Genomic DNA, 141,702 nt, shown 5'->3' with positions numbered 1-141,702 from the left:
ACTCTAGTTAGGGTTAAGGTTGGGGAGGCTAGGCTTCCCTGCAGGGAACCAGACCCTCTGTGAAGCCTAGCTTGGTGAAACAGACTTGAGTGGGCCACCAGGATGGCTTCCCTACTCCGTTTTAGTACATCGTGTCCATGGGGGGATGTTTCCGTTGCAGAAGTACATTAGCCTTAAGACCCAAATTAGGGTTAGGGTTATGGAGGCTGGGCTTCCCAGGCAGGAACTACGGCCTCGATGAAGCCGAGCCTGGTGAAACAAACTGAGTGGGCCATCAGGATTGCTTGCCTACTGTCTTTTTGTACGCTGTATGGACGAGGGGATGTTTCAGTTGCACAGGAAAATTAGGATTAATACCCAAGGTAGGTCTGGGTTGGGGAGACTCTGCTTCCCAGGCAGGAACCAGGGCCTCTGTGAAGGCTAGCTTGGTGGAACAGATTGAGTTGGCAATCGGGATGGCTTGCCTACTGACTTTTTCTAAACCGTATGGACGGGGGGAGGTTTCACTTGCACAAGAAAATTAGGGTTAAGAAGACTCAAGTTAGGGTTAGGGTTGGTGAGACCGGGCTTCCCAGGCAGGAACCAGGGCCTCTGTGAAGGCTAGCTTGGTGGAACAGATTGAGTTGGCAATCGGGATGGCTTGCCTACTGACTTTTTCTAAACCGTATGGACGGGGGGATGTTTCACTTGCACAAGAAAATTAGGGTTAAGAAGACTCAAGTTAGGGTTAGGGTTGGTGAGACCGGGCTTCCCAGGCAGGAACCAGGGCCTCTGTGAAGGCTAGCTTTGTGGAACAGATTGAGTTGGCAATCGGGATGGCTTGCCTACTGACTTTTTCTAAACCGTATGGACGGGGGGATGTTTCACTTGCACAAGAAAATTAGGGTTAAGAAGACTGAAGTTAGGGTTAGGGTTGGTGAGACCGGGCTTCCCAGGCAGGAACCAGGGCCTCTGTGAAGGCTAGCTTGGTGGAACAGATTGAGTTGGCAATCGGGATGGCTTGCCTACTGACTTTTTCTAAACCGTATGGACGGGGGGATGTTTCACTTGCACAAGAAAAGTAGGGTTAAGACTCAAGTTAGTGTTAGGGTTGGGGAGACTGGGCTTCCCAGGCGGGATCCTGGGCTTCGGTGTAGCCTAGCTTGGTGAAACAGACTGAGTGGGCCATCGGGATAGCTTTCCTTCTGGCTTTCTGTGCACTGTAAGGACAGGGTATCTTTTCAGTTGCACAAGAAAATTTGTGTAAAAACTCAAGTTAGGGTTAGGGTTGGGGAGACTGCGGATCCCAAGCGTGATCCTGGGCTTCGGTGCAGGCCAGCTTGGTGAAAAAGACTGAGTGGGCCATCGGGATAGCTTGCCTACTTTCTTTTTGTACACCATTTGGACGGGGGAATGTTTCAGTTGCACAAGAAAATTAGGGCCAAGACTCTAGTTAGGGTTAAGGTTGGGGAGGCTAGGCTTTCCTGCAGGGAACCAGACCCTCTGTGAAGCCTAGCTTGGTGAAACAGACTTGAGTGGGCCACCAGGATGGCTTCCCTACTCCGTTTTAGTACATCGTGTCCATGGGGGGATGTTTCCGTTGCAGAAGTACATTAGCCTTAAGACCCAAATTAGGGTTAGGGTTATGGAGGCTGGGCTTCCCAGGCAGGAACTATGGCCTCGATGAAGCCGAGCCTGGTGAAACAGACTGAGTGGGCCATCAGGATTGCTTGCCTACTGTCTTTTTGTATGCTGTATGGACGAGGGGATGTTTCAGTCGCACAGGAAAATTAGGATTAATACCCAAGTGAGGGCTGGGTTGGGGAGACTGTGGTTCCCAGGCAGCAACCAGGGCCTCTGTGAATGCTAGCTTGGTGGAACAGATTGAGTTGGCAATCGGGATGGCTTGCCTACTGACTTTTTCTAAACCGTATGGACGGGGGGATGTTTCACTTGCACAAGAAAATTAGGGTTAAGAAGACTGAAGTTAGGGTTAGGGTTGGTGAGACCGGGCTTCCCAGGCAGGAACCAGGGCCTCTGTGAATGCTAGCTTGGTGGAACAGATTGAGTTGGCAATCGGGATGGCTTGCCTACTGACTTTTTCTAAACCGTATGGACGGGGGGATGTTTCACTTGCACAAGAAAATTAGGGTTAAGACTCAAGTTAGGGTTAGGGTTGGGGAGACTGGGCTTCCCAGGCGGGATCCTGGGCTTCGGTGTAGCCTAGCTTGGTGAAACAGACTGAGTGGGCCATCGGGATAGCTTTCCTACTGGCTTTCTGTGCACTGTAAGGACGGGGTATCGTTTCAGTTGCACAAGAAAATTTGTGTAAAAACTCAAGTTAGGGTTAGGGTTGGGGAGACTGCGGATCCCAAGCGTGATCCTGGGCTTCGGTGCAGCCTAGCTTGGTGAAAAAGACTGAGTGGGCCATCGGGATAGCTTGCCTACTTTCTTTTTGTACACCGTTTGGACGGGGGAATGTTTCAGTTGCACAAGAAAATTAGGGCCAAGACTCTAGTTAGGGGTAAGGTTGGGGAGGTTAGGCTTCCCTGGAGGGAACCAGACACACTGTGAAGCCTAGCTTGGTGAAACAGACTTGAGTGGGACACCAGGATGGCTTTCCTACTCCGTTTTAGTACAGCGTATCCATGGGGGGATGTTTCCATTGCAGAAGAACATTAGCATTAAAACACAAATTAGGGTTATGGTTATGGAGGCAGGGCTTCCCAGGCAGGAACTACGGCCTCGATGAAGCCGAGCCTGGTGAAACAAACTGAGTGGGCCATCAGGATTGCTTGCCTACTGTCTTTTTGTACGCTGTATGGACGAGGGGATGTTTCAGTTGCACAGGAAAATTAGGATTAATACCCAAGTGAGGGCTGGGTTGGGGAGACTGTGCTTCCCAGGCAGGAACCAGGGCCTCTGTGAAGGCTAGCTTGGTGGAACAGATTGAGTTGGCAATCGGGATGGCTTGCCTACTGACTTTTTCTAAACCGTATGGACGGGGGGAGGTTTCACTTGCACAAGAAAATTAGGGTTAAGAAGACTGAAGTTAGGGTTAGGGTTGGTGAGACCGGGCTTCCCAGGCAGGAACCAGGGCCTCTGTGAAGGATAGCTTGGTGGAACAGATGGAGTTGGCAATCGGGATGGCTTGCCTACTGCCTTTTTCTAAACCGTATGGACGGGGGGATGGTTCACTTGCACAAGAAAATTAGGGTTAAGACTCAAGTTAGGGTTAGGGTTGGGGAGACTGGGCTTCCCAGGCGGGAATCTGGGTTTCGGTGTAGCCTAGCTTGGTGAAACAGACTGAGTGGGCCATCGGGATAGCTTTCCTTCTGGCTTTCTGTGCACTGTAAGGACAGGGTATCGTTTCAGTTGCACAAGAAAATTTGTGTAAAAACTCAAGTTAGGGTTAGGGTTGGGGAGACTGCGGATCCCAAGCGTGATCCTGGGCTTCGGTGCAGGCCAGCTTGGTGAAAAAGACTGAGTGGGCCATCGGGATAGCTTGCCTACTTTCTTTTTGTACACCGTTTGGACGGGGGAATGTTTCAGTTGCACAAGAAAATTAGGGCCAAGACTCTAGTTAGGGTTAAGGTTGTGGAGGCTAGGCTTCCCTGCAGGGAACCAGACCCTCTGTGAAGCCTAGCTTGGTGAAACAGACTTGAGTGGGCCACCAGGATGGCTTCCCTACTCCGTTTTAGTACATCGTGTCCATGGGGGGATGTTTCCGTTGCAGAAGTACATTAGCCTTAAGACCCAAATTAGGGTTAGGGTTATGGAGGCTGGGCTTCCCAGGCAGGAACTATGGCCTCGATGAAGCCGAGCCTGGTGAAACAGACTGAGTGGGCCATCAGGATTGCTTGCCTACTGTCTTTTTGTATGCTGTATGGACGAGGGGATGTTTCAGTCGCACAGGAAAATTAGGATTAATACCCAAGTGAGGGCTGGGTTGGGGAGACTGTGGTTCCCAGGCAGCAACCAGGGCCTCTGTGAATGCTAGCTTGGTGGAACAGATTGAGTTGGCAATCGGGATGGCTTGCCTACTGACTTTTTCTAAACCGTATGGACGGGGGGATGTTTCACTTGCACAAGAAAATTAGGGTTAAGAAGACTGAAGTTAGGGTTAGGGTTGGTGAGACCGGGCTTCCCAGGCAGGAACCAGGGCCTCTGTGAATGCTAGCTTGGTGGAACAGATTGAGTTGGCAATCGGGATGGCTTGCCTACTGACTTTTTCTAAACCGTATGGACGGGGGGATGTTTCACTTGCACAAGAAAATTAGGGTTAAGACTCAAGTTAGGGTTAGGGTTGGGGAGACTGGGCTTCCCAGGCGGGATCCTGGGCTTCGGTGTAGCCTAGCTTGGTGAAACAGACTGAGTGGGCCATCGGGATAGCTTTCCTACTGGCTTTCTGTGCACTGTAAGGACGGGGTATCGTTTCAGTTGCACAAGAAAATTTGTGTAAAAACTCAAGTTAGGGTTAGGGTTGGGGAGACTGTGGATCCCAAGCGTGATCCTGGGCTTCGGTGCAGCCTAGCTTGGTGAAAAAGACTGAGTGGGCCATCGGGATAGCTTGCCTACTTTCTTTTTGTACACCGTTTGGACGGGGGAATGTTTCAGTTGCACAAGAAAATTAGGGCCAAGACTCTAGTTAGGGGTAAGGTTGGGGAGGTTAGGCTTCCCTGGAGGGAACCAGACACACTGTGAAGCCTAGCTTGGTGAAACAGACTTGAGTGGGACACCAGGATGGCTTTCCTACTCCGTTTTAGTACAGCGTATCCATGGGGGGATGTTTCCATTGCAGAAGAACATTAGCATTAAAACACAAATTAGGGTTATGGTTATGGAGGCAGGGCTTCCCAGGCAGGAACTACGGCCTCGATGAAGCCGAGCCTGGTGAAACAAACTGAGTGGGCCATCAGGATTGCTTGCCTACTGTCTTTTTGTACGCTGTATGGACGAGGGGATGTTTCAGTTGCACAGGAAAATTAGGATTAATACCCAAGTGAGGGCTGGGTTGGGGAGACTGTGCTTCCCAGGCAGGAACCAGGGCCTCTGTGAAGGCTAGCTTGGTGGAACAGATTGAGTTGGCAATCGGGATGGCTTGCCTACTGACTTTTTCTAAACCGTATGGACGGGGGGAGGTTTCACTTGCACAAGAAAATTAGGGTTAAGAAGACTGAAGTTAGGGTTAGGGTTGGTGAGACCGGGCTTCCCAGGCAGGAACCAGGGCCTCTGTGAAGGATAGCTTGGTGGAACAGATGGAGTTGGCAATCGGGATGGCTTGCCTACTGCCTTTTTCTAAACCGTATGGACGGGGGGATGGTTCACTTGCACAAGAAAATTAGGGTTAAGACTCAAGTTAGGGTTAGGGTTGGGGAGACTGGGCTTCCCAGGCGGGAATCTGGGTTTTGGTGTAGCCTAGCTTGGTGAAACAGACTGAGTGGGCCATCGGGATAGCTTTCCTTCTGGCTTTCTGTGCACTGTAAGGACAGGGTATCGTTTCAGTTGCACAAGAAAATTTGTGTAAAAACTCAAGTTAGGGTTAGGGTTGGGGAGACTGCGGATCCCAAGCGTGATCCTGGGCTTCGGTGCAGGCCAGCTTGGTGAAAAAGACTGAGTGGGCCATCGGGATAGCTTGCCTACTTTCTTTTTGTACACCGTTTGGACGGGGGAATGTTTCAGTTGCACAAGAAAATTAGGGCCAAGACTCTAGTTAGGGTTAAGGTTGTGGAGGCTAGGCTTCCCTGCAGGGAACCAGACCCTCTGTGAAGCCTAGCTTGGTGAAACAGACTTGAGTGGGCCACCAGGATGGCTTCCCTACTCCGTTTTAGTACATCGTGTCCATGGGGGATGTTTCCGTTGCAGAAGTACATTAGCCTTAAGACCCAAATTAGGGTTAGGGTTATGGAGGCTGGGCTTCCCAGGCAGGAACTACGTCCTCGATGAAGCCGAGCCTGGTGAAACAGACTGAGTGGGCCATCAGGATTGCTTGCCTACTGTCTTTTTGTATGCTGTATGGACGAGGGGATGTTTCAGTTGCACAGGAAAATTAGGATTAATACCCAAGTGAGGGCTGGGTTGGGGAGACTGTGCTTCCCAGGCAGGAACCAGGGCCTCTGTGAAGGCTAGCTTGGTGGAACAGATTGAGTTGGCAATCGGGATGGCTTGCCTACTGACTTTTTCTAAACCGTATGGACGGGGGGAGGTTTCACTTGCACAAGAAAATTAGGGTTAAGAAGACTGAAGTTAGGGTTAGGGTTGGTGAGACCGGGCTTCCCAGGCAGGAACCAGGGCCTCTGTGAAGGATAGCTTGGTGGAACAGATGGAGTTGGCAATCGGGATGGCTTGCCTACTGACTTTTTCTAAACCGTATGGACGGGGGGATGTTTCACTTGCACAAGAAAATTAGGGTTAAGACTCAAGTTAGGGTTAGGGTTGGGGAGACTGGGCTTCCCAGGCGGGAATCTGGGTTTCGGTGTAGCCTAGCTTGGTGAAACAGACTGAGTGGGCCATCGGGATAGCTTTCCTTCTGGCTTTCTGTGCACTGTAAGGACAGGGTATCGTTTCAGTTGCACAAGAAAATTTGTGTAAAAACTCAAGTTAGGGTTAGGGTTGGGGAGACTGCGGATCCCAAGCGTGATCCTGGGCTTCGGTGCAGGCCAGCTTGGTGAAAAAGACTGAGTGGGCCATCGGGATAGCTTGCCTACTTTCTTTTTGTACACCGTTTGGACGGGGGAATGTTTCAGTTGCACAAGAAAATTAGGGCCAAGACTCTAGTTAGGGTTAAGGTTGTGGAGGCTAGGCTTCCCTGCAGGGAACCAGACCCTCTGTGAAGCCTAGCTTGGTGAAACAGACTTGAGTGGGCCACCAGGATGGCTTCCCTACTCCGTTTTAGTACATCGTGTCCATGGGGGGATGTTTCCGTTGCAGAAGTACATTAGCCTTAAGACCCAAATTAGGGTTAGGGTTATGGAGGCTGGGCTTCCCAGGCAGGAACTACGTCCTCGATGAAGCCGAGCCTGGTGAAACAGACTGAGTGGGCCATCAGGATTGCTTGCCTACTGTCTTTTTGTATGCTGTATGGACGAGGGGATGTTTCAGTCGCACAGGAAAATTAGGATTAATACCCAAGTGAGGGCTGGGTTGGGGAGGCTGTGGTTCCCAGGCAGCAACCAGGGCCTCTGTGAATGCTAGCTTGGTGGAACAGATTGAGTTGGCAATCGGGATGGCTTGCCTACTGACTTTTTCTAAACCGTATGGACGGGGGGAGGTTTCACTTGCACAAGAAAATTAGGGTTAAGAAGACTCAAGTTAGGGTTAGGGTTGGTGAGACCGGGCTTCCCAGGCAGGAACCAGGGCCTCTGTGAATGCTAGCTTGGTGGAACAGATTGAGTTGGCAATCGGGATGGCTTGCCTACTGACTTTTTCTAAACCGTATGGACGGGGGGATGTTTCACTTGCACAAGAAAATTAGGGTTAAGAAGACTGAAGTTAGGGTTAGGGTTGGTGAGACCGGGCTTCCCAGGCAGGAACCAGGGCCTCTGTGAATGCTAGCTTGGTGGAACAGATTGAGTTGGCAATCGGGATGGCTTGCCTACTGACTTTTTCTAAACCGTATGGACGGGGGGAGGTTTCACTTGCACAAGAAAATTAGGGTTAAGAAGACTCAAGTTAGGGTTAGGGTTGGTGAGACCGGGCTTCCCAGGCAGGAACCAGGGCCTCTGTGAATGCTAGCTTGGTGGAACAGATTGAGTTGGCAATCGGGATGGCTTGCCTACTGACTTTTTCTAAACCGTATGGACGGGGGGAGGTTTCACTTGCACAAGAAAATTAGGGTTAAGAAGACTGAAGTTAGGGTTAGGGTTGGTGAGACCGGGCTTCCCAGGCAGGAACCAGGGCCTCTGTGAAGGATAGCTTGGTGGAACAGATGGAGTTGGCAATCGGGATGGCTTGCCTACTGACTTTTTCTAAACCGTATGGACGGGGGGATGTTTCACTTGCACAAGAAAATTAGGGTTAAGACTCAAGTTAGGGTTAGGGTTGGGGAGACTGGGCTTCCCAGGCGGGAATCTGGGTTTCGGTGTAGCCTAGCTTGGTGAAACAGACTGAGTGGGCCATCGGGATAGCTTTCCTTCTGGCTTTCTGTGCACTGTAAGGACAGGGTATCGTTTCAGTTGCACAAGAAAATTTGTGTAAAAACTCAAGTTAGGGTTAGGGTTGGGGAGACTGCGGATCCCAAGCGTGATCCTGGGCTTCGGTGCAGGCCAGCTTGGTGAAAAAGACTGAGTGGGCCATCGGGATAGCTTGCCTACTTTCTTTTTGTACACCGTTTGGACGGGGGAATGTTTCAGTTGCACAAGAAAATTAGGGCCAAGACTCTAGTTAGGGTTAAGGTTGTGGAGGCTAGGCTTCCCTGCAGGGAACCAGACCCTCTGTGAAGCCTAGCTTGGTGAAACAGACTTGAGTGGGCCACCAGGATGGCTTCCCTACTCCGTTTTAGTACATCGTGTCCATGGGGGGATGTTTCCGTTGCAGAAGTACATTAGCCTTAAGACCCAAATTAGGGTTAGGGTTATGGAGGCTGGGCTTCCCAGGCAGGAACTACGTCCTCGATGAAGCCGAGCCTGGTGAAACAGACTGAGTGGGCCATCAGGATTGCTTGCCTACTGTCTTTTTGTATGCTGTATGGACGAGGGGATGTTTCAGTCGCACAGGAAAATTAGGATTAATACCCAAGTGAGGGCTGGGTTGGGGAGGCTGTGGTTCCCAGGCAGCAACCAGGGCCTCTGTGAATGCTAGCTTGGTGGAACAGATTGAGTTGGCAATCGGGATGGCTTGCCTACTGACTTTTTCTAAACCGTATGGACGGGGGGAGGTTTCACTTGCACAAGAAAATTAGGGTTAAGAAGACTCAAGTTAGGGTTAGGGTTGGTGAGACCGGGCTTCCCAGGCAGGAACCAGGGCCTCTGTGAATGCTAGCTTGGTGGAACAGATTGAGTTGGCAATCGGGATGGCTTGCCTACTGACTTTTTCTAAACCGTATGGACGGGGGGATGTTTCACTTGCACAAGAAAATTAGGGTTAAGAAGACTGAAGTTAGGGTTAGGGTTGGTGAGACCGGGCTTCCCAGGCAGGAACCAGGGCCTCTGTGAATGCTAGCTTGGTGGAACAGATTGAGTTGGCAATCGGGATGGCTTGCCTACTGACTTTTTCTAAACCGTATGGACGGGGGGAGGTTTCACTTGCACAAGAAAATTAGGGTTAAGAAGACTCAAGTTAGGGTTAGGGTTGGTGAGACCGGGCTTCCCAGGCAGGAACCAGGGCCTCTGTGAATGCTAGCTTGGTGGAACAGATTGAGTTGGCAATCGGGATGGCTTGCCTACTGACTTTTTCTAAACCGTATGGACGGGGGGAGGTTTCACTTGCACAAGAAAATTAGGGTTAAGAAGACTGAAGTTAGGGTTAGGGTTGGTGAGACCGGGCTTCCCAGGCAGGAACCAGGGCCTCTGTGAAGGATAGCTTGGTGGAACAGATGGAGTTGGCAATCGGGATGGCTTGCCTACTGACTTTTTCTAAACCGTATGGACGGGGGGATGTTTCACTTGCACAAGAAAATTAGGGTTAAGACTCAAGTTAGGGTTAGGGTTGGGGAGACTGGGCTTCCCAGGCGGGAATCTGGGTTTCGGTGTAGCCTAGCTTGGTGAAACAGACTGAGTGGGCCATCGGGATAGCTTTCCTTCTGGCTTTCTGTGCACTGTAAGGACAGGGTATCGTTTCAGTTGCACAAGAAAATTTGTGTAAAAACTCAAGTTAGGGTTAGGGTTGGGGAGACTGCGGATCCCAAGCGTGATCCTGGGCTTCGGTGCAGGCCAGCTTGGTGAAAAAGACTGAGTGGGCCATCGGGATAGCTTGCCTACTTTCTTTTTGTACACCGTTTGGACGGGGGAATGTTTCAGTTGCACAAGAAAATTAGGGCCAAGACTCTAGTTAGGGTTAAGGTTGTGGAGGCTAGGCTTCCCTGCAGGGAACCAGACCCTCTGTGAAGCCTAGCTTGGTGAAACAGACTTGAGTGGGCCACCAGGATGGCTTCCCTACTCCGTTTTAGTACATCGTGTCCATGGGGGGATGTTTCCGTTGCAGAAGTACATTAGCCTTAAGACCCAAATTAGGGTTAGGGTTATGGAGGCTGGGCTTCCCAGGCAGGAACTACGGCCTCGATGAAGCCGAGCCTGGTGAAACAAACTGAGTGGGCCATCAGGATTGCTTGCCTACTGTCTTTTGTACGCTGTATGGACGAGGGGATGTTTCAGTTGCACAGGAAAATTAGGATTAATACCCAAGGTAGGTCTGGGTTGGGGAGACTGTGCTTCCCAGGCAGGAACCAGGGCCTCTGTGAAGGCTAGCTTGGTGGAACAGATTGAGTTGGCAATCGGGATGGCTTGCCTACTGACTTTTTCTAAACCGTATGGACGGGGGGAGGTTTCACTTGCACAAGAAAATTAGGGTTAAGAAGACTGAAGTTAGGGTTAGGGTTGGTGAGACCGGGCTTCCCAGGCAGGAACCAGGGCCTCTGTGAAGGCTAGCTTGGTGGAACAGATTGAGTTGGCAATCGGGATGGCTTGCCTACTGACTTTTTCTAAACCGTATGGACGGGGGGATGTTTCACTTGCACAAGAAAATTAGGGTTAAGAAGACTGAAGTTAGGGTTAGGGTTGGTGAGACCGGGCTTCCCAGGCAGGAACCAGGGCCTCTGTGAAGGCTAGCTTGGTGGAACAGATTGAGTTGGCAATCGGGATGGCTTGCCTACTGACTTTTTCTAAACCGTATGGACGGGGGGATGTTTCACTTGCACAAGAAAAGTAGGGTTAAGACTCAAGTTAGTGTTAGGGTTGGGGAGACTGGGCTTCCCAGGCGGGATCCTGGGCTTCGGTGTAGCCTAGCTTGGTGAAACAGACTGAGTGGGCCATCGGGATAGCTTTCCTTCTGGCTTTCTGTGCACTGTAAGGACAGGGTATCGTTTCAGTTGCACAAGAAAATTTGTGTAAAAACTCAAGTTAGGGTTAGGGTTGGGGAGACTGCGGATCCCAAGCGTGATCCTGGGCTTCGGTGCAGCCCAGCTTGGTGAAAAAGACTGAGTGGGCCATCGGGATAGCTTGCCTACTTTCTTTTTGTACACCGTTTGGACGGGGGAATGTTTCAGTTGCACAAGAAAATTAGGGCCAAGACTCTAGTTAGGGTTAAGGTTGGGGAGGCTAGGCTTCCGTGCAGGGAACCAGACCCTCTGTGAAGCCTAGCTTGGTGAAAAAGACTTGAGTGGGCCACCAGGATGGCTTCCCTACTCCGTTTTAGTACATCGTGTCCATGGGGGGATGTTTCCGTTGCAGAAGTACATTAGCCTTAAGACCCAAATTAGGGTTAGGGTTATGGAGGCTGGGCTTCCCAGGCAGGAACTACGGCCTCGATGAAGCCGAGCCTGGTGAAACAGACTGAGTGGGCCATCAGGATTGCTTGCCTACTGTCTTTTTGTATGCTGTATGGACGAGGGGATGTTTCAGTCGCCCGGGAAAATTAGGATTAATACCCAAGTGAGGGCTGGGTTGGGGAGACTGTGGTTCCCAGGCAGCAACCAGGGCCTCTGTGAATGCTAGCTTATTGGAACAGATTGAGTTGGCAATCGGGATGGCTTGCCTACTGACTTTTTCTAAGCCGTATGGACGGGGGGATGTTTCACTTGCACAAGAAAATTAGGGTTAATACTCAAGTTAGGGTTAGGGTTGGGGAGACTGGGCTCCCCAGGCGGGATCCTGGGCTTCGGTGTAGCCTAGCTTGGTGAAACAGACTGAGTGGGCCATCGGGATAGCTTTCCTACTGGCTTTCTGTGCACTGTAAGGACGGGGTATCGTTTCAGTTGCACAAGAAAATTTGTGTAAAAACTCAAGTTAGGGTTAGGGTTGGGGAGACTGCGGATCCCAAGCGTGATCCTGGGCTTCGGTGCAGCCTATCTTGGTGAAAAAGACTGAGTGGGCCATCGGGATAGCTTGCCTACTTTCTTTTTGTACACCGTTTGGACGGGGGAATGTTTCAGTTGCACAAGAAAATTAGGGCCAAGACTCTAGTTAGGGGTAAGGTTGGGGAGGTTAGGCTTCCCTGGAGGGAACCAGACACTCTGTGAAGCCTAGCTTGGTGAAACAGACTTGAGTGGGACACCAGGATGGCTTTCCTACTCCGTTTTAGTACACCGTATCCATGGGGGGATGTTTCCATTGCAGAAGAACATTAGCATTAAAACACAAATTAGGGTTATGGTTATGGAGGCAGGGCTTCCCAGGCAGGAACTACGGCCTCGATGAAGCCGAGCCTGGTGAAACAACCTGAGTGGGCCATCAGGATTGCTTGCCTACTGTCTTTTTGTACGCTGTATGGACGAGGGGATGTTTCAGTTGCACAGGAAAATTAGGATTAATACCCAAGTGAGGGCTGGGTTGGGGAGACTGTGCTTCCCAGGCAGGAACCAGGGCCTCTGTGAAGGCTAGCTTGGTGGAACAGATTGAGTTGGCAATCGGGATGGCTTGCCTACTGACTTTTTCTAAACCGTATGGACGGGGGGAGGTTTCACTTGCACAAGAAAATTAGGGTTAAGAAGACTGAAGTTAGGGTTAGGGTTGGTGAGACCGGGCTTCCCAGGCAGGAACCAGGGCCTCTGTGAAGGATAGCTTGGTGGAACAGATGGAGTTGGCAATCGGGATGGCTTGCCTACTGACTTTTTCTAAACCGTATGGACGGGGGGATGTTTCACTTGCACAAGAAAATTAGGGTTAAGACTCAAGTTAGGGTTAGGGTTGGGGAGACTGGGCTTCCCAGGCGGGAATCTGGGTTTCGGTGTAGCCTAGCTTGGTGAAACAGACTGAGTGGGCCATCGGGATAGCTTTCCTTCTGGCTTTCTGTGCACTGTAAGGACAGGGTATCGTTTCAGTTGCACAAGAAAATTTGTGTAAAAACTCAAGTTAGGGTTAGGGTTGGGGAGACTGCGGATCCCAAGCGTGATCCTGGGCTTCGGTGCAGGCCAGCTTGGTGAAAAAGACTGAGTGGGCCATCGGGATAGCTTGCCTACTTTCTTTTTGTACACCGTTTGGACGGGGGAATGTTTCAGTTGCACAAGAAAATTAGGGCCAAGACTCTAGTTAGGGTTAAGGTTGTGGAGGCTAGGCTTCCCTGCAGGGAACCAGACCCTCTGTGAAGCCTAGCTTGGTGAAACAGACTTGAGTGGGCCACCAGGATGGCTTCCCTACTCCGTTTTAGTACATCGTGTCCATGGGGGGATGTTTCCGTTGCAGAAGTACATTAGCCTTAAGACCCAAATTAGGGTTAGGGTTATGGAGGCTGGGCTTCCCAGGCAGGAACTACGGCCTCGATGAAGCCGAGCCTGGTGAAACAAACTGAGTGGGCCATCAGGATTGCTTGCCTACTGTCTTTTGTACGCTGTATGGACGAGGGGATGTTTCAGTTGCACAGGAAAATTAGGATTAATACCCAAGGTAGGTCTGGGTTGGGGAGACTGTGCTTCCCAGGCAGGAACCAGGGCCTCTGTGAAGGCTAGCTTGGTGGAACAGATTGAGTTGGCAATCGGGATGGCTTGCCTACTGACTTTTTCTAAACCGTATGGACGGGGGGAGGTTTCACTTGCACAAGAAAATTAGGGTTAAGAAGACTCAAGTTAGGGTTAGGGTTGGTGAGACCGGGCTTCCCAGGCAGGAACCAGGGCCTCTGTGAAGGCTAGCTTGGTGGAACAGATTGAGTTGGCAATCGGGATGGCTTGCCTACTGACTTTTTCTAAACCGTATGGACGGGGGGATGTTTCACTTGCACAAGAAAATTAGGGTTAAGAAGACTGAAGTTAGGGTTAGGGTTGGTGAGACCGGGCTTCCCAGGCAGGAACCAGGGCCTCTGTGAAGGCTAGCTTGGTGGAACAGATTGAGGTGGCAATCGGGATGGCTTGCCTACTGACTTTTTCTAAACCGTATGGACGGGGGGATGTTTCACTTGCACAAGAAAAGTAGGGTTAAGACTCAAGTTAGTGTTAGGGTTGGGGAGACTGGGCTTCCCAGGCGGGATCCTGGGCTTCGGTGTAGCCTAGCTTGGTGAAACAGACTGAGTGGGCCATCGGGATAGCTTTCCTTCTGGCTTTCTGTGCACTGTAAGGACAGGGTATCGTTTCAGTTGCACAAGAAAATTTGTGTAAAAACTCAAGTTAGGGTTAGGGTTGGGGAGACTGCGGATCCCAAGCGTGATCCTGGGCTTCGGTGCAGCCCAGCTTGGTGAAAAAGACTGAGTGGGCCATCGGGATAGCTTGCCTACTTTCTTTTTGTACACCGTTTGGACGGGGGAATGTTTCAGTTGCACAAGAAAATTAGGGCCAAGACTCTAGTTAGGGTTAAGGTTGGGGAGGCTAGGCTTCCGTGCAGGGAACCAGACCCTCTGTGAAGCCTAGCTTGGTGAAAAAGACTTGAGTGGGCCACCAGGATGGCTTCCCTACTCCGTTTTAGTACATCGTGTCCATGGGGGGATGTTTCCGTTGCAGAAGTACATTAGCCTTAAGACCCAAATTAGGGTTAGGGTTATGGAGGCTGGGCTTCCCAGGCAGGAACTACGGCCTCGATGAAGCCGAGCCTGGTGAAACAGACTGAGTGGGCCATCAGGATTGCTTGCCTACTGTCTTTTTGTATGCTGTATGGACGAGGGGATGTTTCAGTCGCCCGGGAAAATTAGGATTAATACCCAAGTGAGGGCTGGGTTGGGGAGACTGTGGTTCCCAGGCAGCAACCAGGGCCTCTGTGAATGCTAGCTTATTGGAACAGATTGAGTTGGCAATCGGGATGGCTTGCCTACTGACTTTTTCTAAACCGTATGGACGGGGGGATGTTTCACTTGCACAAGAAAATTAGGGTTAAGACTCAAGTTAGGGTTAGGGTTGGGGAGACTGGGCTCCCCAGGCGGGATCCTGGGCTTCGGTGTAGCCTAGCTTGGTGAAACAGACTGAGTGGGCCATCGGGATAGCTTTCCTACTGGCTTTCTGTGCACTGTAAGGACGGGGTATCGTTTCAGTTGCACAAGAAAATTTGTGTAAAAACTCAAGTTAGGGTTAGGGTTGGGGAGACTGCGGATCCCAAGCGTGATCCTGGGCTTCGGTGCAGCCTATCTTGGTGAAAAAGACTGAGTGGGCCATCGGGATAGCTTGCCTACTTTCTTTTTGTACACCGTTTGGACGGGGGAATGTTTCAGTTGCACAAGAAAATTAGGGCCAAGACTCTAGTTAGGGGTAAGGTTGGGGAGGTTAGGCTTCCCTGGAGGGAACCAGACACTCTGTGAAGCCTAGCTTGGTGAAACAGACTTGAGTGGGACACCAGGATGGCTTTCCTACTCCGTTTTAGTACACCGTATCCATGGGGGGATGTTTCCATTGCAGAAGAACATTAGCATTAAAACACAAATTAGGGTTATGGTTATGGAGGCAGGGCTTCCCAGGCAGGAACTACGGCCTCGATGAAGCCGAGCCTGGTGAAACAACCTGAGTGGGCCATCAGGATTGCTTGCCTACTGTCTTTTTGTACGCTGTATGGACGAGGGGATGTTTCAGTTGCACAGGAAAATTAGGATTAATACCCAAGTGAGGGCTGGGTTGGGGAGACTGTGCTTCCCAGGCAGGAACCAGGGCCTCTGTGAAGGCTAGCTTGGTGGAACAGATTGAGTTGGCAATCGGGATGGCTTGCCTACTGACTTTTTCTAAACCGTATGGACGGGGGGAGGTTTCACTTGCACAAGAAAATTAGGGTTAAGAAGACTGAAGTTAGGGTTAGGGTTGGTGAGACCGGGCTTCCCAGGCAGGAACCAGGGCCTCTGTGAAGGATAGCTTGGTGGAACAGATGGAGTTGGCAATCGGGATGGCTTGCCTACTGACTTTTTCTAAACCGTATGGACGGGGGGATGTTTCACTTGCACAAGAAAATTAGGGTTAAGACTCAAGTTAGGGTTAGGGTTGGGGAGACTGGGCTTCCCAGGCGGGAATCTGGGTTTCGGTGTAGCCTAGCTTGGTGAAACAGACTGAGTGGGCCATCGGGATAGCTTTCCTTCTGGCTTTCTGTGCACTGTAAGGACAGGGTATCGTTTCAGTTGCACAAGAAAATTTGTGTAAAAACTCAAGTTAGGGTTAGGGTTGGGGAGACTGCGGATCCCAAGCGTGATCCTGGGCTTCGGTGCAGGCCAGCTTGGTGAAAAAGACTGAGTGGGCCATCGGGATAGCTTGCCTACTTTCTTTTTGTACACCGTTTGGACGGGGGAATGTTTCAGTTGCACAAGAAAATTAGGGCCAAGACTCTAGTTAGGGTTAAGGTTGTGGAGGCTAGGCTTCCCTGCAGGGAACCAGACCCTCTGTGAAGCCTAGCTTGGTGAAACAGACTTGAGTGGGCCACCAGGATGGCTTCCCTACTCCGTTTTAGTACATCGTGTCCATGGGGGGATGTTTCCGTTGCAGAAGTACATTAGCCTTAAGACCCAAATTAGGGTTAGGGTTATGGAGGCTGGGCTTCCCAGGCAGGAACTACGTCCTCGATGAAGCCGAGCCTGGTGAAACAGACTGAGTGGGCCATCAGGATTGCTTGCCTACTGTCTTTTTGTATGCTGTATGGACGAGGGGATGTTTCAGTCGCACAGGAAAATTAGGATTAATACCCAAGTGAGGGCTGGGTTGGGGAGGCTGTGGTTCCCAGGCAGCAACCAGGGCCTCTGTGAATGCTAGCTTGGTGGAACAGATTGAGTTGGCAATCGGGATGGCTTGCCTACTGACTTTTTCTAAACCGTATGGACGGGGGGAGGTTTCACTTGCACAAGAAAATTAGGGTTAAGAAGACTCAAGTTAGGGTTAGGGTTGGTGAGACCGGGCTTCCCAGGCAGGAACCAGGGCCTCTGTGAATGCTAGCTTGGTGGAACAGATTGAGTTGGCAATCGGGATGGCTTGCCTACTGACTTTTTCTAAACCGTATGGACGGGGGGATGTTTCACTTGCACAAGAAAATTAGGGTTAAGACTCAAGTTAGGGTTAGGGTTGGGGAGACTGGGCTTCCCAGGCGGGATCCTGGGCTTCGGTGTAGCCTAGCTTGGTGAAACAGACTGAGTGGGCCATCGGGATAGCTTTCCTTCTGGCTTTCTGTGCACTGTAAGGACAGGGTATCGTTTCAGTTGCACAAGAAAATTTGTGTAAAAACTCAAGTTAGGGTTAGGGTTGGGGAGACTGCGGATCCCAAGCGTGATCCTGGGCTTCGGTGCAGGCCAGCTTGGTGAAAAAGACTGAGTGGGCCATCGGGATAGCTTGCCTACTTTCTTTTTGTACACCGTTTGGACGGGGGAATGTTTCAGTTGCACAAGAAAATTAGGGCCAAGACTCTAGTTAGGGTTAAGGTTGGGGAGGCTAGGCTTCCCTGCAGGGAACCAGACCCTCTGTGAAGCCTAGCTTGGTGAAACAGACTTGAGTGGGCCACCAGGATGGCTTCCCTACTCCGTTTTAGTACATCGTGTCCATGGGGGGATGTTTCCGTTGCAGAAGTACATTAGCCTTAAGACCCAAATTAGGGTTAGGGTTATGGAGGCTGGGCTTCCCAGGCAGGAACTACGGCCTCGATGAAGCCGAGCCTGGTGAAACAAACTGAGTGGGCCATCAGGATTGCTTGCCTACTGTCTTTTGTACGCTGTATGGACGAGGGGATGTTTCAGTTGCACAGGAAAATTAGGATTAATACCCAAGGTAGGTCTGGGTTGGGGAGACTGTGCTTCCCAGGCAGGAACCAGGGCCTCTGTGAAGGCTAGCTTGGTGGAACAGATTGAGTTGGCAATCGGGATGGCTTGCCTACTGACTTTTTCTAAACCGTATGGACGGGGGGAGGTTTCACTTGCACAAGAAAATTAGGGTTAAGAAGACTCAAGTTAGGGTTAGGGTTGGTGAGACCGGGCTTCCCAGGCAGGAACCAGGGCCTCTGTGAAGGCTAGCTTGGTGGAACAGATTGAGTTGGCAATCGGGATGGCTTGCCTACTGACTTTTTCTAAACCGTATGGACGGGGGGATGTTTCAGTCGCCCGGGAAAATTAGGATTAATACCCAAGTGAGGGCTGGGTTGGGGAGACTGTGGTTCCCAGGCAGCAACCAGGGCCTCTGTGAATGCTAGCTTATTGGAACAGATTGAGTTGGCAATCGGGATGGCTTGCCTACTGACTTTTTCTAAACCGTATGGACGGGGGGATGTTTCACTTGCACAAGAAAATTAGGGTTAAGACTCAAGTTAGGGTTAGGGTTGGGGAGACTGGGCTCCCCAGACGGGATCCTGGGCTTCGGTGTAGCCTAGCTTGGTGAAACAGACTGAGTGGGCCATCGGGATAGCTTTCCTACTGGCTTTCTGTGCACTGTAAGGACGGGGTATCGTTTCAGTTGCACAAGAAAATTTGTGTAAAAACTCAAGTTAGGGTTAGGGTTGGGGAGACTGCGGATCCCAAGCGTGATCCTGGGCTTCGGTGCAGCCTAGCTTGGTGAAAAAGACTGAGTGGGCCATCGGGATAGCTTGCCTACTTTCTTTTTGTACACCGTTTGGACGGGGGAATGTTTCAGTTGCACAAGAAAATTAGGGCCAAGACTCTAGTTAGGGGTAAGGTTGGGGAGGTTAGGCTTCCCTGGAGGGAACCAGACACTCTGTGAAGCCTAGCTTGGTGAAACAGACTTGAGTGGGACACCAGGATGGCTTTCCTACTCCGTTTTAGTACAGCGTATCCATGGGGGGATGTTTCCATTGCAGAAGAACATTAGCATTAAAACACAAATTAGGGTTATGGTTATGGAGGCAGGGCTTCCCAGGCAGGAACTACGGCCTCGATGAAGCCGAGCCTGGTGAAACAACCTGAGTGGGCCATCAGGATTGCTTGCCTACTGTCTTTTTGTACGCTGTATGGACGAGGGGATGTTTCAGTTGCACAGGAAAATTAGGATTAATACCCAAGTGAGGGCTGGGTTGGGGAGACTGTGCTTCCCAGGCAGGAACCAGGGCCTCTGTGAAGGCTAGCTTGGTGGAACAGATTGAGTTGGCAATCGGGATGGCTTGCCTACTGACTTTTTCTAAACCGTATGGACGGGGGGAGGTTTCACTTGCACAAGAAAATTAGGGTTAAGAAGACTGAAGTTAGGGTTAGGGTTGGTGAGACCGGGCTTCCCAGGCAGGAACCAGGGCCTCTGTGAATGCTAGCTTGGTGGAACAGATGGAGTTGGCAATCGGGATGGCTTGCCTACTGACTTTTTCTAAACCGTATGGACGGGGGGATGTTTCACTTGCACAAGAAAATTAGGGTTAAGACTCAAGTTAGGGTTAGGGTTGGGGAGACTGGGCTTCCCAGGCGGGAATCTGGGTTTCGGTGTAGCCTAGCTTGGTGAAACAGACTGAGTGGGCCATCGGGAAAGCTTTCCTTCTGGCTTTCTGTGCACTGTAAGGACAGGGTATCGTTTCAGTTGCACAAGAAAATTTGTGTAAAAACTCAAGTTAGGGTTAGGGTTGGGGAGACTGCGGATCCCAAGCGTGATCCTGGGCTTCGGTGCAGGCCAGCTTGGTGAAAAAGACTGAGTGGGCCATCGGGATAGCTTGCCTACTTTCTTTTTGTACACCGTTTGGACGGGGGAATGTTTCAGTTGCACAAGAAAATTAGGGCCAAGACTCTAGTTAGGGTTAAGGTTGTGGAGGCTAGGCTTCCCTGCAGGGAACCAGACCCTCTGTGAAGCCTAGCTTGGTGAAACAGACTTGAGTGGGCCACCAGGATGGCTTCCCTACTCCGTTTTAGTACATCGTGTCCATGGGGGGATGTTTCCGTTGCAGAAGTACATTAGCCTTAAGACCCAAATTAGGGTTAGGGTTATGGAGGCTGGGCTTCCCAGGCAGGAACTACGTCCTCGATGAAGCCGAGCCTGGTGAAACAGACTGAGTGGGCCATCAGGATTGCTTGCCTACTGTCTTTTTGTACGCTGTATGGACGAGGGGATGTTTCAGTTGCACAGGAAAATTAGGATTAATACCCAAGTGAGGGCTGGGTTGGGGAGACTGTGCTTCCCAGGCAGGAACCAGGGCCTCTGTGAAGGCTAGCTTGGTGGAACAGATTGAGTTGGCAATCGGGATGGCTTGCCTACTGACTTTTTCTAAACCGTATGGACGGGGGGAGGTTTCACTTGCACAAGAAAATTAGGGTTAAGAAGACTGAAGTTAGGGTTAGGGTTGGTGAGACCGGGCTTCCCAGGCAGGAACCAGGGCCTCTGTGAAGGATAGCTTGGTGGAACAGATGGAGTTGGCAATCGGGATGGCTTGCCTACTGCCTTTTTCTAAACCGTATGGACGGGGGGATGGTTCACTTGCACAAGAAAATTAGGGTTAAGACTCAAGTTAGGGTTAGGGTTGGGGAGACTGGGCTTCCCAGGCGGGAATCTGGGTTTCGGTGTAGCCTAGCTTGGTGAAACAGACTGAGTGGGCCATCGGGATAGCTTTCCTTCTGGCTTTCTGTGCACTGTAAGGACAGGGTATCGTTTCAGTTGCACAAGAAAATTTGTGTAAAAACTCAAGTTAGGGTTAGGGTTGGGGAGACTGCGGATCCCAAGCGTGATCCTGGGCTTCGGTGCAGGCCAGCTTGGTGAAAAAGACTGAGTGGGCCATCGGGATAGCTTGCCTACTTTCTTTTTGTACACCGTTTGGACGGGGGAATGTTTCAGTTGCACAAGAAAATTAGGGCCAAGACTCTAGTTAGGGTTAAGGTTGTGGAGGCTAGGCTTCCCTGCAGGGAACCAGACCCTCTGTGAAGCCTAGCTTGGTGAAACAGACTTGAGTGGGCCACCAGGATGGCTTCCCTACTCCGTTTTAGTACATCGTGTCCATGGGGGATGTTTCCGTTGCAGAAGTACATTAGCCTTAAGACCCAAATTAGGGTTAGGGTTATGGAGGCTGGGCTTCCCAGGCAGGAACTACGTCCTCGATGAAGCCGAGCCTGGTGAAACAGACTGAGTGGGCCATCAGGATTGCTTGCCTACTGTCTTTTTGTATGCTGTATGGACGAGGGGATGTTTCAGTTGCACAGGAAAATTAGGATTAATACCCAAGTGAGGGCTGGGTTGGGGAGACTGTGCTTCCCAGGCAGGAACCAGGGCCTCTGTGAAGGCTAGCTTGGTGGAACAGATTGAGTTGGCAATCGGGATGGCTTGCCTACTGACTTTTTCTAAACCGTATGGACGGGGGGAGGTTTCACTTGCACAAGAAAATTAGGGTTAAGAAGACTGAAGTTAGGGTTAGGGTTGGTGAGACCGGGCTTCCCAGGCAGGAACCAGGGCCTCTGTGAAGGATAGCTTGGTGGAACAGATGGAGTTGGCAATCGGGATGGCTTGCCTACTGACTTTTTCTAAACCGTATGGACGGGGGGATGTTTCACTTGCACAAGAAAATTAGGGTTAAGACTCAAGTTAGGGTTAGGGTTGGGGAGACTGGGCTTCCCAGGCGGGAATCTGGGTTTCGGTGTAGCCTAGCTTGGTGAAACAGACTGAGTGGGCCATCGGGATAGCTTTCCTTCTGGCTTTCTGTGCACTGTAAGGACAGGGTATCGTTTCAGTTGCACAAGAAAATTTGTGTAAAAACTCAAGTTAGGGTTAGGGTTGGGGAGACTGCGGATCCCAAGCGTGATCCTGGGCTTCGGTGCAGGCCAGCTTGGTGAAAAAGACTGAGTGGGCCATCGGGATAGCTTGCCTACTTTCTTTTTGTACACCGTTTGGACGGGGGAATGTTTCAGTTGCACAAGAAAATTAGGGCCAAGACTCTAGTTAGGGTTAAGGTTGTGGAGGCTAGGCTTCCCTGCAGGGAACCAGACCCTCTGTGAAGCCTAGCTTGGTGAAACAGACTTGAGTGGGCCACCAGGATGGCTTCCCTACTCCGTTTTAGTACATCGTGTCCATGGGGGGATGTTTCCGTTGCAGAAGTACATTAGCCTTAAGACCCAAATTAAGGTTAGGGTTATGGAGGCTGGGCTTCCCAGGCAGGAACTACGTCCTCGATGAAGCCGAGCCTGGTGAAACAGACTGAGTGGGCCATCAGGATTGCTTGCCTACTGTCTTTTTGTATGCTGTATGGACGAGGGGATGTTTCAGTCGCACAGGAAAATTAGGATTAATACCCAAGTGAGGGCTGGGTTGGGGAGGCTGTGGTTCCCAGGCAGCAACCAGGGCCTCTGTGAATGCTAGCTTGGTGGAACAGATTGAGTTGGCAATCGGGATGGCTTGCCTACTGACTTTTTCTAAACCGTATGGACGGGGGGAGGTTTCACTTGCACAAGAAAATTAGGGTTAAGAAGACTCAAGTTAGGGTTAGGGTTGGTGAGACCGGGCTTCCCAGGCAGGAACCAGGGCCTCTGTGAATGCTAGCTTGGTGGAACAGATTGAGTTGGCAATCGGGATGGCTTGCCTACTGACTTTTTCTAAACCGTATGGACGGGGGGATGTTTCACTTGCACAAGAAAATTAGGGTTAAGAAGACTGAAGTTAGGGTTAGGGTTGGTGAGACCGGGCTTCCCAGGCAGGAACCAGGGCCTCTGTGAATGCTAGCTTGGTGGAACAGATTGAGTTGGCAATCGGGATGGCTTGCCTACTGACTTTTTCTAAACCGTATGGACGGGGGGAGGTTTCACTTGCACAAGAAAATTAGGGTTAAGAAGACTCAAGTTAGGGTTAGGGTTGGTGAGACCGGGCTTCCCAGGCAGGAACCAGGGCCTCTGTGAATGCTAGCTTGGTGGAACAGATTGAGTTGGCAATCGGGATGGCTTGCCTACTGACTTTTTCTAAACCGTATGGACGGGGGGAGGTTTCACTTGCACAAGAAAATTAGGGTTAAGAAGACTGAAGTTAGGGTTAGGGTTGGTGAGACCGGGCTTCCCAGGCAGGAACCAGGGCCTCTGTGAAGGATAGCTTGGTGGAACAGATGGAGTTGGCAATCGGGATGGCTTGCCTACTGACTTTTTCTAAACCGTATGGACGGGGGGATGTTTCACTTGCACAAGAAAATTAGGGTTAAGACTCAAGTTAGGGTTAGGGTTGGGGAGACTGGGCTTCCCAGGCGGGAATCTGGGTTTCGGTGTAGCCTAGCTTGGTGAAACAGACTGAGTGGGCCATCGGGATAGCTTTCCTTCTGGCTTTCTGTGCACTGTAAGGACAGGGTATCGTTTCAGTTGCACAAGAAAATTTGTGTAAAAACTCAAGTTAGGGTTAGGGTTGGGGAGACTGCGGATCCCAAGCGTGATCCTGGGCTTCGGTGCAGGCCAGCTTGGTGAAAAAGACTGAGTGGGCCATCGGGATAGCTTGCCTACTTTCTTTTTGTACACCGTTTGGACGGGGGAATGTTTCAGTTGCACAAGAAAATTAGGGCCAAGACTCTAGTTAGGGTTAAGGTTGTGGAGGCTAGGCTTCCCTGCAGGGAACCAGACCCTCTGTGAAGCCTAGCTTGGTGAAACAGACTTGAGTGGGCCACCAGGATGGCTTCCCTACTCCGTTTTAGTACATCGTGTCCATGGGGGGATGTTTCCGTTGCAGAAGTACATTAGCCTTAAGACCCAAATTAGGGTTAGGGTTATGGAGGCTGGGCTTCCCAGGCAGGAACTACGGCCTCGATGAAGCCGAGCCTGGTGAAACAAACTGAGTGGGCCATCAGGATTGCTTGCCTACTGTCTTTTGTACGCTGTATGGACGAGGGGATGTTTCAGTTGCACAGGAAAATTAGGATTAATACCCAAGGTAGGTCTGGGTTGGGGAGACTGTGCTTCCCAGGCAGGAACCAGGGCCTCTGTGAAGGCTAGCTTGGTGGAACAGATTGAGTTGGCAATCGGGATGGCTTGCCTACTGACTTTTTCTAAACCGTATGGACGGGGGGAGGTTTCACTTGCACAAGAAAATTAGGGTTAAGAAGACTGAAGTTAGGGTTAGGGTTGGTGAGACCGGGCTTCCCAGGCAGGAACCAGGGCCTCTGTGAAGGCTAGCTTGGTGGAACAGATTGAGTTGGCAATCGGGATGGCTTGCCTACTGACTTTTTCTAAACCGTATGGACGGGGGGATGTTTCACTTGCACAAGAAAATTAGGGTTAAGAAGACTGAAGTTAGGGTTAGGGTTGGTGAGACCGGGCTTCCCAGGCAGGAACCAGGGCCTCTGTGAAGGCTAGCTTGGTGGAACAGATTGAGTTGGCAATCGGGATGGCTTGCCTACTGACTTTTTCTAAACCGTATGGACGGGGGGATGTTTCACTTGCACAAGAAAAGTAGGGTTAAGACTCAAGTTAGTGTTAGGGTTGGGGAGACTGGGCTTCCCAGGCGGGATCCTGGGCTTCGGTGTAGCCTAGCTTGGTGAAACAGACTGAGTGGGCCATCGGGATAGCTTTCCTTCTGGCTTTCTGTGCACTGTAAGGACAGGGTATCGTTTCAGTTGCACAAGAAAATTTGTGTAAAAACTCAAGTTAGGGTTAGGGTTGGGGAGACTGCGGATCCCAAGCGTGATCCTGGGCTTCGGTGCAGCCCAGCTTGGTGAAAAAGACTGAGTGGGCCATCGGGATAGCTTGCCTACTTTCTTTTTGTACACCGTTTGGACGGGGGAATGTTTCAGTTGCACAAGAAAATTAGGGCCAAGACTCTAGTTAGGGTTAAGGTTGGGGAGGCTAGGCTTCCGTGCAGGGAACCAGACCCTCTGTGAAGCCTAGCTTGGTGAAAAAGACTTGAGTGGGCCACCAGGATGGCTTCCCTACTCCGTTTTAGTACATCGTGTCCATGGGGGGATGTTTCCGTTGCAGAAGTACATTAGCCTTAAGACCCAAATTAGGGTTAGGGTTATGGAGGCTGGGCTTCCCAGGCAGGAACTACGGCCTCGATGAAGCCGAGCCTGGTGAAACAGACTGAGTGGGCCATCAGGATTGCTTGCCTACTGTCTTTTTGTATGCTGTATGGACGAGGGGATGTTTCAGTCGCCCGGGAAAATTAGGATTAATACCCAAGTGAGGGCTGGGTTGGGGAGACTGTGGTTCCCAGGCAGCAACCAGGGCCTCTGTGAATGCTAGCTTATTGGAACAGATTGAGTTGGCAATCGGGATGGCTTGCCTACTGACTTTTTCTAAACCGTATGGACGGGGGGATGTTTCACTTGCACAAGAAAATTAGGGTTAATACTCAAGTTAGGGTTAGGGTTGGGGAGACTGGGCTCCCCAGGCGGGATCCTGGGCTTCGGTGTAGCCTAGCTTGGTGAAACAGACTGAGTGGGCCATCGGGATAGCTTTCCTACTGGCTTTCTGTGCACTGTAAGGACGGGGTATCGTTTCAGTTGCACAACAAAATTTGTGTGAAAACTCAAGTTAGGGTTAGGGTTGGGGAGACTGCGGATCCCAAGCGTGATCCTGGGCTTCGGTGCAGCCTATCTTGGTGAAAAAGACTGAGTGGGCCATCGGGATAGCTTGCCTACTTTCTTTTTGTACACCGTTTGGACGGGGGAATGTTTCAGTTGCACAAGAAAATTAGGGCCAAGACTCTAGTTAGGGGTAAGGTTGGGGAGGTTAGGCTTCCCTGGAGGGAACCAGACACTCTGTGAAGCCTAGCTTGGTGAAACAGACTTGAGTGGGACACCAGGATGGCTTTCCTACTCCGTTTTAGTACACCGTATCCATGGGGGGATGTTTCCATTGCAGAAGAACATTAGCATTAAAACACAAATTAGGGTTATGGTTATGGAGGCAGGGCTTCCCAGGCAGGAACTACGGCCTCGATGAAGCCGAGCCTGGTGAAACAACCTGAGTGGGCCATCAGGATTGCTTGCCTACTGTCTTTTTGTACGCTGTATGGACGAGGGGATGTTTCAGTTGCACAGGAAAATTAGGATTAATACCCAAGTGAGGGCTGGGTTGGGGAGACTGTGCTTCCCAGGCAGGAACCAGGGCCTCTGTGAAGGCTAGCTTGGTGGAACAGATTGAGTTGGCAATCGGGATGGCTTGCCTACTGACTTTTTCTAAACCGTATGGACGGGGGGAGGTTTCACTTGCACAAGAAAATTAGGGTTAAGAAGACTGAAGTTAGGGTTAGGGTTGGTGAGACCGGGCTTCCCAGGCAGGAACCAGGGCCTCTGTGAAGGATAGCTTGGTGGAACAGATGGAGTTGGCAATCGGGATGGCTTGCCTACTGACTTTTTCTAAACCGTATGGACGGGGGGATGTTTCACTTGCACAAGAAAATTAGGGTTAAGACTCAAGTTAGGGTTAGGGTTGGGGAGACTGGGCTTCCCAGGCGGGAATCTGGGTTTCGGTGTAGCCTAGCTTGGTGAAACAGACTGAGTGGGCCATCGGGATAGCTTTCCTTCTGGCTTTCTGTGCACTGTAAGGACAGGGTATCGTTTCAGTTGCACAAGAAAATTTGTGTAAAAACTCAAGTTAGGGTTAGGGTTGGGGAGACTGCGGATCCCAAGCGTGATCCTGGGCTTCGGTGCAGGCCAGCTTGGTGAAAAAGACTGAGTGGGCCATCGGGATAGCTTGCCTACTTTCTTTTTGTACACCGTTTGGACGGGGGAATGTTTCAGTTGCACAAGAAAATTAGGGCCAAGACTCTAGTTAGGGTTAAGGTTGTGGAGGCTAGGCTTCCCTGCAGGGAACCAGACCCTCTGTGAAGCCTAGCTTGGTGAAACAGACTTGAGTGGGCCACCAGGATGGCTTCCCTACTCCGTTTTAGTACATCGTGTCCATGGGGGGATGTTTCCGTTGCAGAAGTACATTAGCCTTAAGACCCAAATTAGGGTTAGGGTTATGGAGGCTGGGCTTCCCAGGCAGGAACTACGGCCTCGATGAAGCCGAGCCTGGTGAAACAAACTGAGTGGGCCATCAGGATTGCTTGCCTACTGTCTTTTGTACGCTGTATGGACGAGGGGATGTTTCAGTTGCACAGGAAAATTAGGATTAATACCCAAGGTAGGTCTGGGTTGGGGAGACTGTGCTTCCCAGGCAGGAACCAGGGCCTCTGTGAAGGCTAGCTTGGTGGAACAGATTGAGTTGGCAATCGGGATGGCTTGCCTACTGACTTTTTCTAAACCGTATGGACGGGGGGAGGTTTCACTTGCACAAGAAAATTAGGGTTAAGAAGACTCAAGTTAGGGTTAGGGTTGGTGAGACCGGGCTTCCCAGGCAGGAACCAGGGCCTCTGTGAAGGCTAGCTTGGTGGAACAGATTGAGTTGGCAATCGGGATGGCTTGCCTACTGACTTTTTCTAAACCGTATGGACGGGGGGATGTTTCACTTGCACAAGAAAATTAGGGTTAAGAAGACTGAAGTTAGGGTTAGGGTTGGTGAGACCGGGCTTCCCAGGCAGGAACCAGGGCCTCTGTGAAGGCTAGCTTGGTGGAACAGATTGAGGTGGCAATCGGGATGGCTTGCCTACTGACTTTTTCTAAACCGTATGGACGGGGGGATGTTTCACTTGCACAAGAAAAGTAGGGTTAAGACTCAAGTTAGTGTTAGGGTTGGGGAGACTGGGCTTCCCAGGCGGGATCCTGGGCTTCGGTGTAGCCTAGCTTGGTGAAACAGACTGAGTGGGCCATCGGGATAGCTTTCCTTCTGGCTTTCTGTGCACTGTAAGGACAGGGTATCGTTTCAGTTGCACAAGAAAATTTGTGTAAAAACTCAAGTTAGGGTTAGGGTTGGGGAGACTGCGGATCCCAAGCGTGATCCTGGGCTTCGGTGCAGCCCAGCTTGGTGAAAAAGACTGAGTGGGCCATCGGGATAGCTTGCCTACTTTCTTTTTGTACACCGTTTGGACGGGGGAATGTTTCAGTTGCACAAGAAAATTAGGGCCAAGACTCTAGTTAGGGTTAAGGTTGGGGAGGCTAGGCTTCCGTGCAGGGAACCAGACCCTCTGTGAAGCCTAGCTTGGTGAAAAAGACTTGAGTGGGCCACCAGGATGGCTTCCCTACTCCGTTTTAGTACATCGTGTCCATGGGGGGATGTTTCCGTTGCAGAAGTACATTAGCCTTAAGACCCAAATTAGGGTTAGGGTTATGGAGGCTGGGCTTCCCAGGCAGGAACTACGGCCTCGATGAAGCCGAGCCTGGTGAAACAGACTGAGTGGGCCATCAGGATTGCTTGCCTACTGTCTTTTTGTATGCTGTATGGACGAGGGGATGTTTCAGTCGCCCGGGAAAATTAGGATTAATACCCAAGTGAGGGCTGGGTTGGGGAGACTGTGGTTCCCAGGCAGCAACCAGGGCCTCTGTGAATGCTAGCTTATTGGAACAGATTGAGTTGGCAATCGGGATGGCTTGCCTACTGACTTTTTCTAAACCGTATGGACGGGGGGATGTTTCACTTGCACAAGAAAATTAGGGTTAAGACTCAAGTTAGGGTTAGGGTTGGGGAGACTGGGCTCCCCAGGCGGGATCCTGGGCTTCGGTGTAGCCTAGCTTGGTGAAACAGACTGAGTGGGCCATCGGGATAGCTTTCCTACTGGCTTTCTGTGCACTGTAAGGACGGGGTATCGTTTCAGTTGCACAAGAAAATTTGTGTAAAAACTCAAGTTAGGGTTAGGGTTGGGGAGACTGCGGATCCCAAGCGTGATCCTGGGCTTCGGTGCAGCCTATCTTGGTGAAAAAGACTGAGTGGGCCATCGGGATAGCTTGCCTACTTTCTTTTTGTACACCGTTTGGACGGGGGAATGTTTCAGTTGCACAAGAAAATTAGGGCCAAGACTCTAGTTAGGGGTAAGGTTGGGGAGGTTAGGCTTCCCTGGAGGGAACCAGACACTCTGTGAAGCCTAGCTTGGTGAAACAGACTTGAGTGGGACACCAGGATGGCTTTCCTACTCCGTTTTAGTACAGCGTATCCATGGGGGGATGTTTCCATTGCAGAAGAACATTAGCATTAAAACACAAATTAGGGTTATGGTTATGGAGGCAGGGCTTCCCAGGCAGGAACTACGGCCTCGATGAAGCCGAGCCTGGTGAAACAACCTGAGTGGGCCATCAGGATTGCTTGCCTACTGTCTTTTTGTACGCTGTATGGACGAGGGGATGTTTCAGTTGCACAGGAAAATTAGGATTAATACCCAAGTGAGGGCTGGGTTGGGGAGACTGTGCTTCCCAGGCAGGAACCAGGGCCTCTGTGAAGGCTAGCTTGGTGGAACAGATTGAGTTGGCAATCGGGATGGCTTGCCTACTGACTTTTTCTAAACCGTATGGACGGGGGGAGGTTTCACTTGCACAAGAAAATTAGGGTTAAGAAGACTGAAGTTAGGGTTAGGGTTGGTGAGACCGGGCTTCCCAGGCAGGAACCAGGGCCTCTGTGAAGGATAGCTTGGTGGAACAGATGGAGTTGGCAATCGGGATGGCTTGCCTACTGACTTTTTCTAAACCGTATGGACGGGGGGATGTTTCACTTGCACAAGAAAATTAGGGTTAAGACTCAAGTTAGGGTTAGGGTTGGGGAGACTGGGCTTCCCAGGCGGGAATCTGGGTTTCGGTGTAGCCTAGCTTGGTGAAACAGACTGAGTGGGCCATCGGGATAGCTTTCCTTCTGGCTTTCTGTGCACTGTAAGGACAGGGTATCGTTTCAGTTGCACAAGAAAATTTGTGTAAAAACTCAAGTTAGGGTTAGGGTTGGGGAGACTGCGGATCCCAAGCGTGATCCTGGGCTTCGGTGCAGGCCAGCTTGGTGAAAAAGACTGAGTGGGCCATCGGGATAGCTTGCCTACTTTCTTTTTGTACACCGTTTGGACGGGGGAATGTTTCAGTTGCACAAGAAAATTAGGGCCAAGACTCTAGTTAGGGTTAAGGTTGTGGAGGCTAGGCTTCCCTGCAGGGAACCAGACCCTCTGTGAAGCCTAGCTTGGTGAAACAGACTTGAGTGGGCCACCAGGATGGCTTCCCTACTCCGTTTTAGTACATCGTGTCCATGGGGGGATGTTTCCGTTGCAGAAGTACATTAGCCTTAAGACCCAAATTAGGGTTAGGGTTATGGAGGCTGGGCTTCCCAGGCAGGAACTACGTCCTCGATGAAGCCGAGCCTGGTGAAACAGACTGAGTGGGCCATCAGGATTGCTTGCCTACTGTCTTTTTGTATGCTGTATGGACGAGGGGATGTTTCAGTCGCACAGGAAAATTAGGATTAATACCCAAGTGAGGGCTGGGTTGGGGAGGCTGTGGTTCCCAGGCAGCAACCAGGGCCTCTGTGAATGCTAGCTTGGTGGAACAGATTGAGTTGGCAATCGGGATGGCTTGCCTACTGACTTTTTCTAAACCGTATGGACGGGGGGAGGTTTCACTTGCACAAGAAAATTAGGGTTAAGAAGACTCAAGTTAGGGTTAGGGTTGGTGAGACCGGGCTTCCCAGGCAGGAACCAGGGCCTCTGTGAATGCTAGCTTGGTGGAACAGATTGAGTTGGCAATCGGGATGGCTTGCCTACTGACTTTTTCTAAACCGTATGGACGGGGGGATGTTTCACTTGCACAAGAAAATTAGGGTTAAGACTCAAGTTAGGGTTAGGGTTGGGGAGACTGGGCTTCCCAGGCGGGATCCTGGGCTTCGGTGTAGCCTAGCTTGGTGAAACAGACTGAGTGGGCCATCGGGATAGCTTTCCTTCTGGCTTTCTGTGCACTGTAAGGACAGGGTATCGTTTCAGTTGCACAAGAAAATTTGTGTAAAAACTCAAGTTAGGGTTAGGGTTGGGGAGACTGCGGATCCCAAGCGTGATCCTGGGCTTCGGTGCAGCCCAGCTTGGTGAAAAAGACTGAGTGGGCCATCGGGATAGCTTGCCTACTTTCTTTTTGTACACCGTTTGGACGGGGGAATGTTTCAGTTGCACAAGAAAATTAGGGCCAAGACTCTAGTTAGGGTTAAGGTTGGGGAGGCTAGGCTTCCCTGCAGGGAACCAGACCCTCTGTGAAGCCTAGCTTGGTGAAACAGACTTGAGTGGGCCACCAGGATGGCTTCCCTACTCCGTTTTAGTACATCGTGTCCATGGGGGGATGTTTCCGTTGCAGAAGTACATTAGCCTTAAGACCCAAATTAGGGTTAGGGTTATGGAGGCTGGGCTTCCCAGGCAGGAACTACGGCCTCGATGAAGCCGAGCCTGGTGAAACAAACTGAGTGGGCCATCAGGATTGCTTGCCTACTGTCTTTTGTACGCTGTATGGACGAGGGGATGTTTCAGTTGCACAGGAAAATTAGGATTAATACCCAAGGTAGGTCTGGGTTGGGGAGACTGTGCTTCCCAGGCAGGAACCAGGGCCTCTGTGAAGGCTAGCTTGGTGGAACAGATTGAGTTGGCAATCGGGATGGCTTGCCTACTGACTTTTTCTAAACCGTATGGACGGGGGGAGGTTTCACTTGCACAAGAAAATTAGGGTTAAGAAGACTCAAGTTAGGGTTAGGGTTGGTGAGACCGGGCTTCCCAGGCAGGAACCAGGGCCTCTGTGAAGGCTAGCTTGGTGGAACAGATTGAGTTGGCAATCGGGATGGCTTGCCTACTGACTTTTTCTAAACCGTATGGACGGGGGGATGTTTCACTTGCACAAGAAAATTAGGGTTAAGAAGACTGAAGTTAGGGTTAGGGTTGGTGAGACCGGGCTTCCCAGGCAGGAACCAGGGCCTCTGTGAAGGCTAGCTTGGTGGAACAGATTGAGTTGGCAATCGGGATGGCTTGCCTACTGACTTTTTCTAAACCGTATGGACGGGGGGATGTTTCACTTGCACAAGAAAAGTAGGGTTAAGACTCAAGTTAGTGTTAGGGTTGGGGAGACTGGGCTTCCCAGGCGGGATCCTGGGCTTCGGTGTAGCCTAGCTTGGTGAAACAGACTGAGTGGGCCATCGGGATAGCTTTCCTTCTGGCTTTCTGTGCACTGTAAGGACAGGGTATCATTTCAGTTGCACAAGAAAATTTGTGTAAAAACTCAAGTTAGGGTTAGGGTTGGGGAGACTGCGGATCCCAAGCGTGATCCTGGGCTTCGGTGCAGGCCAGCTTGGTGAAAAAGACTGAGTGGGCCATCGGGATAGCTTGCCTACTTTCTTTTTGTACACCGTTTGGACGGGGGAATGTTTCAGTTGCACAAGAAAATTAGGGCCAAGACTCTAGTTAGGGTTAAGGTTGGGGAGGCTAGGCTTCCGTGCAGGGAACCAGACCCTCTGTGAAGCCTAGCTTGGTGAAAAAGACTTGAGTGGGCCACCAGGATGGCTTCCCTACTCCGTTTTAGTACATCGTGTCCATGGGGGGATGTTTCCGTTGCAGAAGTACATTAGCCTTAAGACCCAAATTAGGGTTAGGGTTATGGAGGCTGGGCTTCCCAGGCAGGAACTACGGCCTCGATGAAGCCGAGCCTGGTGAAACAGACTGAGTGGGCCATCAGGATTGCTTGCCTACTGTCTTTTTGTATGCTGTATGGACGAGGGGATGTTTCAGTCGCCCGGGAAAATTAGGATTAATACCCAAGTGAGGGCTGGGTTGGGGAGACTGTGGTTCCCAGGCAGCAACCAGGGCCTCTGTGAATGCTAGCTTATTGGAACAGATTGAGTTGGCAATCGGGATGGCTTGCCTACTGACTTTTTCTAAACCGTATGGACGGGGGGATGTTTCACTTGCACAAGAAAATTAGGGTTAAGACTCAAGTTAGGGTTAGGGTTGGGGAGACTGGGCTCCCCAGACGGGATCCTGGGCTTCGGTGTAGCCTAGCTTGGTGAAACAGACTGAGTGGGCCATCGGGATAGCTTTCCTACTGGCTTTCTGTGCACTGTAAGGACGGGGTATCGTTTCAGTTGCACAAGAAAATTTGTGTAAAAACTCAAGTTAGGGTTAGGGTTGGGGAGACTGCGGATCCCAAGCGTGATCCTGGGCTTCGGTGCAGCCTAGCTTGGTGAAAAAGACTGAGTGGGCCATCGGGATAGCTTGCCTACTTTCTTTTTGTACACCGTTTGGACGGGGGAATGTTTCAGTTGCACAAGAAAATTAGGGCCAAGACTCTAGTTAGGGGTAAGGTTGGGGAGGTTAGGCTTCCCTGGAGGGAACCAGACACTCTGTGAAGCCTAGCTTGGTGAAACAGACTTGAGTGGGACACCAGGATGGCTTTCCTACTCCGTTTTAGTACAGCGTATCCATGGGGGGATGTTTCCATTGCAGAAGAACATTAGCATTAAAACACAAATTAGGGTTATGGTTATGGAGGCAGGGCTTCCCAGGCAGGAACTACGGCCTCGATGAAGCCGAGCCTGGTGAAACAACCTGAGTGGGCCATCAGGATTGCTTGCCTACTGTCTTTTTGTACGCTGTATGGACGAGGGGATGTTTCAGTTGCACAGGAAAATTAGGATTAATACCCAAGTGAGGGCTGGGTTGGGGAGACTGTGCTTCCCAGGCAGGAACCAGGGCCTCTGTGAAGGCTAGCTTGGTGGAACAGATTGAGTTGGCAATCGGGATGGCTTGCCTACTGACTTTTTCTAAACCGTATGGACGGGGGGAGGTTTCACTTGCACAAGAAAATTAGGGTTAAGAAGACTGAAGTTAGGGTTAGGGTTGGTGAGACCGGGCTTCCCAGGCAGGAACCAGGGCCTCTGTGAATGCTAGCTTGGTGGAACAGATGGAGTTGGCAATCGGGATGGCTTGCCTACTGACTTTTTCTAAACCGTATGGACGGGGGGATGTTTCACTTGCACAAGAAAATTAGGGTTAAGACTCAAGTTAGGGTTAGGGTTGGGGAGACTGGGCTTCCCAGGCGGGAATCTGGGTTTTGGTGTAGCCTAGCTTGGTGAAACAGACTGAGTGGGCCATCGGGAAAGCTTTCCTTCTGGCTTTCTGTGCACTGTAAGGACAGGGTATCGTTTCAGTTGCACAAGAAAATTTGTGTAAAAACTCAAGTTAGGGTTAGGGTTGGGGAGACTGCGGATCCCAAGCGTGATCCTGGGCTTCGGTGCAGGCCAGCTTGGTGAAAAAGACTGAGTGGGCCATCGGGATAGCTTGCCTACTTTCTTTTTGTACACCGTTTGGACGGGGGAATGTTTCAGTTGCACAAGAAAATTAGGGCCAAGACTCTAGTTAGGGTTAAGGTTGTGGAGGCTAGGCTTCCCTGCAGGGAACCAGACCCTCTGTGAAGCCTAGCTTGGTGAAACAGACTTGAGTGGGCCACCAGGATGGCTTCCCTACTCCGTTTTAGTACATCGTGTCCATGGGGGGATGTTTCCGTTGCAGAAGTACATTAGCCTTAAGACCCAAATTAGGGTTAGGGTTATGGAGGCTGGGCTTCCCAGGCAGGAACTACGTCCTCGATGAAGCCGAGCCTGGTGAAACAGACTGAGTGGGCCATCAGGATTGCTTGCCTACTGTCTTTTTGTATGCTGTATGGACGAGGGGATGTTTCAGTCGCACAGGAAAATTAGGATTAATACCCAAGTGAGGGCTGGGTTGGGGAGGCTGTGGTTCCCAGGCAGCAACCAGGGCCTCTGTGAATGCTAGCTTGGTGGAACAGATTGAGTTGGCAATCGGGATGGCTTGCCTACTGACTTTTTCTAAACCGTATGGACGGGGGGAGGTTTCACTTGCACAAGAAAATTAGGGTTAAGAAGACTCAAGTTAGGGTTAGGGTTGGTGAGACCGGGCTTCCCAGGCAGGAACCAGGGCCTCTGTGAATGCTAGCTTGGTGGAACAGATTGAGTTGGCAATCGGGATGGCTTGCCTACTGACTTTTTCTAAACCGTATGGACGGGGGGATGTTTCACTTGCACAAGAAAATTAGGGTTAAGACTGAAGTTAGGGTTAGGGTTGGGGAGACTGGGCTTCCCAGGCGGGATCCTGGGCTTCGGTGTAGCCTAGCTTGGTGAAACAGACTGAGTGGGCCATTGGGATAGCTTTCCTTCTGGCTTTCTGTGCACTGTAAGGACAGGGTATCGTTTCAGTTGCACAAGAAAATTTGTGTAAAAACTCAAGTTAGGGTTAGGGTTGGGGAGACTGCGGATCCCAAGCGTGATCCTGGGCTTCGGTGCAGGCCAGCTTGGTGAAAAAGACTGAGTGGGCCATCGGGATAGCTTGCCTACTTTCTTTTTGTACACCGTTTGGACGGGGGAATGTTTCAGTTGCACAAGAAAATTAGGGCCAAGACTCTAGTTAGGGTTAAGGTTAGGGAGGCTAGGCTTCCCTGCAGGGAACCAGACCCTCTGTGAAGCCTAGCTTGGTGAAACAGACTTGAGTGGGCCACCAGGATGGCTTCCCTACTCCGTTTTAGTACATCGTGTCCATGGGGGGATGTTTCCGTTGCAGAAGTACATTAGCCTTAAGACCCAAATTAGGGTTAGGGTTATGGAGGCTGGGCTTCCCAGGCAGGAACTACGGCCTCGATGAAGCCGAGCCTGGTGAAACAAACTGAGTGGGCCATCAGGATTGCTTGCCTACTGTCTTTTTGTACGCTGTATGGACGAGGGGATGTTTCAGTTGCACAGGAAAATTAGGATTAATACCCAAGGTAGGTCTGGGTTGGGGAGACTGTGCTTCCCAGGCAGGAACCAGGGCCTCTGTGAAGGCTAGCTTGGTGGAACAGATTGAGTTGGCAATCGGGATGGCTTGCCTACTGACTTTTTCTAAACCGTATGGACGGGGGGAGGTTTCACTTGCACAAGAAAATTAGGGTTAAGAAGACTCAAGTTAGGGTTAGGGTTGGTGAGACCGGGCTTCCCAGGCAGGAACCAGGGCCTCTGTGAAGGCTAGCTTGGTGGAACAGATTGAGTTGGCAATCGGGATGGCTTGCCTACTGACTTTTTCTAAACCGTATGGACGGGGGGATGTTTCACTTGCACAAGAAAATTAGGGTTAAGAAGACTGAAGTTAGGGTTAGGGTTGGTGAGACCGGGCTTCCCAGGCAGGAACCAGGGCCTCTGTGAAGGCTAGCTTTGTGGAACAGATTGAGTTGGCAATCGGGATGGCTTGCCTACTGACTTTTTCTAAACCGTATGGACGGGGGGATGTTTCACTTGCACAAGAAAAGTAGGGTTAAGACTCAAGTTAGTGTTAGGGTTGGGGAGACTGGGCTTCCCAGGCGGGATCCTGGGCTTCGGTGTAGCCTAGCTTGGTGAAACAGACTGAGTGGGCCATCGGGATAGCTTTCCTTCTGGCTTTCTGTGCACTGTAAGGACAGGGTATCTTTTCAGTTGCACAAGAAAATTTGTGTAAAAACTCAAGTTAGGGTTAGGGTTGGGGAGACTGCGGATCCCAAGCGTGATCCTGGGCTTCGGTGCAGGCCAGCTTGGTGAAAAAGACTGAGTGGGCCATCGGGATAGCTTGCCTACTTTCTTTTTGTACACCGTTTGGACGGGGGAATGTTTCAGTTGCACAAGAAAATTAGGGCCAAGACTCTAGTTAGGGTTAAGGTTGGGGAGGCTAGGCTTCCGTGCAGGGAACCAGACCCTCTGTGAAGCCTAGCTTGGTGAAAAAGTCTTGAGTGGGCCACCAGGATGGCTTCCCTACTCCGTTTTAGTACATCGTGTCCATGGGGGTTGTTTCCGTTGCAGAAGTACATTAGCCTTAAGACCCAAATTAGGGTTAGGGTTATGGAGGCTGGGCTTCCCAGGCAGGAACTACGGCCTCGATGAAGCCGAGCCTGGTGAAACAGACTGAGTGGGCCATCAGGATTGCTTGCCTACTGTCTTTTTGTATGCTGTATGGACGAGGGGATGTTTCAGTCGCCCGGGAAAATTAGGATTAATACCCAAGTGAGGGATGGGTTGGGGAGACTGTGGTTCCCAGGCAGCAACCAGGGCCTCTGTGAATGCTAGCTTATTGGAACAGATTGAGTTGGCAATCGGGATGGCTTGCCTACTGACTTTTTCTAAACCGTATGGACGGGGGGATGTTTCACTTGCACAAGAAAATTAGGGTTAATACTCAAGTTAGGGTTAGGGTTGGGGAGACTGGGCTCCCCAGGCGGGATCCTGGGCTTCGGTGTAGCCTAGCTTGGTGAAACAGACTGAGTGGGCCATCGGGATAGCTTTCCTACTGGCTTTCTGTGCACTGTAAGGACGGGGTATCGTTTCAGTTGCACAAGAAAATTTGTGTAAAAACTCAAGTTAGGGTTAGGGTTGGGGAGACTGCGGATCCCAAGCGTGATCCTGGGCTTCGGTGCAGCCTATCTTGGTGAAAAAGACTGAGTGGGCCATCGGGATAGCTTGCCTACTTTCTTTTTGTACACCGTTTGGACGGGGGAATGTTTCAGTTGCACAAGAAAATTAGGGCCAAGACTCTAGTTAGGGGTAAGGTTGGGGAGGTTAGGCTTCCCTGGAGGGAACCAGACACTCTGTGAAGCCTAGCTTGGTGAAACAGACTTGAGTGGGACACCAGGATGGCTTTCCTACTCCGTTTTAGTACACCGTATCCATGGGGGGATGTTTCCATTGCAGAAGAACATTAGCATTAAAACACAAATTAGGGTTATGGTTATGGAGGCAGGGCTTCCCAGGCAGGAACTACGGCCTCGATGAAGCCGAGCCTGGTGAAACAACCTGAGTGGGCCATCAGGATTGCTTGCCTACTGTCTTTTTGTACGCTGTATGGACGAGGGGATGTTTCAGTTGCACAGGAAAATTAGGATTAATACCCAAGTGAGGGCTGGGTTGGGGAGACTGTGCTTCCCAGGCAGGAACCAGGGCCTCTGTGAAGGCTAGCTTGGTGGAACAGATTGAGTTGGCAATCGGGATGGCTTGCCTACTGACTTTTTCTAAACCGTATGGACGGGGGGAGGTTTCACTTGCACAAGAAAATTAGGGTTAAGAAGACTGAAGTTAGGGTTAGGGTTGGTGAGACCGGGCTTCCCAGGCAGGAACCAGGGCCTCTGTGAAGGATAGCTTGGTGGAACAGATGGAGTTGGCAATCGGGATGGCTTGCCTACTGACTTTTTCTAAACCGTATGGACGGGGGGATGTTTCACTTGCACAAGAAAATTAGGGTTAAGACTCAAGTTAGGGTTAGGGTTGGGGAGACTGGGCTTCCCAGGCGGGAATCTGGGTTTCGGTGTAGCCTAGCTTGGTGAAACAGACTGAGTGGGCCATCGGGATAGCTTTCCTTCTGGCTTTCTGTGCACTGTAAGGACAGGGTATCGTTTCAGTTGCACAAGAAAATTTGTGTAAAAACTCAAGTTAGGGTTAGGGTTGGGGAGACTGCGGATCCCAAGCGTGATCCTGGGCTTCGGTGCAGGCCAGCTTGGTGAAAAAGACTGAGTGGGCCATCGGGATAGCTTGCCTACTTTCTTTTTGTACACCGTTTGGACGGGGGAATGTTTCAGTTGCACAAGAAAATTAGGGCCAAGACTCTAGTTAGGGTTAAGGTTGTGGAGGCTAGGCTTCCCTGCAGGGAACCAGACCCTCTGTGAAGCCTAGCTTGGTGAAACAGACTTGAGTGGGCCACCAGGATGGCTTCCCTACTCCGTTTTAGTACATCGTGTCCATGGGGGGATGTTTCCGTTGCAGAAGTACATTAGCCTTAAGACCCAAATTAGGGTTAGGGTTATGGAGGCTGGGCTTCCCAGGCAGGAACTACGGCCTCGATGAAGCCGAGCCTGGTGAAACAAACTGAGTGGGCCATCAGGATTGCTTGCCTACTGTCTTTTGTACGCTGTATGGACGAGGGGATGTTTCAGTTGCACAGGAAAATTAGGATTAATACCCAAGGTAGGTCTGGGTTGGGGAGACTGTGCTTCCCAGGCAGGAACCAGGGCCTCTGTGAAGGCTAGCTTGGTGGAACAGATTGAGTTGGCAATCGGGATGGCTTGCCTACTGACTTTTTCTAAACCGTATGGACGGGGGGAGGTTTCACTTGCACAAGAAAATTAGGGTTAAGAAGACTCAAGTTAGGGTTAGGGTTGGTGAGACCGGGCTTCCCAGGCAGGAACCAGGGCCTCTGTGAAGGCTAGCTTGGTGGAACAGATTGAGTTGGCAATCGGGATGGCTTGCCTACTGACTTTTTCTAAACCGTATGGACGGGGGGATGTTTCACTTGCACAAGAAAATTAGGGTTAAGAAGACTGAAGTTAGGGTTAGGGTTGGTGAGACCGGGCTTCCCAGGCAGGAACCAGGGCCTCTGTGAAGGCTAGCTTGGTGGAACAGATTGAGTTGGCAATCGGGATGGCTTGCCTACTGACTTTTTCTAAACCGTATGGACGGGGGGATGTTTCACTTGCACAAGAAAAGTAGGGTTAAGACTCAAGTTAGTGTTAGGGTTGGGGAGACTGGGCTTCCCAGGCGGGATCCTGGGCTTCGGTGTAGCCTAGCTTGGTGAAACAGACTGAGTGGGCCATCGGGATAGCTTTCCTTCTGGCTTTCTGTGCACTGTAAGGACAGGGTATCGTTTCAGTTGCACAAGAAAATTTGTGTAAAAACTCAAGTTAGGGTTAGGGTTGGGGAGACTGCGGATCCCAAGCGTGATCCTGGGCTTCGGTGCAGCCCAGCTTGGTGAAAAAGACTGAGTGGGCCATCGGGATAGCTTGCCTACTTTCTTTTTGTACACCGTTTGGACGGGGGAATGTTTCAGTTGCACAAGAAAATTAGGGCCAAGACTCTAGTTAGGGTTAAGGTTGGGGAGGCTAGGCTTCCGTGCAGGGAACCAGACCCTCTGTGAAGCCTAGCTTGGTGAAAAAGACTTGAGTGGGCCACCAGGATGGCTTCCCTACTCCGTTTTAGTACATCGTGTCCATGGGGGGATGTTTCCGTTGCAGAAGTACATTAGCCTTAAGACCCAAATTAGGGTTAGGGTTATGGAGGCTGGGCTTCCCAGGCAGGAACTACGGCCTCGATGAAGCCGAGCCTGGTGAAACAGACTGAGTGGGCCATCAGGATTGCTTGCCTACTGTCTTTTTGTATGCTGTATGGACGAGGGGATGTTTCAGTCGCCCGGGAAAATTAGGATTAATACCCAAGTGAGGGCTGGGTTGGGGAGACTGTGGTTCCCAGGCAGCAACCAGGGCCTCTGTGAATGCTAGCTTATTGGAACAGATTGAGTTGGCAATCGGGATGGCTTGCCTACTGACTTTTTCTAAACCGTATGGACGGGGGGATGTTTCACTTGCACAAGAAAATTAGGGTTAAGACTCAAGTTAGGGTTAGGGTTGGGGAGACTGGGCTCCCCAGGTGGGATCCTGGGCTTCGGTGTAGCCTAGCTTGGTGAAACAGACTGAGTGGGCCATCGGGATAGCTTTCCTACTGGCTTTCTGTGCACTGTAAGGACGGGGTATCGTTTCAGTTGCACAAGAAAATTTGTGTAAAAACTCAAGTTAGGGTTAGGGTTGGGGAGACTGCGGATCCCAAGCGTGATCCTGGGCTTCGGTGCAGCCTATCTTGGTGAAAAAGACTGAGTGGGCCATCGGGATAGCTTGCCTACTTTCTTTTTGTACACCGTTTGGACGGGGGAATGTTTCAGTTGCACAAGAAAATTAGGGCCAAGACTCTAGTTAGGGGTAAGGTTGGGGAGGTTAGGCTTCCCTGGAGGGAACCAGACACTCTGTGAAGCCTAGCTTGGTGAAACAGACTTGAGTGGGACACCAGGATGGCTTTCCTACTCCGTTTTAGTACACCGTATCCATGGGGGGATGTTTCCATTGCAGAAGAACATTAGCATTAAAACACAAATTAGGGTTATGGTTATGGAGGCAGGGCTTCCCAGGCAGGAACTACGGCCTCGATGAAGCCGAGCCTGGTGAAACAACCTGAGTGGGCCATCAGGATTGCTTGCCTACTGTCTTTTTGTACGCTGTATGGACGAGGGGATGTTTCAGTTGCACAGGAAAATTAGGATTAATACCCAAGTGAGGGCTGGGTTGGGGAGACTGTGCTTCCCAGGCAGGAACCAGGGCCTCTGTGAAGGCTAGCTTGGTGGAACAGATTGAGTTGGCAATCGGGATGGCTTGCCTACTGACTTTTTCTAAACCGTATGGACGGGGGGAGGTTTCACTTGCACAAGAAAATTAGGGTTAAGAAGACTGAAGTTAGGGTTAGGGTTGGTGAGACCGGGCTTCCCAGGCAGGAACCAGGGCCTCTGTGAAGGATAGCTTGGTGGAACAGATGGAGTTGGCAATCGGGATGGCTTGCCTACTGACTTTTTCTAAACCGTATGGACGGGGGGATGTTTCACTTGCACAAGAAAATTAGGGTTAAGACTCAAGTTAGGGTTAGGGTTGGGGAGACTGGGCTTCCCAGGCGGGAATCTGGGTTTCGGTGTAGCCTAGCTTGGTGAAACAGACTGAGTGGGCCATCGGGATAGCTTTCCTTCTGGCTTTCTGTGCACTGTAAGGACAGGGTATCGTTTCAGTTGCACAAGAAAATTTGTGTAAAAACTCAAGTTAGGGTTAGGGTTGGGGAGACTGCGGATCCCAAGCGTGATCCTGGGCTTCGGTGCAGGCCAGCTTGGTGAAAAAGACTGAGTGGGCCATCGGGATAGCTTGCCTACTTTCTTTTTGTACACCGTTTGGACGGGGGAATGTTTCAGTTGCACAAGAAAATTAGGGCCAAGACTCTAGTTAGGGTTAAGGTTGTGGAGGCTAGGCTTCCCTGCAGGGAACCAGACCCTCTGTGAAGCCTAGCTTGGTGAAACAGACTTGAGTGGGCCACCAGGATGGCTTCCCTACTCCGTTTTAGTACATCGTGTCCATGGGGGGATGTTTCCGTTGCAGAAGTACATTAGCCTTAAGACCCAAATTAGGGTTAGGGTTATGGAGGCTGGGCTTCCCAGGCAGGAACTACGTCCTCGATGAAGCCGAGCCTGGTGAAACAGACTGAGTGGGCCATCAGGATTGCTTGCCTACTGTCTTTTTGTATGCTGTATGGACGAGGGGATGTTTCAGTCGCACAGGAAAATTAGGATTAATACCCAAGTGAGGGCTGGGTTGGGGAGGCTGTGGTTCCCAGGCAGCAACCAGGGCCTCTGTGAATGCTAGCTTGGTGGAACAGATTGAGTTGGCAATCGGGATGGCTTGCCTACTGACTTTTTCTAAACCGTATGGACGGGGGGAGGTTTCACTTGCACAAGAAAATTAGGGTTAAGAAGACTCAAGTTAGGGTTAGGGTTGGTGAGACCGGGCTTCCCAGGCAGGAACCAGGGCCTCTGTGAATGCTAGCTTGGTGGAACAGATTGAGTTGGCAATCGGGATGGCTTGCCTACTGACTTTTTCTAAACCGTATGGACGGGGGGATGTTTCACTTGCACAAGAAAATTAGGGTTAAGACTCAAGTTAGGGTTAGGGTTGGGGAGACTGGGCTTCCCAGGCGGGATCCTGGGCTTCGGTGTAGCCTAGCTTGGTGAAACAGACTGAGTGGGCCATCGGGATAGCTTTCCTTCTGGCTTTCTGTGCACTGTAAGGACAGGGTATCGTTTCAGTTGCACAAGAAAATTTGTGTAAAAACTCAAGTTAGGGTTAGGGTTGGGGAGACTGCGGATCCCAAGCGTGATCCTGGGCTTCGGTGCAGCCCAGCTTGGTGAAAAAGACTGAGTGGGCCATCGGGATAGCTTGCCTACTTTCTTTTTGTACACCGTTTGGACGGGGGAATGTTTCAGTTGCACAAGAAAATTAGGGCCAAGACTCTAGTTAGGGTTAAGGTTGGGGAGGCTAGGCTTCCCTGCAGGGAACCAGACCCTCTGTGAAGCCTAGCTTGGTGAAACAGACTTGAGTGGGCCACCAGGATGGCTTCCCTACTCCGTTTTAGTACATCGTGTCCATGGGGGGATGTTTCCGTTGCAGAAGTACATTAGCCTTAAGACCCAAATTAGGGTTAGGGTTATGGAGGCTGGGCTTCCCAGGCAGGAACTACGGCCTCGATGAAGCCGAGCCTGGTGAAACAAACTGAGTGGGCCATCAGGATTGCTTGCCTACTGTCTTTTGTACGCTGTATGGACGAGGGGATGTTTCAGTTGCACAGGAAAATTAGGATTAATACCCAAGGTAGGTCTGGGTTGGGGAGACTGTGCTTCCCAGGCAGGAACCAGGGCCTCTGTGAAGGCTAGCTTGGTGGAACAGATTGAGTTGGCAATCGGGATGGCTTGCCTACTGACTTTTTCTAAACCGTATGGACGGGGGGAGGTTTCACTTGCACAAGAAAATTAGGGTTAAGAAGACTCAAGTTAGGGTTAGGGTTGGTGAGACCGGGCTTCCCAGGCAGGAACCAGGGCCTCTGTGAAGGCTAGCTTGGTGGAACAGATTGAGTTGGCAATCGGGATGGCTTGCCTACTGACTTTTTCTAAACCGTATGGACGGGGGGATGTTTCACTTGCACAAGAAAATTAGGGTTAAGAAGACTGAAGTTAGGGTTAGGGTTGGTGAGACCGGGCTTCCCAGGCAGGAACCAGGGCCTCTGTGAAGGCTAGCTTGGTGGAACAGATTGAGTTGGCAATCGGGATGGCTTGCCTACTGACTTTTTCTAAACCGTATGGACGGGGGGATGTTTCACTTGCACAAGAAAAGTAGGGTTAAGACTCAAGTTAGTGTTAGGGTTGGGGAGACTGGGCTTCCCAGGCGGGATCCTGGGCTTCGGTGTAGCCTAGCTTGGTGAAACAGACTGAGTGGGCCATCGGGATAGCTTTCCTTCTGGCTTTCTGTGCACTGTAAGGACAGGGTATCGTTTCAGTTGCACAAGAAAATTTGTGTAAAAACTCAAGTTAGGGTTAGGGTTGGGGAGACTGCGGATCCCAAGCGTGATCCTGGGCTTCGGTGCAGCCCAGCTTGGTGAAAAAGACTGAGTGGGCCATCGGGATAGCTTGCCTACTTTCTTTTTGTACACCGTTTGGACGGGGGAATGTTTCAGTTGCACAAGAAAATTAGGGCCAAGACTCTAGTTAGGGTTAAGGTTGGGGAGGCTAGGCTTCCGTGCAGGGAACCAGACCCTCTGTGAAGCCTAGCTTGGTGAAAAAGACTTGAGTGGGCCACCAGGATGGCTTCCCTACTCCGTTTTAGTACATCGTGTCCATGGGGGGATGTTTCCGTTGCAGAAGTACATTAGCCTTAAGACCCAAATTAGGGTTAGGGTTATGGAGGCTGGGCTTCCCAGGCAGGAACTACGGCCTCGATGAAGCCGAGCCTGGTGAAACAGACTGAGTGGGCCATCAGGATTGCTTGCCTACTGTCTTTTTGTATGCTGTATGGACGAGGGGATGTTTCAGTCGCCCGGGAAAATTAGGATTAATACCCAAGTGAGGGCTGGGTTGGGGAGACTGTGGTTCCCAGGCAGCAACCAGGGCCTCTGTGAATGCTAGCTTATTGGAACAGATTGAGTTGGCAATCGGGATGGCTTGCCTACTGACTTTTTCTAAACCGTATGGACGGGGGGATGTTTCACTTGCACAAGAAAATTAGGGTTAAGACTCAAGTTAGGGTTAGGGTTGGGGAGACTGGGCTCCCCAGACGGGATCCTGGGCTTCGGTGTAGCCTAGCTTGGTGAAACAGACTGAGTGGGCCATCGGGATAGCTTTCCTACTGGCTTTCTGTGCACTGTAAGGACGGGGTATCGTTTCAGTTGCACAAGAAAATTTGTGTAAAAACTCAAGTTAGGGTTAGGGTTGGGGAGACTGCGGATCCCAAGCGTGATCCTGGGCTTCGGTGCAGCCTAGCTTGGTGAAAAAGACTGAGTGGGCCATCGGGATAGCTTGCCTACTTTCTTTTTGTACACCGTTTGGACGGGGGAATGTTTCAGTTGCACAAGAAAATTAGGGCCAAGACTCTAGTTAGGGGTAAGGTTGGGGAGGTTAGGCTTCCCTGGAGGGAACCAGACACTCTGTGAAGCCTAGCTTGGTGAAACAGACTTGAGTGGGACACCAGGATGGCTTTCCTACTCCGTTTTAGTACACCGTATCCATGGGGGGATGTTTCCATTGCAGAAGAACATTAGCATTAAAACACAAATTAGGGTTATGGTTATGGAGGCAGGGCTTCCCAGGCAGGAACTACGGCCTCGATGAAGCCGAGCCTGGTGAAACAACCTGAGTGGGCCATCAGGATTGCTTGCCTACTGTCTTTTTGTACGCTGTATGGACGAGGGGATGTTTCAGTTGCACAGGAAAATTAGGATTAATACCCAAGTGAGGGCTGGGTTGGGGAGACTGTGCTTCCCAGGCAGGAACCAGGGCCTCTGTGAAGGCTAGCTTGGTGGAACAGATTGAGTTGGCAATCGGGATGGCTTGCCTACTGACTTTTTCTAAACCGTATGGACGGGGGGAGGTTTCACTTGCACAAGAAAATTAGGGTTAAGAAGACTGAAGTTAGGGTTAGGGTTGGTGAGACCGGGCTTCCCAGGCAGGAACCAGGGCCTCTGTGAATGCTAGCTTGGTGGAACAGATGGAGTTGGCAATCGGGATGGCTTGCCTACTGACTTTTTCTAAACCGTATGGACGGGGGGATGTTTCACTTGCACAAGAAAATTAGGGTTAAGACTCAAGTTAGGGTTAGGGTTGGGGAGACTGGGCTTCCCAGGCGGGAATCTGGGTTTCGGTGTAGCCTAGCTTGGTGAAACAGACTGAGTGGGCCATCGGGAAAGCTTTCCTTCTGGCTTTCTGTGCACTGTAAGGACAGGGTATCGTTTCAGTTGCACAAGAAAATTTGTGTAAAAACTCAAGTTAGGGTTAGGGTTGGGGAGACTGCGGATCCCAAGCGTGATCCTGGGCTTCGGTGCAGGCCAGCTTGGTGAAAAAGACTGAGTGGGCCATCGGGATAGCTTGCCTACTTTCTTTTTGTACACCGTTTGGACGGGGGAATGTTTCAGTTGCACAAGAAAATTAGGGCCAAGACTCTAGTTAGGGTTAAGGTTGTGGAGGCTAGGCTTCCCTGCAGGGAACCAGACCCTCTGTGAAGCCTAGCTTGGTGAAACAGACTTGAGTGGGCCACCAGGATGGCTTCCCTACTCCGTTTTAGTACATCGTGTCCATGGGGGGATGTTTCCGTTGCAGAAGTACATTAGCCTTAAGACCCAAATTAGGGTTAGGGTTATGGAGGCTGGGCTTCCCAGGCAGGAACTACGTCCTCGATGAAGCCGAGCCTGGTGAAACAGACTGAGTGGGCCATCAGGATTGCTTGCCTACTGTCTTTTTGTATGCTGTATGGACGAGGGGATGTTTCAGTCGCACAGGAAAATTAGGATTAATACCCAAGTGAGGGCTGGGTTGGGGAGGCTGTGGTTCCCAGGCAGCAACCAGGGCCTCTGTGAATGCTAGCTTGGTGGAACAGATTGAGTTGGCAATCGGGATGGCTTGCCTACTGACTTTTTCTAAACCGTATGGACGGGGGGAGGTTTCACTTGCACAAGAAAATTAGGGTTAAGAAGACTCAAGTTAGGGTTAGGGTTGGTGAGACCGGGCTTCCCAGGCAGGAACCAGGGCCTCTGTGAATGCTAGCTTGGTGGAACAGATTGAGTTGGCAATCGGGATGGCTTGCCTACTGACTTTTTCTAAACCGTATGGACGGGGGGATGTTTCACTTGCACAAGAAAATTAGGGTTAAGACTGAAGTTAGGGTTAGGGTTGGGGAGACTGGGCTTCCCAGGCGGGATCCTGGGCTTCGGTGTAGCCTAGCTTGGTGAAACAGACTGAGTGGGCCATTGGGATAGCTTTCCTTCTGGCTTTCTGTGCACTGTAAGGACAGGGTATCGTTTCAGTTGCACAAGAAAATTTGTGTAAAAACTCAAGTTAGGGTTAGGGTTGGGGAGACTGCGGATCCCAAGCGTGATCCTGGGCTTCGGTGCAGGCCAGCTTGGTGAAAAAGACTGAGTGGGCCATCGGGATAGCTTGCCTACTTTCTTTTTGTACACCGTTTGGACGGGGGAATGTTTCAGTTGCACAAGAAAATTAGGGCCAAGACTCTAGTTAGGGTTAAGGTTAGGGAGGCTAGGCTTCCCTGCAGGGAACCAGACCCTCTGTGAAGCCTAGCTTGGTGAAACAGACTTGAGTGGGCCACCAGGATGGCTTCCCTACTCCGTTTTAGTACATCGTGTCCATGGGGGGATGTTTCCGTTGCAGAAGTACATTAGCCTTAAGACCCAAATTAGGGTTAGGGTTATGGAGGCTGGGCTTCCCAGGCAGGAACTACGGCCTCGATGAAGCCGAGCCTGGTGAAACAAACTGAGTGGGCCATCAGGATTGCTTGCCTACTGTCTTTTTGTACGCTGTATGGACGAGGGGATGTTTCAGTTGCACAGGAAAATTAGGATTAATACCCAAGGTAGGTCTGGGTTGGGGAGACTGTGCTTCCCAGGCAGGAACCAGGGCCTCTGTGAAGGCTAGCTTGGTGGAACAGATTGAGTTGGCAATCGGGATGGCTTGCCTACTGACTTTTTCTAAACCGTATGGACGGGGGGAGGTTTCACTTGCACAAGAAAATTAGGGTTAAGAAGACTCAAGTTAGGGTTAGGGTTGGTGAGACCGGGCTTCCCAGGCAGGAACCAGGGCCTCTGTGAAGGCTAGCTTGGTGGAACAGATTGAGTTGGCAATCGGGATGGCTTGCCTACTGACTTTTTCTAAACCGTATGGACGGGGGGATGTTTCACTTGCACAAGAAAATTAGGGTTAAGAAGACTGAAGTTAGGGTTAGGGTTGGTGAGACCGGGCTTCCCAGGCAGGAACCAGGGCCTCTGTGAAGGCTAGCTTGGTGGAACAGATTGAGTTGGCAATCGGGATGGCTTGCCTACTGACTTTTTCTAAACCGTATGGACGGGGGGATGTTTCACTTGCACAAGAAAATTAGGGTTAAGACTCAAGTTAGGGTTAGGGTTGGGGAGACTGGGCTTCCCAGGCGGGATCCTGGGCTTCGGTGTAGCCTAGCTTGGTGAAACAGACTGAGTGGGCCATCGGGATAGCTTTCCTTCTGGCTTTCTGTGCACTGTAAGGACAGGGTATCGTTTCAGTTGCACAAGAAAATTTGTGTAAAAACTCAAGTTAGGGTTAGGGTTGGGGAGACTGCGGATCCCAAGCGTGATCCTGGGCTTCGGTGCAGCCCAGCTTGGTGAAAAAGACTGAGTGGGCCATCGGGATAGCTTGCCTACTTTCTTTTTGTACACCGTTTGGACGGGGGAATGTTTCAGTTGCACAAGAAAATTAGGGCCAAGACTCTAGTTAGGGTTAAGGTTGGGGAGGCTAGGCTTCCCTGCAGGGAACCAGACCCTCTGTGAAGCCTAGCTTGGTGAAACAGACTTGAGTGGGCCACCAGGATGGCTTCCCTACTCCGTTTTAGTACATCGTGTCCATGGGGGGATGTTTCCGTTGCAGAAGTACATTAGCCTTAAGACCCAAATTAGGGTTAGGGTTATGGAGGCTGGGCTTCCCAGGCAGGAACTACGGCCTCGATGAAGCCGAGCCTGGTGAAACAAACTGAGTGGGCCATCAGGATTGCTTGCCTACTGTCTTTTGTACGCTGTATGGACGAGGGGATGTTTCAGTTGCACAGGAAAATTAGGATTAATACCCAAGGTAGGTCTGGGTTGGGGAGACTGTGCTTCCCAGGCAGGAACCAGGGCCTCTGTGAAGGCTAGCTTGGTGGAACAGATTGAGTTGGCAATCGGGATGGCTTGCCTACTGACTTTTTCTAAACCGTATGGACGGGGGGAGGTTTCACTTGCACAAGAAAATTAGGGTTAAGAAGACTCAAGTTAGGGTTAGGGTTGGTGAGACCGGGCTTCCCAGGCAGGAACCAGGGCCTCTGTGAAGGCTAGCTTGGTGGAACAGATTGAGTTGGCAATCGGGATGGCTTGCCTACTGACTTTTTCTAAACCGTATGGACGGGGGGATGTTTCACTTGCACAAGAAAATTAGGGTTAAGAAGACTGAAGTTAGGGTTAGGGTTGGTGAGACCGGGCTTCCCAGGCAGGAACCAGGGCCTCTGTGAAGGCTAGCTTGGTGGAACAGATTGAGTTGGCAATCGGGATGGCTTGCCTACTGACTTTTTCTAAACCGTATGGACGGGGGGATGTTTCACTTGCACAAGAAAAGTAGGGTTAAGACTCAAGTTAGTGTTAGGGTTGGGGAGACTGGGCTTCCCAGGCGGGATCCTGGGCTTCGGTGTAGCCTAGCTTGGTGAAACAGACTGAGTGGGCCATCGGGATAGCTTTCCTTCTGGCTTTCTGTGCACTGTAAGGACAGGGTATCGTTTCAGTTGCACAAGAAAATTTGTGTAAAAACTCAAGTTAGGGTTAGGGTTGGGGAGACTGCGGATCCCAAGCGTGATCCTGGGCTTCGGTGCAGCCCAGCTTGGTGAAAAAGACTGAGTGGGCCATCGGGATAGCTTGCCTACTTTCTTTTTGTACACCGTTTGGACGGGGGAATGTTTCAGTTGCACAAGAAAATTAGGGCCAAGACTCTAGTTAGGGTTAAGGTTGGGGAGGCTAGGCTTCCGTGCAGGGAACCAGACCCTCTGTGAAGCCTAGCTTGGTGAAAAAGACTTGAGTGGGCCACCAGGATGGCTTCCCTACTCCGTTTTAGTACATCGTGTCCATGGGGGGATGTTTCCGTTGCAGAAGTACATTAGCCTTAAGACCCAAATTAGGGTTAGGGTTATGGAGGCTGGGCTTCCCAGGCAGGAACTACGGCCTCGATGAAGCCGAGCCTGGTGAAACAGACTGAGTGGGCCATCAGGATTGCTTGCCTACTGTCTTTTTGTATGCTGTATGGACGAGGGGATGTTTCAGTCGCCCGGGAAAATTAGGATTAATACCCAAGTGAGGGCTGGGTTGGGGAGACTGTGGTTCCCAGGCAGCAACCAGGGCCTCTGTGAATGCTAGCTTATTGGAACAGATTGAGTTGGCAATCGGGATGGCTTGCCTACTGACTTTTTCTAAACCGTATGGACGGGGGGATGTTTCACTTGCACAAGAAAATTAGGGTTAAGACTCAAGTTAGGGTTAGGGTTGGGGAGACTGGGCTCCCCAGACGGGATCCTGGGCTTCGGTGTAGCCTAGCTTGGTGAAACAGACTGAGTGGGCCATCGGGATAGCTTTCCTACTGGCTTTCTGTGCACTGTAAGGACGGGGTATCGTTTCAGTTGCACAAGAAAATTTGTGTAAAAACTCAAGTTAGGGTTAGGGTTGGGGAGACTGCGGATCCCAAGCGTGATCCTGGGCTTCGGTGCAGCCTAGCTTGGTGAAAAAGACTGAGTGGGCCATCGGGATAGCTTGCCTACTTTCTTTTTGTACACCGTTTGGACGGGGGAATGTTTCAGTTGCACAAGAAAATTAGGGCCAAGACTCTAGTTAGGGGTAAGGTTGGGGAGGTTAGGCTTCCCTGGAGGGAACCAGACACTCTGTGAAGCCTAGCTTGGTGAAACAGACTTGAGTGGGACACCAGGATGGCTTTCCTACTCCGTTTTAGTACACCGTATCCATGGGGGGATGTTTCCATTGCAGAAGAACATTAGCATTAAAACACAAATTAGGGTTATGGTTATGGAGGCAGGGCTTCCCAGGCAGGAACTACGGCCTCGATGAAGCCGAGCCTGGTGAAACAACCTGAGTGGGCCATCAGGATTGCTTGCCTACTGTCTTTTTGTACGCTGTATGGACGAGGGGATGTTTCAGTTGCACAGGAAAATTAGGATTAATACCCAAGTGAGGGCTGGGTTGGGGAGACTGTGCTTCCCAGGCAGGAACCAGGGCCTCTGTGAAGGCTAGCTTGGTGGAACAGATTGAGTTGGCAATCGGGATGGCTTGCCTACTGACTTTTTCTAAACCGTATGGACGGGGGGAGGTTTCACTTGCACAAGAAAATTAGGGTTAAGAAGACTGAAGTTAGGGTTAGGGTTGGTGAGACCGGGCTTCCCAGGCAGGAACCAGGGCCTCTGTGAATGCTAGCTTGGTGGAACAGATGGAGTTGGCAATCGGGATGGCTTGCCTACTGACTTTTTCTAAACCGTATGGACGGGGGGATGTTTCACTTGCACAAGAAAATTAGGGTTAAGACTCAAGTTAGGGTTAGGGTTGGGGAGACTGGGCTTCCCAGGCGGGAATCTGGGTTTCGGTGTAGCCTAGCTTGGTGAAACAGACTGAGTGGGCCATCGGGAAAGCTTTCCTTCTGGCTTTCTGTGCACTGTAAGGACAGGGTATCGTTTCAGTTGCACAAGAAAATTTGTGTAAAAACTCAAGTTAGGGTTAGGGTTGGGGAGACTGCGGATCCCAAGCGTGATCCTGGGCTTCGGTGCAGGCCAGCTTGGTGAAAAAGACTGAGTGGGCCATCGGGATAGCTTGCCTACTTTCTTTTTGTACACCGTTTGGACGGGGGAATGTTTCAGTTGCACAAGAAAATTAGGGCCAAGACTCTAGTTAGGGTTAAGGTTGTGGAGGCTAGGCTTCCCTGCAGGGAACCAGACCCTCTGTGAAGCCTAGCTTGGTGAAACAGACTTGAGTGGGCCACCAGGATGGCTTCCCTACTCCGTTTTAGTACATCGTGTCCATGGGGGGATGTTTCCGTTGCAGAAGTACATTAGCCTTAAGACCCAAATTAGGGTTAGGGTTATGGAGGCTGGGCTTCCCAGGCAGGAACTACGTCCTCGATGAAGCCGAGCCTGGTGAAACAGACTGAGTGGGCCATCAGGATTGCTTGCCTACTGTCTTTTTGTATGCTGTATGGACGAGGGGATGTTTCAGTCGCACAGGAAAATTAGGATTAATACCCAAGTGAGGGCTGGGTTGGGGAGGCTGTGGTTCCCAGGCAGCAACCAGGGCCTCTGTGAATGCTAGCTTGGTGGAACAGATTGAGTTGGCAATCGGGATGGCTTGCCTACTGACTTTTTCTAAACCGTATGGACGGGGGGAGGTTTCACTTGCACAAGAAAATTAGGGTTAAGAAGACTCAAGTTAGGGTTAGGGTTGGTGAGACCGGGCTTCCCAGGCAGGAACCAGGGCCTCTGTGAATGCTAGCTTGGTGGAACAGATTGAGTTGGCAATCGGGATGGCTTGCCTACTGACTTTTTCTAAACCGTATGGACGGGGGGATGTTTCACTTGCACAAGAAAATTAGGGTTAAGACTGAAGTTAGGGTTAGGGTTGGGGAGACTGGGCTTCCCAGGCGGGATCCTGGGCTTCGGTGTAGCCTAGCTTGGTGAAACAGACTGAGTGGGCCATTGGGATAGCTTTCCTTCTGGCTTTCTGTGCACTGTAAGGACAGGGTATCGTTTCAGTTGCACAAGAAAATTTGTGTAAAAACTCAAGTTAGGGTTAGGGTTGGGGAGACTGCGGATCCCAAGCGTGATCCTGGGCTTCGGTGCAGGCCAGCTTGGTGAAAAAGACTGAGTGGGCCATCGGGATAGCTTGCCTACTTTCTTTTTGTACACCGTTTGGACGGGGGAATGTTTCAGTTGCACAAGAAAATTAGGGCCAAGACTCTAGTTAGGGTTAAGGTTAGGGAGGCTAGGCTTCCCTGCAGGGAACCAGACCCTCTGTGAAGCCTAGCTTGGTGAAACAGACTTGAGTGGGCCACCAGGATGGCTTCCCTACTCCGTTTTAGTACATCGTGTCCATGGGGGGATGTTTCCGTTGCAGAAGTACATTAGCCTTAAGACCCAAATTAGGGTTAGGGTTATGGAGGCTGGGCTTCCCAGGCAGGAACTACGGCCTCGATGAAGCCGAGCCTGGTGAAACAAACTGAGTGGGCCATCAGGATTGCTTGCCTACTGTCTTTTTGTACGCTGTATGGACGAGGGGATGTTTCAGTTGCACAGGAAAATTAGGATTAATACCCAAGGTAGGTCTGGGTTGGGGAGACTGTGCTTCCCAGGCAGGAACCAGGGCCTCTGTGAAGGCTAGCTTGGTGGAACAGATTGAGTTGGCAATCGGGATGGCTTGCCTACTGACTTTTTCTAAACCGTATGGACGGGGGGAGGTTTCACTTGCACAAGAAAATTAGGGTTAAGAAGACTCAAGTTAGGGTTAGGGTTGGTGAGACCGGGCTTCCCAGGCAGGAACCAGGGCCTCTGTGAAGGCTAGCTTGGTGGAACAGATTGAGTTGGCAATCGGGATGGCTTGCCTACTGACTTTTTCTAAACCGTATGGACGGGGGGATGTTTCACTTGCACAAGAAAATTAGGGTTAAGAAGACTGAAGTTAGGGTTAGGGTTGGTGAGACCGGGCTTCCCAGGCAGGAACCAGGGCCTCTGTGAAGGCTAGCTTTGTGGAACAGATTGAGTTGGCAATCGGGATGGCTTGCCTACTGACTTTTTCTAAACCGTATGGACGGGGGGATGTTTCACTTGCACAAGAAAAGTAGGGTTAAGACTCAAGTTAGTGTTAGGGTTGGGGAGACTGGGCTTCCCAGGCGGGATCCTGGGCTTCGGTGTAGCCTAGCTTGGTGAAACAGACTGAGTGGGCCATCGGGATAGCTTTCCTTCTGGCTTTCTGTGCACTGTAAGGACAGGGTATCTTTTCAGTTGCACAAGAAAATTTGTGTAAAAACTCAAGTTAGGGTTAGGGTTGGGGAGACTGCGGATCCCAAGCGTGATCCTGGGCTTCGGTGCAGGCCAGCTTGGTGAAAAAGACTGAGTGGGCCATCGGGATAGCTTGCCTACTTTCTTTTTGTACACCGTTTGGACGGGGGAATGTTTCAGTTGCACAAGAAAATTAGGGCCAAGACTCTAGTTAGGGTTAAGGTTGGGGAGGCTAGGCTTCCGTGCAGGGAACCAGACCCTCTGTGAAGCCTAGCTTGGTGAAAAAGTCTTGAGTGGGCCACCAGGATGGCTTCCCTACTCCGTTTTAGTACATCGTGTCCATGGGGGTTGTTTCCGTTGCAGAAGTACATTAGCCTTAAGACCCAAATTAGGGTTAGGGTTATGGAGGCTGGGCTTCCCAGGCAGGAACTACGGCCTCGATGAAGCCGAGCCTGGTGAAACAGACTGAGTGGGCCATCAGGATTGCTTGCCTACTGTCTTTTTGTATGCTGTATGGATGAGGGGATGTTTCAGTCGCACAGGAAAATTAGGATTAATACCCAAGTGAGGGCTGGGTTGGGGAGACTGTGGTTCCCAGGCAGCAACCAGGGCCTCTGTGAGTGCTAGCTTATTGGAACAGATTGAGTTGGCAATCGGGATGGCTTGCCTACTGCCTTTTTCTAAACCGTATGGACGGGGGGATGTTTCACTTGCACAAGAAAATTAGGGTTAAGACTCAAGTTAGGGTTAGGGTTGGGGAGACTGGGCTTCCCAGGCGGGAATCTGGGTTTCGGTGTAGCCTAGCTTGGTGAAACAGACTGAGTGGGCCATCGGGATAGCTTTCCTTCTGGCTTTCTGTGCACTGTAAGGACAGGGTATCATTTCAGTTGCACAAGAAAATTTGTGTAAAAACTCAAGTTAGGGTTAGGGTTGGGGAGACTGCGGATCCCAAGCGTGATCCTGGGCTTCGGTGCAGGCCAGCTTGGTGAAAAAGACTGAGTGGGCCATCGGGATAGCTTGCCTACTTTCTTTTTGTACACCGTTTGGACGGGGGAATGTTTCAGTTGCACAAGAAAATTAGGGCCAAGACTCTAGTTAGGGTTAAGGTTGTGGAGGCTAGGCTTCCCTGCAGGGAACCAGACCCTCTGTGAAGCCTAGCTTGGTGAAACAGACTTGAGTGGGCCACCAGGATGGGTTCCCTACTCCGTTTTAGTACATCGTGTCCATGGGGGGATGTTTCCGTTGCAGAAGTACATTAGCCTTAAGACCCAAATTAGGGTTAGGGTTATGGAGGCTGGGCTTCCCAGGCAGGAACTACGTCCTCGATGAAGCCGAGCCTGGTGAAACAGACTGAGTGGGCCATCAGGATTGCTTGCCTACTGTCTTTTTGTATGCTGTATGGACGAGGGGATGTTTCAGTCGCACAGGAAAATTAGGATTAATACCCAAGTGAGGGCTGGGTTGGGGAGACTGTGGTTCCCAGGCAGCAACCAGGGCCTCTGTGAATGCTAGCTTGGTGGAACAGATTGAGTTGGCAATCGGGATGGCTTGCCTACTGACTTTTTCTAAACCGTATGGACGGGGGGATGTTTCACTTGCACAAGAAAATTAGGGTTAAGAAGACTGAAGTTAGGGTTAGGGTTGGTGAGACCGGGCTTCCCAGGCAGGAACCAGGGCCTCTGTGAAGGCTAGCTTTGTGGAACAGATTGAGTTGGCAATCGGGATGGCTTGCCTACTGACTTTTTCTAAACCGTATGGACGGGGGGATGTTTCACTTGCACAAGAAAAGTAGGGTTAAGACTCAAGTTAGTGTTAGGGCTGGGGAGACTGGGCTTCCCAGGTGGGATCCTGGGCTTCGGTGTAGCCTAGCTTGGTGAAACAGACTGAGTGGGCCATCGGGATAGCTTTCCTTCTGGCTTTCTGTGCACTGTAAGGACAGGGTATCTTTTCAGTTGCACAAGAAAATTTGTGTAAAAACTCAAGTTAGGGTTAGGGTTGGGGAGACTGCGGATCCCAAGCGTGATCCTGGGCTTCGGTGCAGGCCAGCTTGGTGAAAAAGACTGAGTGGGCCATCGGGATAGCTTGCCTACATTCTTTTTGTACACCGTTTGGACGGGGGAATGTTTCAGTTGCACAAGAAAATTAGGGCCAAGACTCTAGTTAGGGTTAAGGTTGGGGAGGCTAGGCTTCCGTGCAGGGAACCAGACCCTCTGTGAAGCCTAGCTTGGTGAAACAGACTTGAGTGGGCCACCAGGATGGCTTCCCTACTCCGTTTTAGTACATCGTGTCCATGGGGGGATGTTTCCGTTGCAGAAGTACATTAGCCTTAAGACCCAAATTAGGGTTAGGGTTATGGAGGCTGGGCTTCCCAGGCAGGAACTATGGCCTCGATGAAGCCGAGCCTGGTGAAACAGACTGAGTGGGCCATCAGGATTGCTTGCCTACTGTCTTTTTGTATGCTGTATGGACGAGGGGATGTTTCAGTCGCACAGGAAAATTAGGATTAATACCCAAGGTAGGGCTGGGTTGGGGAGACTGTGGTTCCCAGGCAGCAACCAGGGCCTCTGTGAATGCTAGCTTGGTGGAACAGATTGAGTTGGCAATCGGGATGGCTTGCCTACTGACTTTTTCTAAACCGTATGGACGGGGGGATGTTTCACTTGCACAAGAAAATTAGGGTTAAGAAGACTCAACTTAGGGTTAGGGTTGGTGAGACCGGGCTTCCCAGGCAGGAACCAGGGCCTCTGTGAATGCTAGCTTGGTGAAACAGACTGAGTGGGCCATCGGGATAGCTTTCCTACTGGCTTTCTGTGCACTGTAAGGACGGGGTATCGTTTCAGTTGCACAAGAAAATTTGTGTAAAAACTCAAGTTAGGGTTAGGGTTGGGGAGACTGCGGATCCCAAGCGTGATCCTGGGCTTCGGTGCAGCCTAGCTTGGTGAAAAAGACTGAGTGGGCCATCGGGATAGCTTGCCTACTTTCTTTTTGTACACCGTTTGGACGGGGGAATGTTTCAGTTGCACAAGAAAATTAGGGCCAAGACTCTAGTTAGGGGTAAGGTTGGGGAGGTTAGGCTTCCCTGGAGGGAACCAGACACTCTGTGAAGCCTAGCTTGGTGAAACAGACTTGAGTGGGACACCAGGATGGCTTTCCTACTCCGTTTTAGTACAGCGTATCCATGGGGGGATGTTTCCATTGCAGAAGAACATTAGCATTAAAACACAAATTAGGGTTATGGTTATGGAGGCAGGGCTTCCCAGGCAGGAACTACGGCCTCGATGAAGCCGAGCCTGGTGAAACAAACTGAGTGGGCCATCAGGATTGCTTGCCTACTGTCTTTTTGTACGCTGTATGGACGAGGGGATGTTTCAGTTGCACAGGAAAATTAGGATTAATACCCAAGTGAGGGCTGGGTTGGGGAGACTGTGCTTCCCAGGCAGGAACCAGGGCCTCTGTGAAGGCTAGCTTGGTGGAACAGATTGAGTTGGCAATCGGGATGGCTTGCCTACTGACTTTTTCTAAACCGTATGGACGGGGGGAGGTTTCACTTGCACAAGAAAATTAGGGTTAAGAAGACTGAAGTTAGGGTTAGGGTTGGTGAGACCGGGCTTCCCAGGCAGGAACCAGGGCCTCTGTGAATGCTAGCTTGGTGGAACAGATTGAGTTGGCAATCGGGATGGCTTGCCTACTGACTTTTTCTAAACCGTATGGACGGGGGGATGTTTCACTTGCACAAGAAAATTAGGGTTAAGAAGACTCAAGTTAGGGTTAGGGTTGGTGAGACCGGGCTTCCCAGGCAGGAACCAGGGCCTCTGTGAATGCTAGCTTGGTGGAACAGATTGAGTTGGCAATCGGGATGGCTTGCCTACTGACTTTTTCTAAACCGTATGGACGGGGGGATGTTTCACTTGCACAAGAAAATTAGGGTTAAGACTCAAGTTAGGGTTAGGGTTGGGGAGACTGGGCTTCCCAGGCGGGATCCTGGGCTTCGGTGTAGCCTAGCTTGGTGAAACAGACTGAGTGGGCCATCGGGATAGCTTTCCTTCTGGCTTTCTGTGCACTGTAAGGACAGGGTATCGTTTCAGTTGCACAAGAAAATTTGTGTAAAAACTCAAGTTAGGGTTAGGGTTGGGGAGACTGCGGATCCCAAGCGTGATCCTGGGCTTCGGTGCAGGCCAGCTTGGTGAAAAAGACTGAGTGGGCCATCGGGATAGCTTGCCTACTTTCTTTTTGTACACCGTTTGGACGGGGGAATGTTTCAGTTGCACAAGAAAATTAGGGCCAAGACTCTAGTTAGGGTTAAGGTTGGGGAGGCTAGGCTTCCCTGGAGGGAACCAGACCCTCTGTGAAGCCTAGCTTGGTGAAACAGACTTGAGTGGGCCACCAGGATGGCTTCCCTACTCCGTTTTAGTACATCGTGTCCATGGGGGGATGTTTCCGTTGCAGAAGTACATTAGCCTTAAAACCCAAATTAGGGTTAGGGTTATGGAGGCTGGGCTTCCCAGGCAGGAACTACGGCCTCGATGAAGCCGAGCCTGGTGAAACAAACTGAGTGGGCCATCAGGATTGCTTGCCTACTGTCTTTTTGTACGCTGTATGGACGAGGGGATGTTTCAGTTGCACAGGAAAATTAGGATTAATACCCAAGGTAGGTCTGGGTTGGGGAGACTGTGCTTCCCAGGCAGGAACCAGGGCCTCTGTGAAGGCTAGCTTGGTGGAACAGATTGAGTTGGCAATCGGGATGGCTTGCCTACTGACTTTTTCTAAACCGTATGGACGGGGGGAGGTTTCACTTGCACAAGAAAATTAGGGTTAAGAAGACTCAAGTTAGGGTTAGGGTTGGTGAGACCGGGCTTCCCAGGCAGGAACCAGGGCCTCTGTGAAGGCTAGCTTGGTGGAACAGATTGAGTTGGCAATCGGGATGGCTTGCCTACTGACTTTTTCTAAACCGTATGGACGGGGGGATGTTTCACTTGCACAAGAAAATTAGGGTTAAGAAGACTGAAGTTAGGGTTAGGGTTGGTGAGACCGGGCTTCCCAGGCAGGAACCAGGGCTTCGGTGTAGCCTAGCTTGGTGAAACAGACTGAGTGGGCCATCGGGATAGCTTTCCTACTGGCTTTCTGTGCACTGTAAGGACGGGGTATCGTTTCAGTTGCACAAGAAAATTTGTGTAAAAACTCAAGTTAGGGTTAGGGTTGGGGAGACTGCGGATCCCAAGCGTGATCCTGGGCTTCGGTGCAGCCTAGCTTGGTGAAAAAGACTGAGTGGGCCATCGGGATAGCTTGCCTACTTTCTTTTTGTACACCGTTTGGACGGGGGAATGTTTCAGTTGCACAAGAAAATTAGGGCCAAGACTCTAGTTAGGGGTAAGGTTGGGGAGGTTAGGCTTCCCTGGAGGGAACCAGACACTCTGTGAAGCCTAGCTTGGTGAAACAGACTTGAGTGGGCCACCAGGATGGCTTTCCTACTCCGTTTTAGTACACCGTATCCATGGGGGGATGTTTCCATTGCAGAAGAACATTAGCATTAAAACACAAATTAGGGTTATGGTTATGGAGGCAGGGCTTCCCAGGCAGGAACTACGGCCTCGATGAAGCCGAGCCTGGTGAAACAAACTGAGTGGGCCATCAGGATTGCTTGCCTACTGTCTTTTTGTACGCTGTATGGACGAGGGGATGTTTCAGTCGCACAGGAAAATTAGGATTAATACCCAAGTGAGGGCTGGGTTGGGGAGACTGTGGTTCCCAGGCAGCAACCAGGGCCTCTGTGAATGCTAGCTTGGTGGAACAGATTGAGTTGGCAATCGGGATGGCTTGCCTACTGACTTTTTCTAAACCGTATGGACGGGGGGATGTTTCACTTGCACAAGAAAATTAGGGTTAAGAAGACTCAAGTTAGGGTTAGGGTTGGTGAGACCGGGCTTCCCAGGCAGGAACCAGGGCCTCTGTGAATGCTAGCTTGGTGGAACAGATTGAGTTGGCAATCGGGATGGCTTGCCTACTGACTTTTTCTAAACCGTATGGACGGGGGGATGTTTCACTTGCACAAGAAAATTAGGGTTAAGACTCAAGTTAGGGTTAGGGTTGGGGAGACTGGGCTTCCCAGGCGGGATCCTGGGCTTCGGTGTAGCCTAGCTTGGTGAAACAGACTGAGTGGGCCATCGGGATAGCTTTCCTTCTGGCTTTCTGTGCACTGTAAGGACAGGGTATCGTTTCAGTTGCACAAGAAAATTTGTGTAAAAACTCAAGTTAGGGTTAGGGTTGGGGAGACTGCGGATCCCAAGCGTGATCCTGGGCTTCGGTGCAGGCCAGCTTGGTGAAAAAGACTGAGTGGGCCATCGGGATAGCTTGCCTACTTTCTTTTTGTACACCGTTTGGACGGGGGAATGTTTCAGTTGCACAAGAAAATTAGGGCCAAGACTCTAGTTAGGGTTAAGGTTGGGGAGGCTAGGCTTCCCTGCAGGGAACCAGACCCTCTGTGAAGCCTAGCTTGGTGAAACAGACTTGAGTGGGCCACCAGGATGGCTTCCCTACTCCGTTTTAGTACATCGTGTCCATGGGGGGATGTTTCCGTTGCAGAAGTACATTAGCCTTAAGACCCAAATTAGGGTTAGGGTTATGGAGGCTGGGCTTCCCAGGCAGGAACTACGGCCTCGATGAAGCCGAGCCTGGTGAAACAAACTGAGTGGGCCATCAGGATTGCTTGCCTACTGTCTTTTTGTACGCTGTATGGACGAGGGGATGTTTCAGTTGCACAGGAAAATTAGGATTAATACCCAAGGTAGGTCTGGGTTGGGGAGACTGTGCTTCCCAGGCAGGAACCAGGGCCTCTGTGAAGGCTAGCTTGGTGGAACAGATTGAGTTGGCAATCGGGATGGCTTGCCTACTGACTTTTTCTAAACCGTATGGACGGGGGGAGGTTTCACTTGCACAAGAAAATTAGGGTTAAGAAGACTGAAGTTAGGGTTAGGGTTGGTGAGACCGGGCTTCCCAGGCAGGAACCAGGGCCTCTGTGAAGGCTAGCTTGGTGGAACAGATTGAGTTGGCAATCGGGATGGCTTGCCTACTGACTTTTTCTAAACCGTATGGACGGGGGGATGTTTCACTTGCACAAGAAAATTAGGGTTAAGAAGACTCAAGTTAGGGTTAGGGTTGGTGAGACCGGGCTTCCCAGGCAGGAACCAGGGCCTCTGTGAAGGCTAGCTTTGTGGAACAGATTGAGTTGGCAATCGGGATGGCTTGCCTACTGACTTTTTCTAAACCGTATGGACGGGGGGATGTTTCACTTGCACAAGAAAAGTAGGGTTAAGACTCAAGTTAGTGTTAGGGTTGGGGAGACTGGGCTTCCCAGGCGGGATCCTGGGCTTCGGTGTAGCCTAGCTTGGTGAAACAGACTGAGTGGGCCATCGGGATAGCTTTCCTTCTGGCTTTCTGTGCACTGTAAGGACAGGGTATCTTTTCAGTTGCACAAGAAAATTTGTGTAAAAACTCAAGTTAGGGTTAGGGTTGGGGAGACTGCGGATCCCAAGCGTGATCCTGGGCTTCGGTGCAGGCCAGCTTGGTGAAAAAGACTGAGTGGGCCATCGGGATAGCTTGCCTACTTTCTTTTTGTACACCATTTGGACGGGGGAATGTTTCAGTTGCACAAGAAAATTAGGGCCAAGACTCTAGTTAGGGTTAAGGTTGGGGAGGCTAGGCTTCCGTGCAGGGAACCAGACCCTCTGTGAAGCCTAGCTTGGTGAAACAGACTTGAGTGGGCCACCAGGATGGCTTCCCTACTCCGTTTTAGTACATCGTGTCCATGGGGGGATGTTTCCGTTGCAGAAGTACATTAGCCTTAAGACCCAAATTAGGGTTAGGGTTATGGAGGCTGGGCTTCCCAGGCAGGAACTATGGCCTCGATGAAGCCGAGCCTGGTGAAACAGACTGAGTGGGCCATCAGGATTGCTTGCCTACTGTCTTTTTGTATGCTGTATGGACGAGGGGATGTTTCAGTCGCACAGGAAAATTAGGATTAATACCCAAGTGAGGGCTGGGTTGGGGAGACTGTGGTTCCCAGGCAGCAACCAGGGCCTCTGTGAATGCTAGCTTGGTGGAACAGATTGAGTTGGCAATCGGGATGGCTTGCCTACTGACTTTTTCTAAACCGTATGGACGGGGGGATGTTTCACTTGCACAAGAAAATTAGGGTTAAGAAGACTGAAGTTAGGGTTAGGGTTGGTGAGACCGGGCTTCCCAGGCAGGAACCAGGGCCTCTGTGAATGCTAGCTTGGTGGAACAGATTGAGTTGGCAATCGGGATGGCTTGCCTACTGACTTTTTCTAAACCGTATGGACGGGGGGATGTTTCACTTGCACAAGAAAATTAGGGTTAAGACTCAAGTTAGGGTTAGGGTTGGGGAGACTGGGCTTCCCAGGCGGGATCCTGGGCTTCGGTGTAGCCTAGCTTGGTGAAACAGACTGAGTGGGCCATCGGGATAGCTTTCCTACTGGCTTTCTGTGCACTGTAAGGACGGGGTATCGTTTCAGTTGCACAAGAAAATTTGTGTAAAAACTCAAGTTAGGGTTAGGGTTGGGGAGACTGCGGATCCCAAGCGTGATCCTGGGCTTCGGTGCAGCCTAGCTTGGTGAAAAAGACTGAGTGGGCCATCGGGATAGCTTGCCTACTTTCTTTTTGTACACCGTTTGGACGGGGGAATGTTTCAGTTGCACAAGAAAATTAGGGCCAAGACTCTAGTTAGGGGTAAGGTTGGGGAGGTTAGGCTTCCCTGGAGGGAACCAGACACACTGTGAAGCCTAGCTTGGTGAAACAGACTTGAGTGGGACACCAGGATGGCTTTCCTACTCCGTTTTAGTACAGCGTATCCATGGGGGGATGTTTCCATTGCAGAAGAACATTAGCATTAAAACACAAATTAGGGTTATGGTTATGGAGGCAGGGCTTCCCAGGCAGGAACTACGGCCTCGATGAAGCCGAGCCTGGTGAAACAAACTGAGTGGGCCATCAGGATTGCTTGCCTACTGTCTTTTTGTACGCTGTATGGACGAGGGGATGTTTCAGTTGCACAGGAAAATTAGGATTAATACCCAAGTGAGGGCTGGGTTGGGGAGACTGTGCTTCCCAGGCAGGAACCAGGGCCTCTGTGAAGGCTAGCTTGGTGGAACAGATTGAGTTGGCAATCGGGATGGCTTGCCTACTGACTTTTTCTAAACCGTATGGACGGGGGGAGGTTTCACTTGCACAAGAAAATTAGGGTTAAGAAGACTGAAGTTAGGGTTAGGGTTGGTGAGACCGGGCTTCCCAGGCAGGAACCAGGGCCTCTGTGAAGGATAGCTTGGTGGAACAGATGGAGTTGGCAATCGGGATGGCTTGCCTACTGCCTTTTTCTAAACCGTATGGACGGGGGGATGGTTCACTTGCACAAGAAAATTAGGGTTAAGACTCAAGTTAGGGTTAGGGTTGGGGAGACTGGGCTTCCCAGGCGGGATCCTGGGCTTCGGTGTAGCCTAGCTTGGTGAAACAGACTGAGTGGGCCATCGGGATAGCTTTCCTTCTGGCTTTCTGTGCACTGTAAGGACAGGGTATCGTTTCAGTTGCACAAGAAAATTTGTGTAAAAACTCAAGTTAGGGTTAGGGTTGGGGAGACTGCGGATCCCAAGCGTGATCCTGGGCTTCGGTGCAGGCCAGCTTGGTGAAAAAGACTGAGTGGGCCATCGGGATAGCTTGCCTACTTTCTTTTTGTACACCGTTTGGACGGGGGAATGTTTCAGTTGCACAAGAAAATTAGGGCCAAGACTCTAGTTAGGGTTAAGGTTGTGGAGGCTAGGCTTCCCTGCAGGGAACCAGACCCTCTGTGAAGCCTAGCTTGGTGAAACAGACTTGAGTGGGCCACCAGGATGGCTTCCCTACTCCGTTTTAGTACATCGTGTCCATGGGGGGATGTTTCCGTTGCAGAAGTACATTAGCCTTAAGACCCAAATTAGGGTTAGGGTTATGGAGGCTGGGCTTCCCAGGCAGGAACTACGTCCTCGATGAAGCCGAGCCTGGTGAAACAGACGGAGTGGGCCATCAGGATTGCTTGCCTACTGTCTTTTTATATGCTGTATGGACGAGGGGATGTTTCAGTCGCACAGGAAAATTAGGATTAATACCCAAGTTTGGGCTGGGTTGGGGAGACTGTGGTTCCCAGGCAGCAACCAGGGCCTCTGTGAATGCTAGCTTGGTGGAACAGATTGAGTTGGCAATCGGGATGGCTTGCCTACTGACTTTTTCTAAACCGTATGGACGGGGGGAGGTTTCACTTGCACAAGAAAATTAGGGTTAAGAAGACTCAAGTTAGGGTTAGGGTTGGTGAGACCGGGCTTCCCAGGCAGGAACCAGGGCCTCTGTGAATGCTAGCTTGGTGGAACAGATTGAGTTGGCAATCGGGATGGCTTGCCTACTGACTTTTTCTAAACCGTATGGACGGGGGGATGTTTCACTTGCACAAGAAAATTAGGGTTAAGACTCAAGTTAGGGTTAGGGTTGGGGAGACTGGGCTTCCCAGGCGGGATGCTGGGCTTCGGTGTAGCCTAGCTTGGTGAAACAGACTGAGTGGGCCATCGGGATAGCTTTCCTTCTGGCTTTCTGTGCACTGTAAGGACAGGGTATCGTTTCAGTTGCACAAGAAAATTTGTGTAAAAACTCAAGTTAGGGTTAGGGTTGGGGAGACTGCGGATCCCAAGCGTGATCCTGGGCTTCGGTGCAGGCCAGCTTGGTGAAAAAGACTGAGTGGGCCATCGGGATAGCTTGCCTACTTTCTTTTTGTACACCGTTTGGACGGGGGAATGTTTCAGTTGCACAAGAAAATTAGGGCCAAGACTCTAGTTAGGGTTAAGGTTGGGGAGGCTAGGCTTCCCTGCAGGGAACCAGACCCTCTGTGAAGCCTAGCTTGGTGAAACAGACTTGAGTGGGCCACCAGGATGGCTTCCCTACTCCGTTTTAGTACATCGTGTCCATGGGGGGATGTTTCCGTTGCAGAAGTACATTAGCCTTAAGACCCAAATTAGGGTTAGGGTTATGGAGGCTGGGCTTCCCAGGCAGGAACTACGGCCTCGATGAAGCCGAGCCTGGTGAAACAAACTGAGTGGGCCATCAGGATTGCTTGCCTACTGTCTTTTTGTACGCTGTATGGACGAGGGGATGTTTCAGTTGCACAGGAAAATTAGGATTAATACCCAAGGTAGGTCTGGGTTGGGGAGACTGTGCTTCCCAGGCAGGAACCAGGGCCTCTGTGAAGGCTAGCTTGGTGGAACAGATTGAGTTGGCAATCGGGATGGCTTGCCTACTGACTTTTTCTAAACCGTATGGACGGGGGGAGGTTTCACTTGCACAAGAAAATTAGGGTTAAGAAGACTCAAGTTAGGGTTAGGGTTGGTGAGACCGGGCTTCCCAGGCAGGAACCAGGGCCTCTGTGAAGGCTAGCTTGGTGGAACAGATTGAGTTGGCAATCGGGATGGCTTGCCTACTGACTTTTTCTAAACCGTATGGACGGGGGGATGTTTCACTTGCACAAGAAAATTAGGGTTAAGAAGACTGAAGTTAGGGTTAGGGTTGGTGAGACCGGGCTTCCCAGGCAGGAACCAGGGCCTCTGTGAAGGCTAGCTTTGTGGAACAGATTGAGTTGGCAATCGGGATGGCTTGCCTACTGACTTTTTCTAAACCGTATGGACGGGGGGATGTTTCACTTGCACAAGAAAAGTAGGGTTAAGACTCAAGTTAGTGTTAGGGTTGGGGAGACTGGGCTTCCCAGGCGGGATCCTGGGCTTCGGTGTAGCCTAGCTTGGTGAAACAGACTGAGTGGGCCATCGGGATAGCTTTCCTTCTGGCTTTCTGTGCACTGTAAGGACAGGGTATCTTTTCAGTTGCACAAGAAAATTTGTGTAAAAACTCAAGTTAGGGTTAGGGTTGGGGAGACTGCGGATCCCAAGCGTGATCCTGGGCTTCGGTGCAGGCCAGCTTGGTGAAAAAGACTGAGTGGGCCATCGGGATAGCTTGCCTACTTTCTTTTTGTACACCGTTTGGACGGGGGAATGTTTCAGTTGCACAAGAAAATTAGGGCCAAGACTCTAGTTAGGGTTAAGGTTGGGGAGGCTAGGCTTCCGTGCAGGGAACCAGACCCTCTGTGAAGCCTAGCTTGGTGAAACAGACTTGAGTGGGCCACCAGGATGGCTTCCCTACTCCGTTTTAGTACATCGTGTCCATGGGGGGATGTTTCCGTTGCAGAAGTACATTAGCCTTAAGACCCAAATTAGGGTTAGGGTTATGGAGGCTGGGCTTCCCAGGCAGGAACTATGGCCTCGATGAAGCCGAGCCTGGTGAAACAGACTGAGTGGGCCATCAGGATTGCTTGCCTACTGTCTTTTTGTATGCTGTATGGACGAGGGGATGTTTCAGTCGCACAGGAAAATTAGGATTAATACCCAAGGTAGGGCTGGGTTGGGGAGACTGTGGTTCCCAGGCAGCAACCAGGGCCTCTGTGAATGCTAGCTTGGTGGAACAGATTGAGTTGGCAATCGGGATGGCTTGCCTACTGACTTTTTCTAAACCGTATGGACGGGGGGATGTTTCACTTGCACAAGAAAATTAGGGTTAAGAAGACTCAAGTTAGGGTTAGGGTTGGTGAGACCGGGCTTCCAAGGCAGGAACAAGGGCCTCTGTGAATGCTAGCTTGGTGGAACAGATTGAGTTGGCAATCGGGATGGCTTGCCTACTGACTTTTTCTAAACCGTATGGACGGGCGGATGTTTCACTTGCACAAGAAAATTTGTGTAAAAACTCAAGTTAGGGTTAGGGTTGGGGAGACTGCGGATCCCAAGCGTGTTCCTGGGCTTCGGTGCAGCCTAGCTTGGTGAAAAAGACTGAGTGGGCCATCGGGATAGCTTGCCTACTTTCTTTTTGTACACCGTTTGGACGGGGGAATGTTTCAGTTGCACAAGAAAATTAGGGCCAAGACTCTAGTTAGGGGTAAGGTTGGGGAGGTTAGGCTTCCCTGGAGGGAACCAGACACTCTGTGAAGCCTAGCTTGGTGAAACAGACTTGAGTGGGACACCAGGATGGCTTTCCTACTCCGTTTTAGTACAGCGTATCCATGGGGGGATGTTTCCATTGCAGAAGAACATTAGCATTAAAACACAAATTAGGGTTATGGTTATGGAGGCAGGGCTTCCCAGGCAGGAACTACGGCCTCGATGAAGCCGAGCCTGGTGAAACAAACTGAGTGGGCCATCAGGATTGCTTGCCTACTGTCTTTTTGTACGCTGTATGGACGAGGGGATGTTTCAGTTGCACAGGAAAATTAGGATTAATACCCAAGTGAGGGCTGGGTTGGGGAGACTGTGCTTCCCAGGCAGGAACCAGGGCCTCTGTGAAGGCTAGCTTGGTGGAACAGATTGAGTTGGCAATCGGGATGGCTTGCCTACTGACTTTTTCTAAACCGTATGGACGGGGGGAGGTTTCACTTGCACAAGAAAATTAGGGTTAAGAAGACTGAAGTTAGGGTTAGGGTTGGTGAGACCGGGCTTCCCAGGCAGGAACCAGGGCCTCTGTGAAGGATAGCTTGGTGGAACAGATGGAGTTGGCAATCGGGATGGCTTGCCTACTGCCTTTTTCTAAACCGTATGGACGGGGGGATGTTTCACTTGCACAAGAAAATTAGGGTTAAGACTCAAGTTAGGGTTAGGGTTGGGGAGACTGGGCTTCCCAGGCGGGAATCTGGGTTTCGGTGTAGCCTAGCTTGGTGAAACAGACTGAGTGGGCCATCGGGATAGCTTTCCTTCTGGCTTTCTGTGCACTGTAAGGACAGGGTATCGTTTCAGTTGCACAAGAAAATTTGTGTAAAAACTCAAGTTAGGGTTAGGGTTGGGGAGACTGCGGATCCCAAGCGTGATCCTGGGCTTCGGTGCAGGCCAGCTTGGTGAAAAAGACTGAGTGGGCCATCGGGATAGCTTGCCTACTTTCTTTTTGTACACCGTTTGGACGGGGGAATGTTTCAGTTGCACAAGAAAATTAGGGCCAAGACTCTAGTTAGGGTTAAGGTTGTGGAGGCTAGGCTTCCCTGCAGGGAACCAGACCCTCTGTGAAGCCTAGCTTGGTGAAACAGACTTGAGTGGGCCACCAGGATGGCTTCCCTACTCCGTTTTAGTACATCGTGTCCATGGGGGGATGTTTCCGTTGCAGAAGTACATTAGCCTTAAGACCCAAATTAGGGTTAGGGTTATGGAGGCTGGGCTTCCCAGGCAGGAACTACGTCCTCGATGAAGCCGAGCCTGGTGAAACAGACTGAGTGGGCCATCAGGATTGCTTGCCTACTGTCTTTTTGTATGCTGTATGGACGAGGGGATGTTTCAGTCGCACAGGAAAATTAGGATTAATACCCAAGTGAGGGCTGGGTTGGGGAGACTGTGGTTCCCAGGCAGCAACCAGGGCCTCTGTGAATGCTAGCTTGGTGGAACAGATTGAGTTGGCAATCGGGATGGCTTGCCTACTGACTTTTTCTAAACCGTATGGACGGGGGGATGTTTCACTTGCACAAGAAAATTAGGGTTAAGAAGACTGAAGTTAGGGTTAGGGTTGGTGAGACCGGGCTTCCCAGGCAGGAACCAGGGCCTCTGTGAATGCTAGCTTGGTGGAACAGATTGAGTTGGCAATCGGGATGGCTTGCCTACTGACTTTTTCTAAACCGTATGGACGGGGGGATGTTTCACTTGCACAAGAAAATTAGGGTTAAGACTCAAGTTAGGGTTAGGGTTGGGGAGACTGGGCTTCCCAGGCGGGATCCTGGGCTTCGGTGTAGCCTAGCTTGGTGAAACAGACTGAGTGGGCCATCGGGATAGCTTTCCTTCTGGCTTTCTGTGCACTGTAAGGACAGGGTATCGTTTCAGTTGCACAAGAAAATTTGTGTAAAAACTCAAGTTAGGGTTAGGGTTGGGGAGACTGCGGATCCCAAGCGTGATCCTGGGCTTCGGTGCAGGCCAGCTTGGTGAAAAAGACTGAGTGGGCCATCGGGATAGCTTGCCTACTTTCTTTTTGTACACCGTTTGGACGGGGGAATGTTTCAGTTGCACAAGAAAATTAGGGCCAAGACTCTAGTTAGGGTTAAGGTTGGGGAGGCTAGGCTTCCCTGCAGGGAACCAGACCCTCTGTGAAGCCTAGCTTGGTGAAACAGACTTGAGTGGGCCACCAGGATGGCTTCCCTACTCCGTTTTAGTACATCGTGTCCATGGGGGGATGTTTCCGTTGCAGAAGTACATTAGCCTTAAGACCCAAATTAGGGTTAGGGTTATGGAGGCTGGGCTTCCCAGGCAGGAACTACGGCCTCGATGAAGCCGAGCCTGGTGAAACAAACTGAGTGGGCCATCAGGATTGCTTGCCTACTGTCTTTTTGTACGCTGTATGGACGAGGGGATGTTTCAGTTGCACAGGAAAATTAGGATTAATACCCAAGGTAGGTCTGGGTTGGGGAGACTGTGCTTCCCAGGCAGGAACCAGGGCCTCTGTGAAGGCTAGCTTGGTGGAACAGATTGAGTTGGCAATCGGGATGGCTTGCCTACTGACTTTTTCTAAACCGTATGGACGGGGGGAGGTTTCACTTGCACAAGAAAATTAGGGTTAAGAAGACTCAAGTTAGGGTTAGGGTTGGTGAGACCGGGCTTCCCAGGCAGGAACCAGGGCCTCTGTGAAGGCTAGCTTGGTGGAACAGATTGAGTTGGCAATCGGGATGGCTTGCCTACTGACTTTTTCTAAACCGTATGGACGGGGGGATGTTTCACTTGCACAAGAAAATTAGGGTTAAGAAGACTCAAGTTAGGGTTAGGGTTGGTGAGACCGGGCTTCCCAGGCAGGAACCAGGGCCTCTGTGAAGGCTAGCTTTGTGGAACAGATTGAGTTGGCAATCGGGATGGCTTGCCTACTGACTTTTTCTAAACCGTATGGACGGGGGGATGTTTCACTTGCACAAGAAAAGTAGGGTTAAGACTCAAGTTAGTGTTAGGGTTGGGGAGACTGGGCTTCCCAGGCGGGATCCTGGGCTTCGGTGTAGCCTAGCTTGGTGAAACAGACTGAGTGGGCCATCGGGATAGCTTTCCTTCTGGCTTTCTGTGCACTGTAAGGACAGGGTATCTTTTCAGTTGCACAAGAAAATTTGTGTAAAAACTCAAGTTAGGGTTAGGGTTGGGGAGACTGCGGATCCCAAGCGTGATCCTGGGCTTCGGTGCAGGCCAGCTTGGTGAAAAAGACTGAGTGGGCCATCGGGATAGCTTGCCTACTTTCTTTTTGTACACCGTTTGGACGGGGGAATGTTTCAGTTGCACAAGAAAATTAGGGCCAAGACTCTAGTTAGGGTTAAGGTTGGGGAGGCTAGGCTTCCGTGCAGGGAACCAGACCCTCTGTGAAGCCTAGCTTGGTGAAACAGACTTGAGTGGGCCACCAGGATGGCTTCCCTACTCCGTTTTAGTACATCGTGTCCATGGGGGGATGTTTCCGTTGCAGAAGTACATTAGCCTTAAGACCCAAATTAGGGTTAGGGTTATGGAGGCTGGGCTTCCCAGGCAGGAACTATGGCCTCGATGAAGCCGAGCCTGGTGAAACAGACTGAGTGGGCCATCAGGATTGCTTGCCTACTGTCTTTTTGTATGCTGTATGGACGAGGGGATGTTTCAGTCGCACAGGAAAATTAGGATTAATACCCAAGTGAGGGCTGGGTTGGGGAGACTGTGGTTCCCAGGCAGCAACCAGGGCCTCTGTGAATGCTAGCTTGGTGGAACAGATTGAGTTGGCAATCGGGATGGCTTGCCTACTGACTTTTTCTAAACCGTATGGACGGGGGGATGTTTCACTTGCACAAGAAAATTAGGGTTAAGAAGACTGAAGTTAGGGTTAGGGTTGGTGAGACCGGGCTTCCCAGGCAGGAACCAGGGCCTCTGTGAATGCTAGCTTGGTGGAACAGATTGAGTTGGCAATCGGGATGGCTTGCCTACTGACTTTTTCTAAACCGTATGGACGGGGGGATGTTTCACTTGCACAAGAAAATTAGGGTTAAGACTCAAGTTAGTGTTAGGGTTGGGGAGACTGGGCTTCCTAGGCGGGATCCTGGGCTTCGGTGTAGCCTAGCTTGGTGAAACAGACTGAGTGGGCCATCGGGATAGCTTTCCTACTGGCTTTCTGTGCACTGTAAGGACGGGGTATCGTTTCAGTTGCACAAGAAAATTTGTGTAAAAACTCAAGTTAGGGTTAGGGTTGGGGAGACTGCGGATCCCAAGCGTGATCCTGGGCTTCGGTGCAGCCTAGCTTGGTGAAAAAGACTGAGTGGGCCATCGGGATAGCTTGCCTACTTTCTTTTTGTACACCGTTTGGACGGGGGAATGTTTCAGTTGCACAAGAAAATTAGGGCCAAGACTCTAGTTAGGGGTAAGGTTGGGGAGGTTAGGCTTCCCTGGAGGGAACCAGACACACTGTGAAGCCTAGCTTGGTGAAACAGACTTGAGTGGGACACCAGGATGGCTTTCCTACTCCGTTTTAGTACACCGTATCCATGGGGGGATGTTTCCATTGCAGAAGAACATTAGCATTAAAACACAAATTAGGGTTAGGGTTATGGAGGCAGGGCTTCCCAGGCAGGAACTACGTCCTCGTTGAAGCCGAGCCTGGTGAAACAGACTGAGTGGGCCATCAGGATTGCTTGCCTACTGTCTTTTTGTATGCTGTATGGACGAGGGGATGTTTCAGTCGCACAGGAAAATTAGGATTAATACCCAAGTGAGGGCTGGGTTGGGGAGACTGTGGTTCCCAGGCAGCAACCAGGGCCTCTGTGAATGCTAGCTTGGTGGAACAGATTGAGTTGGCAATCGGGATGGCTTGCCTACTGACTTTTTCTAAACCGTATGGACGGGGGGATGTTTCACTTGCACAAGAAAATTAGGGTTAAGAAGACTCAAGTTAGGGTTAGGGTTGGTGAGACCGGGCTTCCCAGGCAGGAACCAGGGCCTCTGTGAATGCTAGCTTGGTGGAACAGATTGAGTTGGCAATCGGGATGGCTTGCCTACTGACTTTTTCTGAACCGTATGGACGGGGGGATGTTTCACTTGCACAAGAAAATTAGGGTTAAGACTCAAGTTAGGGTTAGGGTTGGGGAGACTGGGCTTCCCAGGCGGGATCCTGGGGTTCGGTGTAGCCTAGCTTGGTGAAACAGACTGAGTGGGCCATCGGGATAGCTTGCCTACTTTCTTTTTGTACACCGTATCCATGGGGGGATGTTTCCATTGCAGAAGAACATTAGCATTAAAACCCAAATTAGGGTTAGGGTTATGGAGGCAGGGCTTCCCAGGCAGGAACTACGGCCTCGATGAAGCCGAGCCTGGTGAAACAAACTGAGTGGGCCATCAGGATTGCTTGCCTACTGTCTTTTTGTACGCTGTATGGACGAGGGGATGTTTCAGTTGCACAGGAAAATTAGGATTAATACCCAAGGTAGGTCTGGGTTGGGGAGACTGTGCTTCCCAGGCAGGAACCAGGGCCTCTGTGAAGGCTAGCTTGGTGGAACAGATTGAGTTGGCAATCGGGATGGCTTGCCTACTGACTTTTTCTAAACCGTATGGACGGGGGGAGGTTTCACTTGCACAAGAAAATTAGGGTTAAGAAGACTCAAGTTAGGGTTAGGGTTGGTGAGACCGGGCTTCCCAGGCAGGAACCAGGGCCTCTGTGAAGGCTAGCTTGGTGGAACAGATTGAGTTGGCAATCGGGATGGCTTGCCTACTGACTTTTTCTAAACCGTATGGACGGGGGGATGTTTCACTTGCACAAGAAAATTAGGGTTAAGAAGACTGAAGTTAGGGTTAGGGTTGGTGAGACCGGGCTTCCCAGGCAGGAACCAGGGCCTCTGTGAAGGCTAGCTTTGTGGAACAGATTGAGTTGGCAATCGGGATGGCTTGCCTACTGACTTTTTCTAAACCGTATGGACGGGGGGATGTTTCACTTGCACAAGAAAAGTAGGGTTAAGACTCTAGTTAGTGTTAGGGTTGGGGAGACTGGGCTTCCCAGGCGGGATCCTGGGCTTCGGTGTAGCCTAGCTTGGTGAAACAGACTGAGTGGGCCATCGGGATAGCTTTCCTTCTGGCTTTCTGTGCACTGTAAGGACAGGGTATCTTTTCAGTTGCACAAGAAAATTTGTGTAAAAACTCAAGTTAGGGTTAGGGTTGGGGAGACTGCGGATCCCAAGCGTGATCCTGGGCTTCGGTGCAGGCCAGCTTGGTGAAAAAGACTGAGTGGGCCATCGGGATAGCTTGCCTACTTTCTTTTTGTACACCATTTGGACGGGGGAATGTTTCAGTTGCACAAGAAAATTAGGGCCAAGACTCTAGTTAGGGTTAAGGTTGGGGAGGCTAGGCTTCCGTGCAGGGAACCAGACCCTCTGTGAAGCCTAGCTTGGTGAAACAGACTTGAGTGGGCCACCAGGATGGCTTCCCTACTCCGTTTTAGTACATCGTGTCCATGGGGGGATGTTTCCGTTGCAGAAGTACATTAGCCTTAAGACCCAAATTAGGGTTAGGGTTATGGAGGCTGGGCTTCCCAGGCAGGAACTATGGCCTCGATGAAGCCGAGCCTGGTGAAACAGACTGAGTGGGCCATCAGGATTGCTTGCCTACTGTCTTTTTGTATGCTGTATGGACGAGGGGATGTTTCAGTCGCACAGGAAAATTAGGATTAATACCCAAGTGAGGGCTGGGTTGGGGAGACTGTGGTTCCCAGGCAGCAACCAGGGCCTCTGTGAATGCTAGCTTGGTGGAACAGATTGAGTTGGCAATCGGGATGGCTTGCCTACTGACTTTTTCTAAACCGTATGGACGGGGGGATGTTTCACTTGCACAAGAAAATTAGGGTTAAGAAGACTGAAGTTAGGGTTAGGGTTGGTGAGACCGGGCTTCCCAGGCAGGAACCAGGGCCTCTGTGAATGCTAGCTTGGTGGAACAGATTGAGTTGGCAATCGGGATGGCTTGCCTACTGACTTTTTCTAAACCGTATGGACGGGGGGATGTTTCACTTGCACAAGAAAATTAGGGTTAAGACTCAAGTTAGGGTTAGGGTTGGGGAGACTGGGCTTCCCAGGCGGGATCCTGGGCTTCGGTGTAGCCTAGCTTGGTGAAACAGACTGAGTGGGCCATCGGGATAGCTTTCCTACTGGCTTTCTGTGCACTGTAAGGACGGGGTATCGTTTCAGTTGCACAAGAAAATTTGTGTAAAAACTCAAGTTAGGGTTAGGGTTGGGGAGACTGCGGATCCCAAGCGTGATCCTGGGCTTCGGTGCAGCCTAGCTTGGTGAAAAAGACTGAGTGGGCCATCGGGATAGCTTGCCTACTTTCTTTTTGTACACCGTTTGGACGGGGGAATGTTTCAGTTGCACAAGAAAATTAGGGCCAAGACTCTAGTTAGGGGTAAGGTTGGGGAGGTTAGGCTTCCCTGGAGGGAACCAGACACTCTGTGAAGCCTAGCTTGGTGAAACAGACTTGAGTGGGACACCAGGATGGCTTTCCTACTCCATTTTAGTACACCGTATCCATGGGGGGATGTTTCCATTGCAGAAGAACATTAGCATTAAAACACAAATTAGGGTTATGGTTATGGAGGCAGGGCTTCCCAGGCAGGAACTACGGCCTCGATGAAGCCGAGCCTGGTGAAACAAACTGAGTGGGCCATCAGGATTGCTTGCCTACTGTCTTTTTGTACGCTGTATGGACGAGGGGATGTTTCAGTTGCACAGGAAAATTAGGATTAATACCCAAGTGAGGGCTGGGTTGGGGAGACTGTGCTTCCCAGGCAGGAACCAGGGCCTCTGTGAAGGCTAGCTTGGTGGAACAGATTGAGTTGGCAATCGGGATGGCTTGCCTACTGACTTTTTCTAAACCGTATGGACGGGGGGAGGTTTCACTTGCACAAGAAAATTAGGGTTAAGAAGACTGAAGTTAGGGTTAGGGTTGGTGAGACCGGGCTTCCCAGGCAGGAACCAGGGCCTCTGTGAAGGATAGCTTGGTGGAACAGATGGAGTTGGCAATCGGGATGGCTTGCCTACTGCCTTTTTCTAAACCGTATGGACGGGGGGATGTTTCACTTGCACAAGAAAATTAGGGTTAAGACTCAAGTTAGGGTTAGGGTTGGGGAGACTGGGCTTCCCAGGCGGGAATCTGGGTTTCGGTGTAGCCTAGCTTGGTGAAACAGACTGAGTGGGCCATCGGGATAGCTTTCCTTCTGGCTTTCTGTGCACTGTAAGGACAGGGTATCGTTTCAGTTGCACAAGAAAATTTGTGTAAAAACTCAAGTTAGGGTTAGGGTTGGGGAGACTGCGGATCCCAAGCGTGATCCTGGGCTTCGGTGCAGGCCAGCTTGGTGAAAAAGACTGAGTGGGCCATCGGGATAGCTTGCCTACTTTATTTTGTACACCGTTTGGACGGGGGAATGTTTCAGTTGCACAAGAAAATTAGGGCCAAGACTCTAGTTAGGGTTAAGGTTGTGGAGGCTAGGCTTCCCTGCAGGGAACCAGACCCTCTGTGAAGCCTAGCTTGGTGAAACAGACTTGAGTGGGCCACCAGGATGGCTTCCCTACTCCGTTTTAGTACATCGTGTCCATGGGGGGATGTTTCCGTTGCAGAAGTACATTAGCCTTAAGACCCAAATTAGGGTTAGGGTTATGGAGGCTGGGCTTCCCAGGCAGGAACTACGTCCTCGATGAAGCCGAGCCTGGTGAAACAGACTGAGTGCGCCATCAGGATTGCTTGCCTACTGTCTTTTTGTATGCTGTATGGACGAGGGGATGTTTCAGTCGCACAGGAAAATTAGGATTAATACCCAAGTTTGGGCTGGGTTGGGGAGACTGTGGTTCCCAGGCAGCAACCAGGGCCTATGTGAATGCTAGCTTGGTGGAACAGATTGAGTTGGCAATCGGGATGGCTTGCCTACTGACTTTTTCTAAACCGTATGGACGGGGGGATGTTTCACTTGCACAAGAAAATTAGGGTTAAGAAGACTCAAGTTAGGGTTAGGGTTGGTGAGACCGGGCTTCCCAGGCAGGAACCAGGGCCTCTGTGAATGCTAGCTTGGTGGAACAGATTGAGTTGGCAATCGGGATGGCTTGCCTACTGACTTTTTCTAAACCGTATGGACGGGGGGATGTTTCACTTGCACAAGAAAATTAGGGTTAAGACTCAAGTTAGGGTTAGGGTTGGGGAGACTGGGCTTCCCAGGCGGGATCCTGGGCTTCGGTGTAGCCTAGCTTGGTGAAACAGACTGAGTGGGCCATCGGGATAGCTTTCCTTCTGGCTTTCTGTGCACTGTAAGGACAGGGTATCGTTTCAGTTGCACAAGAAAATTTGTGTAAAAACTCAAGTTAGGGTTAGGGTTGGGGAGACTGCGGATCCCAAGCGTGATCCTGGGCTTCGGTGCAGGCCAGCTTGGTGAAAAAGACTGAGTGGGCCATCGGGATAGCTTGCCTACTTTCTTTTTGTACACCGTTTGGACGGGGGAATGTTTCAGTTGCACAAGAAAATTAGGGCCAAGACTCTAGTTAGGGTTAAGGTTGGGGAGGCTAGGCTTCCCTGCAGGGAACCAGACCTCTGTGAAGCCTAGCTTGGTGAAACAGACTTGAGTGGGCCACCAGGATGGCTTCCCTACTCCGTTTTAGTACATCGTGTCCATGGGGGGATGTTTCCGTTGCAGAAGTACATTAGCCTTAAGACCCAAATTAGGGTTAGGGTTATGGAGGCTGGGCTTCCCAGGCAGGAACTACGGCCTCGATGAAGCCGAGCCTGGTGAAACAAACTGAGTGGGCCATCAGGATTGCTTGCCTACTGTCTTTTTGTACGCTGTATGGACGAGGGGATGTTTCAGTTGCACAGGAAAATTAGGATTAATACCCAAGGTAGGTCTGGGTTGGGGAGACTGTGCTTCCCAGGCAGGAACCAGGGCCTCTGTGAAGGCTAGCTTGGTGGAACAGATTGAGTTGGCAATCGGGATGGCTTGCCTACTGACTTTTTCTAAACCGTATGGACGGGGGGAGGTTTCACTTGCACAAGAAAATTAGGGTTAAGAAGACTCAAGTTAGGGTTAGGGTTGGTGAGACCGGGCTTCCCAGGCAGGAACCAGGGCCTCTGTGAAGGCTAGCTTGGTGGAACAGATTGAGTTGGCAATCGGGATGGCTTGCCTACTGACTTTTTCTAAACCGTATGGACGGGGGGATGTTTCACTTGCACAAGAAAATTAGGGTTAAGAAGAGTCAAGTTAGGGTTAGGGTTGGTGAGACCGGGCTTCCCAGGCAGGAACCAGGGCCTCTGTGAAGGCTAGCTTTGTGGAACAGATTGAGTTGGCAATCGGGATGGCTTGCCTACTGACTTTTTCTAAACCGTATGGACGGGGGGATGTTTCACTTGCACAAGAAAAGTAGGGTTAAGACTCAAGTTAGTGTTAGGGTTGGGGAGACTGGGCTTCCCAGGCGGGATCCTGGGCTTCGTTGTAGCCTAGCTTGGTGAAACAGACTGAGTGGGCCATCGGGATAGCTTTCCTTCTGGCTTTCTGTGCACTGTAAGGACAGGGTATCGTTTCAGTTGCACAAGAAAATTTGTGTAAAAACTCAAGTTAGGGTTAGGGTTGGGGAGACTGCGGATCCCAAGCGTGATCCTGGGCTTCGGTGCAGGCCAGCTTGGTGAAAAAGACTGAGTGGGCCATCGGGATAGCTTGCCTACTTTCTTTTTGTACACCGTTTGGACGGGGGAATGTTTCAGATGCACAAGAAAATTAGGGCCAAGACTCTAGTTAGGGTTAAGGTTGGGGAGGCTAGGCTTCCGTGCAGGGAACCAGACCCTCTGTGAAGCCTAGCTTGGTGAAACAGACTTGAGTGGGCCACCAGGATGGCTTCCCTACTCCGTTTTAGTACATCGTGTCCATGGGGGGATGTTTCCGTTGCAGAAGTACATTAGCCTTAAGACCCAAATTAGGGTTAGGGTTATGGAGGCTGGGCTTCCCAGGCAGGAACTACGTCCTCGATGAAGCCGAGCCTGGTGAAACAGACTGAGTGGGCCATCAGGATTGCTTGCCTACTGTCTTTTTGTATGCTGTATGGACGAGGGGATGTTTCAGTCGCACAGGAAAATTAGGATTAATACCCAAGTGAGGGCTGGGTTGGGGAGACTGTGGTTCCCAGGCAGCAACCAGGGCCTCTGTGAATGCTAGCTTGGTGGAACAGATTGAGTTGGCAATCGGGATGGCTTGCCTACTGACTTTTTCTAAACCGTATGGACGGGGGGATGTTTCACTTGCACAAGAAAATTAGGGTTAAGACTCAAGTTAGGGTTAGGGTTGGGGAGACTGGGCTTCCCAGGCGGGATCCTGGGCTTCGGTGTAGCCTAGCTTGGTGAAACAGACTGAGTGGGCCATCGGGATAGCTTTCCTTCTGGCTTTCTGTGCACTGTAAGGACAGGGTATCGTTTCAGTTGCACAAGAAAATTTGTGTAAAAACTCAAGTTAGGGTTAGGGTTGGGGAGACTGCGGATCCCAAGCGTGATCCTGGGCTTCGGTGCAGGCCAGCTTGGTGAAAAAGACTGAGTGGGCCATCGGGATAGCTTGCCTACTTTCTTTTTGTACACCGTTTGGACGGGGGAATGTTTCAGTTGCACAAGAAAATTAGGGCCAAGACTCTAGTTAGGGTTAAGGTTGGGGAGGCTAGGCTTCCCTGGAGGGAACCAGACCCTCTGTGAAGCCTAGCTTGGTGAAACAGACTTGAGTGGGCCACCAGGATGGCTTCCCTACTCCGTTTTAGTACATCGTGTCCATGGGGGGATGTTTCCGTTGCAGAAGTACATTAGCCTTAAAACCCAAATTAGGGTTAGGGTTATGGAGGCTGGGCTTCCCAGGCAGGAACTACGGCCTCGATGAAGCCGAGCCTGGTGAAACAAACTGAGTGGGCCATCAGGATTGCTTGCCTACTGTCTTTTTGTACGCTGTATGGACGAGGGGATGTTTCAGTTGCACAGGAAAATTAGGATTAATACCCAAGGTAGGTCTGGGTTGGGGAGACTGTGCTTCCCAGGCAGGAACCAGGGCCTCTGTGAAGGCTAGCTTGGTGGAACAGATTGAGTTGGCAATCGGGATGGCTTGCCTACTGACTTTTTCTAAACCGTATGGACGGGGGGAGGTTTCACTTGCACAAGAAAATTAGGGTTAAGAAGACTCAAGTTAGGGTTAGGGTTGGTGAGACCGGGCTTCCCAGGCAGGAACCAGGGCCTCTGTGAAGGCTAGCTTGGTGGAACAGATTGAGTTGGCAATCGGGATGGCTTGCCTACTGACTTTTTCTAAACCGTATGGACGGGGGGATGTTTCACTTGCACAAGAAAATTAGGGTTAAGAAGACTGAAGTTAGGGTTAGGGTTGGTGAGACCGGGCTTCCCAGGCAGGAACCAGGGCTTCGGTGTAGCCTAGCTTGGTGAAACAGACTGAGTGGGCCATCGGGATAGCTTTCCTACTGGCTTTCTGTGCACTGTAAGGACGGGGTATCGTTTCAGTTGCACAAGAAAATTTGTGTAAAAACTCAAGTTAGGGTTAGGGTTGGGGAGACTGCGGATCCCAAGCGTGATCCTGGGCTTCGGTGCAGCCTAGCTTGGTGAAAAAGACTGAGTGGGCCATCGGGATAGCTTGCCTACTTTCTTTTTGTACACCGTTTGGACGGGGGAATGTTTCAGTTGCACAAGAAAATTAGGGCCAAGACTCTAGTTAGGGGTAAGGTTGGGGAGGTTAGGCTTCCCTGGAGGGAACCAGACACTCTGTGAAGCCTAGCTTGGTGAAACAGACTTGAGTGGGCCACCAGGATGGCTTTCCTACTCCGTTTTAGTACACCGTATCCATGGGGGGATGTTTCCATTGCAGAAGAACATTAGCATTAAAACACAAATTAGGGTTATGGTTATGGAGGCAGGGCTTCCCAGGCAGGAACTACGGCCTCGATGAAGCCGAGCCTGGTGAAACAAACTGAGTGGGCCATCAGGATTGCTTGCCTACTGTCTTTTTGTACGCTGTATGGACGAGGGGATGTTTCAGTCGCACAGGAAAATTAGGATTAATACCCAAGTGAGGGCTGGGTTGGGGAGACTGTGGTTCCCAGGCAGCAACCAGGGCCTCTGTGAATGCTAGCTTGGTGGAACAGATTGAGTTGGCAATCGGGATGGCTTGCCTACTGACTTTTTCTAAACCGTATGGACGGGGGGAGGTTTCACTTGCACAAGAAAATTAGGGTTAAGAAGACTCAAGTTAGGGTTAGGGTTGGTGAGACCGGGCTTCCCAGGCAGGAACCAGGGCCTCTGTGAAGGCTAGCTTGGTGGAACAGATTGAGTTGGCAATCGGGATGGCTTGCCTACTGACTTTTTCTAAACCGTATGGACGGGGGGATGTTTCACTTGCACAAGAAAATTAGGGTTAAGACTCAAGTTAGGGTTAGGGTTGGGGAGACTGGGCTTCCCAGGCGGGATCCTGGGCTTCGGTGTAGCCTAGCTTGGTGAAACAGACTGAGTGGGCCATCGGGATAGCTTTCCTTCTGGCTTTCTGTGCACTGTAAGGACAGGGTATCGTTTCAGTTGCACAAGAAAATTTGTGTAAAAACTCAAGTTAGGGTTAGGGTTGGGGAGACTGCGGATCCCAAGCGTGATCCTGGGCTTCGGTGCAGGCCAGCTTGGTGAAAAAGACTGAGTGGGCCATCGGGATAGCTTGCCTACTTTCTTTTTGTACACCGTTTGGACGGGGGAATGTTTCAGTTGCACAAGAAAATTAGGGCCAAGACTCTAGTTAGGGTTAAGGTTGGGGAGGCTAGGCTTCCCTGCAGGGAACCAGACCCTCTGTGAAGCCTAGCTTGGTGAAACAGACTTGAGTGGGCCACCAGGATGGCTTCCCTACTCCGTTTTAGTACATCGTGTCCATGGGGGGATGTTTCCGTTGCAGAAGTACATTAGCCTTAAGACCCAAATTAGGGTTAGGGTTATGGAGGCTGGGCTTCCCAGGCAGGAACTACGGCCTCGATGAAGCCGAGCCTGGTGAAACAAACTGAGTGGGCCATCAGGATTGCTTGCCTACTGTCTTTTTGTACGCTGTATGGACGAGGGGATGTTTCAGTTGCACAGGAAAATTAGGATTAATACCCAAGGTAGGTCTGGGTTGGGGAGACTGTGCTTCCCAGGCAGGAACCAGGGCCTCTGTGAAGGCTAGCTTGGTGGAACAGATTGAGTTGGCCATCGGGATGGCTTGCCTACTGACTTTTTCTAAACCGTATGGACGGGGGGAGGTTTCACTTGCACAAGAAAATTAGGGTTAAGAAGACTGAAGTTAGGGTTAGGGTTGGTGAGACCGGGCTTCCCAGGCAGGAACCAGGGCCTCTGTGAAGGCTAGCTTGGTGGAACAGATTGAGTTGGCAATCGGGATGGCTTGCCTACTGACTTTTTCTAAACCGTATGGACGGGGGGATGTTTCACTTGCACAAGAAAATTAGGGTTAAGAAGACTCAAGTTAGGGTTAGGGTTGGTGAGACCGGGCTTCCCAGGCAGGAACCAGGGCCTCTGTGAAGGCTAGCTTTGTGGAACAGATTGAGTTGGCAATCGGGATGGCTTGCCTACTGACTTTTTCTAAACCGTATGGACGGGGGGATGTTTCACTTGCACAAGAAAAGTAGGGTTAAGACTCAAGTTAGTGTTAGGGTTGGGGAGACTGGGCTTCCCAGGCGGGATCCTGGGCTTCGGTGTAGCCTAGCTTGGTGAAACAGACTGAGTGGGCCATCGGGATAGCTTTCCTTCTGGCTTTCTGTGCACTGTAAGGACAGGGTATCTTTTCAGTTGCACAAGAAAATTTGTGTAAAAACTCAAGTTAGGGTTAGGGTTGGGGAGACTGCGGATCCCAAGCGTGATCCTGGGCTTCGGTGCAGGCCAGCTTGGTGAAAAAGACTGAGTGGGCCATCGGGATAGCTTGCCTACTTTCTTTTTGTACACCATTTGGACGGGGGAATGTTTCAGTTGCACAAGAAAATTAGGGCCAAGACTCGAGTTAGGGTTAAGGTTGGGGAGGCTAGGCTTCCGTGCAGGGAACCAGACCCTCTGTGAAGCCTAGCTTGGTGAAACAGACTTGAGTGGGCCACCAGGATGGCTTCCCTACTCCGTTTTAGTACATCGTGTCCATGGGGGGATGTTTCCGTTGCAGAAGTACATTAGCCTTAAGACCCAAATTAGGGTTAGGGTTATGGAGGCTGGGCTTCCCAGGCAGGAACTATGGCCTCGATGAAGCCGAGCCTGGTGAAACAGACTGAGTGGGCCATCAGGATTGCTTGCCTACTGTCTTTTTGTATGCTGTATGGACGAGGGGATGTTTCAGTCGCACAGGAAAATTAGGATTAATACCCAAGTGAGGGCTGGGTTGGGGAGACTGTGGTTCCCAGGCAGCAACCAGGGCCTCTGTGAATGCTAGCTTGGTGGAACAGATTGAGTTGGCAATCGGGATGGCTTGCCTACTGACTTTTTCTAAACCGTATGGACGGGGGGATGTTTCACTTGCACAAGAAAATTAGGGTTAAGAAGACTGAAGTTAGGGTTAGGGTTGGTGAGACCGGGCTTCCCAGGCAGGAACCAGGGCCTCTGTGAATGCTAGCTTGGTGGAACAGATTGAGTTGGCAATCGGGATGGCTTGCCTACTGACTTTTTCTAAACCGTATGGACGGGGGGATGTTTCACTTGCACAAGAAAATTAGGGTTAAGACTCAAGTTAGGGTTAGGGTTGGGGAGACTGGGCTTCCCAGGCGGGATCCTGGGCTTCGGTGTAGCCTAGCTTGGTGAAACAGACTGAGTGGGCCATCGGGATAGCTTTCCTACTGGCTTTCTGTGCACTGTAAGGACGGGGTATCGTTTCAGTTGCACAAGAAAATTTGTGTAAAAACTCAAGTTAGGGTTAGGGTTGGGGAGACTGCGGATCCCAAGCGTGATCCTGGGCTTCGGTGCAGCCTAGCTTGGTGAAAAAGACTGAGTGGGCCATCGGGATAGCTTGCCTACTTTCTTTTTGTACACCGTTTGGACGGGGGAATGTTTCAGTTGCACAAGAAAATTAGGGCCAAGACTCTAGTTAGGGGTAAGGTTGGGGAGGTTAGGCTTCCCTGGAGGGAACCAGACACACTGTGAAGCCTAGCTTGGTGAAACAGACTTGAGTGGGACACCAGGATGGCTTTCCTACTCCGTTTTAGTACAGCGTATCCATGGGGGGATGTTTCCATTGCAGAAGAACATTAGCATTAAAACACAAATTAGGGTTATGGTTATGGAGGCAGGGCTTCCCAGGCAGGAACTACGGCCTCGATGAAGCCGAGCCTGGTGAAACAAACTGAGTGGGCCATCAGGATTGCTTGCCTACTGTCTTTTTGTACGCTGTATGGACGAGGGGATGTTTCAGTTGCACAGGAAAATTAGGATTAATACCCAAGTGAGGGCTGGGTTGGGGAGACTGTGCTTCCCAGGCAGGAACCAGGGCCTCTGTGAAGGCTAGCTTGGTGGAACAGATTGAGTTGGCAATCGGGATGGCTTGCCTACTGACTTTTTCTAAACCGTATGGACGGGGGGAGGTTTCACTTGCACAAGAAAATTAGGGTTAAGAAGACTGAAGTTAGGGTTAGGGTTGGTGAGACCGGGCTTCCCAGGCAGGAACCAGGGCCTCTGTGAAGGATAGCTTGGTGGAACAGATGGAGTTGGCAATCGGGATGGCTTGCCTACTGCCTTTTTCTAAACCGTATGGACGGGGGGATGGTTCACTTGCACAAGAAAATTAGGGTTAAGACTCAAGTTAGGGTTAGGGTTGGGGAGACTGGGCTTCCCAGGCGGGATCCTGGGCTTCGGTGTAGCCTAGCTTGGTGAAACAGACTGAGTGGGCCATCGGGATAGCTTTCCTTCTGGCTTTCTGTGCACTGTAAGGACAGGGTATCGTTTCAGTTGCACAAGAAAATTTGTGTAAAAACTCAAGTTAGGGTTAGGGTTGGGGAGACTGCGGATCCCAAGCGTGATCCTGGGCTTCGGTGCAGGCCAGCTTGGTGAAAAAGACTGAGTGGGCCATCGGGATAGCTTGCCTACTTTCTTTTTGTACACCGTTTGGACGGGGGAATGTTTCAGTTGCACAAGAAAATTAGGGCCAAGACTCTAGTTAGGGTTAAGGTTGTGGAGGCTAGGCTTCCCTGCAGGGAACCAGACCCTCTGTGAAGCCTAGCTTGGTGAAACAGACTTGAGTGGGCCACCAGGATGGCTTCCCTACTCCGTTTTAGTACATCGTGTCCATGGGGGGATGTTTCCGTTGCAGAAGTACATTAGCCTTAAGACCCAAATTAGGGTTAGGGTTATGGAGGCTGGGCTTCCCAGGCAGGAACTACGTCCTCGATGAAGCCGAGCCTGGTGAAACAGACGGAGTGGGCCATCAGGATTGCTTGCCTACTGTCTTTTTATATGCTGTATGGACGAGGGGATGTTTCAGTCGCACAGGAAAATTAGGATTAATACCCAAGTTTGGGCTGGGTTGGGGAGACTGTGGTTCCCAGGCAGCAACCAGGGCCTCTGTGAATGCTAGCTTGGTGGAACAGATTGAGTTGGCAATCGGGATGGCTTGCCTACTGACTTTTTCTAAACCGTATGGACGGGGGGAGGTTTCACTTGCACAAGAAAATTAGGGTTAAGAAGACTCAAGTTAGGGTTAGGGTTGGTGAGACCGGGCTTCCCAGGCAGGAACCAGGGCCTCTGTGAATGCTAGCTTGGTGGAACAGATTGAGTTGGCAATCGGGATGGCTTGCCTACTGACTTTTTCTAAACCGTATGGACGGGGGGATGTTTCACTTGCACAAGAAAATTAGGGTTAAGACTCAAGTTAGGGTTAGGGTTGGGGAGACTGGGCTTCCCAGGCGGGATGCTGGGCTTCGGTGTAGCCTAGCTTGGTGAAACAGACTGAGTGGGCCATCGGGATAGCTTTCCTTCTGGCTTTCTGTGCACTGTAAGGACAGGGTATCGTTTCAGTTGCACAAGAAAATTTGTGTAAAAACTCAAGTTAGGGTTAGGGTTGGGGAGACTGCGGATCCCAAGCGTGATCCTGGGCTTCGGTGCAGGCCAGCTTGGTGAAAAAGACTGAGTGGGCCATCGGGATAGCTTGCCTACTTTCTTTTTGTACACCGTTTGGACGGGGGAATGTTTCAGTTGCACAAGAAAATTAGGGCCAAGACTCTAGTTAGGGTTAAGGTTGGGGAGGCTAGGCTTCCCTGCAGGGAACCAGACCCTCTGTGAAGCCTAGCTTGGTGAAACAGACTTGAGTGGGCCACCAGGATGGCTTCCCTACTCCGTTTTAGTACATCGTGTCCATGGGGGGATGTTTCCGTTGCAGAAGTACATTAGCCTTAAGACCCAAATTAGGGTTAGGGTTATGGAGGCTGGGCTTCCCAGGCAGGAACTACGGCCTCGATGAAGCCGAGCCTGGTGAAACAAACTGAGTGGGCCATCAGGATTGCTTGCCTACTGTCTTTTTGTACGCTGTATGGACGAGGGGATGTTTCAGTTGCACAGGAAAATTAGGATTAATACCCAAGGTAGGTCTGGGTTGGGGAGACTGTGCTTCCCAGGCAGGAACCAGGGCCTCTGTGAAGGCTAGCTTGGTGGAACAGATTGAGTTGGCAATCGGGATGGCTTGCCTACTGACTTTTTCTAAACCGTATGGACGGGGGGAGGTTTCACTTGCACAAGAAAATTAGGGTTAAGAAGACTCAAGTTAGGGTTAGGGTTGGTGAGACCGGGCTTCCCAGGCAGGAACCAGGGCCTCTGTGAAGGCTAGCTTGGTGGAACAGATTGAGTTGGCAATCGGGATGGCTTGCCTACTGACTTTTTCTAAACCGTATGGACGGGGGGATGTTTCACTTGCACAAGAAAATTAGGGTTAAGAAGACTGAAGTTAGGGTTAGGGTTGGTGAGACCGGGCTTCCCAGGCAGGAACCAGGGCCTCTGTGAAGGCTAGCTTTGTGGAACAGATTGAGTTGGCAATCGGGATGGCTTGCCTACTGACTTTTTCTAAACCGTATGGACGGGGGGATGTTTCACTTGCACAAGAAAAGTAGGGTTAAGACTCAAGTTAGTGTTAGGGTTGGGGAGACTGGGCTTCCCAGGCGGGATCCTGGGCTTCGGTGTAGCCTAGCTTGGTGAAACAGACTGAGTGGGCCATCGGGATAGCTTTCCTTCTGGCTTTCTGTGCACTGTAAGGACAGGGTATCTTTTCAGTTGCACAAGAAAATTTGTGTAAAAACTCAAGTTAGGGTTAGGGTTGGGGAGACTGCGGATCCCAAGCGTGATCCTGGGCTTCGGTGCAGGCCAGCTTGGTGAAAAAGACTGAGTGGGCCATCGGGATAGCTTGCCTACTTTCTTTTTGTACACCGTTTGGACGGGGGAATGTTTCAGTTGCACAAGAAAATTAGGGCCAAGACTCTAGTTAGGGTTAAGGTTGGGGAGGCTAGGCTTCCGTGCAGGGAACCAGACCCTCTGTGAAGCCTAGCTTGGTGAAACAGACTTGAGTGGGCCACCAGGATGGCTTCCCTACTCCGTTTTAGTACATCGTGTCCATGGGGGGATGTTTCCGTTGCAGAAGTACATTAGCCTTAAGACCCAAATTAGGGTTAGGGTTATGGAGGCTGGGCTTCCCAGGCAGGAACTATGGCCTCGATGAAGCCGAGCCTGGTGAAACAGACTGAGTGGGCCATCAGGATTGCTTGCCTACTGTCTTTTTGTATGCTGTATGGACGAGGGGATGTTTCAGTCGCACAGGAAAATTAGGATTAATACCCAAGGTAGGGCTGGGTTGGGGAGACTGTGGTTCCCAGGCAGCAACCAGGGCCTCTGTGAATGCTAGCTTGGTGGAACAGATTGAGTTGGCAATCGGGATGGCTTGCCTACTGACTTTTTCTAAACCGTATGGACGGGGGGATGTTTCACTTGCACAAGAAAATTAGGGTTAAGAAGACTCAAGTTAGGGTTAGGGTTGGTGAGACCGGGCTTCCAAGGCAGGAACAAGGGCCTCTGTGAATGCTAGCTTGGTGGAACAGATTGAGTTGGCAATCGGGATGGCTTGCCTACTGACTTTTTCTAAACCGTATGGACGGGGGGATGTTTCACTTGCACAAGAAAATTTGTGTAAAAACTCAAGTTAGGGTTAGGGTTGGGGAGACTGCGGATCCCAAGCGTGTTCCTGGGCTTCGGTGCAGCCTAGCTTGGTGAAAAAGACTGAGTGGGCCATCGGGATAGCTTGCCTACTTTCTTTTTGTACACCGTTTGGACGGGGGAATGTTTCAGTTGCACAAGAAAATTAGGGCCAAGACTCTAGTTAGGGGTAAGGTTGGGGAGGTTAGGCTTCCCTGGAGGGAACCAGACACTCTGTGAAGCCTAGCTTGGTGAAACAGACTTGAGTGGGACACCAGGATGGCTTTCCTACTCCGTTTTAGTACAGCGTATCCATGGGGGGATGTTTCCATTGCAGAAGAACATTAGCATTAAAACACAAATTAGGGTTATGGTTATGGAGGCAGGGCTTCCCAGGCAGGAACTACGGCCTCGATGAAGCCGAGCCTGGTGAAACAAACTGAGTGGGCCATCAGGATTGCTTGCCTACTGTCTTTTTGTACGCTGTATGGACGAGGGGATGTTTCAGTTGCACAGGAAAATTAGGATTAATACCCAAGTGAGGGCTGGGTTGGGGAGACTGTGCTTCCCAGGCAGGAACCAGGGCCTCTGTGAAGGCTAGCTTGGTGGAACAGATTGAGTTGGCAATCGGGATGGCTTGCCTACTGACTTTTTCTAAACCGTATGGACGGGGGGAGGTTTCACTTGCACAAGAAAATTAGGGTTAAGAAGACTGAAGTTAGGGTTAGGGTTGGTGAGACCGGGCTTCCCAGGCAGGAACCAGGGCCTCTGTGAAGGATAGCTTGGTGGAACAGATGGAGTTGGCAATCGGGATGGCTTGCCTACTGCCTTTTTCTAAACCGTATGGACGGGGGGATGTTTCACTTGCACAAGAAAATTAGGGTTAAGACTCAAGTTAGGGTTAGGGTTGGGGAGACTGGGCTTCCCAGGCGGGAATCTGGGTTTCGGTGTAGCCTAGCTTGGTGAAACAGACTGAGTGGGCCATCGGGATAGCTTTCCTTCTGGCTTTCTGTGCACTGTAAGGACAGGGTATCGTTTCAGTTGCACAAGAAAATTTGTGTAAAAACTCAAGTTAGGGTTAGGGTTGGGGAGACTGCGGATCCCAAGCGTGATCCTGGGCTTCGGTGCAGGCCAGCTTGGTGAAAAAGACTGAGTGGGCCATCGGGATAGCTTGCCTACTTTCTTTTTGTACACCGTTTGGACGGGGGAATGTTTCAGTTGCACAAGAAAATTAGGGCCAAGACTCTAGTTAGGGTTAAGGTTGTGGAGGCTAGGCTTCCCTGCAGGGAACCAGACCCTCTGTGAAGCCTAGCTTGGTGAAACAGACTTGAGTGGGCCACCAGGATGGCTTCCCTACTCCGTTTTAGTACATCGTGTCCATGGGGGGATGTTTCCGTTGCAGAAGTACATTAGCCTTAAGACCCAAATTAGGGTTAGGGTTATGGAGGCTGGGCTTCCCAGGCAGGAACTACGTCCTCGATGAAGCCGAGCCTGGTGAAACAGACTGAGTGGGCCATCAGGATTGCTTGCCTACTGTCTTTTTGTATGCTGTATGGACGAGGGGATGTTTCAGTCGCACAGGAAAATTAGGATTAATACCCAAGTGAGGGCTGGGTTGGGGAGACTGTGGTTCCCAGGCAGCAACCAGGGCCTCTGTGAATGCTAGCTTGGTGGAACAGATTGAGTTGGCAATCGGGATGGCTTGCCTACTGACTTTTTCTAAACCGTATGGACGGGGGGATGTTTCACTTGCACAAGAAAATTAGGGTTAAGAAGACTGAAGTTAGGGTTAGGGTTGGTGAGACCGGGCTTCCCAGGCAGGAACCAGGGCCTCTGTGAATGCTAGCTTGGTGGAACAGATTGAGTTGGCAATCGGGATGGCTTGCCTACTGACTTTTTCTAAACCGTATGGACGGGGGGATGTTTCACTTGCACAAGAAAATTAGGGTTAAGACTCAAGTTAGGGTTAGGGTTGGGGAGACTGGGCTTCCCAGGCGGGATCCTGGGCTTCGGTGTAGCCTAGCTTGGTGAAACAGACTGAGTGGGCCATCGGGATAGCTTTCCTTCTGGCTTTCTGTGCACTGTAAGGACAGGGTATCGTTTCAGTTGCACAAGAAAATTTGTGTAAAAACTCAAGTTAGGGTTAGGGTTGGGGAGACTGCGGATCCCAAGCGTGATCCTGGGCTTCGGTGCAGGCCAGCTTGGTGAAAAAGACTGAGTGGGCCATCGGGATAGCTTGCCTACTTTCTTTTTGTACACCGTTTGGACGGGGGAATGTTTCAGTTGCACAAGAAAATTAGGGCCAAGACTCTAGTTAGGGTTAAGGTTGGGGAGGCTAGGCTTCCCTGCAGGGAACCAGACCCTCTGTGAAGCCTAGCTTGGTGAAACAGACTTGAGTGGGCCACCAGGATGGCTTCCCTACTCCGTTTTAGTACATCGTGTCCATGGGGGGATGTTTCCGTTGCAGAAGTACATTAGCCTTAAGACCCAAATTAGGGTTAGGGTTATGGAGGCTGGGCTTCCCAGGCAGGAACTACGGCCTCGATGAAGCCGAGCCTGGTGAAACAAACTGAGTGGGCCATCAGGATTGCTTGCCTACTGTCTTTTTGTACGCTGTATGGACGAGGGGATGTTTCAGTTGCACAGGAAAATTAGGATTAATACCCAAGGTAGGTCTGGGTTGGGGAGACTGTGCTTCCCAGGCAGGAACCAGGGCCTCTGTGAAGGCTAGCTTGGTGGAACAGATTGAGTTGGCAATCGGGATGGCTTGCCTACTGACTTTTTCTAAACCGTATGGACGGGGGGAGGTTTCACTTGCACAAGAAAATTAGGGTTAAGAAGACTCAAGTTAGGGTTAGGGTTGGTGAGACCGGGCTTCCCAGGCAGGAACCAGGGCCTCTGTGAAGGCTAGCTTGGTGGAACAGATTGAGTTGGCAATCGGGATGGCTTGCCTACTGACTTTTTCTAAACCGTATGGACGGGGGGATGTTTCACTTGCACAAGAAAATTAGGGTTAAGAAGACTCAAGTTAGGGTTAGGGTTGGTGAGACCGGGCTTCCCAGGCAGGAACCAGGGCCTCTGTGAAGGCTAGCTTTGTGGAACAGATTGAGTTGGCAATCGGGATGGCTTGCCTACTGACTTTTTCTAAACCGTATGGACGGGGGGATGTTTCACTTGCACAAGAAAAGTAGGGTTAAGACTCAAGTTAGTGTTAGGGTTGGGGAGACTGGGCTTCCCAGGCGGGATCCTGGGCTTCGGTGTAGCCTAGCTTGGTGAAACAGACTGAGTGGGCCATCGGGATAGCTTTCCTTCTGGCTTTCTGTGCACTGTAAGGACAGGGTATCTTTTCAGTTGCACAAGAAAATTTGTGTAAAAACTCAAGTTAGGGTTAGGGTTGGGGAGACTGCGGATCCCAAGCGTGATCCTGGGCTTCGGTGCAGGCCAGCTTGGTGAAAAAGACTGAGTGGGCCATCGGGATAGCTTGCCTACTTTCTTTTTGTACACCGTTTGGACGGGGGAATGTTTCAGTTGCACAAGAAAATTAGGGCCAAGACTCTAGTTAGGGTTAAGGTTGGGGAGGCTAGGCTTCCGTGCAGGGAACCAGACCCTCTGTGAAGCCTAGCTTGGTGAAACAGACTTGAGTGGGCCACCAGGATGGCTTCCCTACTCCGTTTTAGTACATCGTGTCCATGGGGGGATGTTTCCGTTGCAGAAGTACATTAGCCTTAAGACCCAAATTAGGGTTAGGGTTATGGAGGCTGGGCTTCCCAGGCAGGAACTATGGCCTCGATGAAGCCGAGCCTGGTGAAACAGACTGAGTGGGCCATCAGGATTGCTTGCCTACTGTCTTTTTGTATGCTGTATGGACGAGGGGATGTTTCAGTCGCACAGGAAAATTAGGATTAATACCCAAGTGAGGGCTGGGTTGGGGAGACTGTGGTTCCCAGGCAGCAACCAGGGCCTCTGTGAATGCTAGCTTGGTGGAACAGATTGAGTTGGCAATCGGGATGGCTTGCCTACTGACTTTTTCTAAACCGTATGGACGGGGGGATGTTTCACTTGCACAAGAAAATTAGGGTTAAGAAGACTGAAGTTAGGGTTAGGGTTGGTGAGACCGGGCTTCCCAGGCAGGAACCAGGGCCTCTGTGAATGCTAGCTTGGTGGAACAGATTGAGTTGGCAATCGGGATGGCTTGCCTACTGACTTTTTCTAAACCGTATGGACGGGGGGATGTTTCACTTGCACAAGAAAATTAGGGTTAAGACTCAAGTTAGTGTTAGGGTTGGGGAGACTGGGCTTCCTAGGCGGGATCCTGGGCTTCGGTGTAGCCTAGCTTGGTGAAACAGACTGAGTGGGCCATCGGGATAGCTTTCCTACTGGCTTTCTGTGCACTGTAAGGACGGGGTATCGTTTCAGTTGCACAAGAAAATTTGTGTAAAAACTCAAGTTAGGGTTAGGGTTGGGGAGACTGCGGATCCCAAGCGTGATCCTGGGCTTCGGTGCAGCCTAGCTTGGTGAAAAAGACTGAGTGGGCCATCGGGATAGCTTGCCTACTTTCTTTTTGTACACCGTTTGGACGGGGGAATGTTTCAGTTGCACAAGAAAATTAGGGCCAAGACTCTAGTTAGGGGTAAGGTTGGGGAGGTTAGGCTTCCCTGGAGGGAACCAGACACACTGTGAAGCCTAGCTTGGTGAAACAGACTTGAGTGGGACACCAGGATGGCTTTCCTACTCCGTTTTAGTACACCGTATCCATGGGGGGATGTTTCCATTGCAGAAGAACATTAGCATTAAAACACAAATTAGGGTTAGGGTTATGGAGGCAGGGCTTCCCAGGCAGGAACTACGTCGTCGTTGAAGCCGAGCCTGGTGAAACAGACTGAGTGGGCCATCAGGATTGCTTGCCTACTGTCTTTTTGTATGCTGTATGGACGAGGGGATGTTTCAGTCGCACAGGAAAATTAGGATTAATACCCAAGTGAGGGCTGGGTTGGGGAGACTGTGGTTCCCAGGCAGCAACCAGGGCCTCTGTGAATGCTAGCTTGGTGGAACAGATTGAGTTGGCAATCGGGATGGCTTGCCTACTGACTTTTTCTAAACCGTATGGACGGGGGGATGTTTCACTTGCACAAGAAAATTAGGGTTAAGAAGACTCAAGTTAGGGTTAGGGTTGGTGAGACCGGGCTTCCCAGGCAGGAACCAGGGCCTCTGTGAATGCTAGCTTGGTGGAACAGATTGAGTTGGCAATCGGGATGGCTTGCCTACTGACTTTTTCTGAACCGTATGGACGGGGGGATGTTTCACTTGCACAAGAAAATTAGGGTTAAGACTCAAGTTAGGGTTAGGGTTGGGGAGACTGGGCTTCCCAGGCGGGATCCTGGGGTTCGGTGTAGCCTAGCTTGGTGAAACAGACTGAGTGGGCCATCGGGATAGCTTGCCTACTTTCTTTTTGTACACCGTATCCATGGGGGGATGTTTCCATTGCAGAAGAACATTAGCATTAAAACCCAAATTAGGGTTAGGGTTATGGAGGCAGGGCTTCCCAGGCAGGAACTACGGCCTCGATGAAGCCGAGCCTGGTGAAACAAACTGAGTGGGCCATCAGGATTGCTTGCCTACTGTCTTTTTGTACGCTGTATGGACGAGGGGATGTTTCAGTTGCACAGGAAAATTAGGATTAATACCCAAGGTAGGTCTGGGTTGGGGAGACTGTGCTTCCCAGGCAGGAACCAGGGCCTCTGTGAAGGCTAGCTTGGTGGAACAGATTGAGTTGGCAATCGGGATGGCTTGCCTACTGACTTTTTCTAAACCGTATGGACGGGGGGAGGTTTCACTTGCACAAGAAAATTAGGGTTAAGAAGACTCAAGTTAGGGTTAGGGTTGGTGAGACCGGGCTTCCCAGGCAGGAACCAGGGCCTCTGTGAAGGCTAGCTTGGTGGAACAGATTGAGTTGGCAATCGGGATGGCTTGCCTACTGACTTTTTCTAAACCGTATGGACGGGGGGATGTTTCACTTGCACAAGAAAATTAGGGTTAAGAAGACTGAAGTTAGGGTTAGGGTTGGTGAGACCGGGCTTCCCAGGCAGGAACCAGGGCCTCTGTGAAGGCTAGCTTTGTGGAACAGATTGAGTTGGCAATCGGGATGGCTTGCCTACTGACTTTTTCTAAACCGTATGGACGGGGGGATGTTTCACTTGCACAAGAAAAGTAGGGTTAAGACTCTAGTTAGTGTTAGGGTTGGGGAGACTGGGCTTCCCAGGCGGGATCCTGGGCTTCGGTGTAGCCTAGCTTGGTGAAACAGACTGAGTGGGCCATCGGGATAGCTTTCCTTCTGGCTTTCTGTGCACTGTAAGGACAGGGTATCTTTTCAGTTGCACAAGAAAATTTGTGTAAAAACTCAAGTTAGGGTTAGGGTTGGGGAGACTGCGGATCCCAAGCGTGATCCTGGGCTTCGGTGCAGGCCAGCTTGGTGAAAAAGACTGAGTGGGCCATCGGGATAGCTTGCCTACTTTCTTTTTGTACACCATTTGGACGGGGGAATGTTTCAGTTGCACAAGAAAATTAGGGCCAAGACTCTAGTTAGGGTTAAGGTTGGGGAGGCTAGGCTTCCGTGCAGGGAACCAGAAACTCTGTGAAGCCTAGCTTGGTGAAACAGACTTGAGTGGGCCACCAGGATGGCTTCCCTACTCCGTTTTAGTACATCGTGTCCATGGGGGGATGTTTCCGTTGCAGAAGTACATTAGCCTTAAGACCCAAATTAGGGTTAGGGTTATGGAGGCTGGGCTTCCCAGGCAGGAACTATGGCCTCGATGAAGCCGAGCCTGGTGAAACAGACTGAGTGGGCCATCAGGATTGCTTGCCTACTGTCTTTTTGTATGCTGTATGGACGAGGGGATGTTTCAGTCGCACAGGAAAATTAGGATTAATACCCAAGTGAGGGCTGGGTTGGGGAGACTGTGGTTCCCAGGCAGCAACCAGGGCCTCTGTGAATGCTAGCTTGGTGGAACAGATTGAGTTGGCAATCGGGATGGCTTGCCTACTGACTTTTTCTAAACCGTATGGACGGGGGGATGTTTCACTTGCACAAGAAAATTAGGGTTAAGAAGACTGAAGTTAGGGTTAGGGTTGGTGAGACCGGGCTTCCCAGGCAGGAACCAGGGCCTCTGTGAATGCTAGCTTGGTGGAACAGATTGAGTTGGCAATCGGGATGGCTTGCCTACTGACTTTTTCTAAACCGTATGGACGGGGGGATGTTTCACTTGCACAAGAAAATTAGGGTTAAGACTCAAGTTAGGGTTAGGGTTGGGGAGACTGGGCTTCCCAGGCGGGATCCTGGGCTTCGGTGTAGCCTAGCTTGGTGAAACAGACTGAGTGGGCCATCGGGATAGCTTTCCTACTGGCTTTCTGTGCACTGTAAGGACGGGGTATCGTTTCAGTTGCACAAGAAAATTTGTGTAAAAACTCAAGTTAGGGTTAGGGTTGGGGAGACTGCGGATCCCAAGCGTGATCCTGGGCTTCGGTGCAGCCTAGCTTGGTGAAAAAGACTGAGTGGGCCATCGGGATAGCTTGCCTACTTTCTTTTTGTACACCGTTTGGACGGGGGAATGTTTCAGTTGCACAAGAAAATTAGGGCCAAGACTCTAGTTAGGGGTAAGGTTGGGGAGGTTAGGCTTCCCTGGAGGGAACCAGACACTCTGTGAAGCCTAGCTTGGTGAAACAGACTTGAGTGGGACACCAGGATGGCTTTCCTACTCCATTTTAGTACACCGTATCCATGGGGGGATGTTTCCATTGCAGAAGAACATTAGCATTAAAACACAAATTAGGGTTATGGTTATGGAGGCAGGGCTTCCCAGGCAGGAACTACGGCCTCGATGAAGCCGAGCCTGGTGAAACAAACTGAGTGGGTCATCAGGATTGCTTGCCTACTGTCTTTTTGTACGCTGTATGGACGAGGGGATGTTTCAGTTGCACAGGAAAATTAGGATTAATACCCAAGTGAGGGCTGGGTTGGGGAGACTGTGCTTCCCAGGCAGGAACCAGGGCCTCTGTGAAGGCTAGCTTGGTGGAACAGATTGAGTTGGCAATCGGGATGGCTTGCCTACTGACTTTTTCTAAACCGTATGGACGGGGGGAGGTTTCACTTGCACAAGAAAATTAGGGTTAAGAAGACTGAAGTTAGGGTTAGGGTTGGTGAGACCGGGCTTCCCAGGCAGGAACCAGGGCCTCTGTGAAGGATAGCTTGGTGGAACAGATGGAGTTGGCAATCGGGATGGCTTGCCTACTGCCTTTTTCTAAACCGTATGGACGGGGGGATGTTTCACTTGCACAAGAAAATTAGGGTTAAGACTCAAGTTAGGGTTAGGGTTGGGGAGACTGGGCTTCCCAGGCGGGAATCTGGGTTTCGGTGTAGCCTAGCTTGGTGAAACAGACTGAGTGGGCCATCGGGATAGCTTTCCTTCTGGCTTTCTGTGCACTGTAAGGACAGGGTATCGTTTCAGTTGCACAAGAAAATTTGTGTAAAAACTCAAGTTAGGGTTAGGGTTGGGGAGACTGCGGATCCCAAGCGTGATCCTGGGCTTCGGTGCAGGCCAGCTTGGTGAAAAAGACTGAGTGGGCCATCGGGATAGCTTGCCTACTTTATTTTGTACACCGTTTGGACGGGGGAATGTTTCAGTTGCACAAGAAAATTAGGGCCAAGACTCTAGTTAGGGTTAAGGTTGTGGAGGCTAGGCTTCCCTGCAGGGAACCAGACCCTCTGTGAAGCCTAGCTTGGTGAAACAGACTTGAGTGGGCCACCAGGATGGCTTCCCTACTCCGTTTTAGTACATCGTGTCCATGGGGGGATGTTTCCGTTGCAGAAGTACATTAGCCTTAAGACCCAAATTAGGGTTAGGGTTATGGAGGCTGGGGTTCCCAGGCAGGAACTACGTCCTTGATGAAGCCGAGCCTGGTGAAACAGACTGAGTGGGCCATCAGGATTGCTTGCCTACTGTCTTTTTGTATGCTGTATGGACGAGGGGATGTTTCAGTCGCACAGGAAAATTAGGATTAATACCCAAGTTTGGGCTGGGTTGGGGAGACTGTGGTTCCCAGGCAGCAACCAGGGCCTATGTGAATGCTAGCTTGGTGGAACAGATTGAGTTGGCAATCGGGATGGCTTGCCTACTGACTTTTTCTAAACCGTATGGACGGGGGGATGTTTCACTTGCACAAGAAAATTAGGGTTAAGAAGACTCAAGTTAGGGTTAGGGTTGGTGAGACCGGGCTTCCCAGGCAGGAACCAGGGCCTCTGTGAATGCTAGCTTGGTGGAACAGATTGAGTTGGCAATCGGGATGGCTTGCCTACTGACTTTTTCTAAACCGTATGGACGGGGGGATGTTTCACTTGCACAAGAAAATTAGGGTTAAGACTCAAGTTAGGGTTAGGGTTGGGGAGACTGGGCTTCCCAGGCGGGATCCTGGGCTTCGGTGTAGCCTAGCTTGGTGAAACAGACTGAGTGGGCCATCGGGATAGCTTTCCTTCTGGCTTTCTGTGCACTGTAAGGACAGGGTATCGTTTCAGTTGCACAAGAAAATTTGTGTAAAAACTCAAGTTAGGGTTAGGGTTGGGGAGACTGCGGATCCCAAGCGTGATCCTGGGCTTCGGTGCAGGCCAGCTTGGTGAAAAAGACTGAGTGGGCCATCGGGATAGCTTGCCTACTTTCTTTTTGTACACCGTTTGGACGGGGGAATGTTTCAGTTGCACAAGAAAATTAGGGCCAAGACTCTAGTTAGGGTTAAGGTTGGGGAGGCTAGGCTTCCCTGCAGGGAACCAGACCTCTGTGAAGCCTAGCTTGGTGAAACAGACTTGAGTGGGCCACCAGGATGGCTTCCCTACTCCGTTTTAGTACATCGTGTCCATGGGGGGATGTTTCCGTTGCAGAAGTACATTAGCCTTAAGACCCAAATTAGGGTTAGGGTTATGGAGGCTGGGCTTCCCAGGCAGGAACTACGGCCTCGATGAAGCCGAGCCTGGTGAAACAAACTGAGTGGGCCATCAGGATTGCTTGCCTACTGTCTTTTTGTACGCTGTATGGACGAGGGGATGTTTCAGTTGCACAGGAAAATTAGGATTAATACCCAAGGTAGGTCTGGGTTGGGGAGACTGTGCTTCCCAGGCAGGAACCAGGGCCTCTGTGAAGGCTAGCTTGGTGGAACAGATTGAGTTGGCAATCGGGATGGCTTGCCTACTGACTTTTTCTAAACCGTATGGACGGGGGGAGGTTTCACTTGCACAAGAAAATTAGGGTTAAGAAGACTCAAGTTAGGGTTAGGGTTGGTGAGACCGGGCTTCCCAGGCAGGAACCAGGGCCTCTGTGAAGGCTAGCTTGGTGGAACAGATTGAGTTGGCAATCGGGATGGCTTGCCTACTGACTTTTTCTAAACCGTATGGACGGGGGGATGTTTCACTTGCACAAGAAAATTAGGGTTAAGAAGAGTCAAGTTAGGGTTAGGGTTGGTGAGACCGGGCTTCCCAGGCAGGAACCAGGGCCTCTGTGAAGGCTAGCTTTGTGGAACAGATTGAGTTGGCAATCGGGATGGCTTGCCTACTGACTTTTTCTAAACCGTATGGACGGGGGGATGTTTCACTTGCACAAGAAAAGTAGGGTTAAGACTCAAGTTAGTGTTAGGGTTGGGGAGACTGGGCTTCCCAGGCGGGATCCTGGGCTTCGTTGTAGCCTAGCTTGGTGAAACAGACTGAGTGGGCCATCGGGATAGCTTTCCTTCTGGCTTTCTGTGCACTGTAAGGACAGGGTATCGTTTCAGTTGCACAAGAAAATTTGTGTAAAAACTCAAGTTAGGGTTAGGGTTGGGGAGACTGCGGATCCCAAGCGTGATCCTGGGCTTCGGTGCAGGCCAGCTTGGTGAAAAAGACTGAGTGGGCCATCGGGATAGCTTGCCTACTTTCTTTTTGTACACCGTTTGGACGGGGGAATGTTTCAGATGCACAAGAAAATTAGGGCCAAGACTCTAGTTAGGGTTAAGGTTGGGGAGGCTAGGCTTCCGTGCAGGGAACCAGACCCTCTGTGAAGCCTAGCTTGGTGAAACAGACTTGAGTGGGCCACCAGGATGGCTTCCCTACTCCGTTTTAGTACATCGTGTCCATGGGGGGATGTTTCCGTTGCAGAAGTACATTAGCCTTAAGACCCAAATTAGGGTTAGGGTTATGGAGGCTGGGCTTCCCAGGCAGGAACTACGTCCTCGATGAAGCCGAGCCTGGTGAAACAGACTGAGTGGGCCATCAGGATTGCTTGCCTACTGTCTTTTTGTATGCTGTATGGACGAGGGGATGTTTCAGTCGCACAGGAAAATTAGGATTAATACCCAAGTGAGGGCTGGGTTGGGGAGACTGTGGTTCCCAGGCAGCAACCAGGGCCTCTGTGAATGCTAGCTTGGTGGAACAGATTGAGTTGGCAATCGGGATGGCTTGCCTACTGACTTTTTCTAAACCGTATGGACGGGGGGATGTTTCACTTGCACAAGAAAATTAGGGTTAAGAAGACTCAAGTTAGGGTTAGGGTTGGTGAGACCGGGCTTCCCAGGCAGGAACCAGGGCCTCTGTGAAGGCTAGCTTGGTGGAACAGATTGAGTTGGCAATCGGGATGGCTTGCCTACTGACTTTTTCTGAACCGTATGGACGGGGGGATGTTTCACTTGCACAAGAAAATTAGGGTTAAGACTCAAGTTAGGGTTAGGGTTGGGGAGACTGGGCTTCCCAGGCGGGATCCTGGGGTTCGGTGTAGCCTAGCTTGGTGAAACAGACTGAGTGGGCCATCGGGATAGCTTTCCTACTGGCTTTCTGTGCACTGTAAGGACGGGGTATCGTTTCAGTTGCACAAGAAAATTTGTGTAAAAGCTCAAGTTAGGGTTAGGGTTGGGGAGACTGCGGATCCCAAGCGTGATCCTGGGCTTCGGTGCAGCCTAGCTTGGTGAAAAAGACTGAGTGGGCCATCGGGATAGCTTGCCTACTTTCTTTTTGTACACCGTTTGGACGGGGGAATGTTTCAGTTGCACAAGAAAATTAGGGCCAAGACTCTAGTTAGGGGTAAGGTTGGGGAGGTTAGGCTTCCTTGGAGGGAACCAGACACTCTGTGAAGCCTAGCTTGGTGAAACAGACTTGAGTGGGCCACCAGGATGGCTTTCCTACTCCGTTTTAGTACACCGTATCCATGGGGGGATGTTTCCATTGCAGAAGAACATTAGCATTAAAACCCAAATTAGGGTTAGGGTTATGGAGGCAGGGCTTCCCAGGCAGGAACTACGGCCTCGATGAAGCCGAGCCTGGTGAAACAAACTGAGTGGGCCATCAGGATTGCTTGCCTACTGTCTTTTTGTACGCTGTATGGACGAGGGGATGTTTCAGTTGCACAGGAAAATTAGGATTAATACCCAAGGTAGGTCTGGGTTGGGGAGACTGTGCTTCCCAGGCAGGAACCAGGGCCTCTGTGAAGGCTAGCTTGGTGGAACAGATTGAGTTGGCAATCGGGATGGCTTGCCTACTGACTTTTTCTAAACCGTATGGACGGGGGGAGGTTTCACTTGCACAAGAAAATTAGGGTTAAGAAGACTCAAGTTAGGGTTAGGGTTGGTGAGACCGGGCTTCCCAGGCAGGAACCAGGGCCTCTGTGAAGGCTAGCTTGGTGGAACAGATTGAGTTGGCCATCGGGATGGCTTGCCTACTGACTTTTTCTAAACCGTATGGACGGGGGGATGTTTCACTTGCACAAGAAAATTAGGGTTAAGAAGACTGAAGTTAGGGTTAGGGTTGGTGAGACCGGGCTTCCCAGGCAGGAACCAGGGCCTCTGTGAAGGCTAGCTTTGTGGAACAGATTGAGTTGGCAATCGGGATGGCTTGCCTACTGACTTTTTCTAAACCGTATGGACGGGGGGATGTTTCACTTGCACAAGAAAAGTAGGGTTAAGACTCTAGTTAGTGTTAGGGTTGGGGAGACTGGGCTTCCCAGGCGGGATCCTGGGCTTCGGTGTAGCCTAGCTTGGTGAAACAGACTGAGTGGGCCATCGGGATAGCTTTCCTTCTGGCTTTCTGTGCACTGTAAGGACAGGGTATCTTTTCAGTTGCACAAGAAAATTTGTGTAAAAACTCAAGTTAGGGTTAGGGTTGGGGAGACTGCGGATCCCAAGCGTGATCCTGGGCTTCGGTGCAGGCCAGCTTGGTGAAAAAGACTGAGTGGGCCATCGGGATAGCTTGCCTACTTTCTTTTTGTACACCATTTGGACGGGGGAATGTTTCAGTTGCACAAGAAAATTAGGGCCAAGACTCTAGTTAGGGTTAAGGTTGGGGAGGCTAGGCTTCCGTGCAGGGAACCAGACCCTCTGTGAAGCCTAGCTTGGTGAAACAGACTTGAGTGGGCCACCAGGATGGCTTCCCTACTCCGTTTTAGTACATCGTGTCCATGGGGGGATGTTTCCGTTGCAGAAGTACATTAGCCTTAAGACCCAAATTAGGGTTAGGGTTATGGAGGCTGGGCTTCCCAGGCAGGAACTATGGCCTCGATGAAGCCGAGCCTGGTGAAACAGACTGAGTGGGCCATCAGGATTGCTTGCCTACTGTCTTTTTGTATGCTGTATGGACGAGGGGATGTTTCAGTCGCACAGGAAAATTAGGATTAATACCCAAGTGAGGGCTGGGTTGGGGAGACTGTGGTTCCCAGGCAGCAACCAGGGCCTCTGTGAATGCTAGCTTGGTGGAACAGATTGAGTTGGCAATCGGGATGGCTTGCCTACTGACTTTTTCTAAACCGTATGGACGGGGGGATGTTTCACTTGCACAAGAAAATTAGGGTTAAGAAGACTCAAGTTAGGGTTAGGGTTGGTGAGACCGGGCTACCCAGGCAGGAACCAGGGCCTCTGTGAATGCTAGCTTGGTGGAACAGATTGAGTTGGCAATCGGGATGGCTTGCCTACTGACTTTTTCTAAACCGTATGGACGGGGGGATGTTTCACTTGCACAAGAAAATTAGGGTTAAGACTCAAGTTAGGGTTAGGGTTGGGGAGACTGGGCTTCCCAGGCGGGATCCTGGGCTTCGGTGTAGCCTAACTTGGTGAAACAGACTGAGTGGGCCATCGGGATAGCTTTCCTACTGGCTTTCTGTGCACTGTAAGGACGGGGTATCGTTTCAGTTGCACAAGAAAATTTGTGTAAAAACTCAAGTTAGGGTTAGGGTTGGGGAGACTGCGGATCCCAAGCGTGATCCTGGGCTTCGGTGCAGCCTAGCTTGGTGAAAAAGACTGAGTGGGCCATCGGGATAGCTTGCCTACTTTCTTTTTGTACACCGTTTGGACGGGGGAATGTTTCAGTTGCACAAGAAAATTAGGGCCAAGACTCTAGTTAGGGGTAAGGTTGGGGAGGTTAGGCTTCCCTGGAGGGAACCAGACACTCTGTGAAGCCTAGCTTGGTGAAACAGACTTGAGTGGGACACCAGGATGGCTTTCCTACTCCGTTTTAGTACACCGTATCCATGGGGGGATGTTTCCATTGCAGAAGAACATTAGCATTAAAACACAAATTAGGGTTATGGTTATGGAGGCAGGGCTTCCCAGGCAGGAACTACGGCCTCGATGAAGCCGAGCCTGGTGAAACAAACTGAGTGGGCCATCAGGATTGCTTGCCTACTGTCTTTTTGTACGCTGTATGGACGAGGGGATGTTTCAGTTGCACAGGAAAATTAGGATTAATACCCAAGTGAGGGCTGGGTTGGGGAGACTGTGCTTCCCAGGCAGGAACCAGGGCCTCTGTGAAGGCTAGCTTGGTGGAACAGATTGAGTTGGCAATCGGGATGGCTTGCCTACTGACTTTTTCTAAACCGTATGGACGGGGGGAGGTTTCACTTGCACAAGAAAATTAGGGTTAAGAAGACTGAAGTTAGGGTTAGGGTTGGTGAGACCGGGCTTCCCAGGCAGGAACCAGGGCCTCTGTGAAGGATAGCTTGGTGGAACAGATGGAGTTGGCAATCGGGATGGCTTGCCTACTGCCTTTTTCTAAACCGTATGGACGGGGGGATGTTTCACTTGCACAAGAAAATTAGGGTTAAGAAGACTCAAGTTAGGGTTAGGGTTGGTGAGACCGGGCTTCCCAGGCAGGAACCAGGGCCTCTGTGAATGCTAGCTTGGTGGAACAGATTGAGTTGGCAATCGGGATGGCTTGCCTACTGACTTTTTCTAAACCGTATGGACGGGGGGATGTTTCACTTGCACAAGAAAATTAGGGTTAAGACTCAAGTTAGGGTTAGGGTTGGGGAGACTGGGCTTCCCAGGCGGGATCCTGGGCTTCGGTGTAGCCTAGCTTGGTGAAACAGACTGAGTGGGCCATCGGGATAGCTTTCCTACTGGCTTTCTGTGCACTGTAAGGACGGGGTATCGTTTCAGTTGCACAAGAAAATTTGTGTAAAAACTCAAGTTAGGGTTAGGGTTGGGGAGACTGCGGATCCCAAGCGTGATCCTGGGCTTCGGTGCAGCCTAGCTTGGTGAAAAAGACTGAGTGGGCCATCGGGATAGCTTGCCTACTTTCTTTTTGTACACCGTTTGGACGGGGGAATGTTTCAGTTGCACAAGAAAATTAGGGCCAAGACTCTAGTTAGGGGTAAGGTTGGGGAGGTTAGGCTTCCCTGGAGGGAACCAGACACTCTGTGAAGCCTAGCTTGGTGAAACAGACTTGAGTGGGACACCAGGATGGCTTTCCTACTCCGTTTTAGTACACCGTATCCATGGGGGGATGTTTCCATTGCAGAAGAACATTAGCATTAAAACACAAATTAGGGTTATGGTTATGGAGGCAGGGCTTCCCAGGCAGGAACTACGGCCTCGATGAAGCCGAGCCTGGTGAAACAAACTGAGTGGGCCATCAGGATTGCTTGCCTACTGTCTTTTTGTACGCTGTATGGACGAGGGGATGTTTCAGTTGCACAGGAAAATTAGGATTAATACCCAAGTGAGGGCTGGGTTGGGGAAACTGTGGTTCCCAGGCAGCAACCAGGGCCTCTGTGAATGCTAGCTTGGTGGAACAGATTGAGTTGGCAATCGGGATGGCTTGCCTACTGACTTTTTCTAAACCGTATGGACGGGGGGAGGTTTCACTTGCACAAGAAAATTAGGGTTAAGAAGACTGAAGTTAGGGTTAGGGTTGGTGAGACCGGGCTTCCCAGGCAGGAACCAGGGCCTCTGTGAAGGATAGCTTGGTGGAACAGATGGAGTTGGCAATCGGGATGGCTTGCCTACTGCCTTTTTCTAAACCGTATGGACGGGGGGATGTTTCACTTGCACAAGAAAATTAGGGTTAAGACTCAAGTTAGGGTTAGGGTTGGGGAGACTGGGCTTCCCAGGCGGGAATCTGGGTTTCGGTGTAGCCTAGCTTGGTGAAACAGACTGAGTGGGCCATCGGGATAGCTTTCCTTCTGGCTTTCTGTGCACTGTAAGGACAGGGTATCGTTTCAGTTGTACAAGAAAATTTGTGTAAAAACTCAAGTTAGGGTTAGGGTTGGGGAGACTGCGGATCCCAAGCGTGATCCTGGGCTTCGGTGCAGGCCAGCTTGGTGAAAAAGACTGAGTGGGCCATCGGGATAGCTTGCCTACTTGCTTTTTGTACACCGTTTGGACGGGGGAATGTTTCAGTTGCACAAGAAAATTAGGGCCAAGACTCTAGTTAGGGTTAAGGTTGTGGAGGCTAGGCTTCCCTGCAGGGAACCAGACCCTCTGTGAAGCCTAGCTTGGTGAAACAGACTTGAGTGGGCCACCAGGATGGCTTCCCTACTCCGTTTTAGTACATCGTGTCCATGGGGGGATGTTTCCGTTGCAGAAGTACATTAGCCTTAAGACCCAAATTAGGGTTAGGGTTATGGAGGCTGGGCTTCCCAGGCAGGAACTACGTCCTCGATGAAGCCGAGCCTGGTGAAACAGACTGAGTGGGCCATCAGGATTGCTTGCCTACTGTCTTTTTGTATGCTGTATGGACGAGGGGATGTTTCAGTCGCACAGGAAAATTAGGATTAATACCCAAGTTTGGGCTGGGTTGGGGAGACTATGGTTCCCAGGCAGCAACCAGGGCCTCTGTGAATGCTAGCTTGGTGGAACAGATTGAGTTGGCAATCGGGATGGCTTGCCTACTGACTTTTTCTAAACCGTATGGACGGGGGGATGTTTCACTTGCACAAGAAAATTAGGGTTAAGAAGACTCAAGTTAGGGTTAGGGTTGGTGAGACCGGGCTTCCCAGGCAGGAACCAGGGCCTCTGTGAATGCTAGCTTGGTGGAACAGATTGAGTTGGCAATCGGGATGGCTTGCCTACTGACTTTTTCTAAACCGTATGGACGGGGGGATGTTTCACTTGCACAAGAAAATTAGGGTTAAGACTCAAGTTAGGGTTAGGGTTGGGGAGACTGGGCTTCCCAGGCGGGATCCTGGGCTTCGGTGTAGCCTAGCTTGGTGAAACAGACTGAGTGGGCCATCGGGATAGCTTTCCTTCTGGCTTTCTGTGCACTGTAAGGACAGGGTATCGTTTCAGTTGCACAAGAAAATTTGTGTAAAAACTCAAGTTAGGGTTAGGGTTGGGGAGACTGCGGATCCCAAGCGTGATCCTGGGCTTCGGTGCAGCCCAGCTTGGTGAAAAAGACTGAGTGGGCCATCGGGATAGCTTGCCTACTTTCTTTTTGTACACCGTTTGGACGGGGGAATGTTTCAGTTGCACAAGAAAATTAGGGCCAAGACTCTAGTTAGGGTTAAGGTTGGGGAGGCTAGGCTTCCCTGCAGGGAACCAGACCCTCTGTGAAGCCTAGCTTGGTGAAACAGACTTGAGTGGGACACCAGGATGGCTTTCCTACTCCGTTTTAGTACACCGTATCCATGGGGGGATGTTTCCATTGCAGAAGAACATTAGCATTAAAACACAAATTAGGGTTATGGTTATGGAGGCAGGGCTTCCCAGGCAGGAACTACGGCCTCGATGAAGCCGAGCCTGGTGAAACAGACTGAGTGGGCCATCAGGATTGCTTGCCTACTGTCTTTTTGTATGCTGTATGGACGAGGGGATGTTTCAGTCGCACAGGAAAATTAGGATTAATACCCAAGTGAGGGCTGGGTTGGGGAGACTGTGGTTCCCAGGCAGCAACCAGGGCCTCTGTGAATGCTAGCTTGGTGGAACAGATTGAGTTGGCAATCGGGATGGCTTGCCTACTGACTTTTTCTAAACCGTATGGACGGGGGGATGTTTCACTTGCACAAGAAAATTAGGGTTAAGAAGACTCAAGTTAGGGTTAGGGTTGGTGAGACCGGGCTTCCCAGGCAGGAACCAGGGCCTCTGTGAATGCTAGCTTGGTGGAACAGATTGAGTTGGCAATCGGGATGGCTTGCCTACTGACTTTTTCTAAACCGTATGGACGGGGGGATGTTTCACTTGCACAAGAAAATTAGGGTTAAGACTCAAGTTAGGGTTAGGGTTGGGGAGACTGGGCTTCCCAGGCGGGATCCTGGGCTTCGGTGTAGCCTAGCTTGGTGAAACAGACTGAGTGGGCCATCGGGATAGCTTTCCTTCTGGCTTTCTGTGCACTGTAACGACAGGGTATCGTTTCAGTTGCACAAGAAAATTTGTGTAAAAACTCAAGTTAGGGTTAGGGTTGGGGAGACTGCGGATCCCAAGCGTGATCCTGGGCTTCGGTGCAGGCCAGCTTGGTGAAAAAGACTGAGTGGGCCATCGGGATAGCTTGCCTACTTTCTTTTTGTACACCGTTTGGACGGGGGAATGTTTCAGTTGCACAAGAAAATTAGGGCCAAGACTCTAGTTAGGGTTAAGGTTGGGGAGGCTAGGCTTCCCTGCAGGGAACCAGACCCTCGGTGAAGCCTAGCTTGGTGAAACAGACTTGAGTGGGCCACCAGGATGGCTTCCCTACTCCGTTTTAGTACATCGTGTCCATGGGGGGATGTTTCCGTTGCAGAAGTACATTAGCCTTAAGACCCAAATTAGGGTTAGGGTTATGGAGGCTGGGCTTCCCAGGCAGGAACTACGGCCTCGATGAAGCCGAGCCTGGTGAAACAAACTGAGTGGGCCATCAGGATTGCTTGCCTACTGTCTTTTTGTACGCTGTATGGACGAGGGGATGTTTCAGTTGCACAGGAAAATTAGGATTAATACCCAAGGTAGGTCTGGGTTGGGGAGACTGTGCTTCCCAGGCAGGAACCAGGGCCTCTGTGAAGGCTAGCTTGGTGGAACAGATTGAGTTGGCAATCGGGATGGCTTGCCTACTGACTTTTTCTAAACCGTATGGACGGGGGGAGGTTTCACTTGCACAAGAAAATTAGGGTTAAGAAGACTCAAGTTAGGGTTAGGGTTGGTGAGACCGGGCTTCCCAGGCAGGAACCAGGGCCTCTGTGAAGGCTAGCTTGGTGGAACAGATTGAGTTGGCAATCGGGATGGCTTGCCTACTGACTTTTTCTAAACCGTATGGACGGGGGGATGTTTCACTTGCACAAGAAAATTAGGGTTAAGACTCAAGTTAGGGTTAGGGTTGGGGAGACTGGGCTTCCCAGGCGGGATCCTGGGCTTCGGTGTAGCCTAGCTTGGTGAAACAGACTGAGTGGGCCATCGGGATAGCTTTCCTACTGGCTTTCTGTGCACTGTAAGGACGGGGTATCGTTTCAGTTGCACAAGAAAATTTGTGTAAAAACTCAAGTTAGGGTTAGGGTTGGGGAGACTGCGGATCCCAAGCGTGATCCTGGGCTTCGGTGCAGCCTAGCTTGGTGAAAAAGACTGAGTGGGCCATCGGGATAGCTTGCCTACTTTCTTTTTGTACACCGTTTGGACGGGGGAATGTTTCAGTTGCACAAGAAAATTAGGGCCAAGACTCTAGTTAGGGGTAAGGTTGGGGAGGTTAGGCTTCCCTGGAGGGAACCAGACACTCTGTGAAGCCTAGCTTGGTGAAACAGACTTGAGTGGGACACCAGGATGGCTTTCCTACTCCGTTTTAGTACACCGTATCCATGGGGTGATGTTTCCATTGCAGAAGAACATTAGCATTAAAACACAAATTAGGGTTATGGTTATGGAGGCAGGGCTTCCCAGGCAGGAACTACGGCCTCGATGAAGCCGAGCCTGGTGAAACAAACTGAGTGGGCCATCAGGATTGCTTGCCTACTGTCTTTTTGTACGCTGTATGGACGAGGGGATGTTTCAGTTGCACAGGAAAATTAGGATTAATACCCAAGTGAGGGCTGGGTTGGGGAGACTGTGGTTCCCAGGCAGCAACCAGGGCCTCTGTGAATGCTAGCTTGGTGGAACAGATTGAGTTGGCAATCGGGATGGCTTGCCTACTGACTTTTTCTAAACCGTATGGACGGGGGGAGGTTTCACTTGCACAAGAAAATTAGGGTTAAGAAGACTGAAGTTAGGGTTAGGGTTGGTGAGACCGGGCTTCCCAGGCAGGAACCAGGGCCTCTGTGAAGGATAGCTTGGTGGAACAGATGGAGTTGGCAATCGGGATGGCTTGCCTACTGCCTTTTTCTAAACCGTATGGACGGGGGGATGTTTCACTTGCACAAGAAAATTAGGGTTAAGACTCAAGTTAGGGTTAGGGTTGGGGAGACTGGGCTTCCCAGGCGGGAATCTGGGTTTCGGTGTAGCCTAGCTTGGTGAAACAGACTGAGTGGGCCATCGGGATAGCTTTCCTTCTGGCTTTCTGTGCACTGTAAGGACAGGGTATCGTTTCAGTTGCACAAGAAAATTTGTGTAAAAACTCAAGTTAGGGTTAGGGTTGGGGAGACTGCGGATCCCAAGCGTGATCCTGGGCTTCGGTGCAGGCCAGCTTGGTGAAAAAGACTGAGTGGGCCATCGGGATAGCTTGCCTACTTGCTTTTTGTACACCGTTTGGACGGGGGAATGTTTCAGTTGCACAAGAAAATTAGGGCCAAGACTCTAGTTAGGGTTAAGGTTGTGGAGGCTAGGCTTCCCTGCAGGGAACCAGACCCTCTGTGAAGCCTAGCTTGGTGAAACAGACTTGAGTGGGCCACCAGGATGGCTTCCCTACTCCGTTTTAGTACATCGTGTCCATGGGGGGATGTTTCCGTTGCAGAAGTACATTAGCCTTAAGACCCAAATTAGGGTTAGGGTTATGGAGGCTGGGCTTCCCAGGCAGGAACTACGGCCTCGATGAAGCCGAGCCTGGTGAAACAGACTGAGTGGGCCATCAGGATTGCTTGCCTACTGTCTTTTTGTATGCTGTATGGACGAGGGGATGTTTCAGTCGCACAGGAAAATTAGGATTAATACCCAAGTTTGGGCTGGGTTGGGGAGACTATGGTTCCCAGGCAGCAACCAGGGCCTCTGTGAATGCTAGCTTGGTGGAACAGATTGAGTTGGCAATCGGGATGGCTTGCCTCCTGACTTTTTCTAAACCGTATGGACGGGGGGATGTTTCACTTGCACAAGAAAATTAGGGTTAAGAAGACTCAAGTTAGGGTTAGGGTTGGTGAGACCGGGCTTCCCAGGCAGGAACCAGGGCCTCTGTGAATGCTAGCTTGGTGGAACAGATTGAGTTGGCAATCGGGATGGCTTGCCTACTGACTTTTTCTAAACCGTATGGACGGGGGGATGTTTCACTTGCACAAGAAAATTAGGGTTAAGACTCAAGTTAGGGTTAGGGTTGGGGAGACTGGGCTTCCCAGGCGGGATCCTGGGCTTCGGTGTAGCCTAGCTTGGTGAAACAGACTGAGTGGGCCATCGGGATAGCTTTCCTTCTGGCTTTCTGTGCACTGTAAGGACAGGGTATCGTTTCAGTTGCACAAGAAAATTTGTGTAAAAACTCAAGTTAGGGTTAGGGTTGGGGAGACTGCGGATCCCAAGCGTGATCCTGGGCTTCGGTGCAGCCCAGCTTGGTGAAAAAGACTGAGTGGGCCATCGGGATAGCTTGCCTACTTTCTTTTTGTACACCGTTTGGACGGGGGAATGTTTCAGTTGCACAAGAAAATTAGGGCCAAGACTCTAGTTAGGGTTAAGGTTGGGGAGGCTAGGCTTCCCTGCAGGGAACCAGACCCTCTGTGAAGCCTAGCTTGGTGAAACAGACTTGAGTGGGACACCAGGATGGCTTTCCTACTCCGTTTTAGTACACCGTATCCATGGGGGGATGTTTCCATTGCAGAAGAACATTAGCATTAAAACCCAAATTAGGGTTATGGTTATGGAGGCAGGGCTTCCCAGGCAGGAACTACGGCCTCGATGAAGCCGAGCCTGGTGAAACAGACTGAGTGGGCCATCAGGATTGCTTGCCTACTGTCTTTTTGTATGCTGTATGGACGAGGGGATGTTTCAGTCGCACAGGAAAATTAGGATTAATACCCAAGTGAGGGCTGGGTTGGGGAGACTGTGGTTCCCAGGCAGCAACCAGGGCCTCTGTGAATGCTAGCTTGGTGGAACAGATTGAGTTGGCAATCGGGATGGCTTGCCTACTGACTTTTTCTAAACCGTATGGACGGGGGGATGTTTCACTTGCACAAGAAAATTAGGGTTAAGAAGACTCAAGTTAGGGTTAGGGTTGGTGAGACCGGGCTTCCCAGGCAGGAACCAGGGCCTCTGTGAATGCTAGCTTGGTGGAACAGATTGAGTTGGCAATCGGGATGGCTTGCCTACTGACTTTTTCTAAACCGTATGGACGGGGGGATGTTTCACTTGCACAAGAAAATTAGGGTTAAGACTCAAGTTAGGGTTAGGGTTGGGGAGACTGGGCTTCCCAGGCGGGATCCTGGGCTTCGGTTTAGCCTAGCTTGGTGAAACAGACTGAGTGGGCCATCGGGATAGCTTTCCTTCTGGCTTTCTGTGCACTGTAACGACAGGGTATCGTTTCAGTTGCACAAGAAAATTTGTGTAAAAACTCAAGTTAGGGTTAGGGTTGGGGAGACTGCGGATCCCAAGCGTGATCCTGGGCTTCGGTGCAGGCCAGCTTGGTGAAAAAGACTGAGTGGGCCATCGGGATAGCTTGCCTACTTTCTTTTTGTACACCGTTTGGACGGGGGAATGTTTCAGTTGCACAAGAAAATTAGGGCCAAGACTCTAGTTAGGGTTAAGGTTGGGGAGGCTAGGCTTCCCTGCAGGGAACCAGACCCTCTGTGAAGCCTAGCTTGGTGAAACAGACTTGAGTGGGCCACCAGGATGGCTTCCCTACTCCGTTTTAGTACATCGTGTCCATGGGGGGATGTTTCCGTTGCAGAAGTACATTAGCCTTAAGACCCAAATTAGGGTTAGGGTTATGGAGGCTGGGCTTCCCAGGCAGGAACTACGGCCTCGATGAAGCCGAGCCTGGTGAAACAAACTGAGTGGGCCATCAGGATTGCTTGCCTACTGTCTTTTTGTACGCTGTATGGACGAGGGGATGTTTCAGTTGCACAGGAAAATTAGGATTAATACCCAAGGTAGGTCTGGGTTGGGGAGACTGTGCTTCCCAGGCAGGAACCAGGGCCTCTGTGAAGGCTAGCTTGGTGGAACAGATTGAGTTGGCAATCGGGATGGCTTGCCTACTGACTTTTTCTAAACCGTATGGACGGGGGGAGGTTTCACTTGCACAAGAAAATTAGGGTTAAGAAGACTCAAGTTAGGGTTAGGGTTGGTGAGACCGGGCTTCCCAGGCAGGAACCAGGGCCTCTGTGAAGGCTAGCTTGGTGGAACAGATTGAGTTGGCAATCGGGATGGCTTGCCTACTGACTTTTTCTAAACCGTATGGACGGGGGGATGTTTCACTTGCACAAGAAAATTAGGGTTAAGAAGACTGAAGTTAGGGTTAGGGTTGGTGAGACCGGGCTTCCCAGGCAGGAACCAGGGCCTCTGTGAAGGCTAGCTTTGTGGAACAGATTGAGTTGGCAATCGGGATGGCTTGCCTACTGACTTTTTCTAAACCGTATGGACGGGGGGATGTTTCACTTGCACAAGAAAAGTAGGGTTAAGACTCAAGTTAGTGTTAGGGTTGGAGAGACTGGGCTTCCCAGGCGGGATCCTGGGCTTCGGTGTAGCCTAGCTTGGTGAAACAGACTGAGTGGGCCATCGGGATAGCTTTCCTTCTGGCTTTCTGTGCACTGTAAGGACAGGGTATCGTTTCAGTTGCACAAGAAAATTTGTGTAAAAACTCAAGTTAGGGTTAGGGTTGGGGAGACTGCGGATCCCAAGCGTGATCCTGGGCTTCGGTGCAGGCCAGCTTGGTGAAAAAGACTAAGTGGGCCATCGGGATAGCTTGCCTACTTTCTTTTTGTACACCGTTTGGACGGGGGAATGTTTCAGTTGCACAAGAAAATTAGGGCCAAGACTCTAGTTAGGGTTAAGGTTGGGGAGGCTAGGCTTCCGTGCAGGGAACCAGACCCTCTGTGAAGCCTAGCTTGGTGAAACAGACTTGAGTGGGCCACCAGGATGGCTTCCCTACTCCGTTTTAGTACATCGTGTCCATGGGTGGATGTTTCCGTTGCAGAAGTACATTAGCCTTAAGACCCAAATTAGGGTTAGGGTTATGGAGGCTGGGCTTCCCAGGCAGGAACTACGTCCTCGATGAAGCTGAGCCTGGTGAAACAGACTGAGTGGGCCATCAGGATTGCTTGTCTACTGTCTTTTTGTATGCTGTATGGACGAGGGGATGTTTCAGTCGCACAGGAAAATTAGGATTAATACCCAAGTGAGGGCTGGGTTGGGGAGACTGTGGTTCCCAGGCAGCAACCAGGGCCTCTGTGAATGCTAGCTTGGTGGAACAGATTGAGTTGGCAATCGGGATGGCTTGCCTACTGACTTTTTCTAAACCGTATGGACGGGGGGATGTTTCACTTGCACAAGAAAATTAGGGTTAAGAAGACTCAAGTTAGGGTTAGGGTTGGTGAGACCGGGCTTCCCAGGCAGGAACCAGGGCCTCTGTGAAGGCTAGCTTGGTGGAACAGATTGAGTTGGCAATCGGGATGGCTTGCCTACTGACTTTTTCTGAACCGTATGGACGGGGGGATGTTTCACTTGCACAAGAAAATTAGGGTTAAGACTCAAGTTAGGGTTAGGGTTGGTGAGACCGGGCTTCCCAGGCAGGAACCAGGGCCTCTGTGAATGCTAGCTTGGTGGAACAGATTGAGTTGGCAATCGGGATGGCTTGCCTACTGACTTTTTCTAAACCGTATGGACGGGGGGATGTTTCACTTGCACAAGAAAATTAGGGTTAAGACTCAAGTTAGGGTTAGGGTTGGGGAGACTGGGCTTCCCAGGCGGGATCCTGGGCTTCGGTGTAGCCTAGCTTGGTGAAACAGACTGAGTGGGCCATCGGGATAGCTTTCCTACTGGCTTTCTGTGCACTGTAAGGACGGGGTATCGTTTCAGTTGCACAAGAAAATTTGTGTAAAAACTCAAGTTAGGGTTAGGGTTGGGGAGACTGCGGATCCCAAGCGTGATCCTGGGCTTCGGTGCAGCCCAGCTTGGTGAAAAAGACTGAGTGGGCCATCGGGATAGCTTGCCTACTTTCTTTTTGTACACCGTTTGGACGGGGGAATGTTTCAGTTGCACAAGAAAATTAGGGCCAAGACTCTAGTTAGGGTTAAGGTTGGGGAGGCTAGGCTTCCCTGCAGGGAACCAGACCCTCTGTGAAGCCTAGCTTGGTGAAACAGACTTGAGTGGGACACCAGGATGGCTTTCCTACTCCGTTTTAGTACACCGTATCCATGGGGGGATGTTTCCATTGCAGAAGAACATTAGCATTAAAACACAAATTAGGGTTATGGTTATGGAGGCAGGGCTTCCCAGGCAGGAACTACGGCCTCGATGAAGCCGAGCCTGGTGAAACAGACTGAGTGGGCCATCAGGATTGCTTGCCTACTGTCTTTTTGTATGCTGTATGGACGAGGGGATGTTTCAGTCGCACAGGAAAATTAGGATTAATACCCAAGTGAGGGCTGGGTTGGGGAGACTGTGGTTCCCAGGCAGCAACCAGGGCCTCTGTGAATGCTAGCTTGGTGGAACAGATTGAGTTGGCAATCGGGATGGCTTGCCTACTGACTTTTTCTAAACCGTATGGACGGGGGGATGTTTCACTTGCACAAGAAAATTAGGGTTAAGAAGACTCAAGTTAGGGTTAGGGTTGGTGAGACCGGGCTTCCCAGGCAGGAACCAGGGCCTCTGTGAATGCTAGCTTGGTGGAACAGATTGAGTTGGCAATCGGGATGGCTTGCCTACTGACTTTTTCTAAACCGTATGGACGGGGGGATGTTTCACTTGCACAAGAAAATTAGGGTTAAGACTCAAGTTAGGGTTAGGGTTGGGGAGACTGGGCTTCCCAGGCGGGATCCTGGGCTTCGGTGTAGCCTAGCTTGGTGAAACAGACTGAGTGGGCCATCGGGATAGCTTTCCTTCTGGCTTTCTGTGCACTGTAACGACAGGGTATCGTTTCAGTTGCACAAGAAAATTTGTGTAAAAACTCAAGTTAGGGTTAGGGTTGGGGAGACTGCGGATCCCAAGCGTGATCCTGGGCTTCGGTGCAGGCCAGCTTGGTGAAAAAGACTGAGTGGGCCATCGGGATAGCTTGCCTACTTTCTTTTTGTACACCGTTTGGACGGGGGAATGTTTCAGTTGCACAAGAAAATTAGGGCCAAGACTCTAGTTAGGGTTAAGGTTGGGGAGGCTAGGCTTCCCTGCAGGGAACCAGACCCTCTGTGAAGCCTAGCTTGGTGAAACAGACTTGAGTGGGCCACCAGGATGGCTTCCCTACTCCGTTTTAGTACATCGTGTCCATGGGGGGATGTTTCCGTTGCAGAAGTACATTAGCCTTAAGACCCAAATTAGGGTTAGGGTTATGGAGGCTGGGCTTCCCAGGCAGGAACTACGTCCTCGATGAAGCTGAGCCTGGTGAAACAGACTGAGTGGGCCATCAGGATTGCTTGTCTACTGTCTTTTTGTATGCTGTATGGACGAGGGGATGTTTCAGTCGCACAGGAAAATTAGGATTAATACCCAAGTGAGGGCTGGGTTGGGGAGACTGTGGTTCCCAGGCAGCAACCAGGGCCTCTGTGAATGCTAGCTTGGTGGAACAGATTGAGTTGGCAATCGGGATGGCTTGCCTACTGACTTTTTCTAAACCGTATGGACGGGGGGATGTTTCACTTGCACAAGAAAATTAGGGTTAAGAAGACTCAAGTTAGGGTTAGGGTTGGTGAGACCGGGCTTCCCAGGCAGGAACCAGGGCCTCTGTGAAGGCTAGCTTGGTGGAACAGATTGAGTTGGCAATCGGGATGGCTTGCCTACTGACTTTTTCTGAACCGTATGGACGGGGGGATGTTTCACTTGCACAAGAAAATTAGGGTTAAGACTCAAGTTAGGGTTAGGGTTGGGGAGACTGGGCTTCCCAGGCGGGATCCTGGGGTTCGGTGTAGCCTAGCTTTGTGAAACAGACTGAGTGGGCCATCGGGATAGCTTTCCTACTGGCTTTCTGTGCACTGTAAGGACGGGGTATCGTTTCAGTTGCACAAGAAAATTTGTGTAAAAGCTCAAGTTAGGGTTAGGGTTGGGGAGACTGCGGATCCCAAGCGTGATCCTGGGCTTCGGTGCAGCCTAGCTTGGTGAAAAAGACTGAGTGGGCCATCGGGATAGCTTGCCTACTTTCTTTTTGTACACCGTTTGGACGGGGGAATGTTTCAGTTGCACAAGAAAATTAGGGCCAAGACTCTAGTTAGGGGTAAGGTTGGGGAGGTTAGGCTTCCTTGGAGGGAACCAGACACTCTGTGAAGCCTAGCTTGGTGAAACAGACTTGAGTGGGCCACCAGGATGGCTTTCCTACTCCGTTTTAGTACACCGTATCCATGGGGGGATGTTTCCATTGCAGAAGAACATTAGCATTAAAACCCAAATTAGGGTTAGGGTTATGGAGGCAGGGCTTCCCAGGCAGGAACTACGGCCTCGATGAAGCCGAGCCTGGTGAAACAAACTGAGTGGGCCATCAGGATTGCTTGCCTACTGTCTTTTTGTACGCTGTATGGACGAGGGGATGTTTCAGTTGCACAGGAAAATTAGGATTAATACCCAAGGTAGGTCTGGGTTGGGGAGACTGTGCTTCCCAGGCAGGAACCAGGGCCTCTGTGAAGGCTAGCTTGGTGGAACAGATTGAGTTGGCAATCGGGATGGCTTGCCTACTGACTTTTTCTAAACCGTATGGACGGGGGGAGGTTTCACTTGCACAAGAAAATTAGGGTTAAGAAGACTCAAGTTAGGGTTAGGGTTGGTGAGACCGGGCTTCCCAGGCAGGAACCAGGGCCTCTGTGAAGGCTAGCTTGGTGGAACAGATTGAGTTGGCAATCGGGATGGCTTGCCTACTGACTTTTTCTAAACCGTATGGACGGGGGGATGTTTCACTTGCACAAGAAAATTAGGGTTAAGAAGACTGAAGTTAGGGTTAGGGTTGGTGAGACCGGGCTTCCCAGGCAGGAACCAGGGCCTCTGTGAAGGCTAGCTTTGTGGAACAGATTGAGTTGGCAATCGGGATGGCTTGCCTACTGACTTTTTCTAAACCGTATGGACGGGGGGATGTTTCACTTGCACAAGAAAAGTAGGGTTAAGACTCTAGTTAGTGTTAGGGTTGGGGAGACTGGGCTTCCCAGGCGGGATCCTGGGCTTCGGTGTAGCCTAGCTTGGTGAAACAGACTGAGTGGGCCATCGGGATAGCTTTCCTTCTGGCTTTCTGTGCACTGTAAGGACAGGGTATCTTTTCAGTTGCACAAGAAAATTTGTGTAAAAACTCAAGTTAGGGTTAGGGTTGGGGAGACTGCGGATCCCAAGCGTGATCCTGGGCTTCGGTGCAGGCCAGCTTGGTGAAAAAGACTGAGTGGGCCATCGGGATAGCTTGCCTACTTTCTTTTTGTACACCATTTGGACGGGGGAATGTTTCAGTTGCACAAGAAAATTAGGGCCAAGACTCTAGTTAGGGTTAAGGTTGGGGAGGCTAGGCTTCCGTGCAGGGAACCAGACCCTCTGTGAAGCCTAGCTTGGTGAAACAGACTTGAGTGGGCCACCAGGATGGCTTCCCTACTCCGTTTTAGTACATCGTGTCCATGGGGGGATGTTTCCGTTGCAGAAGTACATTAGCCTTAAGACCCAAATTAGGGTTAGGGTTATGGAGGCTGGGCTTCCCAGGCAGGAACTATGGCCTCGATGAAGCCGAGCCTGGTGAAACAGACTGAGTGGGCCATCAGGATTGCTTGCCTACTGTCTTTTTGTATGCTGTATGGACGAGGGGATGTTTCAGTCGCACAGGAAAATTAGGATTAATACCCAAGTGAGGGCTGGGTTGGGGAGACTGTGGTTCCCAGGCAGCAACCAGGGCCTCTGTGAATGCTAGCTTGGTGGAACAGATTGAGTTGGCAATCGGGATGGCTTGCCTACTGACTTTTTCTAAACCGTATGGACGGGGGGATGTTTCACTTGCACAAGAAAATTAGGGTTAAGAAGACTGAAGTTAGGGTTAGGGTTGGTGAGACCGGGCTTCCCAGGCAGGAACCAGGGCCTCTGTGAATGCTAGCTTGGTGGAACAGATTGAGTTGGCAATCGGGATGGCTTGCCTACTGACTTTTTCTAAACCGTATGGACGGGGGGATGTTTCACTTGCACAAGAAAATTAGGGTTAAGACTCAAGTTAGGGTTAGGGTTGGGGAGACTGGGCTTCCCAGGCGGGATCCTGGGCTTCGGTGTAGCCTAGCTTGGTGAAACAGACTGAGTGGGCCATCGGGATAGCTTTCCTACTGGCTTTCTGTGCACTGTAAGGACGGGGTATCGTTTCAGTTGCACAAGAAAATTTGTGTAAAAACTCAAGTTAGGGTTAGGGTTGGGGAGACTGCGGATCCCAAGCGTGATCCTGGGCTTCGGTGCAGCCTAGCTTGGTGAAAAAGACTGAGTGGGCCATCGGGATAGCTTGCCTACTTTCTTTTTGTACACCGTTTGGACGGGGGAATGTTTCAGTTGCACAAGAAAATTAGGGCCAAGACTCTAGTTAGGGGTAAGGTTGGGGAGGTTAGGCTTCCCTGGAGGGAACCAGACACTCTGTGAAGCCTAGCTTGGTGAAACAGACTTGAGTGGGACACCAGGATGGCTTTCCTACTCCGTTTTAGTACACCGTATCCATGGGGGGATGTTTCCATTGCAGAAGAACATTAGCATTAAAACACAAATTAGGGTTATGGTTATGGAGGCAGGGCTTCCCAGGCAGGAACTACGGCCTCGATGAAGCCGAGCCTGGTGAAACAAACTGAGTGGGCCATCAGGATTGCTTGCCTACTGTCTTTTTGTACGCTGTATGGACGAGGGGATGTTTCAGTTGCACAGGAAAATTAGGATTAATACCCAAGTGAGGGCTGGGTTGGGGAGACTGTGCTTCCCAGGCAGGAACCAGGGCCTCTGTGAAGGCTAGCTTGGTGGAACAGATTGAGTTGGCAATCGGGATGGCTTGCCTACTGACTTTTTCTAAACCGTATGGACGGGGGGAGGTTTCACTTGCACAAGAAAATTAGGGTTAAGAAGACTGAAGTTAGGGTTAGGGTTGGTGAGACCGGGCTTCCCAGGCAGGAACCAGGGCCTCTGTGAAGGATAGCTTGGTGGAACAGATGGAGTTGGCAATCGGGATGGCTTGCCTACTGCCTTTTTCTAAACCGTATGGACGGGGGGATGTTTCACTTGCACAAGAAAATTAGGGTTAAGACTCAAGTTAGGGTTAGGGTTGGGGAGACTGGGCTTCCCAGGCGGGAATCTGGGTTTCGGTGTAGCCTAGCTTGGTGAAACAGACTGAGTGGGCCATCGGGATAGCTTTCCTTCTGGCTTTCTGTGCACTGTAAGGACAGGGTATCGTTTCAGTTGCACAAGAAAATTTGTGTAAAAACTCAAGTTAGGGTTAGGGTTGGGGAGACTGCGGATCCCAAGCGTGATCCTGGGCTTCGGTGCAGGCCAGCTTGGTGAAAAAGACTGAGTGGGCCATCGGGATAGCTTGCCTACTTTCTTTTTGTACACCGTTTGGACGGGGGAATGTTTCAGTTGCACAAGAAAATTAGGGCCAAGACTCTAGTTAGGGTTAAGGTTGTGGAGGCTAGGCTTCCCTGCAGGGAACCAGACCCTCTGTGAAGCCTAGCTTGGTGAAACAGACTTGAGTGGGCCACCAGGATGGCTTCCCTACTCCGTTTTAGTACATCGTGTCCATGGGGGGATGTTTCCGTTGCAGAAGTACATTAGCCTTAAGACCCAAATTAGGGTTAGGGTTATGGAGGCTGGGCTTCCCAGGCAGGAACTACGTCCTTGATGAAGCCGAGCCTGGTGAAACAGACTGAGTGGGCCATCAGGATTGCTTGCCTACTGTCTTTTTGTATGCTGTATGGACGAGGGGATGTTTCAGTCGCACAGGAAAATTAGGATTAATACCCAAGTTTGGGCTGGGTTGGGGAGACTGTGGTTCCCAGGCAGCAACCAGGGCCTATGTGAATGCTAGCTTGGTGGAACAGATTGAGTTGGCAATCGGGATGGCTTGCCTACTGACTTTTTCTAAACCGTATGGACGGGGGGATGTTTCACTTGCACAAGAAAATTAGGGTTAAGAAGACTCAAGTTAGGGTTAGGGTTGGTGAGACCGGGCTTCCCAGGCAGGAACCAGGGCCTCTGTGAATGCTAGCTTGGTGGAACAGATTGAGTTGGCAATCGGGATGGCTTGCCTACTGACTTTTTCTAAACCGTATGGACGGGGGGATGTTTCACTTGCACAAGAAAATTAGGGTTAAGACTCAAGTTAGGGTTAGGGTTGGGGAGACTGGGCTTCCCAGGCGGGATCCTGGGCTTCGGTGTAGCCTAGCTTGGTGAAACAGACTGAGTGGGCCATTGGGATAGCTTTCCTTCTGGCTTTCTGTGCACTGTAAGGACAGGGTATCGTTTCAGTTGCACAAGAAAATTTGTGTAAAAACTCAAGTTAGGGTTAGGGTTGGGGAGACTGCGGATCCCAAGCGTGATCCTGGGCTTCGGTGCAGGCCAGCTTGGTGAAAAAGACTGAGTGGGCCATCGGGATAGCTTGCCTACTTTCTTTTTGTACACCGTTTGGACGGGGGAATGTTTCAGTTGCACAAGAAAATTAGGGCCAAGACTCTAGTTAGGGTTAAGGTTGGGGAGGCTAGGCTTCCCTGCAGGGAACCAGACCTCTGTGAAGCCTAGCTTGGTGAAACAGACTTGAGTGGGCCACCAGGATGGCTTCCCTACTCCGTTTTAGTACATCGTGTCCATGGGGGGATGTTTCCGTTGCAGAAGTACATTAGCCTTAAGACCCAAATTAGGGTTAGGGTTATGGAGGCTGGGCTTCCCAGGCAGGAACTACGGCCTCGATGAAGCCGAGCCTGGTGAAACAAACTGAGTGGGCCATCAGGATTGCTTGCCTACTGTCTTTTTGTACGCTGTATGGACGAGGGGATGTTTCAGTTGCACAGGAAAATTAGGATTAATACCCAAGGTAGGTCTGGGTTGGGGAGACTGTGCTTCCCAGGCAGGAACCAGGGCCTCTGTGAAGGCTAGCTTGGTGGAACAGATTGAGTTGGCAATCGGGATGGCTTGCCTACTGACTTTTTCTAAACCGTATGGACGGGGGGAGGTTTCACTTGCACAAGAAAATTAGGGTTAAGAAGACTCAAGTTAGGGTTAGGGTTGGTGAGACCGGGCTTCCAAGGCAGGAACCAGGGCCTCTGTGAAGGCTAGCTTGGTGGAACAGATTGAGTTGGCAATCGGGATGGCTTGCCTACTGACTTTTTCTAAACCGTATGGACGGGGGGATGTTTCACTTGCACAAGAAAATTAGGGTTAAGAAGACTGAAGTTAGGGTTAGGGTTGGTGAGACCGGGCTTCCCAGGCAGGAACCAGGGCCTCTGTGAAGGCTAGCTTTGTGGAACAGATTGAGTTGGCAATCGGGATGGCTTGCCTACTGACTTTTTCTAAACCGTATGGACGGGGGGATGTTTCACTTGCACAAGAAAAGTAGGGTTAAGACTCAAGTTAGTGTTAGGGTTGGGGAGACTGGGCTTCCCAGGCGGGATCCTGGGCTTCGTTGTAGCCTAGCTTGGTGAAACAGACTGAGTGGGCCATCGGGATAGCTTTCCTTCTGGCTTTCTGTGCACTGTAAGGACAGGGTATCGTTTCAGTTGCACAAGAAAATTTGTGTAAAAACTCAAGTTAGGGTTAGGGTTGGGGAGACTGCGGATCCCAAGCGTGATCCTGGGCTTTGGTGCAGGCCAGCTTGGTGAAAAAGACTGAGTGGGCCATCGGGATAGCTTGCCTACTTTCTTTTTGTACACCGTTTGGACGGGGGAATGTTTCAGATGCACAAGAAAATTAGGGCCAAGACTCTAGTTAGGGTTAAGGTTGGGGAGGCTAGGCTTCCGTGCAGGGAACCAGACCCTCTGTGAAGCCTAGCTTGGTGAAACAGACTTGAGTGGGCCACCAGGATGGCTTCCCTACTCCGTTTTAGTACATCGTGTCCATGGGGGGATGTTTCCGTTGCAGAAGTACATTAGCCTTAAGACCCAAATTAGGGTTAGGGTTATGGAGGCTGGGCTTCCCAGGCAGGAACTACGTCCTCGATGAAGCCGAGCCTGGTGAAACAGACTGAGTGGGCCATCAGGATTGCTTGCCTACTGTCTTTTTGTATGCTGTATGGACGAGGGGATGTTTCAGTCGCACAGGAAAATTAGGATTAATACCCAAGTGAGGGCTGGGTTGGGGAGACTGTGGTTCCCAGGCAGCAACCAGGGCCTCTGTGAATGCTAGCTTGGTGGAACAGATTGAGTTGGCAATCGGGATGGCTTGCCTACTGACTTTTTCTAAACCGTATGGACGGGGGGATGTTTCACTTGCACAAGAAAATTAGGGTTAAGAAGACTCAAGTTAGGGTTAGGGTTGGTGAGACCGGGCTTCCCAGGCAGGAACCAGGGCCTCTGTGAATGCTAGCTTGGTGGAACAGATTGAGTTGGCAATTGGGATGGCTTGCCTACTGACTTTTTCTGAACCGTATGGACGGGGGGATGTTTCACTTGCACAAGAAAATTAGGGTTAAGACTCAAGTTAGGGTTAGGGTTGGGGAGACTGGGCTTCCCAGGCGGGATCCTGGGCTTCGGTGTAGCCTAGCTTGGTGAAACAGACTGAGTGGGCCATCGGGATAGCTTTCCTACTGGCTTTCTGTGCACTGTAAGGACGGGGTATCGTTTCAGTTGCACAAGAAAATTTGTGTAAAAGCTCAAGTTACGGTTAGGGTTGGGGAGACTGCGGATCCCAAGCGTGATCCTGGGCTTCGGTGCAGCCTAGCTTGGTGAAAAAGACTGAGTGGGCCATCGGGATAGCTTGCCTACTTTCTTTTTGTACACCGTTTGGACGGGGGAATGTTTCAGTTGCACAAGAAAATTAGGGCCAAGACTCTAGTTAGGGGTAAGGTTGGGGAGGTTAGGCTTCCTTGGAGGGAACCAGACACTCTGTGAAGCCTAGCTTGGTGAAACAGACTTGAGTGGGACACCAGGATGGCTTTCCTACTCCGTTTTAGTACAACGTATCCATGGGGGGATGTTTCCATTGCAGAAGAACATTAGCATTAAAACCCAAATTAGGGTTAGGGTTATGGAGGCAGGGCTTCCCAGGCAGGAACTACGGCCTCGATGAAGCCGAGCCTGGTGAAACAAACTGAGTGGGCCATCAGGATTGCTTGCCTACTGTCTTTTTGTATGCTGTATGGACGAGGGGATGTTTCAGTTGCACAGGAAAATTAGGATTAATACCCAAGGTAGGTCTGGGTTGGGGAGACTGTGCTTCCCAGGCAGGAACCAGGGCCTCTGTGAAGGCTAGCTTGGTGGAACAGATTGAGTTGGCAATCGGGATGGCTTGCCTACTGACTTTTTCTAAACCGTATGGACGGGGGGAGGTTTCACTTGCACAAGAAAATTAGGGTTAAGAAGACTGAAGTTAGGGTTAGGGTTGGTGAGACCGGGCTTCCCAGGCAGGAACCAGGGCCTCTGTGAAGGCTAGCTTGGTGGAACAGATTGAGTTGGCCATCGGGATGGCTTGCCTACTGACTTTTTCTAAACCGTATGGACGGGGGGATGTTTCACTTGCACAAGAAAATTAGGGTTAAGAAGACTGAAGTTAGGGTTAGGGTTGGTGAGACCGGGCTTCCCAGGCAGGAACCAGGGCCTCTGTGAAGGCTAGCTTTGTGGAACAGATTGAGTTGGCAATCGGGATGGCTTGCCTACTGACTTTTTCTAAACCGTATGGACGGGGGGATGTTTCACTTGCACAAGAAAAGTAGGGTTAAGACTCAAGTTAGGGTTAGGGTTGGGGAGACTGGGCTTCCCAGGCGGGATCCTGGGGTTCGGTGTAGCCTAGCTTGGTGAAACAGACTGAGTGGGCCTTCGGGATAGCTTTCCTACTGGCTTTCTGTGCACTGTAAGGACGGGGTATCGTTTCAGTTGCACAAGAAAATTTGTGTAAAAGCTCAAGTTAGGGTTAGGGTTGGGGAGACTGCGGATCCCAAGCGTGATCCTGGGCTTCGGTGCAGCCTAGCTTGGTGAAAAAGACTGAGTGGGCCATCGGGATAGCTTGCCTACTTTCTTTTTGTACACCGTTTGGACGGGGGAATGTTTCAGTTGCACAAGAAAATTAGGGCCAAGACTCTAGTTAGGGGTAAGGTTGGGGAGGTTAGGCTTCCTTGGAGGGAACCAGACACTCTGTGAAGCCTAGCTTGGTGAAACAGACTTGAGTGGGCCACCAGGATGGCTTTCCTACTCCGTTTTAGTACACCGTATCCATGGGGGGATGTTTCCATTGCAGAAGAACATTAGCATTAAAACCCAAATTAGGGTTAGGGTTATGGAGGCAGGGCTTCCCAGGCAGGAACTACGGCCTCGATGAAGCCGAGCCTGGTGAAACAAACTGAGTGGGCCATCAGGATTGCTTGCCTACTGTCTTTTTGTACGCTGTATGGACGAGGGGATGTTTCAGTTGCACAGGAAAATTAGGATTAATACCCAAGGTAGGTCTGGGTTGGGGAGACTGTGCTTCCCAGGCAGGAACCAGGGCCTCTGTGAAGGCTAGCTTGGTGGAACAGATTGAGTTGGCAATCGGGATGGCTTGCCTACTGACTTTTTCTAAACCGTATGGACGGGGGGAGGTTTCACTTGCACAAGAAAATTAGGGTTAAGAAGACTCAAGTTAGGGTTAGGGTTGGTGAGACCGGGCTTCCCAGGCAGGAACCAGGGCCTCTGTGAAGGCTAGCTTGGTGGAACAGATTGAGTTGGCCATCGGGATGGCTTGCCTACTGACTTTTTCTAAACCGTATGGACGGGGGGATGTTTCACTTGCACAAGAAAATTAGGGTTAAGAAGACTGAAGTTAGGGTTAGGGTTGGTGAGACCGGGCTTCCCAGGCAGGAACCAGGGCCTCTGTGAAGGCTAGCTTTGTGGAACAGATTGAGTTGGCAATCGGGATGGCTTGCCTACTGACTTTTTCTAAACCGTATGGACGGGGGGATGTTTCACTTGCACAAGAAAAGTAGGGTTAAGACTCTAGTTAGTGTTAGGGTTGGGGAGACTGGGCTTCCCAGGCGGGATCCTGGGCTTCGGTGTAGCCTAGCTTGGTGAAACAGACTGAGTGGGCCATCGGGATAGCTTGCCTACTTTCTTTTTGTACACCATTTGGACGGGGGAATGTTTCAGTTGCACAAGAAAATTAGGGCCAAGACTCTAGTTAGGGTTAAGGTTGGGGAGGCTAGGCTTCCGTGCAGGGAACCAGACCCTCTGTGAAGCCTAGCTTGGTGAAACAGACTTGAGTGGGCCACCAGGATGGCTTCCCTACTCCGTTTTAGTACATCGTGTCCATGGGGGGATGTTTCCGTTGCAGAAGTACATTAGCCTTAAGACCCAAATTAGGGTTAGGGTTATGGAGGCTGGGCTTCCCAGGCAGGAACTATGGCCTCGATGAAGCCGAGCCTGGTGAAACAGACTGAGTGGGCCATCAGGATTGCTTGCCTACTGTCTTTTTGTATGCTGTATGGACGAGGGGATGTTTCAGTCGCACAGGAAAATTAGGATTAATACCCAAGTGAGGGCTGGGTTGGGGAGACTGTGGTTCCCAGGCAGCAACCAGGGCCTCTGTGAATGCTAGCTTGGTGGAACAGATTGAGTTGGCAATCGGGATGGCTTGCCTACTGCCTTTTTCTAAACCGTATGGACGGGGGGATGTTTCACTTGCACAAGAAAATTAGGGTTAAGAAGACTCAAGTTAGGGTTAGGGTTGGTGAGACCGGGCTTCCCAGGCAGGAACCAGGGCCTCTGTGAATGCTAGCTTGGTGGAACAGATTGAGTTGGCAATCGGGATGGCTTGCCTACTGACTTTTTCTAAACCGTATGGACGGGGGGATGTTTCACTTGCACAAGAAAATTAGGGTTAAGACTCAAGTTAGGGTTAGGGTTGGGGAGACTGGGCTTCCCAGGCGGGATCCTGGGCTTCGGTGTAGCCTAGCTTGGTGAAACAGACTGAGTGGGCCATCGGGATAGCTTTCCTACTGGCTTTCTGTGCACTGTAAGGACGGGGTATCGTTTCAGTTGCACAAGAAAATTTGTGTAAAAACTCAAGTTAGGGTTAGGGTTGGGGAGACTGCGGATCCCAAGCGTGATCCTGGGCTTCGGTGCAGCCTAGCTTGGTGAAAAAGACTGAGTGGGCCATCGGGATAGCTTGCCTACTTTCTTTTTGTACACCGTTTGGACGGGGGAATGTTTCAGTTGCACAAGAAAATTAGGGCCAAGACTCTAGTTAGGGGTAAGGTTGGGGAGGTTAGGCTTCCCTGGAGGGAACCAGACACTCTGTGAAGCCTAGCTTGGTGAAACAGACTTGAGTGGGACACCAGGATGGCTTTCCTACTCCGTTTTAGTACACCGTATCCATGGGGGGATGTTTCCATTGCAGAAGAACATTAGCATTAAAACACAAATTAGGGTTATGGTTATGGAGGCAGGGCTTCCCAGGCAGGAACTACGGCCTCGATGAAGCCGAGCCTGGTGAAACAAACTGAGTGGGCCATCAGGATTGCTTGCCTACTGTCTTTTTGTACGCTGTATGGACGAGGGGATGTTTCAGTTGCACAGGAAAATTAGGATTAATACCCAAGTGAGGGCTGGGTTGGGGAGACTCTGGTTCCCAGGCAGCAACCAGGGCCTCTGTGAATGCTAGCTTGGTGGAACAGATTGAGTTGGCAATCGGGATGGCTTGCCTACTGACTTTTTCTAAACCGTATGGACGGGGGGAGGTTTCACTTGCACAAGAAAATTAGGGTTAAGAAGACTGAAGTTAGGGTTAGGGTTGGTGAGACCGGGCTTCCCAGGCAGGAACCAGGGCCTCTGTGAAGGATAGCTTGGTGGAACAGATGGAGTTGGCAATCGGGATGGCTTGCCTACTGCCTTTTTCTAAACCGTATGGACGGGGGGATGTTTCACTTGCACAAGAAAATTAGGGTTAAGACTCAAGTTAGGGTTAGGGTTGGGGAGACTGGGCTTCCCAGGCGGGAATCTGAGTTTCGGTGTAGCCTAGCTTGGTGAAACAGACTGAGTGGGCCATCGGGATAGCTTTCCTTCTGGCTTTCTGTGCACTGTAAGGACAGGGTATCGTTTCAGTTGCACAAGAAAATTTGTGTAAAAACTCAAGTTAGGGTTAGGGTTGGGGAGACTGCGGATCCCAAGCGTGATCCTGGGCTTCGGTGCAGGCCAGCTTGGTGAAAAAGACTGAGTGGGCCATCGGGATAGCTTGCCTACTTGCTTTTTGTACACCGTTTGGACGGGGGAATGTTTCAGTTGCACAAGAAAATTAGGGCCAAGACTCTAGTTAGGGTTAAGGTTGTGGAGGCTAGGCTTCCCTGCAGGGAACCAGACCCTCTGTGAAGCCTAGCTTGGTGAAACAGACTTGAGTGGGCCACCAGGATGGCTTCCCTACTCCGTTTTAGTACATCGTGTCCATGGGGGGATGTTTCCGTTGCAGAAGTACATTAGCCTTAAGACCCAAATTAGGGTTAGGGTTATGGAGGCTGGGCTTCCCAGGCAGGAACTACGTCCTCGATGAAGCCGAGCCTGGTGAAACAGACTGAGTGGGCCATCAGGATTGCTTGCCTACTGTCTTTTTGTATGCTGTATGGACGAGGGGATGTTTCAGTCGCACAGGAAAATTAGGATTAATACCCAAGTTTGGGCTGGGTTGGGGAGACTATGGTTCCCAGGCAGCAACCAGGGCCTCTGTGAATGCTAGCTTGGTGGAACAGATTGAGTTGGCAATCGGGATGGCTTGCCTACTGACTTTTTCTAAACCGTATGGACGGGGGGATGTTTCACTTGCACAAGAAAATTAGGGTTAAGAAGACTCAAGTTAGGGTTAGGGTTGGTGAGACCGGGCTTCCCAGGCAGGAACCAGGGCCTCTGTGAATGCTAGCTTGGTGGAACAGATTGAGTTGGCAATCGGGATGGCTTGCCTACTGACTTTTTCTAAACCGTATGGACGGGGGGATGTTTCACTTGCACAAGAAAATTAGGGTTAAGACTCAAGTTAGGGTTAGGGTTGGGGAGACTGGGCTTCCCAGGCGGGATCCTGGGCTTCGGTGTAGCCTAGCTTGGTGAAACAGACTGAGTGGGCCATCGGGATAGCTTTCCTTCTGGCTTTCTGTGCACTGTAAGGACAGGGTATCGTTTCAGTTGCACAAGAAAATTTGTGTAAAAACTCAAGTTAGGGTTAGGGTTGGGGAGACTGCGGATCCCAAGCGTGATCCTGGGCTTCGGTGCAGCCCAGCTTGGTGAAAAAGACTGAGTGGGCCATCGGGATAGCTTGCCTACTTTCTTTTTGTACACCGTTTGGACGGGGGAATGTTTCAGTTGCACAAGAAAATTAGGGCCAAGACTCTAGTTAGGGTTAAGGTTGGGGAGGCTAGGCTTCCCTGCAGGGAACCAGACCCTCTGTGAAGCCTAGCTTGGTGAAACAGACTTGAGTGGGCCACTAGGATGGCTTCCCTACTCCGTTTTAGTACATCGTGTCCATGGGGGGATGTTTCCGTTGCAGAAGTACATTAGCCTTAAGACCCAAATTAGGGTTAGGGTTATGGAGGCTGGGCTTCCCAGGCAGGAACTATGGCCTCGATGAAGCCGAACCTGGTGAAACAGACTGAGTGGGCCATCAGGATTGCTTGCCTACTGTCTTTTTGTATGCTGTATGGACGAGGGGATGTTTCAGTCGCACAGGAAAATTAGGATTAATACCCAAGTGAGGGCTGGGTTGGGGAGACTGTGGTTCCCAGGCAGCAACCAGGGCCTCTGTGAATGCTAGCTTGGTGGAACAGATTGAGTTGGCAATCGGGATGGCTTGCCTACTGACTTTTTCTAAACCGTATGGACGGGGGGATGTTTCACTTGCACAAGAAAATTAGGGTTAAGAAGACTCAAGTTAGGGTTAGGGTTGGTGAGACCGGGCTTCCCAGGCAGGAACCAGGGCCTCTGTGAATGCTAGCTTGGTGGAACAGATTGAGTTGGCAATCGGGATGGCTTGCCTACTGACTTTTTCTAAACCGTATGGACGGGGGGATGTTTCACTTGCACAAGAAAATTAGGGTTAAGACTCAAGTTAGGGTTAGGGTTGGGGAGACTGGGCTTCCCAGGCGGGATCCTGGGCTTCGGTGTAGCCTAGCTTGGTGAAACAGACTGAGTGGGCCATCGGGATAGCTTTCCTACTGGCTTTCTGTGCACTGTAAGGACGGGGTATCGTTTCAGTTGCACAAGAAAATTTGTGTAAAAACTCAAGTTAGGGTTAGGGTTGGGGAGACTGCGGATCCCAAGCGTGATCCTGGGCTTCGGTGCAGCCTAGCTTGGTGAAAAAGACTGAGTGGGCCATCGGGATAGCTTGCCTACTTTCTTTTTGTACACCGTTTGGACGGGGGAATGTTTCAGTTGCACAAGAAAATTAGGGCCAAGACTCTAGTTAGGGGTAAGGTTGGGGAGGTTAGGCTTCCCTGGAGGGAACCAGACACTCTGTGAAGCCTAGCTTGGTGAAACAGACTTGAGTGGGACACCAGGATGGCTTTCCTACTCCGTTTTAGTACACCGTATCCATGGGGGGATGTTTCCATTGCAGAAGAACATTAGCATTAAAACACAAATTAGGGTTATGGTTATGGAGGCAGGGCTTCCCAGGCAGGAACTACGGCCTCGATGAAGCCGAGCCTGGTGAAACAAACTGAGTGGGCCATCAGGATTGCTTGCCTACTGTCTTTTTGTATGCTGTATGGACGAGGGGATGTTTCAGTTGCACAGGAAAATTAGGATTAATACCCAAGTGAGGGCTGGGTTGGGGAGACTGTGGTTCCCAGGCAGCAACCAGGGCCTCTGTGAATGCTAGCTTGGTGGAACAGATTGAGTTGGCAATCGGGATGGCTTGCCTACTGACTTTTTCTAAACCGTATGGACGGGGAGAGGTTTCACTTGCACAAGAAAATTAGGGTTAAGAAGACTGAAGTTAGGGTTAGGGTTGGTGAGACCGGGCTTCCCAGGCAGGAACCAGGGCCTCTGTGAAGGATAGCTTGGTGGAACAGATGGAGTTGGCAATCGGGATGGCTTGCCTACTGCCTTTTTCTAAACCGTATGGACGGGGGGATGTTTCACTTGCACAAGAAAATTAGGGTTAAGACTCAAGTTAGGGTTAGGGTTGGGGAGACTGGGCTTCCCAGGCGGGAATCTGGGTTTCGGTGTAGCCTAGCTTGGTGAAACAGACTGAGTGGGCCATCGGGATAGCTTTCCTTCTGGCTTTCTGTGCACTGTAAGGACAGGGTATCGTTTCAGTTGCACAAGAAAATTTGTGTAAAAGCTCAAGTTAGGGTTAGGGTTGGGGAGACTGCGGATCCCAAGCGTGATCCTGGGCTTCGGTGCAGCCTAGCTTGGTGAAAAAGACTGAGTGGGCCATCGGGATAGCTTGCCTACTTTCTTTTTGTACACCGTTTGGACGGGGGAATGTTTCAGTTGCACAAGAAAATTAGGGCCAAGACTCTAGTTAGGGGTAAGGTTGGGGAGGTTAGGCTTCCTTGGAGGGAACCAGACACTCTGTGAAGCCTAGCTTGGTGAAACAGACTTGAGTGGGCCACCAGGATGGCTTTCCTACTCCGTTTTAGTACACCGTATCCATGGGGGGATGTTTCCATTGCAGAAGAACATTAGCATTAAAACCCAAATTAGGGTTAGGGTTATGGAGGCAGGGCTTCCCAGGCAGGAACTACGGCCTCGATGAAGCCGAGCCTGGTGAAACAAACTGAGTGGGCCATCAGGATTGCTTGCCTACTGTCTTTTTGTACGCTGTATGGACGAGGGGATGTTTCAGTTGCACAGGAAAATTAGGATTAATACCCAAGGTAGGTCTGGGTTGGGGAGACTGTGCTTCCCAGGCAGGAACCAGGGCCTCTGTGAAGGCTAGCTTGGTGGAACAGATTGAGTTGGCAATCGGGATGGCTTGCCTACTGACTTTTTCTAAACCGTATGGACGGGGGGAGGTTTCACTTGCACAAGAAAATTAGGGTTAAGAAGACTCAAGTTAGGGTTAGGGTTGGTGAGACCGGGCTTCCCAGGCAGGAACCAGGGCCTCTGTGAAGGCTAGCTTGGTGGAACAGATTGAGTTGGCCATCGGGATGGCTTGCCTACTGACTTTTTCTAAACCGTATGGACGGGGGGATGTTTCACTTGCACAAGAAAATTAGGGTTAAGAAGACTGAAGTTAGGGTTAGGGTTGGTGAGACCGGGCTTCCCAGGCAGGAACCAGGGCCTCTGTGAAGGCTAGCTTTGTGGAACAGATTGAGTTGGCAATCGGGATGGCTTGCCTACTGACTTTTTCTAAACCGTATGGACGGGGGGATGTTTCACTTGCACAAGAAAAGTAGGGTTAAGACTCTAGTTAGTGTTAGGGTTGGGGAGACTGGGCTTCCCAGGCGGGATCCTGGGCTTCGGTGTAGCCTAGCTTGGTGAAACAGACTGAGTGGGCCATCGGGATAGCTTGCCTACTTTCTTTTTGTACACCATTTGGACGGGGGAATGTTTCAGTTGCACAAGAAAATTAGGGCCAAGACTCTAGTTAGGGTTAAGGTTGGGGAGGCTAGGCTTCCGTGCAGGGAACCAGACCCTCTGTGAAGCCTAGCTTGGTGAAACAGACTTGAGTGGGCCACCAGGATGGCTTCCCTACTCCGTTTTAGTACATCGTGTCCATGGGGGGATGTTTCCGTTGCAGAAGTACATTAGCCTTAAGACCCAAATTAGGGTTAGGGTTATGGAGGCTGGGCTTCCCAGGCAGGAACTATGGCCTCGATGAAGCCGAGCCTGGTGAAACAGACTGAGTGGGCCATCAGGATTGCTTGCCTACTGTCTTTTTGTATGCTGTATGGACGAGGGGATGTTTCAGTCGCACAGGAAAATTAGGATTAATACCCAAGTGAGGGCTGGGTTGGGGAGACTGTGGTTCCCAGGCAGCAACCAGGGCCTCTGTGAATGCTAGCTTGGTGGAACAGATTGAGTTGGCAATCGGGATGGCTTGCCTACTGCCTTTTTCTAAACCGTATGGACGGGGGGATGTTTCACTTGCACAAGAAAATTAGGGTTAAGAAGACTCAAGTTAGGGTTAGGGTTGGTGAGACCGGGCTTCCCAGGCAGGAACCAGGGCCTCTGTGAATGCTAGCTTGGTGGAACAGATTGAGTTGGCAATCGGGATGGCTTGCCTACTGACTTTTTCTAAACCGTATGGACGGGGGGATGTTTCACTTGCACAAGAAAATTAGGGTTAAGACTCAAGTTAGGGTTAGGGTTGGGGAGACTGGGCTTCCCAGGCGGGATCCTGGGCTTCGGTGTAGCCTAGCTTGGTGAAACAGACTGAGTGGGCCATCGGGATAGCTTTCCTACTGGCTTTCTGTGCACTGTAAGGACGGGGTATCGTTTCAGTTGCACAAGAAAATTTGTGTAAAAACTCAAGTTAGGGTTAGGGTTGGGGAGACTGCGGATCCCAAGCGTGATCCTGGGCTTCGGTGCAGCCTAGCTTGGTGAAAAAGACTGAGTGGGCCATCGGGATAGCTTGCCTACTTTCTTTTTGTACACCGTTTGGACGGGGGAATGTTTCAGTTGCACAAGAAAATTAGGGCCAAGACTCTAGTTAGGGGTAAGGTTGGGGAGGTTAGGCTTCCCTGGAGGGAACCAGACACTCTGTGAAGCCTAGCTTGGTGAAACAGACTTGAGTGGGACACCAGGATGGCTTTCCTACTCCGTTTTAGTACACCGTATCCATGGGGGGATGTTTCCATTGCAGAAGAACATTAGCATTAAAACACAAATTAGGGTTATGGTTATGGAGGCAGGGCTTCCCAGGCAGGAACTACGGCCTCGATGAAGCCGAGCCTGGTGAAACAAACTGAGTGGGCCATCAGGATTGCTTGCCTACTGTCTTTTTGTACGCTGTATGGACGAGGGGATGTTTCAGTTGCACAGGAAAATTAGGATTAATACCCAAGTGAGGGCTGGGTTGGGGAGACTCTGGTTCCCAGGCAGCAACCAGGGCCTCTGTGAATGCTAGCTTGGTGGAACAGATTGAGTTGGCAATCGGGATGGCTTGCCTACTGACTTTTTCTAAACCGTATGGACGGGGGGAGGTTTCACTTGCACAAGAAAATTAGGGTTAAGAAGACTGAAGTTAGGGTTAGGGTTGGTGAGACCGGGCTTCCCAGGCAGGAACCAGGGCCTCTGTGAAGGATAGCTTGGTGGAACAGATGGAGTTGGCAATCGGGATGGCTTGCCTACTGCCTTTTTCTAAACCGTATGGACGGGGGGATGTTTCACTTGCACAAGAAAATTAGGGTTAAGACTCAAGTTAGGGTTAGGGTTGGGGAGACTGGGCTTCCCAGGCGGGAATCTGAGTTTCGGTGTAGCCTAGCTTGGTGAAACAGACTGAGTGGGCCATCGGGATAGCTTTCCTTCTGGCTTTCTGTGCACTGTAAGGACAGGGTATCGTTTCAGTTGCACAAGAAAATTTGTGTAAAAACTCAAGTTAGGGTTAGGGTTGGGGAGACTGCGGATCCCAAGCGTGATCCTGGGCTTCGGTGCAGGCCAGCTTGGTGAAAAAGACTGAGTGGGCCATCGGGATAGCTTGCCTACTTGCTTTTTGTACACCGTTTGGACGGGGGAATGTTTCAGTTGCACAAGAAAATTAGGGCCAAGACTCTAGTTAGGGTTAAGGTTGTGGAGGCTAGGCTTCCCTGCAGGGAACCAGACCCTCTGTGAAGCCTAGCTTGGTGAAACAGACTTGAGTGGGCCACCAGGATGGCTTCCCTACTCCGTTTTAGTACATCGTGTCCATGGGGGGATGTTTCCGTTGCAGAAGTACATTAGCCTTAAGACCCAAATTAGGGTTAGGGTTATGGAGGCTGGGCTTCCCAGGCAGGAACTACGTCCTCGATGAAGCCGAGCCTGGTGAAACAGACTGAGTGGGCCATCAGGATTGCTTGCCTACTGTCTTTTTGTATGCTGTATGGACGAGGGGATGTTTCAGTCGCACAGGAAAATTAGGATTAATACCCAAGTTTGGGCTGGGTTGGGGAGACTATGGTTCCCAGGCAGCAACCAGGGCCTCTGTGAATGCTAGCTTGGTGGAACAGATTGAGTTGGCAATCGGGATGGCTTGCCTACTGACTTTTTCTAAACCGTATGGACGGGGGGATGTTTCACTTGCACAAGAAAATTAGGGTTAAGAAGACTCAAGTTAGGGTTAGGGTTGGTGAGACCGGGCTTCCCAGGCAGGAACCAGGGCCTCTGTGAATGCTAGCTTGGTGGAACAGATTGAGTTGGCAATCGGGATGGCTTGCCTACTGACTTTTTCTAAACCGTATGGACGGGGGGATGTTTCACTTGCACAAGAAAATTAGGGTTAAGACTCAAGTTAGGGTTAGGGTTGGGGAGACTGGGCTTCCCAGGCGGGATCCTGGGCTTCGGTGTAGCCTAGCTTGGTGAAACAGACTGAGTGGGCCATCGGGATAGCTTTCCTTCTGGCTTTCTGTGCACTGTAAGGACAGGGTATCGTTTCAGTTGCACAAGAAAATTTGTGTAAAAACTCAAGTTAGGGTTAGGGTTGGGGAGACTGCGGATCCCAAGCGTGATCCTGGGCTTCGGTGCAGCCCAGCTTGGTGAAAAAGACTGAGTGGGCCATCGGGATAGCTTGCCTACTTTCTTTTTGTACACCGTTTGGACGGGGGAATGTTTCAGTTGCACAAGAAAATTAGGGCCAAGACTCTAGTTAGGGTTAAGGTTGGGGAGGCTAGGCTTCCCTGCAGGGAACCAGACCCTCTGTGAAGCCTAGCTTGGTGAAACAGACTTGAGTGGGCCACTAGGATGGCTTCCCTACTCCGTTTTAGTACATCGTGTCCATGGGGGGATGTTTCCGTTGCAGAAGTACATTAGCCTTAAGACCCAAATTAGGGTTAGGGTTATGGAGGCTGGGCTTCCCAGGCAGGAACTATGGCCTCGATGAAGCCGAACCTGGTGAAACAGACTGAGTGGGCCATCAGGATTGCTTGCCTACTGTCTTTTTGTATGCTGTATGGACGAGGGGATGTTTCAGTCGCACAGGAAAATTAGGATTAATACCCAAGTGAGGGCTGGGTTGGGGAGACTGTGGTTCCCAGGCAGCAACCAGGGCCTCTGTGAATGCTAGCTTGGTGGAACAGATTGAGTTGGCAATCGGGATGGCTTGCCTACTGACTTTTTCTAAACCGTATGGACGGGGGGATGTTTCACTTGCACAAGAAAATTAGGGTTAAGAAGACTCAAGTTAGGGTTAGGGTTGGTGAGACCGGGCTTCCCAGGCAGGAACCAGGGCCTCTGTGAATGCTAGCTTGGTGGAACAGATTGAGTTGGCAATCGGGATGGCTTGCCTACTGACTTTTTCTAAACCGTATGGACGGGGGGATGTTTCACTTGCACAAGAAAATTAGGGTTAAGACTCAAGTTAGGGTTAGGGTTGGGGAGACTGGGCTTCCCAGGCGGGATCCTGGGCTTCGGTGTAGCCTAGCTTGGTGAAACAGACTGAGTGGGCCATCGGGATAGCTTTCCTACTGGCTTTCTGTGCACTGTAAGGACGGGGTATCGTTTCAGTTGCACAAGAAAATTTGTGTAAAAACTCAAGTTAGGGTTAGGGTTGGGGAGACTGCGGATCCCAAGCGTGATCCTGGGCTTCGGTGCAGCCTAGCTTGGTGAAAAAGACTGAGTGGGCCATCGGGATAGCTTGCCTACTTTCTTTTTGTACACCGTTTGGACGGGGGAATGTTTCAGTTGCACAAGAAAATTAGGGCCAAGACTCTAGTTAGGGGTAAGGTTGGGGAGGTTAGGCTTCCCTGGAGGGAACCAGACACTCTGTGAAGCCTAGCTTGGTGAAACAGACTTGAGTGGGACACCAGGATGGCTTTCCTACTCCGTTTTAGTACACCGTATCCATGGGGGGATGTTTCCATTGCAGAAGAACATTAGCATTAAAACACAAATTAGGGTTATGGTTATGGAGGCAGGGCTTCCCAGGCAGGAACTACGGCCTCGATGAAGCCGAGCCTGGTGAAACAAACTGAGTGGGCCATCAGGATTGCTTGCCTACTGTCTTTTTGTATGCTGTATGGACGAGGGGATGTTTCAGTTGCACAGGAAAATTAGGATTAATACCCAAGTGAGGGCTGGGTTGGGGAGACTGTGGTTCCCAGGCAGCAACCAGGGCCTCTGTGAATGCTAGCTTGGTGGAACAGATTGAGTTGGCAATCGGGATGGCTTGCCTACTGACTTTTTCTAAACCGTATGGACGGGGAGAGGTTTCACTTGCACAAGAAAATTAGGGTTAAGAAGACTGAAGTTAGGGTTAGGGTTGGTGAGACCGGGCTTCCCAGGCAGGAACCAGGGCCTCTGTGAAGGATAGCTTGGTGGAACAGATGGAGTTGGCAATCGGGATGGCTTGCCTACTGCCTTTTTCTAAACCGTATGGACGGGGGGATGTTTCACTTGCACAAGAAAATTAGGGTTAAGACTCAAGTTAGGGTTAGGGTTGGGGAGACTGGGCTTCCCAGGCGGGAATCTGGGTTTCGGTGTAGCCTAGCTTGGTGAAACAGACTGAGTGGGCCATCGGGATAGCTTTCCTTCTGGCTTTCTGTGCACTGTAAGGACAGGGTATCGTTTCAGTTGCACAAGAAAATTTGTGTAAAAACTCAAGTTAGGGTTAGGGTTGGGGAGACTGCGGATCCCAAGCGTGATCCTGGGCTTCGGTGCAGGCCAGCTTGGTGAAAAAGACTGAGTGGGCCATCGGGATAGCTTGCCTACTTTCTTTTTGTACACCGTTTGGACGGGGGAATGTTTCAGTTGCACAAGAAAATTAGGGCCAAGACTCTAGTTAGGGTTAAGGTTGTGGAGGCTAGGCTTCCCTGCAGGGAACCAGACCCTCTGTGAAGCCTAGCTTGGTGAAACAGACTTGAGTGGGCCACCAGGATGGCTTCCCTACTCCGTTTTAGTACATCGTGTCCATGGGGGGATGTTTCCGTTGCAGAAGTACATTAGCCTTAAGACCCAAATTAGGGTTAGGGTTATGGAGGCTGGGCTTCCCAGGCAGGAACTACGTCCTCGATGAAGCCGAGCCTGGTGAAACAGACTGAGTGGGCCATCAGGATTGCTTGCCTACTGTCTTTTTGTATGCTGTATGGACGAGGGGATGTTTCAGTCGCACAGGAAAATTAGGATTAATACCCAAGTGAGGGCTGGGTTGGGGAGACTGTGGTTCCCAGGCAGCAACCAGGGCCTCTGTGAATGCTAGCTTGGTGGAACAGATTGAGTTGGCAATCGGGATGGCTTGCCTACTGACTTTTTCTAAACCGTATGGACGGGGGGATGTTTCACTTGCACAAGAAAATTAGGGTTAAGAAGACTCAAGTTAGGGTTAGGGTTGGTGAGACCGGGCTTCCCAGGCAGGAACCAGGGCCTCTGTGAATGCTAGCTTGGTGGAACAGATTGAGTTGGCAATCGGGATGGCTTGCCTACTGACTTTTTCTAAACCGTATGGACGGGGGGATGTTTCACTTGCACAAGAAAATTAGGGTTAAGACTCAAGTTAGGGTTAGGGTTGGGGAGACTGGGCTTCCCAGGCGGGATCCTGGGCTTCGGTGTAGCCTAGCTTGGTGAAACAGACTGAGTGGGCCATCGGGATAGCTTTCCTTCTGGCTTTCTGTGCACTGTAAGGACAGGGTATCGTTTCAGTTGCACAAGAAAATTTGTGTAAAAACTCAAGTTAGGGTTAGGGTTGGGGAGACTGCGGATCCCAAGCGTGATCCTGGGCTTCGGTGCAGGCCAGCTTGGTGAAAAAGACTGAGTGGGCCATCGGGATAGCTTGCCTACTTTCTTTTTGTACACCGTTTGGACGGGGGAATGTTTCAGTTGCACAAGAAAATTAGGGCCAAGACTCTAGTTAGGGTTAAGGTTGGGGAGGCTAGGCTTCCCTGCAGGGAACCAGACCCTCTGTGAAGCCTAGCTTGGTGAAACAGACTTGAGTGGGCCACCAGGATGGCTTCCCTACTCCGTTTTAGTACATCGTGTCCATGGGGGGATGTTTCCGTTGCAGAAGTACATTAGCCTTAAGACCCAAATTAGGGTTAGGGTTATGGAGGCTGGGCTTCCCAGGCAGGAACTACGGCCTCGATGAAGCCGAGCCTGGTGAAACAAACTGAGTGGGCCATCAGGATTGCTTGCCTACTGTCTTTTTGTACGCTGTATGGACGAGGGGATGTTTCAGTTGCACAGGAAAATTAGGATTAATACCCAAGGTAGGTCTGGGTTGGGGAGACTGTGCTTCCCAGGCAGGAACCAGGGCCTCTGTGAAGGCTAGCTTGGTGGAACAGATTGAGTTGGCAATCGGGATGGCTTGCCTACTGACTTTTTCTAAACCGTATGGACGGGGGGAGGTTTCACTTGCACAAGAAAATTAGGGTTAAGAAGACTCAAGTTAGGGTTAGGGTTGGTGAGACCGGGCTTCCCAGGCAGGAACCAGGGCCTCTGTGAAGGCTAGCTTGGTGGAACAGATTGAGTTGGCAATCGGGATGGCTTGCCTACTGACTTTTTCTAAACCGTATGGACGGGGGGATGTTTCACTTGCACAAGAAAATTAGGGTTAAGAAGACTGAAGTTAGGGTTAGGGTTGGTGAGACCGGGCTTCCCAGGCAGGAACCAGGGCCTCTGTGAAGGCTAGCTTTGTGGAACAGATTGAGTTGGCAATCGGGATGGCTTGCCTACTGACTTTTTCTAAACCGTATGGACGGGGGGATGTTTCACTTGCACAAGAAAAGTAGGGTTAAGACTCAAGTTAGTGTTAGGGTTGGGGAGACTGGGCTTACCAGGCGGGATCCTGGGCTTCGGTGTAGCCTAGCTTGGTGAAACAGACTGAGTGGGCCATCGGGATAGCTTTCCTTCTGGCTTTCTGTGCACTGTAAGGACAGGGTATCGTTTCAGTTGCACAAGAAAATTTGTGTAAAAACTCAAGTTAGGGTTAGGGTTGGGGAGACTGCGGATCCCAAGCATGATCCTGGGCTTCGGTGCAGGCCAGCTTGGTGAAAAAGACTAAGTGGGCCATCGGGATAGCTTGCCTACTTTCTTTTTGTACACCGTTTGGACGGGGGAATGTTTCAGTTGCACAAGAAAATTAGGGCCAAGACTCTAGTTAGGGTTAAGGTTGGGGAGGCTAGGCTTCCGTGCAGGGAACCAGACCCTCTGTGAAGCCTAGCTTGGTGAAACAGACTTGAGTGGGCCACCAGGATGGCTTCCCTACTCCGTTTTAGTACATCGTGTCCATGGGGGGATGTTTCCGTTGCAGAAGTACATTAGCCTTAAGACCCAAATTAGGGTTAGGGTTATGGAGGCTGGGCTTCCCAGGCAGGAACTACGTCCTCGATGAAGCCGAGCCTGGTGAAACAGACTGAGTGGGCCATCAGGATTGCTTGCCTACTGTCTTTTTGTATGCTGTATGGACGAGGGGATGTTTCAGTCGCACAGGAAAATTAGGATTAATACCCAAGTGAGGGCTGGGTTGGGGAGACTGTGGTTCCCAGGCAGCAACCAGGGCCTCTGTGAATGCTAGCTTGGTGGAACAGATTGAGTTGGCAATCGGGATGGCTTGCCTACTGACTTTTTCTAAACCGTATGGACGGGGGGATGTTTCACTTGCACAAGAAAATTAGGGTTAAGAAGACTCAAGTTAGGGTTAGGGTTGGTGAGACCGGGCTTCCCAGGCAGGAACCAGGGCCTCTGTGAAGGCTAGCTTGGTGGAACAGATTGAGTTGGCAATCGGGATGGCTTGCCTACTGACTTTTTCTGAACCGTATGGACGGGGGGATGTTTCACTTGCACAAGAAAATTAGGGTTAAGACTCAAGTTAGGGTTAGGGTTGGGGAGACTGGGCTTCCCAGGCGGGATCCTGGGCTTCGGTGTAGCCTAGCTTGGTGAAACAGACTGAGTGGGCCATCGGGATAGCTTTCCTTCTGGCTTTCTGTGCACTGTAAGGACAGGGTATCGTTTCAGTTGCACAAGAAAATTTGTGTAAAAACTCAAGTTAGGGTTAGGGTTGGGGAGACTGCGGATCCCAAGCGTGATCCTGGGCTTCGGTGCAGCCCAGCTTGGTGAAAAAGACTGAGTGGGCCATCGGGATAGCTTGCCTACTTTCTTTTTGTACACCGTTTGGACGGGGGAATGTTTCAGTTGCACAAGAAAATTAGGGCCAAGACTCTAGTTAGGGTTAAGGTTGGGGAGGCTAGGCTTCCCTGCAGGGAACCAGACCCTCTGTGAAGCCTAGCTTGGTGAAACAGACTTGAGTGGGCCACCAGGATGGCTTCCCTACTCCGTTTTAGTACATCGTGTCCATGGGGGGATGTTTCTGTTGCAGAAGTACATTAGCCTTAAGACCCAAATTAGGGTTAGGGTTATGGAGGCTGGGCTTCCCAGGCAGGAACTACGGCCTCGATGAAGCCGAGCCTGGTGAAACAAACTGAGTGGGCCATCAGGATTGCTTGCCTACTGTCTTTTTGTATGCTGTATGGACGAGGGGATGTTTCAGTTGCACAGGAAAATTAGGATTAATACCCAAGGTAGGTCTGGGTTGGGGAGACTGTGCTTCCCAGGCAGGAACCAGGGCCTCTGTGAAGGCTAGCTTGGTGGAACAGATTGAGTTGGCAATCGGGATGGCTTGCCTACTGACTTTTTCTAAACCGTATGGACGGGGGGAGGTTTCACTTGCACAAGAAAATTAGGGTTAAGAAGACTGAAGTTAGGGTTAGGGTTGGTGAGACTGGGCTTCCCAGGCAGGAACCAGGGCCTCTGTGAATGCTAGCTTGGTGGAACAGATTGAGTTGGCAATCGGGATGGCTTGCCTACTGACTTTTTCTAAACCGTATGGACGGGGGGATGTTTCACTTGCACAAGAAAATTAGGGTTAAGACTCAAGTTAGGGTTAGGGTTGGGGAGACTGGGCTTCCCAGGCGGGATCCTGGGGTTCGGTGTAGCCTAGCTTGGTGAAACAGACTGAGTGGGCCATCGGGATAGCTTTCCTACTGGCTTTCTGTGCACTGTAAGGACGGGGTATCGTTTCAGTTGCACAAGAAAATTTGTGTAAAAGCTCAAGTTAGGGTTAGGGTTGGGGAGACTGCGGATCCCAAGCGTGATCCTGGGCTTCGGTGCAGCCTAGCTTGGTGAAAAAGACTGAGTGGGCCATCGGGATAGCTTGCCTACTTTCTTTTTGTACACCGTTTGGACGGGGGAATGTTTCAGTTGCACAAGAAAATTAGGGCCAAGACTCTAGTTAGGGGTAAGGTTGGGGAGGTTAGGCTTCCTTGGAGGGAACCAGACACTCTGTGAAGCCTAGCTTGGTGAAACAGACTTGAGTGGGCCACCAGGATGGCTTTCCTACTCCGTTTTAGTACACCGTATCCATGGGGGGATGTTTCCATTGCAGAAGAACATTAGCATTAAAACCCAAATTAGGGTTAGGGTTATGGAGGCAGGGCTTCCCAGGCAGGAACTACGGCCTCGATGAAGCCGAGCCTGGTGAAACAAACTGAGTGGGCCATCAGGATTGCTTGCCTACTGTCTTTTTGTACGCTGTATGGACGAGGGGATGTTTCAGTTGCACAGGAAAATTAGGATTAATACCCAAGTGAGGGCTGGGTTGGGGAGACTGTGCTTCCCAGGCAGGAACCAGGGCCTCTGTGAAGGCTAGCTTGGTGGAACAGATTGAGTTGGCAATCGGGATGGCTTGCCTACTGACTTTTTCTAAACCGTATAGATGGGGGGAGGTTTCACTTGCACAAGAAAATTAGGGTTAAGAAGACTGAAGTTAGGGTTAGGGTTGGTGAGACCGGGCTTCCCAGGCAGGAATCAGGGCCTCTGTGAAGGATAGCTTGGTGGAACAGATGGAGTTGGCAATCGGGATGGCTTGCCTACTGACTTTTTCTAAACCGTATGGACGGGGGGATGTTTCACTTGCACAAGAAAAGTAGGGTTAAGACTCAAGTTAGGGTTAGGGTTGGAGAGACTGGGCTTCCCAGGCGGGAATCTGGGTTTCGGTGTAGCCTAGCTTGGTGAAACAGACTGAGTGGGCCATCGGGATAGCTTTCCTTCTGGCTTTCTGTGCACTGTAAGGACAGGGTATCGTTTCAGTTGCACAAGAAAATTTGTGTAAAAACTCAAGTTAGGGTTAGGGTTGGGGAGACTGCGGATCCCAAGCGTGATCCTGGGCTTCGGTGCAGGCCAGCTTGGTGAAAAAGACTGAGTGGGCCATCGGGATAGCTTGCCTACTTTCTTTTTGTACACCGTTTGGACGGGGGAATGTTTCAGTTGCACAAGAAAATTAGGGCCAAGACTCTAGTTAGGGTTAAGGTTGTGGAGGCTAGGCTTCCCTGCAGGGAACCAGACCCTCTGTGAAGCCTAGCTTGGTGAAACAGACTTGAGTGGGCCACCAGGATGGCTTCCCTACTCCGTTTTAGTACATCGTGTCCATGGGCGGATGTTTCCGTTGCAGAAGTACATGAGCCTTAAGACCCAAATTAGGGTTAGGGTTATGGAGGCTGGGCTTCCCAGGCAGGAACTACGGCCTCGATGAAGCCGAGCCTGGTGAAACAAACTGAGTGGGCCATCAGGATTGCTTGCCTACTGTCTTTTTGTATGCTGTATGGACGAGGGGATGTTTCAGTTGCACAGGAAAATTAGGATTAATACCCAAGGTAGGTCTGGGTTGGGGAGACTGTGCTTCCCAGGCAGGAACCAGGGCCTCTGTGAAGGCTAGCTTGGTGGAACAGATTGAGTTGGCAATCGGGATGGCTTGCCTACTGACTTTTTCTAAACCGTATGGACGGGGGGAGGTTTCACTTGCACAAGAAAATTAGGGTTAAGAAGACTCAAGTTAGGGTTAGGGTTGGTGAGACCGGGCTTCCCAGGCAGGAACCAGGGCCTCTGTGAAGGCTAGCTTGGTGGAACAGATTGAGTTGGCAATCGGGATGGCTTGCCTACTGACTTTTTCTAAACCGTATGGACGGGGGGATGTTTCACTTGCACAAGAAAATTAGGGTTAAGAAGACTCAAGTTAGGGTTAGGGTTGGTGAGACCGGGCTTCCCAGGCAGGAACCAGGGCCTCTGTGAAGGCTAGCTTGGTGGAACAGATTGAGGTGGCAATCGGGATGGCTTGCCTACTGACTTTTTCTAAACCGTATGGACGGGGGGATGTTTCACTTGCACAAGAAAAGTAGGGTTAAGACTCAAGTTAGTGTTAGGGTTGGGGAGACTGGGCTTCCCAGGCGGGATCCTGGGCTTCGGTGTAGCCTAGCTTGGTGAAACAGACTGAGTGGGCCATCGGGATAGCTTTCCTTCTGGCTTTCTGTGCACTGTAAGGACAGGGTATCGTTTCAGTTGCACAAGAAA

Source organism: Heloderma suspectum, chromosome 2 (genome assembly GCF_057233095.1).
Source record: "Heloderma suspectum isolate Gila_16-S chromosome 2, 16-S_ref, whole genome shotgun sequence".
Taxonomy (NCBI): domain Eukaryota; kingdom Metazoa; phylum Chordata; class Lepidosauria; order Squamata; family Helodermatidae; genus Heloderma; species Heloderma suspectum.
This window is presented reverse-complemented; position numbering follows the sequence as displayed.